Raw genomic sequence first — 144179 nt, forward strand, 5'->3', positions numbered from 1 at the left:
ATGATTCATTGAGCTTTGTAAGTCCCGCTGTTGTCAGCAGCCAAGGTGGCACTCTTGCAAATGCTGTGCATGAGGGAGCCCTACTTTGCTGATACACATTACCTAAGTCCTAAATTTAAACCTTACCATTCCATCCTTAACCCTTGTCCTAAACAAACAGTGACACTAATCAGAGTAAAAATTAAAAATAAATCATGAAGTCAAATGAACAGGCACAATTAATAGCACAGCTGTGGCCCAACAAATCTAAGTAACGTTTTCAATATTAGAGTACAGAATGTCCGCATCCTCTGCATTTCAACAACTATACCACCATATTATAGCCCTGTTTAGTCAATATATCACTAAATCAATTTTCCCATTACAACTGAAGTGGCCCATATCATATTTCTTTCCCTCCAAGTGACTGAGAGCTGATCAGATCTTAACAGAAGTGTGAACAAATCAAACCCGATTTTGTCAGCTAAGATCTGGCCCCAGATCTGATTTATCATCTCTACTATGCAGCCACTGTCAGAGCAGTCTGATTACAATTCATGTGTTTTTTTTTTGACAGCTCATTCCTCGTCTGTCATCATCATTCTCTGTCAGCACCTCACAGACCAATATGCATAAATATGGAGGAGAGCAACAATAGCAACAAAGTTCAGCAGAGCAACGAGAAAGTTGCTAGTTTGTCAGACATTAAAGGAGAAGCAGCTGATCAAGCCAAACTTTAAAGGAGCACGCTGTAAACAAGCTGCTTTTAATGAAATTGTGCAATTTGAATGTAGCACAAATGGCACATAGCTCATTTTTCAGTTAAATCTGTGTATGCATCTCACTGGTGTTCACTCCAGAGCATGTCACCCACAAACATGAACATTCATCAGCACAAAATGATTCGATTTGACTTACAACTCTGTGAAGCTGTGATTATAATGAAAATTGAGTTAAATGCTAACATCTGCATGCGATCATCTTCATAATGACAATACCAACATGAAACCAGTGGCCATCCGTGGAATCACCAGTTGTTAGCACTGCTAAAATATCACAGATGTCACGTTTAAATCCTTTATTACATAGCAGCCCAGAAAAATATCCATAGTCCTTATGGCTAAATTTCAAACTAGATCGTCAGTAAAATGGTAAAAACAAAACAAAAAAAAAAAAGAAGAAAGAAATCACACATATGTTCCTCTGTCTTTGTACAAGACACATGGTCATCAAACAGCAAAACCCATTGATTTGTGGACATACAGTGGGTACGGAAAGTATTCAGACCCCTTTAAATTTTTCACTCTTTGTGTCATTGCAGCCATTTGCCAAAATCAAAAAAGTTCATTTTATTTCTCATTAATGTACACTCAGCACCCCATCTTGACAGAAAAAAACAGAAATGTAGAATTTTTTGCAAATTTATTAAAAAAGAAAAACTGAAATATCACATGGTCATAAGTATTCAGACCCTGTGCTCAGGATTGAGTAGAAGCACCCTTTTGAGCTAGTACAGCCATGAGTCTTCTTGGGAATGATGCAACAAGTTTTTCACACCTGGATTTGGGGATCCTCTGCTATTCTTCCTTGCAGATCATCTCCAGTTCTGTCAGGTTGGATGGTGAACGTTGGTGGACAGCCATTTTCAGGTCTCTCCAGAGATGCTCAATTGGGTTTAGGTCAGGGCTCTGGCTGGGCCAGTCAAGAACGGTCACAGAGTTGTTCCAAAGCCACTCCTTTGTTATTTTAGCTGTGTGCTTAGGGTCATTGTCCTGTTGAAAGGTGAACCTTCGGCCCAGTCTGAGGTCCTGAGCACTCTGGAAGAGGTTTTCTTCCAGGATATCTCTGTACTTGGCCGCATTCATCTTTCCTCCAATTCCAGTCATCCTGTCCCTGCAGCTGAAAAACACCCCCACAACATGATGCTCCCACCACCATGTTTCACTGTAGGGATTGTATTGGGCAGGTGATGAGCAGTGCCTGGTTTTCTCCACACATACCGCTTAGAATTAATGCCAAAAAGTTCAATCTTGGTCTCATCAGACCAGAGAATCTTATTTCTCATAGTCTGGGAGTCCTTCATGTGTTTTTTGGCAAACTCTATGCGGGCTTTCATGTGTCTTGCGCTGAGGAGAGGCTTCCGTCGGGCCACTCTGCCATAAAGCCCCGACTGGTGGAGGGCTGCAGTGATAGTTGACTTTGTGGAACTTTCTCCCATCTCCCTACTGCATCTCTGGAGCTCAGCCACAGTGATCTTTGGGTTCTTCTTTACCTCTCTCACCAAGGCTCTTCTCCCACGATTGCTCAGTTTGGCTGCACGGCCAGGTCAAGGAAGAGTTCTGGTCGTCCCAAACTTTTTCCATTTGAGGATTATGGAGGCCACTGTGCTCTTAGGAACCTTGAGTGCTGCAGAAATTATTTTGTAACCTTGGCCAGTTCTGTGCCTTGCCACAATTCTGTCTCTGAGCTCCTTGGGCGGTTCCTTCGACCTCATGATTCTCATTTGCTCTGACATGCACTATGAGCTGTAAGGTCTTATATTGACAGGTGTGTGCCTTTCCTAATCAAGTCCAGTCAGTTTACTTAAACACAGCTGGACTCCAATGAAGGAGCAGAACCATCTCAAGGAGGATCAGAAGACATGGACAGCATGTGAGTTAAATATGAGTGTCACTGCAAAGGGTCTGAATACTTATGACCATGTGATATTTCAGTTTTTCTTTTTTAATAAATTTGCAAAAATTTCTACATTTCTGTTTTTTTCTGTCAAGATGGGGTGCTGAGTGTACATTAATGAGAAATAAAATGAACTTTTTTGATTTTGGCAAATGGCTGCAATGACACAAAGAGTGAAAATTTTAAAGCAGTCTGAATACTTTCCGTACCCACTGTACATACACACTGACACACAAACACATCTGCTATTCACACACTTCGGATTCTAAGAGGAATGGTAGAGAGGATAAATGTGTCAACACAACAAAGCCAGGGTGGTGGCCTCTAAACAGTATGACAGGGTGGGAGATATTGAGTGCCTATCCCCTGATCCCGGCGGTGGAGACAGACCCTCCGGGGAGGAGAGAGAAAATAGAAGTAAGTAGATAGAAAGACAAGGGAGCTCAAAAAAATGATGGCACAAAGTATAGAGAGGGAAAGTAATGATGGAAAAAGAATAAGACAGGGCAGACAAAGGTCTTAGAAGCATAGCATAAAAGGCAGAGGAGGGAATGACAGCTAAGAGGAGAGGGGAAAGTAGATAAAAAGTACCCTAACAGTGTGTACATGTGTGTGCTGAAATGGAAAAAAACAGATTGTGTGTGTTCATGTAGTTATGCTTATGTAAAGTACAATTTGAGCACAATTGCAGCACGTTCCTAATGTTCAATATTGTTTGTGGACTCATGATAATATACGGTGCCAGAGCTTTCACTAATTAGAGTTCTTAGGAGAAAAAAAAGAACATCAATGGTCAGTAGTGTTACACTCATACAGATGCATATAAAATAATTATGACTGTAGCATTGTGTGACAAAACAGCACAGAAATAAATTCAACGAGTAAGTTAAAGGCATCAAATAATACAAACAATACTCATCATAGCAAAGTCCCTGCTCTGCTCATCACAAGGCTTTTCTTTGTTGTTTTTTCTTGGGCTGTCATTGCACAATCAGACTTCACAAATGAATGAACACTGAAAGGAGTTAGTTGACACTTAAGTCAACCATGATCAAGCATATGTTGTAGAATTTGTACATAGTGTTTTTTTTTTTTAATTCTCTTTGCATAAAGTGTGTGTGTTGTCAGTGCTGACCCTAGTAAATTAAAGTATGAAATTTTGATTTACAAATTGATAGATATTGAAGAGTACCTACTAATATGTAAAACAACAGTATGTGTAACTATATATATATATATATATATATATACATATATATATATATATATATATGAGCTTGCATCTGAAGGCAAATGGGGCTCACTCCCCACTACAATACTGCATTGCGGAAGAACCCCCTGGAATCTCTCTACTCTGTACCAAGCACAAAAACATTAAAGATGTAACTGTTCTCTGACCAATATCCTCTGTATCTGGTTTGCACATACAATACACTCCCTCTCTCAACATCCTCTGTGCATAGACACATGGACATTCAGGTGTGCATTTATATGTGTCTTAACTAAAATTTTCTACATGACCAGGAATTTGCTTTAACAGAAAAATACTAGTAGTAAGTACAGTGACTATAAGTAAAACATAATCTGCATTGGAAAAACAAAATATGGCAATATGCATACTACCTGCATAATGGGGATGTCTGTGGATGTGTATCTGTCCTATACGTCTGCCTAAATGTTTGTTTGCAACACTTTGTTCCTTGCATGTGTGTACAATATATGCAGTTTTGTGTTTGTGTAGTCTATGGTGTGCTGTATATGCATATGTTGTTTGCATGTTTGCTCTGCTAAGAGTAAATATGTGTGTACCTTGTTTGCATGTACATACTCTATGTCCAGTGTATTTATTGAATGCGGTTGGCTTCAGATCCTGATCGCCTAGCTCTGAGAAAAAAGAGAGAGAGCGTCAGAAAGGCAAAGATAAAAAGGAGCAGGTCCAGTCCTCGGAAGCTTATGACTGTGTTTGTCAGAGTGAATTTATTTACCACAGATGCCAGAGAAATTAGCATTGAAATGATTCTGGTGACAGAGTTGCCGTGGATATCTCTGATGGCAGACACCCAAAATGTTTATGTTCGCAGAACTCAGGGGAGAACAAAAAGGGACAGTGGTGTGAGAAAGAGCAAAGGAGAGAGAAGAAGACAGATTATGCAGTATATGGAGATAATAGCGGTAAGACTAGGTAGAATCAAAACCCAGGGCAGGAAAATTGAAGGAAATGCTGAAAAAATGATAAAATATGTAAAAAGACAGAGGAAAAAGAGCTAGATTCTCAAGGACAAGCTCCACTGTAGAAATAGTTGAATTGTGAGTCACACTTGATAAGGACTTCAGTTGAATCCAACACAGAGGGAGTGAGAAAAGAAGAGCATACAAGAATAAAAGAAAGAAACTTCTACATGTATGGAAGAGATATTGCCCACAGACAAAAGATACTGGGAGAAGAAAACCTGTAAAGAGAGATTTGAAAAAAAGTTTGAAGAGAAGCAAAGAAGCAGGGTTAATGCAGAGGAAGACATCAGGATGAAAGCTTTTAAGAAGAAATGACAGAGTGGACAGAAAGGGAGAGAAAAGGGCACATAAGAGTGTGAAGAATAAGCAGAAACGGTCTGGAAAAGAGCCAGCAGTATAGCTGAGGGCACAGGCCAGTAGAGAAGAAGAAGAAGAAGAGTACTTTGCTAATCCCCAAGGGGAAATTCAATTGTTACAGCGGTTATTCTAATTTAAAGTTATTAAATTTTATATTATTTAAATTATATTAATTAAAGGTAATTAATAAAATAATACAGTAATAAATATAAATAATAAATAAATAAAGTATATAAAGTATACCTCCTTATTTAATGTGAATAATAATTTTATCCCACCTATGAGCTTTTTATTATTATGCCTACCCCCTAAACAACTGCTGTACTGCTGGCTCACAAAGAGGATTCAGAGACTAAGTGGAGAAATGCATAGGAATAACAGTGTCAGAGGAAGAAATGGATGAAGAGAAGAAGGCAAGAAAGGGTAAAAGAGAGAGGACATTTGCAAATCGCTTCGAGAGAGCACAGTGAGAAACAGCGTGTTTCCATGGTAATAGATGCACTAGTGGCTAAGTGTGACTGTTTGCATATAAATTGATGTGAATATGAAGTCCTGCAATTTATTATGAACACATATCTCCAAGGAATATTTTCACTTATTGCATCTAAGCTTTTAATGTCAGGGTCCGTCATCATGATCTCCACCTTTCAACCATATTCATGAAGCTATTATGTGTGCCGGCATCCCAGCCGCCATGCTATCAAGGCAATCTAATTGCTAAATGAAATGTGTGCTTTCAAACAAAATGAATCAAGTCAAAGTTTCTCTTCATTAAAGTTTAATGGAATCTAGGATTCATTAAAAAGAAATGAAATACCACTCTACAGATACAGTACTACATGAATAATGCTATGATATCCAACTGTAACTGAAAAGACAAGACATTATTCATTATAAAGCTAAACTGTAAACAAATTGATAAGGGATCTATGAAAACCTTATTAAATCACCAAATGAAGGTTCAAATTAACCATAGTCTCTTCATTCACAGCGATTATTCAAGAAATCAAAAGCTTCCAACTAATGTTGTTTAGGGCCAAGCAATCAGACAAGTAATTGTTCATTGTCCAAATGTGTGCTAAAAACATAATCAGTGCACACTACTGTAGAATTGTTCTAACTCTAAACTAAAAGCTGAAGTTACGCCACAACGTTTTAAATGCGTGCATAAATGCACATTAAGACTATGACTTTTTAAAATGAAATCTGCTACAGGCTGTATACCTTTGGCTGTGTTTAAAAAAAGAAAGCAGAAGTAGCAAAGTAAACAATCCTACCATGTAATGTTGTGAGATACTACAATGCAAATCCCTCACAGGCTCAAATGTACGATTTATCTGTATGTTTACTTGTGATTTTGCAATTAAGCCGCATATTAAAAAAAAAAAAAAGTGCACCTTTTTATATAAACACACAGGCAAAAATAAACTACTACAAAAGACAAACAACTCAAGGGGCCTACACTCCAAATGCACCCAGACCACACTGTTGACTGCAGTTTTTTTTCCCCTTTGTTTCACATGGTGTAGAATACTGTATATGCAGGAGCAGAAGTAGGAACCTGCATAAGCACAGAATAAGTACCTATAGTAGTTGTCTTCTTTTTTGTTATGTGTTTCACTATGGTAATTAACCACTGTCTTATGAGTTTAGGTTGAATACATAGCGACTTTCTCACTGCAGTGACTGCAGCAATGTTTGGGTGTTGGGAAGAAGAGGGGATGTTTCTGGGTCACCAGCTGCCTACGCTTTCTGCAAACACAGCACTGCTAGACCTCACCAGCTGTTTTCTCTCACCATCTCTACCCCTTCGAACTTCCTCTCATTCTCTCTCGATGTCTTTTTTTCCTTTTCTCACTGCATGTTTCTCAACGCTGTTTCCAGATGCTTGCCCACGGCTAGAGGAAAATTAACTGTCTCCTCACTTACTACGGCCCAACTTCTATGTGTAATTTTGTTTGCATATTAATAGAAAAGAGATAACAGACTTAGCCAAGTCTGAAACATTAGAACATATTGATCATTAGTGAGGGTGAGATAAAGCGAAGGACAAACAGAGGAGATAGAAGTCGTTGAAAATTTTCCTTTGATTTTGGCTGTGGTGTCATCAGGAGGAAGTGTTGATCACACAGCTCCAAGAAAAGATGTCATTATCCTCTATACTCCAATTCATTTAATTATCACTCTATAACCTTGCAAATGAGTGGGAGGTGGAAATAGGGAAAAAGAAAAAAAAAAGCATTACAGAAAAGATGAAAAGGGGATGAAGAGGGGAACAGCACAAGAATGTAAACAGAAAAAAGTAATTGGACATGAGTGATAATGCTAATCCTACAGCAGTTAAATATGTATAAATGGGACTTAATCCATACAGTGGAAAATGCTTGGCTCCATAGTTGTACTAGTTTTAGGTGTGTTTTAATGTATGTCCCACACTATGTATGAGCCATTCAGAGCACACTATCATTAAAATTCCACACATTTGGTGTGTTTGTGTCTACATGGGCATGTGTATACCTTTATTTTTAGTGTGTACTCCCCTACTCACAAGCCTATAGGCAGGTTTAGAAATGTGTTTAATTTTGTATGTTTGTCTGTTTCATACACCTGTGCATGTGCCTTTTTACAAAGAACATTCAGAAGATTTTGAGTGCAACTCAAATCTTTACTCATGAATATGAATAACAGGGTGTAAAAGCAGGTGTGGAGAGAAGGGAAGAGAGTTGAGTGGTGGAATAGGAGTTGACATTGTTGAGTAATTACAATTTAAATGCTTCTTCCATAACTGATGAATGTGCTTTGCCAGTTCTCACAGGCCTGCACTCTAAATATAATCTTGATCAATATGTTCTGCGCTCCAAGCTAATCTCTCCATGGTCCATGCATACAGTTCTATTCAATCTTTGTGTTTTCGAGATAAAAGATCAATCAAATACGAGGATTTAAGCTTGAAGGTCACATGCGCATGCACTCTATCTCACACACACACACACACACACACACACACACACACACACACACACACACACAGAGCTATCCACTAAATATGACTATGCAGTTCTAAAGCTTGATCACCGAACTCCCTTATGCACATGTAAAGACTCAAACAGAGACGTACATCCACGCATTAATTGCTTACTGACAAATGTAAACATACATAGGGTAAAAACAAACTTAAGCAAAGCATACGCTACTTTTGCGCTGTACACAAGCACATATATACATGCATGACAAAAGGAGATAACACTTTAAGGCAGCACTGGGGGCAATTTGTATTTCAAAAAACAAGAGATCAATCACCTCAAGCAAACATTATCATTTCACACACGCGCTTTGAACTGAGGCTGGTAGAAAATGTTAAGCACTCTGGCAGCTGCCAACATGCCCTTGAACATACTTCACACTATGCCACAGTTCAGTAAATCTACTGGGAACAGCAACCTACAACTGCAGCACCTTATTATCGTATGCCTCAGCTCTTCAATAAAGAGATGAAGAACTTTGGTCTTCACCAAATCAGTATCTCCTGAACCTACAGGAGATAATATACAGCTAGGTGCTGGTATGTGTTATTTATCAAGTTTCTATCTTGCTTACAGCCAAATCTTAACCAAAAGTAATACAATACAAATCCGCAGTAATTTCCACAGATCTATAATTTTATAAGATACAAGGGGGAAGCTGCCATTAATGAATTATATTACAAATAAACTTATGCAATAACAGCATGAGGACAGAAAGAAATGACAAGCACAGATGAAGAATAGGAACAAACATGAAATGGGTCCGGTGCAACACGAAGGATGAGGGAAAGTTGGAATTAAGGAAAGACATGGAAGATGAACTGTCAAAACCACATAAGCTCTGTCACCATGAAATCCACACTTTCACCAGCTCACTTTACCGCTTAATCAAAGTCTAGCCTGAGTGATTACATGGCCTTTTTTTTCATAAAAAGTGCCACTATTTAAAAAAAGCTCCTAATACTGCGCTCTAGGAATCATTTCTAATTTATTCTCACCAGTCCTGATCTGCCAACCAAAGCTATTATAGGAAAGTCAGGATGATGTGCTGTCAGAAGCCAGAGAAATAGATGTCATCCACAGCAATAAGCCTGTAATAACTACCGTCAAATTATTTTCAGGGCCTAAGTAACTTTTCCCTGATCTCCCCATTTGGCCCCTGGTGCGTCTTTTGCAGCTTGTAAAATGCTCATTATCATAACTGCATAACTATGCATATAGCATTTGAGATGTTGAATTGAGGCAATATACACCTCTACTCATCATGAACATAAAAGCAAATTACTATATTCAACTTGTGCACTAAAATCATCCTTATGAGTGGACATATTTTCTTATAACTAATGCATCTGCATACATGTAACACTGCAGTGCACATACAGTGTATGCATGGCATTTTGTTTTGTCTCTTTTCCTGAAGAGGCTGATGTGTGCAATAATGACTAATAGAGAATAAGTGAAAGAGAACAAGAGAGGGAGGAGTGTGAGGAAAAAAGTGCACTTGGCTGGGGTGGTTCACTGTCATTTAAGTGACATTTTGGTGAGATGTGCACTTTCCAAAAGCCCTGTGGGGGGGTGCAAGGGGCATGCCCAGCCATGCCAGCCTACTCGACCCAGTCACACTGTATCCTGACACTAAGCACAACAGGCAGGCCAGGCCACGTGCCCAAACACATTATACTCCTCCCTATCTAACACTCAAACAAAAAACACATTAATTTTGTCATACATGACATTAAAACAATAACCTCTGAGATCTAACCTGATATTGTGCACTCACACCTTCATCTGCTGCACTTTGAGATTACACAAATGTCACTTTATGCCCTGTGGTAATCCATCCGGGTGATTTGAACTCTGTTCATCCCATATAGGCACCACATAATGAATGCTTTGTGCTACAAGCACAGCCAGCTCCCTGCTTTTTTGCATATAACCCACAAGGTCTTGGTTCATGGTGAATGTAGGTAGAGACAGGAATTGGTGACAGAGTATGAATGCCTGCAAAGTGATGTGATTGTACAGGACAGTAGTTTTATGGAGGGATTGAGTTAGAATATTATATATTTTGAACTCTGACACTCTGTTACAGAATCATCTTGGGTAGATTTAGAGGAGCTGAAAGGCTACGAGATGCTTTCATTCCCTACAATACACAGCAGGCTGAAGTATTGACTGAAAGGCATCTTCATTTGGTGCAGAGAATACACAAAACACATATACCAATCAGACAGTCTACTATCCTGAGGGTGCTACAAAGGGACAGTATGGGTTGATTCTTTCACACACTGACAGAGCCACTAATGGTAAAATGTCAGCACACTGTTGGGGGAGCAGAAAAAAAGAAGCAGGGGAGAGAAGGACAAAGAGAATGTGATGGGGGGTTAACAGAATAACTAAAAGTCATAACTCAGGTTGGGGGTTAATGTTACAGCTGCGCTTCAGTGCCCTGCCAACAGGGATAATAAAACATGCACATAACTTTTGACCTAAAAATGTCAGAAATTAATACTGAGAGAAAAGTATCCAGTTTTTCTCTGGTACATGCAGTACTTTGCAACACAAGTCAGAGAGGAGTATTAACAGATTCACTTCAGTATACCTCATGAACAGTGCAAGTGCCCATTATCTGTCTTAAAGTATAAGCATGTTTTAATCTACTGTATGTCAGTGGCCACAGTTAATTTAACTAATGAGCTATGATGACAAAGTTGAAACTGTGGCATTAGTGTCAGTCAGTGGGTGCCAATCAAAGCACATTAGCATTTCTGCTGCTTGAACTGCACTTTTAACGGTCACACTGAACGTGAACATACAAGAAAGGCATCAGGTGAACTGTAAAACATGACATAGGTTGATTCATCACACCAAGGTAATTTTTAGGGGGTTTTTTTAGCCACAGGACCTGGTGTAGCCAGATGGACGTGCTTTGCTGTCAACATAAGCTCTTATTATCAACTGATGAGACATAAAACCTAGCTCATCGGAAGGTGGATAATGTGCAGGGTGATTTGATCTCACATATGAGAAACGGGGATACTGTCAGAACTAGCTATCTGAAATGAGCATTAAAAAGGCAAGCTATTGTTCCCTGTATGGAGATAAAAAGCAACTATGTGTGGCACAAATGCACACTATGCGTCTAAGGCCATGATTTAAACTTTCCTGTCCTCCATCTTATTACCTCACAGCTGGCAAGACTGAAATGCCAATGACAGCACTGTGGTGTGAAGAAATGATTAATGTATTTGCAGCACAGCCCAGGAAACATCCTCAATACTGGTAACCACAGTGGCTGGCAAGTGGGGCTATAGGCACAATGCCCAGTCTGGTCCAGCCTCTCAGGGTTTAGCTCCTAAAAAGGACAAACTGATGAGTCTGGGATTGTCAGTGAATGAGTTTATCAAAAATTCACAAGTGCAAACTTCATATGAGGTTTCCATATGTGGTTTAGGACCGACTACTTTCATCTTTAATCACAGTGCATTAATACTCTGATACCCTGAGTAACAGGACATTTGTCAGCAGTGCCCTCTTATCATGTGGTGTTTGGACAGTGGTGTAAAAACCCTATCCTAAACTGTTATTGGGAACTTGGAAAATTTGTGTTATGGAGAAACCATTGCTGCCTGCTTTGATCTTGGCAAAGTGTATGTGAACTGTGTGCCATTTCACACAGCAGCTTTTTTGCTTACAAGAGCAGATATGACTCCATCAAAATCAGCCAAAACATGCCCTTCCTGCTCAAGAACATTAAAAACTCATTAGGCTGAGGATAATTCAGCTAAATCCATTTAATTTGACTTTTCATACATGGAAAAGAAAGGAAAAGTTGTATCTTGCCTGTAATACAATGTAATACTTCCCTATTTGGCACAACACCTTTCATGATGGCTTTCTACATTTCATTTTGGGATAAACATATCTTTAAAGTGCCCTGCTGGACACTTAGCATGTTTCGGTGTCTTAAGAAGAGTTAAAGTCTATATAAATTAGTCCTTCTGTCATACTGAAATTAATAAAAAAAAATGTCTAAAATATTCTGTATCCTTTCAGAATTTAAACTGTAATCTGCACTCAACACAACTATCCAGTTTAGCAAACGCAACACACACACACAGTTTAACTCTGTGACTTTCAAGTAGGAATAGTGTAACAATCCAGGCCATTAACAAAAAAAAAAAAAAAATCAAACCCAATCTACTCCAGTGTTAACCATTGTACAAGGACATTGCTGGGCTATGACCATCTTCTTAATTTAATGGAAATAGTTCTATGGTTCAACAAGCACAATCAGCTACAGAGTGCTAACAACCTTGCTGACCAAGAATGTTCAATTTGTGCTTCTTCCTCTTGTTCTTTTATTTATATACAGGGAAGAAGTGTATATGTAGGCATACTGCATACACACACACCACACACATACACTGGTCAAAGGCTCCAGAGACCCTGCACTCCCTCTTTTTCTAATCCTGGCAATTAGCGAGAAATAATTAATGATAAAAAATGAAAAAGTTGAGGGCAGAGAGCCTTGAAGATAGGGTTCTGCACCGTAAGCATTCAATTCCCCCTCTCAAGGTCCTTAAGGCTTGAACAAAGGCCTCTTTGATATCAGCCTGCCTTGCCTCTCTGGATTTTACTCTTTACATCTTAGACACTCTTTCATTTGTGTTTACCTAACTGTTTTTTTTTTCATACATAGTACTTGCACACTTCTAATATTCTCTCTCCCAGGGTCACTTTCTCCTTGATTTTATTTTCCAAACACCAAGGTCGTGGTCTGCCAACTAAGGGTCCTTTTGAAAATATTTTGAAGGTTATGTCAGACATCTGCTGCACCACCCAGAGTAAGGCTTTGTTTGATTGTCTCCCTGTGTAATTAATAAGAGTAGCCATTAACAATCTGGTATAAATAGGAAGTCAGTCAGTAGATGTGCAGCTGTGATGGGATGTGTGACGCAGCTGAACTTGATCGTGCAGCAAAACAATGGGGCTATAAGTGGTGGTGGAATTAGGAGGTTGTGACCTTGTGAAGTCGCTTGGGGGGCATATACAAGCACAATGTAGTAGTTTTATTTAGAGAGAAATTGCAATGTCATCCAAGGCTCAGGAGAAACTACAATGCCTTCACAAATATTTATTAACATGTAGAACCACATAAACATTGAGATTTCCCCTAAGGAAATCAATATTCATATGTAGTTAAATTTATTTGTGCATTTATGGGTGAGCATGAATGTGTATATCTACATTTGTTCAGATCAGACAGACAAACAGCTGAAAAGAGAAACTCATAAAAAGAACTAGGGGGAAAAAAAAAAAAACACTCCTGGGTACTTCTGCCCCCTGGTGGCAGATTGCAGCAGCACCACGATGTTGCAAGTGTGACTGCAGCTGAGTTACAGTAGAAATGTAACTGCTGTGTGAAAAGTCTGGGGGTTTCTGCTTATTGCACCACCTCTACCTCCTGAAGGGTGCTTCTGATGTTTGCATACATTAAAATTCCAAAGAGGCAAAAATACCAAGGGGTAGTAAAGCGTATTCATTCATAAATGAAGCAACTGGGATTCAGATGTGGAATTACAGAGAGAGTAGACATCATTTCATAATACTCTTCAAGCAAATTGTGTTTTACTTGCTGCACATTTCAAATGGCTGATATCAAACTTTGACTACTGCCCTCACAGTGATGATTTTCATTTTTTTGTGCTAAATTATTACCATTCATAATAATTTACCACAAATTTGTACCATGGAGATCCAGCAGCCTTTTAAGAAGTATGCTAGACACATTAGTTTCCTTCACCTGGTCTAAATCAATGCATTCTTTGAAATGTAGACTAAATACAGAAATTTTGTGCAAGAAAACTGACAACTTCTGAAAACTAAACAGGGAAGACAAAGAAAAGACTGTCAATGCATTAGAAATGTTTTAAAAGCCAGTATAAAGGTACAGTATTTTATCTGTAGATCTGAAAAAAAACAGTTCCTGTAGTTTTTACTCTGAGCCAGCAGATGGCATCAGCAGTTAGTGCAGGGAATGCTTTGGTGCAGTACACCCCACATTGCCTGTCTCCTAGATCAGTGTCTATTTATGAGGCAACTACAGTCTGGCAATCTGCCTTTCATCATCTTGACTAGACTACCCAGGCAACAAATCTAAGGAAAAACATAACCAATCCATGCACTTTTGCCTTTATGGATTCATTTTTCTCAGTCACCATCAGTCTGAGTGATATTTCAATCTTCTCAACTGCTAACCCTCCCACATGCATCTCTGTCAAAGTGTCTTCAGTCCAAAAGCACCAGTTGTGTGTAAAAGAAAGAATGGGAAAATGAGACATCATTAATACACATACTAAGGAGCATGGTAAAACTTGTCTGGGGAATCAATAGAAACATCAGAAGGAGGAAGAGTAGGATTAGATATTGACCGAGGTAATGGGGTGAGGTGAGAAAGAACTGCATTTAGCTAACTGCTGTTTTCATCTAGCAGTACTAATATGGCCTGTGTAAACAGAAGAAAATTATGCTCTCAACTATAAAATGTACAAACATTATCATCATGAAAATAAAATGTGTAAAAAATGATACATATATCATCAGCTCTATATTCAGTGGAAAAGAGTGGTTTTTGGTAATGTTGCTGCCATTAATCAATATCAGTCTTTCAGAAGCCACAGATCATCACTTCTGCTGAAGCACTGAAAACTCACTTCAGTACAACACAGTGCAAGTACCTTATGCCATCTATACCACAATGAAGAACACTATTGTTTTGCATTTAAATATTCATTCATTCTCAATACTGATAAGTCAGTGAGTTGTACATACAGTCAACTATCTTGGAAGTTAACAGCCAAAACAGACACTGTTGCCCTGTGGTGACTCTCACTTCTTCTGCACATTAAAACTTCAAGGATGACAACTCATACACTTTGATAACAGTTCAGCTCTTGCAGTGAAAATGTTACTGGTGTACCAGGTCACACATAAATGGAGTAAATGGAGTCTATTCACAAATAAGTATCCTCACAAATATCAACACAGAAATCGACTTTTACAATACAGGGTTTAAAACTGCTATGTCTGCAATAAGTGATCCTGTTCTCTAATATCTGCATTGGCACAATAACCAAATTTAAAGAGGAAACCATCATCTGCCTACCTGAAACCTCCACGTCCTGTCTGGCCAGATCCTCCATGAACATTTTGACACAGCGTCCTAATGAATGGTAGATAATCCAGGTTGCAGATGCAGTTACAATCCAGAATCCAGCCATTTCCATTCTTGTCAGGGGATTAGGTCTTGTAGAAGTCCAATATTATGACACAAACCATCACCTGAAGTAAACAAAAACAACACATAAGTAACTAAAAACTATATACGCAAATTCAGCTGCAAACCGTTCTGCCTGACTGAGTGTAACGTTTTCAAAACAAACTACAACAAACAAATTGCTTCAACTTTTATCGCACAACTTGAGTTAGCTAGTTAAGCAACGTTAACCTGTTAGCAAACTTACCACTGCGTTGGCAGAACGCGGTCACCTCTTGCAAACACTAAGTTTTACGTTTGTAAATAGGGGCGGTACAGAAAACGACAACAAACTTCAAAATAAGGTTTTAAGTTGCCGGTGCTGTTACAAACAAGTCTAACCTTTAGTTGGTAGCTAGCTAGCACTGTTACTAGTTAACGCTAGTTAACGCTAGCTAGCTAGCTAAACGTACAGGCTACCAGCGCGTCGTGGGAAAACCTTTTAGCGTGTAACGTTAACATGCGCTATAATTACCCTAAAGCTAAGTTGGTGTTGTTAAAATAGCGTTTTATGACTAGTGTTAACATGAAACTACATGGACATTATTTTAACATTAACTAACCCATAACTTGCTAACTACAGTGTTTTGCGTTAAGGTCTGCGTTTCCAGCGTTGCTACGTGATTAGGCCCACGCGCTCTTTAGGGACATTTTTTAAAGGGCAATTTCACCCAATTTTTTAAATAAAACTCAGGTTACGCTGCTGGAACAGTGTAGCTACATGCAGACACAGACAGGCGTCAAAATGACAAGAAAGCCTGATTAGAGGAATGCTTCCAAGTAGATGTATTACACAATTAAACAACTACCATCTTAGTTTCTGTTGTTGGGCCCGTTTTGCAGGTTTGTAAACTTTTCCTTACACAGATTCAAACATCATCTAAATTATAAAATAAATAGGCCAATAAAATATTATAGGAAACCATCACAGTAGCCTATATACCACTTACACAAAGTGTTTCAGCTATCTAAATGTATAGAACAATTTTCATGTAAGTAGTGATGCAGGTAAAAGATATTATTGGTATAATTATCAGTGTCATGCTCATTATTGTAGCATATGTCTGTGAGTCATTTCAGAACCAAAACACCTACACTAGAAATCTGGCCACACCAACACACTTGGAGAAAGATACATTTTGAGGGGCAAGGCCAGTCAAAGCTCAGGACAGAAACATTGCTTTTACAAAAACAAACTGATGGGATGTGGCAAGAGGCAAATTTATATTCATTCAAGGTGTAAAGTTGATATCACTTTAAATGCTTTGTCAAGGGGCAAACAGGCAGACAGCAGTCTATGGATCGTATTTATTTTAGGCAGAATAAAACAAAGGAGAATAATGACAAATCTGGCTTTGGACACTCCCTTATATTAGAGGAGCTAGAGGTCAGCTGGAGGAATAGTTGAGGTAAAATAAACCTTTTCAAAATACATTATGAAAACACACACGCGGAGTCATTAAACCACAGCACATAGATACTGTCGGACTGATGTATTTTTAATGCATAACATAAATTTCATAGAATACAGCAGCAGCTCTCCAGAGATATATTTTTGAAGCCTCCACGCTTCAGACATTGCAGCCAAAGCTTAGTTAGGCCAAAGTGAACTGTGGATATGGGCCACAGAAGAAGCTTTGAGTAATTCTCGGCACAGATAAGCAAAAACTGAACAGTCACACATACTACAGTTTGTGGGCGTTAGAATTAGCCCACTTGTTTATGGAAATCACCGTAGTAACCATTGGCAGCTTGGCAGCCATTGTGGCCCACTATCATCTCGCGATGCTGATGCTGCCAGTATGTTTCCTTTCTATTTTTTTCTTATTTTCTTTAAGGCCACAGGATGAATGCAGCATCACCACTCGTGTTGCCAGTGCGCGACTGCGCGTGTCGACAGCCAGTTGTCACGAGGCTGAAGCGCATGCACACGCTTATGTGTGAGCGGTGGTGCATCGTGGGGGCGTACGGCAAAAGGGGGGAGGGTGCACGCAGCGCCACATGTCACTTGATCTTGGACATCAGAGGAGATAGATGAAGCTAAAGCGATTAAAAGGGAGGAGGGCTTTGCGTCAATGGAAAGGTGGCTGCCCCAGATATGTGAATGGATTAAAAAGAGAACTATATGAATGACTGCGTGAGTCAGAAAACAATGAATGAATCTTATAGAACTATTTCTTACTTTTACTTTTAGTAGTTACCTTTACAGTCCAATCGAAATGTTCATGTTGACAGTCTAAAACCAATAGCATAGCCTATACTAAATGCTTTAAAGAAAAAGCATAAATTCATATTCTTTTCAACATTTTGATCACATATGTTGTTTAATAATCAAAAATCTTATTTAAAGGCAAAACTCATAATTCACGTGATTTTTAAACTAATGTGACACGTTTATAGCAAGCATTTTGACCAGAGAAATACATGATTTAGATATTAGCTTGAAAGGAAAATAAAAGGGGAAGACAAAGAGTAAAATATTGATTCATGTCAGGGGATATTTGCTTGATTCTAATCATTTAGTACAGATTATAGTTATTTATGTTTTTTGCCACTCAATCATTGGCCTAAACACTATAAAACACTGCAAATTCTACTTTAGGGCTTTGGAAACTAGCTAACTATGGATGAAGAGAGCCATCATTGCTGCTTGACAGAGCACAGGCTCAGAGAATCCAAACTGACACTTTCAGTCAGGTACAATGAAGTAAGTTTAATAATGAAATGACAGAGACGTACAAACAAGCAAGCCAGCAGGAGGAAAGACACCAGGGCATATTGGGCCGGGGCAATTGAAAAGCAAAGAAAACAAACAGACTGGAGCAAAGGGCTGCTCACTATGACTAGTTTGGCACAACAGACAAACTGGCAGCAAGCATGTAGAACTGGCAGATTCAAATAGTGGGAGAGCACATGAGAGAACTGGGAACAGGTGTGTGAGTGGGCGGGGAGGTCAGGTGACTGGGAAGTGACGGAAACTTCGAGGGCATCTGGTGGATGGATGAGATATGGCAGGACACAGAGCCAAAATTGCCAGAAATAAGCAGGATCAAAATGGGAATTGTAGCATGGAACACTTTTTTTCCTCCATGTGGTACTAGTATCATCGTGGACAGCCTGCACTTCTACATGCAAACTACTCATCCATCTCTAGCACCTTGTGTCTTTTCTCTTACTAACATAATATTTAAAATCAGTATATTATCTTCCTATGACCTTTTCTACTAACTCCTTATTTTCTATTTTTAACTTAGAAATCTGCATATTTTGGGGAATGACTTAACAATGATACAGTTGGTCCCAGATAAGCGGAAGAAGATGGATGGATGGATGATACAGTTGGTTCCTTGGTTTTCACTGAGTGCATTATTATTATGTGAAAAATATGACATATTTATGTATTTATTGATCGCTTACTGCATTTTGAACACATTGTGTATAATTTATCCACATTTTATATGCATATACAATAAATTCTAAAAATGCATTAGAAAATGTATTTGATTTTAATACTATGCTGTGGATCATTAATCAAAGAGAAATGCTTCAGCTATGGGGCAAGTCCAAAAAAATAAACTATTATAGAAATCTCTCTGCTACAAAAAATACTATAAAGGTTGATAAATATAGTGAAATGCTGCAATAGAAGCTTGAACTATAATATTGGTATGTGAAGAGCACAAGCATGTCTCAATAACAAGGTATGACAAACAAACACAAAAGGTCAATTCAGACACAAGTTCCTAATAACACTATAATGACAAATTCAGAGATTTTTGAACACCTAAGTTCAATGACACTATAAACCTGCCATAGATTACCAAATGCTTTACAGAGAATAGTACACAAATATACACATATGTACAAAATGAGGTTGTGTGCTTGTGCTTCTATACTACTTATTGTAGCTTCCCTATAATAATAAATTATATTAAGAATGTTACTTCAAAAAATGGAGTAAAAAATGTCCATAAAATATCTTTAAAAACATATTTGAGTAACATAAATACAAGGAGGTGTATTATGAACAGTGTGACAGTACCATTGAAACAATGAAATACAATTCACTACCACACTACAAATACCTTGTAAAATTATGACAAAAGAATATTTCCTTATGGTTGGACTCTGAGTGTCTATGTGTTGAGAGGGAGCTCAGTAAGCAATGAAGGGAAACCAAAGAGAAAGAGGGGTGTGTGTGTCTGGTGAGGTGATGGGGGAGGGGGCAGGGAGGTGGGTCGGTAGATTATGGATTGATAGAAAGATATAGTCGCCAAAAACAGCCCCAACTACCAACTACCCCTACCTCCTCCCCCCAGCCTGGGGTTTGAATTAATGTGTTTCTATTTTTGGCTCTCCCGTGTTTCCAGGGGAAACCTAATGACGCAATGACGTCAATGCAGGTCACCAGCAAGAAGCAGACTGGAGGAATTGAGTGGCTTCCATTAGAGGTTTTGCAGCATTTTCCAGAGAGGAGGGAGGAGGACAGTATGGATTAAGATTAAGAAATGCACAGAAATAAAATAAAAACAGACCGAAATGAATGGGAGGCAATGCGACTGACGTCTGGGAAGAGAGAGAGGATGGAGGGGGGTGAGAGGGTGGTGGTGGAGGGATGGGAGGGTGGGGGGAAGCTACTGCTGCATATCAATGGGTGCCGTTCAAATTCCCAGGGATTATTGGAGGGAAAAGGGGAGGGGGCGGGGGGGGGGGGTTGAGAAAAATGATGCACGCTTCCTCGGATCGGTGATGACTGGGTGAGCCCATTCTATTTTTATTATTTCCTCTTTGCTTATTGTTGAAGTGAGTATAACAACAAGCTGCCATTCTGTGTTTGTGGTTATAGGCAGTGTTGCCATATAGAGAGCCATTGAGAAATTCATGCCCGAGTTTGACGGTTGAAGCGTGAGTGGCCAGTGTTTTCTCCGGAGAGACGTGTTGATGTGTGATGGTAGAAAAAAAACATATTAAACTACAAGTGTCTTCGTGTTAACTTCCACTGAGTTGACTGCAATTCTTGATCATTAACCGCAGCGGTGGACGTGCTCCGTCTGCCGCTCTGCTATTCCGATGCAATACAAATTCTGCAACCATCGATGTATATATTCACCGGTGAAGCACAGTTTAGTGTGGAGAATTAGGATTCAGAGAACTGGAGGTGTTTTTTTCTAAATATTAGAAACACAGTGAATGGATCAAGGCAGTACTTGGAAGCAGCGTCGTCTAATTGCAATCACTCAACATCTTACACCATTTTGGACAGTAAAATGTGAAGGATTCCGGTGAGTTTCATTAAGATCGAGCTATGTAGAGAAGTGGAGCCGGTTGATCATGTGTGTGTGTGTGTGTGTGTGTGTGAGGGGGGGGGGGGGGGGGGCAGACGTGCGCGTGGAACCTAGAAGAAGTAACGTTTCTTCTTTTGGCGTGAAATAACCCTTTTACTAGTGCACGCGCATACACGCACTCACGCGCACACATTGGCCACTCCGCAGGCTTTGACTGCGTTATGGCAACAAGTGCCAATTCATGGAAGATCAGGTCATCCACAGCCTGCACGTCCCATCGTGATGCCCCAAAACAAAGATGTTAATCTGTAGGCAGCTGATTTTTACTTTTGAGTTTTGGTGTTTCTGTCTTCATTTGACTGTTTCTTTTTTTTTTTTTAATGTTTTTACCAAGTCCACTTTCCCCTCCTTCCACAAACTGGGCTCCAGTGCAGGGCGTTCACCATTCAGAGAGCTGGTCTCGGCACCATGGACAGCTCGCTGTGTATTTCAGGACCATGGAGAGCGCTCTCCCCATATCCATCGTTTTAAGAGCGATGAGTGGGTCTGAGCCCGTACGATCATCCTTTGCCGTAAAGGTGGATCTACCTCAGCAACTTCTCTACGACTGAGAGCTGAAGGTGGTTCAGGGCCTTAAGAACAGACACTGCGAAAATGAAACAATTAGATTCTGTTAGAGCCTTAGCAGATACACCTCGTTATTGATCAGATTAATAAAAAACCGAAATACCCCATCCTCCATCAGTGTGTAATGTACAATAAAGAATGCTGTATATGGGACAACGCAGGACAAATTTAGAGAAAGAGCAGTAGGGAATGTGACACTTTTCCCCACATATGACGCATGTGGTGAGGTAAGTGTGTAAGATGCCTACGTGTGCAGATGGTCCAGTCTGCTGGTCCCTATCTGCCCTGGGCTTAACACCCATATACAGGGCCCATCCTCCAGATGTGATCATGTGCTGTGGATGCCTCCTCCATACAGACCACAAAAGCCTTTTTTTTTTAAAACCCTTTTAAAGAACTTGTTCTTTACTGGAGCATGAAATTTCATGATGCAGGCCTGCACACTGAATGGATTTACACTCGCAGTTTAGTTTGTCTTTAAATCTATGATGCAGGTTTTATTCAAGTAAAGTTCCACTGGATCTTAAATTTAGATGTATTTTATGGAGTTCTTTTAAGGGTTTATGAAGAAGACAAAATTAATTAATTAATCAACTGTATTAAAAATACAGCTGCAGCTGCAACATGTATTGTATATTTAACTAATTTCCATCGGGGATCAAACCTAAATCTGTTTAGAGTCAATACATTATCAAAATAGGTCTTCATTACCATTACATTTAAATTTCTGAAAAACATAGAATAACAAAATATGACAAAAATATGACAATGGCTCCTCTGTGATGTGAATTACATGTACAGTTTTAGAGTGCAGGTTTTGGAACTAGCTGATTGGAGATATTATGTTAAGGGATGGGCTTGATGTTTGTATATAGTTTAACTGACGTAAACCATTTGAGTGTTCATGTAGATCAGTGGTTTAACATGTTTGCGGCTGGTAGTGGAGTTTTGAATTATTTATAGGGAATGTCAGATTTATTGCTGCTGCAGGAGATGCTGATTTCTGAATGGTACTTTGAACTTGTCGAGCAAAGAGTAGATAAAAATGCAGAAACGCTCATTTTAAGGCATCTAAAAATATGACTAAAACACAACTGGGACGCATACATTTCAAATTTTTACAGTATTTTGGTCAAGTAGCTAAAGGCATATATTTGCACTCTACCACAGGTCAAGACAATTTGAGGAAACAATTTCACACAACTGATATGTAGTTTTTTATATATTTTTATAAATAATTGAAGATACATTACAATATTTTAATAGATGAGATGTCCTTTTAGTGTGTGGACATATACTGTAAGTGCTGACTTTTCTTCTGAGAAAGCAAATTTTAAAGTTTGCAAAACTGTTTGATCTGAATCTAAGGTAAACCTGAGGCAGTTCACACCTTAGTATTATTCTGAGCATGACCATCAGAATGAGACCTTAAACATGGTGATGGTGAGGGAGCGTATATGTGGGATTCCCTGCCACAGGAAGAGAGAACAAATTATGTCTACACCATACCAGATTTCTCATATGCAGACAAGACCACGATCAGTAAGGAGACCTTGGTACTCCTGACCAAAACTAAATCTTGTCTCAGGTGAAAGGACCAAGTGAAGATGTCTACCTGTCAGGTGTATCCCTCTGATCTCATGGCTGAAGACACATTCAAGTACAGGATGGTTGCACACCTGTTTCATCAAGACTGCAGCTCCTGAAAATGTGGAGAGGACAACAAGGATCAAATCATGACCATATTAACCAATACTGTCTTCCATAACATCTGAGTGATCACATCATGGCATTTTTCAACAATTTTCCCAAATTGGAATTAAGGTTCCCTGCTGTTCTGATTGTACTGAGATGTAGGGTGAATCTCCCAACTGTCTCAAAATATAAAAGGACTATTTTCCCAACCTAATGTGTGGATCTCTGAAGAAAGCTCATTTAGTTTTGTCTAAAGTGATCTGTAGACACAAATTTAAATAGTTGCAATTGTAACATCAGGAATTCTCTGTTTAAATTCATCAGTAAAGAGCCTTTAAGATAATGAAGCTACTGCACTTATCGTCTGAAAGAGATGACGTTCTGCTGATGGCACAAGTGTGTGTGATTCTTAAGGTCTATTACTGCTAAAGAAAGAAAATACATGTTTTTCCACTTCTGTGCAAAAATGAATTATGAAAAAATGCATATAATGCAACAGTATTCAGAGAAGTATTAGGTTTCATTCGTGAGATGATCAAACATCATGTTGAAGAGTACATGCAGTTCTTTTTTCCATAATTCAGGACTCATCAATCCCTCATCAATTTTTTTTCTTCTCGAATCTCTGGCATGATCAAAATCTGTGTGAACTTAGAAATATGCGTGACTAAATAATTCTAACAAAATGAAGTGTTTCAATTCACTTGTAAAGATAATAATCTAATTTCCAAATCTATGATCAGATTCTTTTAAATGTGGAAAATGCTGGTATGTAATGTCAGATCTGCTGTAGAGCCGTTTTTCCATAGGTATTTCTCTATTTAAAAAGAATGAATATTCTATAAATCTTGACACCAATCTATATAACCTAAATGTAGCTTCTTACTGACCAGGAAGAAGCTGTATTGGTAGAACCACATCCATCCATTATCTACTGCTTATTCCTATCCAGGGTCGTATGAGGGCTGGAGCCAGTCCCAACTGACATCGGGGTACACCTTGGACAGTCTGTCACTGGCAGACACACAAATTCCCACCTATGGCAGTTAACCTAACCCTAACCCCAACCTGTATGTCTTTGGATTGTGGGAGGAAGCCAGAGTACCTGTCTACACAAATATGGGGAGAACATGCAGACACCACAGAAAGGTCAAGTGGGACCTGAACCTGGAACCTTCATGCTGTGAGGTGACAGTGTTAAGGTAAATTAGAGTTTCTAGCCCAGATATTTTATTTACATCCCATATGTGTATTTCTGATATAGTATTTTTGATGGCATCTCTGTTCAGTCAGGGAGCGTCCCTCAGCATTAACACATACTGTACACCCATATAAATTCATGACATTCAGTTAGACCTGTATCCTGCTATGGGTTTTTGTATGTGTATCTCCTAAGGGATGTTTGAATGAGGCCTTTGGACTCTCAAGTGGATAATGGATGTCACATGGTTAACAGGAAGAACAGTTCAAGCATTTCTGGACAGAAAGAGATTCATGATATGAGTCAAGAAAAAAGGTTCAGACAAATGTGAAGTGTCTGAGTAGGTCACTAATTTTTGATCAAAAGTTCTTTTTAGGAAGCCAAGGAGCAATACGTTTCATCTGTTTATGAAAGGCTGTGGATCCTGACCTTAACATAATGACTGAAATTGTCTTTTGCTTATCCAGAGTTCAGAGAATCTATTTTAGCTGCTGTGTCACATACACACTTGTTTTTGCAGGTGCACAAATTCATTGTTGTTCCTTTTAGGAGAAAATGTATCTTTTTGAGGCATTTCTCCACACTATACATATATTTAACAGGTTACTATTACGATAGATTTAGAGGGCACTGAGGCCACATATTCCTTATTCTCTTTTTTGTATTGTCTGTATAATAAATAGCTGGTGTGGTGGTGATGATTGGTCATTGTCTCTGACAAATTAAAATTGGTACAAATGAGCAGAAGCTTATTATTTTGTTACCAAGCAGAAATCTTACTTTTCGATGTCCTGCATATGTCCCTACATTGTAAACTACCTGCCTGTGAATATTGTTGAATACATCAGATGTGCTGACGTCTCATTTCTTTGTGTAGGTGCTGAGGAAATCACCACTATCATCGTGAGGTCAAATCTTTTGTCCTTTGTGGATCTTTTTGCGGTCTGGGCTTGCTGTTCCTAAGGCAGTAGCCAGGAAGCCCTTACCCCAAAAAGTATCGGCACTGGATTCAGGCATCTGAATCAGATGTTGCTTTTCTTTCTTCCTGATGGAGCAGTGAGTATCTCTCAGTTGTGCTTCACTATTCATTTGTGGTATAGTCACAGTAGTTTGACCTGCTTAGAGATAATTCATAATGTAGTTTATTCAAGATATGGTCAAAGTAAGATGTGGTTTTTGATCAGTGTTGAAATGTAAGAAATTTATCTTCAATTAGGAAACATCTGAGTGGTAAAACACAAGATGTAGCACAACAGAAGTCTTAAACAGAGCAGGAAACCTGAGAAAAAAAAAAGACTTGTTATAGTAAGAAACAGACAACAGCTTTACTACGCCTCAACTCAACAGTGTACTCAAGTTATACGTTACGCAAAATTTCTATCCAGGAGACGTATCTTTTCTACAGTAAATTTTAACATAACAATAAGTACATATAGATTCATTACCGTACACAGATAATGTTTCTTAACGTTTTTGGCCAAAAGACAGTTTTTGCAATAGCAGCATTACCGTACTCCCCATACAGGTGTTATTATTGGGTTCAGTGAACTAAAAAGGATGCACCCAGTAAACAAATGAGGCAAGGGAAAATAAACATGTAGCTTTGGGCTTTAATGCAGAATGTGTTATGTAAAAGTGATTATTTATCCAAACCCATGAGCCTTCACAATGTCTTTTTTATGTCAAAACATGAGGCAGTTTTTGATGAGTAGTTTGCAGTATAGTGGACAAACTCAATTAGGAGCACAAGTTAAATGAGATTATGCAGATGCCCATTATTATAATAGCAGCAATCAACAGTTTCCATCTCGACATCACTGTAGTCTCTTTTTTCACACTGCCCCTTCTCACTCTATCTGGCTTTATATTATTACCTGTTCTCCTGTTTCTGTGTTGCTGAGGTCAGTTTTGTTTTATTAAAACTCAGCCCCTCATTTTCCCTTCAGTGTATCAGCTGTGATTTACATGTTTGTTATTGTGAGCTGGTATTTCCTTTAAAATGAAGATGAAATAAAATCATTGTTGAAGTATTGTAGTGTTGACTTTCCAATATATTTTAATCAATATACTCTTCCTTTGGGACTGACTGCAGTTCTTTAAGTATGCCTAAAGCAGTGACTGTGTATTATTTTCTGACTTGTAATGCTCTTTTTGAGGGTGCTTCACAAAAATGATCACTGATGTTTAACAAAAATACAAATACACTGGTTATTTGTGCCTAAGGGTAAAATTGGTTTTACTGTGTAACTAATCCCAAACTGAATCACTCTTGCTGCTTTGTTGGTGACAATGGAATCAGACAAACTAATATGAGTGACATGTTTTCCAGTAGGGTGGGCCTGTGAATCTATTAATTGACCTAACAAAACTCTGACTGACCTTCAAATTAGAACTAGAGATTCCCAGTTAAATCACAAACATGGCCCACAATTTGCGTGTCACACATCGCCCTGGGAAATAGGACAGTGCACATCCATGTCATCAGATAGAGACATGGGCTGGTGGATACACTTTTGCTCCTCTTCTACTTGTAATGGAGTAAAAATTGGTAACCATGGGCAGAAAATCAGTAGAAAGGATTACTACACCATAGAATATCTGTTCTGTTCTGTTCTCTGAGGCTTTGTGTCTATGTTGACACAAAAAAACATACGTTTTTGAAGAGGAGAAAATTTGGGGTATTTTCCACATTTTCATAATAATTAAAACATACAGTAATTTTTTCTTTAAAAGACTTTCAGTGAAACACATGCAACCATGCAGCTTAGAAGTGCAGTGTTTGGTTTAAAATTTGGATTGTTATTTGTCATTAAGCACCATCTAAAGAACGATAATTATAGATGCATTTTATAGGAAATTCTTGAAGGACATTCGTGAAGAATATTATACATGACATGAACATATTCAAGAAACTGGAAAACTGCTCCTCAATTAAATCTCTGAGTGAATATAGACCTCCATTGGATGGTTTGAGAACTGCAACCAAGAACACAGGCATCACAAAGACAAACAAAAGAACTGAGACCGATTCAAAAAGTGTTCCAGCAATGTTTTCACAAGTCCTAGCTGGAAATAGAATTTTTTATAGCAGGTTTATTTATTTAAACTATCATTTTCATACGGGTAGTCTCCTCCCCATGATGTATTCACACCAGTGAGCAGTTACGGTAAAAAGTGCTAAACATGAATAATTCAATGCCATATTTGGTGTAACACAATATGCTGCCTAAGGACAAGGCTGATATTCTTGGCTTTTGTCCTTCAAAAAATCTGGTCTGTGTTTTGGTTCTCAGGCCTGGTGTTTTCGCCAAACACTGCCGAGTATTTTGTTTCAACTCAATGATGTGATTAAATTTAATTGCCAAAGGTCTGCTTGTAAAAAAAAATTTGAAGTGACTCAGTGAAGTGGACTCAGCAGAAAATAAATCTTGTTCCAGCCATTCCTGCTGCTGGCAGAACTGGCAACTTTATTGTTTTTTATTCGGGCCACTGGAGATGACGCAAAAAAGAAATCATGCACAAGTTCCTGTAGATGAGGTTTTACTTAAAAGAACAACCAACTGTTTATTTTGCAATAACTGTTGAAATATCATAAGTGTTTTAGTCATCAATTCTCTGCAGCTGTATTTGTCCGATACCCCTGCACTTAAAAGAAGTTAGTGAAATGTAATAAAGTAGTACATGACTCAGATGAAATTAGATCAAAATGAAAAAAGGCTGAAAACTACAGCCCAAGATAGTGGTTCACTAATGCATCTGCAACATCTAGTAGAGCTACACATCATATTCACAAGAGGTTAGAAGTCTGCATTCAACATCTATTGCTTTACCTGTCCAAACTCCAGGTTTACATTACATTTAACAGACCAGAAAGACAGTTTAACAAGCAGTTGTGGTCTTGGCTCTGTGAGACTGTGCACTACTGTAGAATCAGTATAGCAGTCCTTGTAGCAAAATGACACCATTTAGCACACTTAGCACCCAACACCATGGCCCCATACTATTTCATTTTATCGACAGATAATATACAAGATTCCAAGTAAAAGACTTTACTATGACAGTATAACTTTAGATGAATCTGTCTGAGGTGGCTGACCCTTTGGAAAGTTTCAATTTGCTGTACAACCATTCTCATTCCTTAGTCATGTGTATTAAACCACAACTATTTCCTCTGCAGACGAATCATCGGCTGTGCTGCACTATTTGTTCCCGAAGATAATAGAGTACTGAAAAATATTTTGCAAGAAGGGGGTTCAGTTGGTGATGGAAATAAAAGAGGGGGTCAAACGGAGTCGGCCATGTGCCATGGCAGCTTACTGGAATTGAACAAAGCAGGCATTCCAATAAATCGCTCCTCCCTAGTTTCCATTTGTGATTCCCTGCATCGTCTATTTTAAAGTATTTCCATCTGCGTTATGTTGTTCCTCCTACATAAAGGAGGCCCAGCTGGAGTGGGCAAATCAGTTTGTGTGGGCAAGCTATATTGTATGCTTCTTGCTCTCCCAGCAAAACCATAGACATTAACTAAAGTTCTGGGACTCTCGTGTCACTGGGTTGCCAACTGTGAAAGTGAGTCTCAATTAGCACTGAGCTTAAAGAGGAGACTGATGAACAAAGAAGAATCAGTTTACTGGAACGCTTCATAGTTCACTGACTATTAAATATAACTCATACACTACCCCGTCTGCAGAAGAATTATGTTTATTTGGCATTGCTTGCAGTTATATAATTGGATTCAAACCTCCTTCTTCAATCTAGTTGAATTTAGATTAAAATGTCAGCAATATTTAGAAGCAAACCACAATCAGAAAGTCACAGGCAAAAAATAGTGAAACTTTTTGTGCAGTTAGAAATTTGAAGTTGTCTTCCAGTGTCTGTGACTGACATTTTTTATTTGAAGTGTAAAAATCCAGTAGTAAACATTACCAGCTAAGAAACAGCTTTGTATATTCAGTATAATTCTCCTCAACAAGCAGCCATCTTCAGGACTGAATATCTTAATTCAATTTACACTCAAACTAAGAACAGCTTTCTGCATACTAAACACAAATTACCATAGGCACTCCCTCAGTATGAAGGAGTCTACACCCTCCAAAAGCTTGAACTAAAACTTTTAATTGTCCACATGAGCAGTAACAGGTTGCCTCCCTGACTTGAGGAGCCCACATAACCACATAGCCCGCATGAGACATGCAACATGCATTTCTTTGTTGTCTTAGTGTCTTAGTCATTATCTAAAAGATATGACTGGACAATCAATTCATGTACCAGTTTGTTTGTTTTGGATTTTCTAACTCAGATGTTGGTTAGTCTGCTGTCCTACAGCTGTGGGCCTCAAAGTCACTAAAACCGGACTTGCCTCCTGGCCTCTTAAATCTCTTCATAAAGTAGGCCAAAGCCTTGCTTGTGTTTTCTGAGGATGCAGGTTTCCCTCATTGTTGCCAAGTCCAAGAAGAATCTTGATAGGGTCTAAAGTCTATATCTAGTCTATAATAATAAGTCTGTCCTGGGTATCTCAGGAAATCACAGCATAATAATAATAATAATACAATTAAAATAATTTGTGTTATATTATTAGATATTATATTATATTATTATATACCAATTAAAATAAAACATTTAAATAAAAAAATGTAAAAGTACTTAATTAGCCATAAAGAACTACCTATGTAAGCTTTAATACATTAAAAAACATGATTCAGATCTGAAGCCACAAGAATCTATTGTGAAATATTAATAGTGAAATTTGTGGAACAACTATTGCTACACGAGGATTTTCTGAGAAAGTGCAAAGAAAGTGTTGGTCCTGAGTGAGAGATTGACCTGGAGTGATCAGTCTTGAAGATAGAAAGGTGAAAATGCTCATATTTGTTGACTTAACTTAGCTCTCATAGTATTGATCTGTTGGTCAAAACCAGGTAAATCCCAAACATTCACTAAAGACGGACGGCGAGAACATTCCTGCAATATGCACCAAACTGGAGACAGTTCTCTAGACAGAGTCAAAACCTTTGTTTTTGGACCATCAGGCCTTTAGACAGAACTCAAAAAACAGAAAGTAAAGCTCATGAACCATGAATGTGTTGTTTCCTTTTTTAAATTATTGCTAGTGTCTTTGCCTCCATAAATGAACTATAATAAAAATAGAAAGAAAACATCACAGGCACCATTTATATCTCAAAGACGACATAACTGCTTTTAAAGATGCAGGTAAACAAAATCCACAGAAGAAACAAGATAATGACTGAAGATACTATATATTTCAAGCATGTGTGCAATAGCATTTACGTACAGTGTATTTATACACATGGACTGTTTGTACTGTGTGGTCCCAGCTAAATACACAGCATACCTACATATTTTCCACTGTTTAGCAGTAACAACTTACTTTTAACATCAAACAACAGACACACAACATCCACTGAAATGCTCCTACACAAAATCAAAACTACGAACACGGGATATGTCAGAGTGACGTGATCTATATTTTTATGGCATTTAGTGTGAATTCCCCACATAATCAGAGCATGTTGAGCAGTTAACCTGTAAGGGTCACGCTCAGGTTAGAGTCGGGGGTGGAGAGAGGAGGGGAATGGACCCAGGCGTTCAGAGCAGCCTATTTATATGGGGGAAACCTCCAAAGAGGCATGTATCATCTCTCTGTCATTCCGTGTTACAGGAGCATAGCCACACGTCAAAGACCACAGGTAAGACTCTTATATGATATTTTACACTATAGCAGATTATTACGGTGCATAATAATACACACTCTTGTCTTTAATATTTAAATTTTAAAAATGTAAAACTTAAAATTCAAAGTAAAATAATTATAGTGAATGTGCAAAGTTTAGCTATGATGTCAATTGTCACATTAACTCATTTCTTTTTTTTGTTAAATATAGTATGTACATCCCTCTGGCCCTTTTCTATGTCTCTCTTGCCGCAGCTCCTGGCCGCACAAGTCTTCCCACAAATGAAGACTCCATCAGAAATACCATATCCAACATAATAAACATTGCGCAGATAACTCTGGTGCACATTAAAAAACTAAGGACAAAGGTATGCACATTGCTTAATCTAAGCGCATTCACAGTGCATTCTAATCAGTACGTTGTAAGGAAAATGTAGGAGGTGTTTCCAGGCTTTTCTCAGGAAAGGGTGAAATATTATCACTTTATCTTATTTGTTGTCATGTAATAGAATAAAACATATCTTTACAGAAAAAAAACCCATTATTTTAAAGATCACACAACATTCTTCTTTTCTTTAGATGCCAGTGGCTGCACAGATACAAGTCACTACACCTTCCATCGAGGGACTGACTAATATCAGCCGTGACCTTGGACATTTGGATAATGAACTACAGAACCCGTTCACTGAGCTCCTCAGCCAGATCCAGGCTGATGTTTCCAGCTTGCAGGGAAGGGTGCACTCCCTTGCCCTGACAATGGGCTGTCCCGTCCAGGCCAGACCCAAGGCGGACACTAGTGACAAATTGTTCCCAGACAGTCAGCTTTACCTGACTCTGGCTAAAGTGCAGCGCTACTTGGACACTTTTCTTCTCAACAAGGACAAACTCAAGGTCTGCTGAAAAAACCACACTTATATCACACTGATACCAAGTCTATACAGAAGCTTATTTGCACAACGAGCTCAGCATTTTGTCTTTCGGGATACTATTTTTCATATTTCTGTAAGTGGAAATCTGCCATGTATTGATGAAAGGCAAAGGAATAATATTCTCAAATTCTCAGTATTAATGCAATAATGCAAAAATATGGTTGCAAAACAATTTGCATGTAATTTAAGTCTTAATTGAGGTGCATATTTTTAAAATATTTTAGTGTTTGCATGATTTTGATTTTTATATTCCATGAAACATCTTAATTGTAGATTTATTTTATATGGCTGGTAGAAGTAGTTATATGATTTTGATAAATAGCTTTTACATAGAACTGAACAGCTATAGATTTTTCTTCCAGTATGCTTTATGGTTTAACCCCTGTTTTATATGTTGGTGTGGGTATAGTATTGTGTGTTAGCTTTATGTAAAGAAAGCTATGGAAAACTATTTGATGGTGTGATGTTAATGATATTTAACATGTGTATTGAAATATTTTACTGAACAGAAACATTAAGCTTATGGCCAATAGGATGTGAGAGTTTTTAAACTGAAGAGCTGTTAGTTATGTCAAAGTTTACAATAAAGATTTTAGTCAATATTTGTTTCCTGTAGAGTTTGTTTGTTTTTTTTTTAAACTATATTTTAAAAAGATCTTATTAATGAAAATAAATCTATTGTTTTTAAAGTCTAACCGACCAGCCACACACAATTTAACCCCTGGAAGAAAAAAAAAAGACATTTTAAAATTGATAGTATTCACATGCTTTCTGAATCTAATGTAAAAAGTGAATAAGAGAATGACTAATATATGTTAAATAATTCAAAAATAATAATAGTAATATCCTGATGATTGTAGACATTAATAACTTTATTATTAAATGATTTATTGAATGCAATATAATTTTCAATTGAAAGTTAAAATAGAATTTTTAAAAATTATTAACTTTTTTCTAAGTACCCATTGTTCTTAATATTTAAGAATCATTCTGTTAAAGAAACTGAGAACAGGAGACTAACCAACAGGTCACCAGTCCATCACCGGGCCACATATAGATCAACAACCTTTTAGGAACACTACTTAGAAGTACATTACTCTTAAAACCGTCATGTAGAGCAGCCTTTGATGCATACACGGCTATAAAGTACAGTACGTGAACACCTTGGCCCTCAAATGTAAGACAAATATGAGTGAGTAGAGGAAAGACTGAGGAGGCTCAAACTGGCATTTTAAGCTTTTTTACAAGCTCAAGAAAAGATAGATTATTGATCAAAATCAGCTAAAGCACACACACACACACACACACACACACACACATATATATATATCACTAATATGAAGGAAACCTATTGCCATTCCTACTGGCTGCAAGGTCTGCCATGTTTCTCTACTTGCTTGAGGCTTGATCCTCCTGCTGCACTCAGTTCAGTTAACAAGGACAAAACAGATCTACCAACAAAAAACCCCACAGCTAACCTCCACTGGACAGACCTTAATTTTCAACTAAGCTGCTCTGCCGTTACTGACAGCTCTGTACAGCTTTAGTTTTTGTTTCTCATGGGCCATTTCAACTGCATCCTCCCATTGTGCTGTCAGTGCAGAAAAATACAAAACAAGCTGTGTTTCTGACAACAACACAAGATCAGGTCAAGATGAGGTAAATTTTGTTTTTTTTTTCCAGTCACTCCCTACTTTCAGCTGCTTTACATCCGGCCTGTTCAAATTTGTTTTCTATCTGACCATGTAAACAGCCCATAGGGAGATGTATTCCACTTAAATATATTTTTGTGTTTCTACTGAAATAAACACAAAACAAAGACAACAACAGGGGGAAGGTTGGGAATGACGCAATTCACATTTGAGCTTTGAGTGTTTTATTTCACATTATGTGGAACTGTATTGCAATTGACAGATCTCTGTCTCATTTTATTAAAACACTTAACATGCAAAACAAGCTTCACATAACGTAGGCTCCACAATCATATATTTAAAAATGAATATAGAGTTGATTAAAATTCATATTTGATTAGAGTCAAAACCAACCAAGTCAACCAAACAAATTGTCTTTAAAGAGGAGAGGAGTAATTTGCAACATTAATCATATAACAAATTAATTAAGGTCATCCAGACCTTTACTCCCCCAACGCTTTACATTTTTGCTTTAAAGGAGGAAATGTGCAGGGACTTCAAGAATTTGTCCAGTGTACAGAGGTATTCTTCTGGGTGGCATCGCATGTGGGCTGCATGTATCGACTCCTTCCACTTCTTGCTCTCCACAGCTACACCCCTCCTCCTCCAGAGGTCCATCATGTTTTCCATGACGACTGAATTGCACAGGGCATCGTTTTCACTGAAGAAGAAGAGGGCTGGTGCAGTAATCGGACTGTTATTGAAAACCTGGATGCTACTTTCATACATGTCTGCTGTGTAGGCTTTGAAGAGCCAGAAGTAAAACATGGCGGCGTTCTTTATGAAGCCCTCTAGACGTGGCAATAGAGTCTTGCCGAGCCCTGAATAACAAGAGGATCAATGATTAATAGGGTTACTGCCTTCTGCTGTCATTATAGTGAACTGAATATCTTTAAACCTTATCAAACAATGTCCTCCGACAAGTTAAAAATAAGATCCCACAAAGAAAACCCCCCAAGACCCACATACCCAACACAGACGTAAGCTGAGTCCTAGTGGGACTGTGGTGGATCACTCCCACTCACCTATTGCCATGTGCTCCAGACTGCCGACCACCAAGCTGTCATAGATGTGCCCTATCACCCTCCGGGCCACACCTTCATGTTTTTTGGGTTCCTGCGAGATGTGGGTGAGTATCTGGGTGAAGGTGTAGCCACCAATGGAGGAGGCGTGGACCAGCACCACCCTCTCTGAGAACTGAGGGTCCTCTAGAACCTTCAAAAGCTCCAGTCCATAGTTGAGCCCCCAGCGAGGCCACAGGAAGTGCATTACACTGCTCTGCACCAGGAGGACATCCATGCCACAGTCCAGGTATAGGTCTCTGTACTTGGCTACCCCCCCTGGTTGGGCACACAGCCAAGAGAAGAAAAGAAGAAGCGGACGGGATGTGGAGGCAAACTGCGACTGGCTTTGGGAGGTCATAGATGTAGGTGAATGTGACAGCAATGGAGCCAAGGAAGCATCTGCAGAGGAGGAGTCACTGAGGGGCAGAGCCGAGGGTGAAAGGGGTAAGATGGAGCTTTGAGAGTCTTTGGCAGAGAGTAATGTCTGATTGCCTGCCCCAGGGACTGATGCACAATAATAAGTTATGCTATTGCTGATCCTTCTGGCTGTGAACTTTCCTCCACTGATTTGTTCAGACATGGCAGCTTCATTCCTGAAGAGACTGGAACAAATGACACCAAAAAGCCAAAGTCAGATTTATTCATTCCACAGTGTCAAAGAGAAGACAAAGTCATTTTATTTTATTTATTCAATATATTGCTATTAAAAGGAAGCGTGACATTTGCAGAAAACTGTCAGTGTCAAGTCACTGTTTCCATGTGGATTCAGGTTTTCTGTAGTGATACAGTTTTACTTTTCCTTTTCCACACAAATATACAAATAACTTGACTCTGGAACATGTTTGCTTTATTAGAATGAATTCACTAGTACAACCTGCCTGACTCATGAGCTTTGATCTGATCATTCAGATTAGACTTCATAATATAAATCTGAAACTAAACACGAAAAATCAAATTAGATATGGTCCTTTTTTTCACAGTTAATGTTACAAACAGACTGACAATCAGACATCAGATCTCATCAGATTATCAATCTACCTATTCATCTGATCTATCTATCTGTATCTATCTATCTATCTATCTATCTATATCTATCTGTATCTATCAATCTATTTGTCTATCTGTATCTATCTATCTATCTATCTATATCTATCTATATCTATCAATCTATTTGTCTATCTGTATCTGTCTATCTATCCATCCATCTATCTATCCATCCATCTAGCTAAAACCGATGCAGTGTAATAAATAAAGTATAATCACTAGTTAATGATGCATATACTGACATGTGTTTTTATTATTGTGTCTACCATCTTTATATCAGTGAGCGCAGGCTAAATAACAACAGCTCTGTGTATAAAACAATACAGTGGATCAAGCCCCCAATAGCGGAGCTGATCTGTGAACCCCCTAACACCCAAGGGCGATGACACTAAAACTATGTTAAACGCTGGTCTCAAGACCGCGCATGTAAGGTTTGCATCAGCTTTACTTTTTTATTTTTTGTTTTACGTTTCAGCAAGTTTCACCTCACAAGAAATGACGTCAGAGCCAGATTTCACGGTGTTTACCTTGTGGACAGCGGAAGATTTCCCATTTTCTGAGCCCAAAAGGTGCGGGCTCACCCTCGTCCTCCTGGATCCTGAAAAATTGACTTGCCTCGGGTGGATGTGCAGCAGCGTCCCCGCGTCGCACCGGCAGAGGACAACCTTGGGCGTAGAGGAAGAGGAACTGACGGTCGTGAACCCGCTTACGTTTCAACGACTCTCCTCTCACGTTCACGCAGTCCGCTGTGAACGCGCACCTTCACAATGCGACTAACCAAGCAAAGCTCGCTCCCGTCAAAATGAACGCAGTCGGAAAACTGCTTTTAAACATAAACAAACAAATAAATGAAACTAAAACAAACATTAATAAAACAGGAGTCTGTTGCCAAGCGCAATCCAAACGGTTAACAGAGGGACTATAATGCCCATTGCAGCCTGAACACAGCTTTATCTGTCCATGTCTTATTTATAGTTCAAAGGACCTCGCAGCCATGGGACCACGGTGTCGACAGGCCGCACTGACCCATCACTTAATCTAAGTGAGGCAATAATAGAACGTGGTGAAATCTGGTCTGACCTACTAATTAAATAACTGCAAGACATGTCAGTGCCACAAGATGGAGTCAGAGACCTGCACAGCCCGCTGGTCTACAGAGCGAAGAGGACTTGATGAATGTGTGAAGACAAAGTGTTGGGTTTGTCATTTTTAGGATTTTCTGACGATTGTATCTCTTCTAAAGTGACTCTGGATTAAATACTGGGTGTAAATCCTCCCCTGGAGAGATGAATATACATCTGTTGTATATTAAACAGAAAACATAAACGGAATTTGTAGTTTACTCCCAATATTTTTTTAGAGACAGACTTTTCCTCAGACTAGGATACTTTATCTAAAACAGCAGCACCATTTTACATTATACATTTTTACTAACCATTTTCACAGTTGCATCCTTCCTAACCTGCCTCATGTCATTCATACACAGGTGTCTCAGCCTTTCATCCAAGCAGCTTAGTGATAATACTGAAACGATCCAGGTGCAGTGTCTGTATTAAAGCTTGAGTCAGCATCCAGTCAGATAAACACATCAAATCTACTGTTCAATGTGTTTTATAGCTCAAAAACTCATTTCTATCTCTGACAAATGTGGAAACCGTTATTCAGCCTTCATTCAGTGGTGGCAGAAGTATTCTGATATTTTAATAAAATAGAGTAGAAATACAAAATATGCAAAATATAGTTTATCTGGTGTATTTCCATTGAACCTGCCTATTTGTTTTCACATTGCACCTTTAAAACTAACATTGTTTCCTGACATCACCATCAGTTCTTCCCAGTATAGCGTGCCATATACAGTATGTGAGCTGTGGTTGTCATGATAACGTTGTGTGTAGGTGATTGTAAAATGTCTGTCGCAGTTGTGATCATATCTTTCCATTCTTTCACATACAGGCAGCAGAAGCACCAGCTGTAGGTCACTGTAACCTCTCACTGTTTTTTCTATCTCTGGATATATTTTCCACAGTAATTTGCACCTTCCCTATCCTGCCCCCACTCACACACCAACACACACACACACACACACACACACATACACTCAACCCTATATTTTCCAGTGCTGCCGTTTTATGTTTGACCTTCAGTATGAACGTAGGAACAAGTTAGACTCTCAGCGTTTGATTCAATTCATGTAATGTGGTTAAGACCTGTTATTTTCAGTTTTATTAATAGTCAGATGGAAAAGTCAGTTTCAGTAGAGTGATAACTACAGCACAGTCCAGGCAGATAAAACTGATGAATAAGAATCCATAAACACTAATAAGATGATACAGCCACCTGCTGAAGGAGCTGAAAAACACTGCATAGAGTTGTGGGAACTGCAGAGTTGCACAACAATTCTCTCTATGGTTTTATCACTGTAATCGATTAATTTGAAGTTACACGCAGTTGTTTGATCCATAATTAATAGAAAAATATGGATTAGTGCCGCTTTAATTTCTCTGTTTTCACTTGTTAGTAACTTTATTGTGTGTGTGAACCTGTGTGAGCAACAGAAACAGTCTAAAGAGATTTTCTTTGCCTGGCTCAGCATGATCACTTTCACACTCAGCCAGGCAGAAAAACCATAACCCCCTAAGCCCCATATGCAATGTGCCTGTGTTACCCTTAAAACTGTCCCCCTCTATACCCCTTATTTCCATCTTACATACATCAACCACCCTCAACCCTGCTGATTTTCTATACATTCCCCACTTCAATACCCTCCCCCTCTGGAAATGAAAGCCTCCATCACTCTGTACTTTCCCTCCCTACAAAACTAACGCTTTCCCTTCTCAGCACCACAGACCACCCCCCTATTGCTGCTGCACAAGTGTCCAGCCTTTCCTTTTTGCATTTTTTCACCGAGACCCCTATTGTCCAAGCAAAGACAAAAGTTAGGAGGGACGAGTGGGGGCAGATGGGGGGAGTGGGAGAAGAAAAAGAGGGGAGGAGAGAGAAGGGAGAATGTGCCCTCTCTGTTCTCTGAGCAGGAGGGGTCCACCCACATCAGGGTGTGGAAATTCCGTTACAGCTTCCTGCCCTTTCTCCCAGTCTTTCCCTGTTACTCATCTCACTCATCTCTGTCACATTTTCTCCTGGTATCATGTTTTTCTAACTGCTCAATAACTGTGTAAAATTACACCAAGCATGGCTACTAATGCTTGAACTTGTAGATAATCACAATCAACACAGCAAAACAGTGGGCTTTTATTTCTACGGTTCTTCAGTGGTTTTAAACGTCTGAAATTAAAGAGCACAACTCCATGTTTAACTTGTTTAACTGAATAACAGAATGAAATATATTTTTGTTTCATACTGTGAATGAGAACTGAAAAACAGGAGGCTTAAACTAGTCCACCTTAGACCGTTTGACCTTTGTTTACAGCCTTTGATTTGCTAGTGAATCTATACTGGGAATTTAGATGAAGGAACATCAGTATTCACTGAAAGCTGTGTGTCTGGTCATCAAGCCAATATAAGCCCCATATTTAAACACCTTTAACTTTGGTTTGGACCAGCTCTTGAGGAAAACATACAGCATTTTAGCTTTTCACTAGCTAATGCATGCTGTTTGATGTATGAGCAGTTAGTGTACAAGGGCAGATCTTCACTAAAACAGCTGGAAACAAGCTTAATGAGAGTGGAGTAAATGACCGAACATACTGAAGTTCTGAGCTGTATAAAAATATTGATTATATAGTTTACAAAATCAACTTTCCCCAAGCATGGAAGAAGTGTGGGGACTGACACAACACTGGGTCTGTTCATCTACCATTTCTTTATCTCGCTCATCCATTTTGGATCAGAGCAGGACCAAGGTGCAGACAACTCTATTCAGGATGAAACAGGAACAAAACTAGACAGGCACATATGGGAACAACCTCAGGACTCAGGAACACTCAGTAACTGTCTTTGAGACAACTCAGACACTTGGCATAGAAATGAAACACAAGCACAAGCAATCCTTCACAAAACAAAAAACACACGTAGGTATTTATACACAAGAACCAAGACTAATCGAACACAAGTGAATACTATTAGATTAATGAGACCTAAAGCTAGCTGAAACTAAATCAGGTGAGACAGGAAAACACCAAAATAAAAGTCCAAAACCGGAAACAGAAGTACCACACCATAACACGAACAATACTACATTTTGAGTAAGTAAATGGCAGTGGAATAACTGTCATTTCAATAACACACATTACATCCATCCATCCATTTTCTATACCTGCTTATTCCTTAATCAGGGTCTCAGGGATCTGCTGGAGCCTATCCCAGCTCTCTATGGGTGGAAGGCAGGGGTCCACCCTGGATAGGTCACCAGTCCATCACAGGGCCACATAGAGACAAACAACCTCACACACTCACACTCACTCCTATGGGCAATTTAGAGTCACCAATCAACCTGACATACATGTTTTTGGACTGTGGGAGGAAACCGGAGTGCCTGGAGAAAACCCACGCAAACACAGGGAGAACATGCAAACTCCACACAGAAAGTCCGGGTTGCGAACCCACGACCTTCTTGCTGTGAGGCAACAGTGCTAACCACTCATCCACATTACATAAAAGGCAAAATAGATTTAAAGAGGCAGATGTAAAGCAGTGTGACTCCATAAATGTACAGAAACAGGAGTAAAAAACAACAGAGTCTCATCAACATATACACATATACCAGTAGAAAGTCAGGTAAGTTCTGAAAACAGCTCTACTATCACACATATAGTACACAGTCACACTATATATACTGTACTGTACACACACACAAACACACACACAGTCAGTATGCATTGTGAGCTAGTCTCACAATGCATACTGATAAACACAGGCTGCCACCAACAAATTTGCCCTGATGAAGTGAGCTGACAAACTGCTTCACGCAGTCTAAAGACATCTTTAAACTGAGCACTCAGATGTGCAAACGCTTCATAAATGGTACAGACTGTGAGACGGTGAGTACTCTGCAATGACAGCAAGGTGAAGATGACACATTATTTATCCCACAGGCATTTGTTCTCTCAAGCAAATGCAGATAATTTGTCAGCCAAGGTCATCTCTGATCCTCATCTAACATCCGTGATAGACCAAATCAAATCTGCAGTGAAAGCCGTCTGAGAACACACACCAACACACACAGGAACATTGTGTTGCATATTAAGATATTCAGTGCCTTGTGTGTATTGAATTTCTCCTCCAGTAAGATTGCTATTGCTATATTGCTATGGATTTCTTTCTTCAAAGGTTGTATTTGCAACACAGCTGCTGCCTTGCCATATATTAAGACCCCAATTAATGACACACCTCACTTACTTCAGTGAATTACAGAAACACGAGACATCATTAACAACTATCCATATATGTTAACATAAGATGGCACTATGGCACGTAACTATAGCCTGCAGAGAGACGCCCACAAAAAACCTGATTTCCACAATGACAGCAAAAATAGATTTCATTTAAAAAAAAAACCTGCTGTAAGACAAACTATTGTTTTTGTGGGTAAAGATTTTGAAAGGTTTGGGGCCCTGACCTAGAAGTCACAGTAAAAAGTCCCTGAGCAAGGGGCCATATAGATGGCACAGCCATTAAACTTTTGATAGAGTTCATTGTTTTGTTTTTCAGACAAAGAAACATTCATTGACCTTCACAACATGCCATTGTTTGGCACTTTCAATGTGCACTGCACAAGAAGAGGACATCAGTATGAAGTCACACAAACACATACACTGAATTCTTAGTGCTCTCAAGGGGAAGCTGATCTGCTTCACATTGTACTCAAGACGCCAACCAGCCCTGTGAAAGCCAGAATAGTCCTTTTGATAGCACAGGAATATGTGGAAAAGTGCATGTTACTGTCTGCAGAGGTTATCTTAATTTGGAAGTGGAAGACTTTTTTCAGTATCACAGCAGAATATCGGAGCTTCTTTGATGAGCCGTAGCTGCTGTAACTTCACAGCTGTATCTGTCTATTTTAAGGAAAACTCAGGCACTTGTAAAATATATATCTGTGCAGTTGATCTAGTGCTTTTTTAATTTTCTTATCTTATTAAGGTCTATCACGTTTCTTATTTAATTATATTATATTCATATTTAAAAATTTAGTTTTTCTATAGCATAAAACCAGGCTTTCAATAAACCTTGTACAATACCTACTTTCTCTACAAATATTCTTTATAGTAAAGTATCAAAGCCCCTGAAGACTGGGTTACTTCCTTCTCCACATCAGATTAGCATGGGAGATAGATTCTGTCATTTAATTATACCGTGCATATTCGCATATGGTTGTCTTGTTTTGAAGGTCAGGCTAATAGAATATGTAGTCCAGGTGTCAAGGATAGATATCTTCAGACACTGTGTCCAATCTAAATTCAGTTATTCTACTTTAAAACCTGACAATACATTGAACTCGAAACAAAAGAAGCAGCCTTGCTGTCACAATAACCAAGAGCTAAAATAGTCTTTTATCTCACTAAGGTAAAAGTAAAGGTGGTAAGAATAGCAAAGAGAGTCAAGGTCAAATATGTTATTAAGGTGATCTTGCCTGGCCCAATGGGACTGAGCCAAGATGGGGAGAGGGCTTCATCACAGGAAAGACTGCTCAGCTGCTGTTCAGGAAATTATGTTTCCTTGGGCTGGGAGTTTGCTGATTGTTTCTATATTTGGGAAATTCGGGGACCAAAGCTAATGCACAATACTCACACCCTCCGGCTACACACCTTAGATCTAATCAGAGGCCAGTCAGAATGCCGGTTCCCAGAATAATGTTTCAAATGATGTCAAAAGTGAATCTTTTCAACCTCATGTAGACATAGGAGGTTTTGCCTTTTGAAGACTAGTCCTGGATCTAGATCTGGTATTTTGGAAGTTGTGAAGTTCTGATAATCAGGTAGATAGGTCCAAGCTGTAACATATTAGAGTTACCTATGAAGTCTGACATTATATGAAGATAAGCCATTTCTATATAAATATAGTGCACATTTGACCAGCTTACAGTTTGTGTGCTCATGCAGGTGTGTAGAGGCTATGCATGTACTACAATGCCTAATCCATTGTAGTCTAATGCCCAACTGTTTCTTAATGAAGGTGGCACTTGGTGATCTCGGCTAAAGGAGAATTTGCTCAGTGAGGTGTGACCACAGGCATTGTGAGGGAGCCACATAGTGATGCAGTGAGTGAGAGAGAGACAGAGACAATTAGAGAGAGGGAGAGAGAGAGAGAGAGAGAGGGAGTGAGAGGGAGGGAGACTGGAACTCAATTCCACACGGACGGACCTCCACAGGCTCAGAAAGACGGTCTCTCCTGCAGCACACACACACACACCGCTGGCTGTGGAACCTCCATCTTATTTCATACGTCTGTAGGTAAGCAGCTGACATGTTTCCATCTGTAGATGTAACTGTCTGTCTCTGTGGATGCGTATGTTGCCCAGCTGATGCGGATCCAGGAAAAGGGAATGTGTGGCTCTGACTCCCATATGCATGCTGCTACACACCGAGACACGCACTCTAGCTGCAGCTGTAGGTAAATACACAAACATACTGTATTTCATCAAACACAGATAAGACGGCTTGGGCTGATGTCGTTGCATTGATACTAAGTAAAGCCAGGATTAAGGAGATCAGAGGGAATCATTTAGTGATAACCCTATAGGCAAGCAAGATGTGTGTATGTAGGTCTATATATATATAGAGGAGTGTGTGTGTGTCATCCGGGTACAGTTTAGTACATTTGTGTTAATATAAATAATATTCTTGAATACCTGACTTGGATGACCTGTTAGCCATGTTTACTACACAGGGGTGTACAGAATACATTAATGTGTATGTGTGTGTGTGTGTGTGTGTGTGTGTGTAAGCATGGCTTGTTTGTGTGTGTGGCTGCACATTCGCATGTCAGTGCAGCACACTCTTACAAGCAGAACCGTGGAGTCCAAAAGGTGCTCAAATCCTGGAGATTAACGCAACGTCTTTGGCTTCAGCTGTCACCATGGCAAAGGCAGCCAGTGGAACGGCTGTGTTTAAGAGCAAGCTTTATAATCAGCAGGTTCACTGCATTCATCAAAAATAAGCATTAACCCAGCACAATTAATGCCATTTCATGAGGGGTTTGGAAGAGGTAAAATACATGAGGCATGAAAGATGTTGAGAGAACCAAACTAATCTGGGGGGAAACGATATCAGAACGAGTTAATGTGTTTTCTCAGAAAATTAAGGTCTAAAAGATTTCATTAACTGTACTGCTACTGTTCTGAGAGTAGTTCGGCATGGGCATTTCAAAGGAAACCCCACAGATTACAGCAGAGGATTAATCCTGTGTGTAAATAGAATGACTCAGGATGTTGTTTGGTTGTAAAACCAACAAGACCTATGTAACCTGTTGGACTCCTGCCTGTGATGCTACATTTGGTTTCATGACCAGGGGTGTAGTTATTCTTGGACGAAAGAGCAGCTCTCATTAAGGTCAATATTATCCAGGGACTATTGACTTGGTTGCACCATTTCTATTTGTGGATCTGTTCCTGACCTCACACGACATTAAATGTTGATATAAGTTTGAAAAAAAAAAAAAAAAACACTTAAGAACAGAACCATTGTGACTGTTTCCATATGTTTCCATTCTTTATGTTATGGTAAATAAACCAAACAGACATCTGGCCTGTTGAGTGAGTGAGGTCTAAATGCAGAATGTCATGACCATATTGACAACTACTGTACCTAGATTGTTAAATGACTAGGCAGATACATGCTGGCTACATTAAGCTCTCTAACACTTTATAAAGCCTTTGAAATGTGCTGCTTTATACAGAATAAATCCCTGCTGGATTAAAGTGGCCAATGAGATTGAATCAGTGCAGTATTGACAGCCTGTGCTGTGACAAAGTCAGGAAAGGACAACAGGAAAAAGCCATAAGTCGACTCCTTAGATGGGACATACGGTCAAACCCATGATGTTAAAGAGCTGCAGTTGAAAATACAGAACACAACAGCATGTGGGAGGATGCACATGTAAACACATAGTCACAATCGAGTCCACCTACATATACCCATGGAAATAATACTAGAGTGAAAACCAGTGCTTGTAAATATGCACACCCACACAGCAGACTCAAAAAAAACAGCTGTTGCCTTTTGCAGGGAGGTAAATTACCCCATTACCTTGAACTGTGCCATTGATCCCCAGGCTTTGCTGTGCTTATAGAAGGTTTGTTAAATAGTAATGACATTGGCCACAGTCAGTTCTTCTCCATTTGCAGCTCCTTTCAGTGTAGAGCCTCTCTATTTCAATCACTCAGACACACACCACTAATTCATTCATTATGTCTCCCTTTACCTCTCCCTTTATACCTTTCTGTTTTCTTCCCCTTTCATTTTACTTTCATCCTCAGAGACTGTAGCTTACTTTATCTGTCTCTCGCTTGTTAGCTTGACCACTACAGCCTTATTATGCTCACAGTGAGCGCAGATGGGGTTTGTAATGCCGTAATGTTGCCGTTAGATTAATTTAGAATAGAGAACTGTCCATAGAGAAATATGGTACAGCAGTTTGAAGCCTGATTGAGACCAAGATGGCTGATGGACCGGAGTGAAGCAATCGAGTGTGGGATTCTCATTAACACACACACACATACAGACTAAGTTGAAAGACAGAAGTCTGTTTAATGAGTTAATAAAAGAGTCTCTAGCAACAAATTAAAGTGAGCATTAGGGAGACTGCCGCAAAGTTTACTCTCCTGGACTAAGAACGCCACAGCTGAATGTCAATATGGTGGTTGTTGTCTCTCTCTCCTCTGCCCTTGTCTTCTGCTCTCTGCCCTTCTTTGCTGCTTCCCTTTCTCTTTCTCTAGCTCTGCTCCATTGAACACACCACAGCGCCAGGCCTCTGTCTTTGTCAGGGGCAGTCAGACAAAACGCCAGCAAAATTATGGAGGGGACTTGTAAATTCACCACAGACACTTTTTATACTTCCTTTCCATTTGCTCCACTGCCTGTCAAACCAGACAATGCATTCACTAACAGACATGTGTTTGATGTGGTGGCAAGAAGTTGTGGTGTGATTTTATATTAATTAGTGCCGAGAAAAGAATTGGTGATTAGTGTTTGCTTGAATACCTTAAAATCTATCAATGTCATTGATTAATGCAGTTCTGGACAGAGTTGCCTTTGCTTGTAACATCTAAGCACTGAGGGACAAACCCTCAGAGAATTAGGTCCCAACCCTGCAACTCCTGAGCAGATGTAGGAAACACCTTTAAAGTAGTAGATAATTGCAAAGTTCTAATATATCATAGAAGTAAATTTGATCTTTCTAGCTAAGTATAATAAAGAATGGAGTCTCATACTTATTATTTATGTAATGGAAAAGAAGCAGAAACCATGCAGAGAATGCTGCCCAAAACTATTAGAAAACAAGCAATAAAGTTTAAAAATCATTCTGACTGTAAAAACATGTAGAGAGATACAGGAACATACTGTGATGAGATGCAACTACACATTTTGCTCTCTACATGGGCCTCTTTTTTACTAAACTCACTGATATAGAGTGAAAGTGATACTGAAGTGAAATGTGAGAATGTTGCCAAACTAAATTATACATATTCCCTGCTGTCTAAATAATATATCAGTTATGCATCAAATCATTTAAAAGGAATTGAAAATCATTTGCCAAAGGGTTCACAACTAATTAAGCTTTTTTCTGTTCGCAATAAAATAAACTTAGTGCCTCAGCAAGACTTTTTCACTTTCTTTTTAATGCCTATATCTAATATTTAGGCTTATAATCCTTTAGAAATGGCAACATGTCTTGGAGAAGCCAACACAGTGTCCATGTGTGGGTGTGTGTACCTACAGCACTAGAGAACAGTGCATGTGGGCGAACAAATACACAACTGCAGTAACATTCAGAGATCCACAATCAGCTACAGTCATATCTCCGCACACATGAAACGTGACCATGTGTAGGTGGGGTGGTGAAGGCGTGAGCACACAGGCTTCTAAAAACAACTACACCTCATTGGAAACTGGTTTTCATGTTATTCAGACAACACGCCAAATAAAAAGAGAGTGTGGGAAGCTCTATGTTTGACCTCACTGGTAGTCAGTCTCCATATCCTAGTTTCTGTATCCAGGCTGATCTTATCCCTCCAGGTGGAAAGAGAAGGGGCAGATAGCAGGTCAGGTCCCTGCTCTCCTGCTCAGTGAAAACAAGCCTCAGACCCAAGTGGTGGCAGCTGATTGATCATGCACATGTATAGAAAAGAAAAATAGCAAAAACGTGGGAGAACAGTCTGAACTGGAAAGTTACTTGTAGATAAACTCATCAGAGAAGAACAGAAGCTGACAATGAAGAAAAAGTGTGAAATCAAACAGAGACTGAGACCATGATAAAGAAACTGAACAGAACACTGCGATAGAAGCGCTCAGTGATTTTTTTTTTTAACTCCCACACAAACAGATCTTTCTCCCTCCACTTTAAAGAACAAATAAATCTGAGATTGAAGGGGGAGGAGGGTTTGAGAGGGGAGTTAACTCCAGCTACAGCATACAGGTTGTTGTTCCCACTGAGGAAATTCCTTGGGTGCTCCAGTCTTTTCACTGAGGCAACAGGCTAGTGACTTTGAACCACTCTGCTCTCCACAAAAGAAAAAGAGGTCCTTAATTCTTCACTAACCTCCCCCAACCCAACTCTCACATACATTACTTCAAGGATCCATATGGACGGAAGTTCCTCCTCTAATTGGACAGTCCACGTAGCTGCTCAATCACTGAAACACAGCCTGCATGGGAGCAACAGCATAAAATAAATACTGACCAGCTCATTTCACAGGACACCACTAATTGCAGGGTGTCCATACTACTTAGGGCCTTGTTGTGATTTGTGGTGGGTGACATATTTTTAGACTGCTACCCTCAGCAGTCATTTCTAATGGGTGGCATAGTTTCTACAGTTGATTTACTTTACAGTGTGGAAAAACAGATGAAAAGCTGGTCACACTCAGAGGAGCTGAAGCTCAATCGTCCAGAAATGAAATGTTGCAAATTCTATCAAGTTTTCATCAAATACAATTTAGCTACACAAAAGTGGTTGAAAAGTATGTCTCTCAGTGCCATGTGTGTTCTTGTCTTTTAGGCCATTTTGCCAGCGAGCCAGCCAAACCCGCCTCAGGGAGCAGGAAAATGGAGAACAACATGTGACTGATCTGAGCGCCACTGTCGACAGCATGCTTCGCTTCCACCTGACCTCGGTGTTCTGCTTTTGGTGTTTTTTACTACTTCACAGGCAGGCTGTGGCTGACGAAGAGGCCCTCTGGGGACCGACACCATCGAGAGAAAGCCCACCTGAAAAAAAACCAAGCTGGTTTTGGACCCGGCCTCTGCCAAACTTCCCTTCCTTTCCGTCACTGCCATTTCGTATCCCGTTTTATGGGAGCTCTGACAGCAACAACAAGGCTTCCACAACTGCCAAAGGGCTGACAGAACCAATCGATCACTTTCAAGATGGGGAATCAGGGAAAGGGACCAATTCTGAAGCCTCTGAACTCCCCACCACCTTGACTCAAGGGCTCCTAACCAGTGTGACAAAGATAAGAACAGAATCACTTTCCACAGGGGCATCAGATTCTCCAGACAGCAGCATAGTACAGGGCGACAATGATTCTTTTGTTTCAGACTCCTACTCTCCAACAACTAGTTCTATGACAAACACTCTGTTCGCCAACAGTCCTACCAGCAGAAATGCTCCTGAACAAAATGCAACACGTACTCATCCACCATGGGGCACCACAGCCGGACCCAGCATGGGTGCAACTGCAAAACTGATCCCAGAGGAAGACACTGAGAAAAATGAGGCTGAAGATTTGACAGAAAACATCTCTTCGACTATAGCACCAGAAACTACAGTTCCCACTGCCTTGACATGGGCAGCAGCCCAAACCACCACAGCAAATCCAGGACTGGTGGAGACCACACTGACCAGCAGACACCCTCTGGGGCCTGTTACTCCCCCTGCATCCTCAGAATCCACATTAGTCAGACAACCACAAGACATGACTGTTAGTATTACACTCCACGCTGGAGAGACCAGAATAACAGAAATGTACACAGCTCAAAGTGATGTGGATTTAGGCTTCTCTGAGGCCGGGTTGTGGCCTGGGGAGAAAGTGCCAGGAGTAATCACGACTGCCATGGGGATCGATCACAAACTGGAATCCATAACAAGCACAAGTCTGAGACAAAGGGTTAACCTCCCAGTAGCAGGAGGTAAGCAGTTACACAAATCAACAGACACAGGATTGACTCAATAGATGTGATCAGTCATGTGCAGGCAGGCCTTAAGTGTTCAATAGATGGCTGGAAACAGTGCTGCTTGATCAATGACATTTCTGACATAGTCAGTAGTCAAAGGTCTGACATTAGCATCCAGATCCTGTTGAATACTCATTAGGTCTGAGAACAGGCTTCACGTGACAGCTCAGAGGACTTATGTGTTAAAATTCACATTTGTCTAGTTTGTACAAAGGGTCTCAAGGATCGATAGCTGTAATATTTTGGATATAATTTCATATTACCCAAAGGTGGTTTAAATGCATGAACATTGCAGATGGTGGGAACAAATGAATCACATCAAAATGGCAGTCTGCAGAAATAGAAGCGATCACAAATATTTGAAGTGTACAGCACAGAATAGCACATCTTTATTATATTTCCAAGGCGTGATTTTCCCTGACTCTGAACAATTAACGGTAAAGCATCACAATCTGTTTTGCAATCTGTTGTGGGTGGTTAAAAGACTTTTCTTTGAGTGATGTGTTGTTGTTTACCTGCCGCATCTATACCCTAAATTAATTTTTGCAATTCACAACCACTACCAGTGAGTCATTTGTACCAGCTTATTCCAGAGATTGTAACTATCCGTTTATGTAATGAGACATGAAATGACAATTCAAGTCCAACATTGCATGAGCTGTTACCCCAGAGAACAGAAGGAAAGATCATTTATTTGAGCTGCTTGGTGGAGGTTTCATTCTCCACAGTGCATGAAAAGAGAAAGATGACGCCAGTACGTTTCAGGACACTTTGACACAACATTGAGGCAATAGCTCCTTCTCCGTGGCCCATCCCCCAACACTGGTGGCAGTCTGGTGTCTATATGCTTAATGAGTCTTCAGAGGTAGGTCTCCTCCAAGTACAGACACATTCATCACGAGGGGTCAAAGGTTAGTCCAGAAAATGATAAGTCGATTATTCCTAACTGAGGAGGTGCAGTGTCTAGCTGATTGTTTGGTGGATAGTAGTGTGCACTATTCACCAGCAAATTTGTGAATTTAACTATTTGAAAATATTTGTGTTGGTCCTGTCTTTCATAAACACGCAAATTCTTCTCAGACCACATTGGCTTTATTTTGTGTCACGCAATCAAAGGTTCCACAGACCAGCAAATAAATGGACCTTGAAATGAGTTTGTCAGCTTCTGTTTGCAAAAATGAAGCTTAAGATTACAGGTAGTATTATATTCCACACATTGTCAGAATGTACACTAACCATTTTTAGTGAAAAGGTGCGGTTGAGTGAATGTTATTGCATTTGCAGCGATGGAATACAATTATTCCAGATCTGGTCTCTCCCAAACTGTCACGCTGACGCTGTCTGGACTGAATCTGGTGGATGTTATGTTTTGTCTGTGGCGCCCATTGTTATGACTGCACTTGTTTTCAGTTTTTGCACTGTGTGGCCATGCACAGAAAAGATAGGGGCTTGGCCTGGGGGGGGGGGGGGGGGGGGCTGCTGTGTCGCCGTGTATCAGTATTCCAAGCGCACACTCAGCGAAACTACCATCTCTCCTGTGGGACCATCCGCTCGCCAGTCGCTGTTCATGGATGCTGAACATGCCTCGTGCCATTTAGTCGTCCCCCCCCTGCCCCCCACCCTCCCCCCTTCCTGCCTGCCTCCTCGTTTTGCAGTGATTTTGCTCCTGTTCAAACACAAATCCCTGTCACTTTAGCCGTGAACAGAAATGTCAGCTATGGCTGCTTGCAAGGGTGAAAGCATCTTGACAGGGATGAGGGGGATTATCAAAGAACGAAGGCAACCCAAAAGAATAGTCTGCTTGTTAGAGGATTGCACTGGAGTCTTGCAGCATTACACCTTTGCCACAAGGACGCAAGAGGAGACTAATACAAAAATGAAAGCACAGCGCCCCTGCATCATCATACATTATCCCAGTGTGTACGTTACATCTGTTTGCTGTCATTTATGCTGCACTGGGTGAATCCTTCCCCCACTGGAGCTGTTGAACACTTTCACCACAAAAACAAGTGTCTTTTCATTGATCTAGAACATATCTATGTGCCAATGCCCTTGAGGAGGCTGTCACGTATATAAAAAACAGCACTGCCCTGCATCTGAGGGACACTCCTACATCTGATAGCAAGGGCAATTATGAGAAAAGACAGGAGGAAACAGCAGCTACGGGTTCAGGCTGATGAGATGTGGAGGTTGAAAATGTTTTTTTTTTTTTAAAGCATCTCAGATAGTCGCTGCTGTAAATTTTCTTCCATAAAGCTCTTCTTGATCCTGCACTTTACTTCTCCTCCTGCCACCTCCATTACCGTATGCTGTACTAATAGGCAGCAACTAGACTACACACTTAACACAGTCCATTAATACCAGCTAGGATTTATTGTCTCTATGATCTAAGCACTGTACTAAACAGCTAGCGCATGGCGACTGACAGATTCATTGACTATATTATTACATTCGTTGAAATGCATTTACACATAAAGGATGTGCCCTGAATATCTGATGCTCTTGTACAACATTGATATGGGAAATGGTTTTAATGAAAATAGGAAGCACTGTGGCATCTTTAAATGACATTAATCTTCTCATGACGGTTTTTAGGATATGACCTACAGCCCTAAGGCTGAATGAGCATCAGACCTCATTGACACAAATATTATTGTAAAACAGCCGGGATTATTCCTCATCTTGTTCTAAAACAAGACATAAGAGTGCAATGCAATGAATCCTTTAGTAACTGTCTTAAAATGGGCCAACTTGGCAACGACATGATGCAATTTTATGTAAGTACATTAAAAAATTTAGTCATAATATCCAATTTGTATGCATCTGATTCCATTCATTTGGCTGTCTGCTGTACTGCTGTCCAACCCATTCCTATTGTTTCTTATCACTCTAAGCTCATTGTGTTTGTCACAAATCCATGTATGCATTTGTTCACAAACTCACTCAGGGCTTACGCAGATAGTGTAGAGAGTAATGAAGTGAAAATCATCTTTTCTGAAGCTAATGAGGAAACACTACACACTACCACTACACATGGTGAATAACTGCCACCATCAAAAATTTTACCCACAGTAGGTGTTACTTCAAATTCAGTTTAGACTAGCTCATTGGATGAAGCCCAATGCATATATGAAGAAACTGAGCCACATCTATTCACAGCCTGAGGGGATGAAGACATTCTAACTTCTACAACTGAAAAAATGGATAGGAGTTTAGAAAAACTGACTGTAAGATGATGGACAAAGCTAATTACATATGTACTGTATTAATTAGTTATGCTGCAAAGTGATAATTCAGCACTAATGTGGAAGGTTGAACTGTTCAATAAGTATAACGGAGACAGTCCACTCAGCTCCCTCCCTCCCTCTCTCATCCCTTTTTGCTTGGATTTTGCTCTGTCAGCAGGCATCTGTAAATAGCTGGTCATCAGTAATTTTGCTTGTGATTTGCTAAAGAGATGAGTTCCTTTATTTGGATGAGTGAGCATGTGACTGCACTTGTTTACTGTCCCTATTTCTCATCTGTAGCTGATCTTGTTAAATGTTGCAATTTAATCCAATGTTACAGGCACATTAGTGCATCAGCACCAAGATCCTGCAGTGATCTCGCTATCTCCTTTCAATACGATCAACATCCTCGACAAACAACTGCTTAATTACAATTCACTGTAAAAACAAAACTGTACCAGGCTTCAACCGTCAAATGCTTATAAACATTTAATATTCAAAGTACTTGCTACTTTGAGGTGCATATATCCATAGTATCTCAAAATACCAACAACAAATACGCCAAAACATTCTCCCAGCTAATAATCTTTTGCAAAGACAACATCATTTTTCAGATTTATATTTTTCCATCTTTAAGCCTACAGCATGTATACATCAGTAAATTTGTCAGTTTTGAGTTAAAGGTGCAATGTGAAAAGTGGGACAGATCCAGTGCCATCTAGTTGTGAGACTGCAGAATGCACCGTTCTGAACAGCCCACACACCTCATCCTGCCCATTTCCAGATGCTTTAAAACAAAATGCAATTCTTTGTCTAGAGCCGACGTTTAGTTTAGTTAGTCTGTTCTGGGCTGCTGTCTAGTCACTACACACTAGTGACAATATCTTTACGAATATTATAAAAGTACAAAAGGTTTTAAGCGGATAATCAATCATCACTATATCTCACTTTGGCTTTTACTTATAGAGACCTGAGACTTGAGTTTCTTTATTGGTTCCTCATTACTCTGCATCTCCTTTGGCAGAGACAGGTCTCCAGCTGTGTGGAGACCAACAGTGCAATAAAGCGATGAACAGATTTTACGTTGGAGATTTTGAAGCTTACAATCAACTTGAGCCGTGTGTATATGACCTAGATTACAAGACAGTAGCTTGCCTTTCCTTGTAGCCCATTATGAGTTCTTCTCATTATTCATCCCTCAAGCCTCATGCATTGGAATCTTTTATTAAGATTAATTTTGACGTGATAAACCAACGCTCTTCTTGGTGTCCCTCGCTTCATCACAGACTCAGCTCATTAATTTCTCCCAACTGGTTCTGGTGCATCATTCATTTATAAATACTGTACTCTGTTGTACTAGAAAACACACAAAGCCTTTGCAGACCACTGACTGTGAAAACATATTTTGTGAGTGCACTAAAGGGAGAAGAAAATAATGTGGCTCTGACAAGGAGCCATTGCTTTCTTATTCTGAGTCTTAATGTGTTTGTCTTTTTTCTTTGTCTGTGTGAATTGCTTTCCCTTGTTTGACTCCACTTTGAGGCACTAAGACACATGATTGAACAAGGAGTCTGGATCTGTGATGGACCAGGACACACACACCCATGCAGACACATCAGGATGTCAGTGTAATTAGACTACAGAGGGCCAGTCTACTGTGCTATGGATGACTGGCTACAGCTAAGTGGATGACAGACCAATCCATTTGACAGAAATGGGTTAAGAAATATAGACCTTCTATTTTCCGTGGTGTGAAGTCTCAGATATTCTGTGTGCAGAGCGGTTAAACTTTCTTCTGGCAAGCTCCAGATTCACTAATCTGTTTCTCTCAGACTACTAGGAGCTTGGAGTGTTGTGTACTTTAAATGGCATCAAAGGTTAAATTGCATGTGTCTTCCCAGAGCTGCCAGGAAAAGAGGATAAGGGGGATGAGACGGCTGAGAAAGGTGCGGTTCCTTCAGCTGCAGAAGAAGATGATGATGCAAGGCTGTCAGAAACTTCCATGCCATCTGCTAAGCTGCTAACAACGTCCCTGCCACAGAGCACAGGTGAGCAAACACATTTCTTAAGAGGTAAACAAACACTGACTCGAAAATCCCATCCATCTTACGCTGCCATACTGTAAGGAGGACAAGTAAAAGGACTGCAAGCTGTTTGCTTCATAAGCCATCCTGCAGCTACTGCAATATCTGTAAATCTGACAAGAGGACTGGGAGAAACAATTATCCTGCATCATTAGCCTGAAGCTACTAATTGCTTCCAAAGGGAAGAGAAATCTGCTCATTTATGTTGTGATTTTTATAGAACTACTGAGAAGAGTAAAATGTCCACCTGATAAACAAACAACTGATAACACACAATAATATAGCAGAGAAAACAAACTACATCAGGTTTTACCAACACATACATGGTAAGATAAATTCACTGTTGTTTGCTGGATTTGAGGACAATAAGAGAACAGAAAATACCACCAGACTTACTCTTTAATCAAAATCAACAGAAAAGCTTATAATCATCTCTGTCATTTACGGTAATATATATTAGTCCATCATTATTAAGATAATTTCCAGCATAACATGTTGATTAAAAGATCCACATTTAGCCCAGTTCACAGGAGCAGATGTAACCCACATTACGTTGCCCAGAATAGCAGATGTTGTCAAGTGATATTCAAAAATAGACCTGTCAAATGTTCCACCAGCTGATAATGGGATGTTATGGAGCTCTCTAATTTGGTGTGTCATGAGGGAGTGAGTGAAACAATAATGTTACTAGTCTTCCACTTCAATGTGTCCTCCCTAAAGAAAAACTACGCTGCTGAAAATATCTGCTGCACATAAACAAATCTACAGTTATCATATAAGCTCAGCTTCAAATTTACCCAACACACAACTGCCTATCCTCAGTATGTATGATCGAACTGCTCCATGAGCGTACACAAAACAGTTTTTTCTGAGGTGAGCCTAACTGAAGAAGATGATCAGATGACAACTGCATGAATCTCTCAATTTCATGATGCAGAATCAACATGCAGCCAACTAAAGATGAGTGTGGCATTGTTGCCAATTTAATACCTAGTCTGCAGGTTAAGGTGCATGAGGTGAGATCACAACAAAACCCAGTTACATTAAGACCTAAATATAACCCCTGTGCAATAATAGTGTTTTTAAAAGTTCCAAAAGCTCCAAGAATGACTGTACTTTTAAACATCTCATTCCAACAAGCCAAAAATAATCTTTATGTTTTAGAATTTTTATACTATAAATAAAAAATGACCCGTTCACTTGGTGTCCAGAGAGGACTGGGCCTTCACCTGTGGCTGTCTGCTGCAGATGTGTCAGTTGTCTCTAGCATGACACTTGTTCTCACAGGAATGTGTTAGATGACCAAGCAGGATGCAGTGGAACGTAACACTCTGATTCATCCTTGTACTGTAGCCACCACCACATACCAAACTCTGTCCAGGCCGTTCAGCCTGCCCCGCAGCTCAGATGACACATTTATGGGCATGGGCGAGGCAGCAAAACGTGGCACTAATTCAATACACGTCACGTTTTCCACTCAGTCTGACTCAATGGCATCCAAGGCATTGCCTTGGAAAGTAATTGGGCAGACAAGTCATTGGCATAACAGAGAGCAGAGCCTCACCTACTTTATCAATGCCCCCAGATTCAAAACCCCTGCACTTGTGTTTGTTTTACACTGCAACCACATTTCCCACAGAGCTACTGACTGTTTTGATAGGAGGACATTGTGGTAGCAGTAATGTAGTGTAGGTTTATTAGATCACTTACTTTCTGTATTTAGTGAATCATTTAAAGTTGTTAATTTCATAACATTCAAATAAACATGAGATCTTAGTATCAATCATATAAATATTTACTAATTGAATGTGGCCAAATACCAAACACCTGTTATTAATGTATGGCCACCAGATACTATTTAATGGCTGTGCAGCATATACTTTCCTGGCAGATCAACATTAGTGTGGGAATGACATGACAGTGACATGACTGATGCTCACACATCTGTCCAACTCCCTTCCCTGTCAAAGCTTGAGAAAGCTGCATAAGGGAGATATCCTAACATCAGTTTTATAACTTCCTGTATTAAAAATACATCAGGGCTTTAAATAAAGAACAGTGCACTGGAACAAAAACAATAACTCATCAATCCTCGTTTTTCATGCTGCTGAAGGTGGAATTAAGCTTGGAAAGACAGCTCAGGAAGTCTGAAATACAACTGCTATGTTGTGCAAGAGTAGCAAAAAATGCAGCTGGCAGTGGAGACCTTCAGCTTGATGTTTTTATCACAACCTGGGACTGTGATTCAGCTTTGAGGCCAGGGGATGAATGAGGAAATATGATAGACTTCATCAACATCAGGCAGACAGCAGTGATGTGCTAAAGCTTATGCTAACGCACTCACAAAAATCCTCTGCCACTCATGAAGATCTGAGGCAGAAAGAGAGCAAGTACTCTTTTAGAACAAGTTACTGTAAAAGTGACTATAACTCAAAGTTACTTGAGTACAGCCAAGTGTACAAATACATGCAAATACACATATAAAAACGCCCAAAATGAAAAGACATATGGGAATGTCTGCTGGAGCTACTAATCCAAGTGAAAGGACATCAGGCTGTTTGCGGCATCATCGCTTTAAAGCAGACACACACCATTTCATTTTCCCTGTGGAACTACAGAACTGAACAGTAGCAGCAGCTGCCATACATTGGAGCTATACAAATGAAAACAGAGGCAAAGACCAGCAGAGACAGAAAATATAAAAGAAGGGAAGAGACTTGTAAAATCCAGTTCAATCACAGAATAGCAGCACTTGGTACAGAAAACCGTCCCAGTTTAAAAATAACAAACCCACCTAGGAGAGTTCCCCCTTGAAGGCAGGTAAACAGTCATAAACAAAAGAGCAAATTAGGGGAGCAGGACAGGGTGGGATGGGAAATAGAAGAATACATCCTATAAAAATACATTAAACCTTTAGGTCTAGTTAGGAAAGGAATTAGACATTTTCAATCAGTACTCAAAGATTTAGGGTTAAGTAACTGGCACATAACCATTAAATATGATGCATTCCCCAGGCCCCACTAGCTACATTCAAACCTCCTCCTTAGGTTTAGAAAACAGTGATGACAATGTTTTCTGCTTTAATAAGCCACATCTAACCCACGTTTTTAAATGAAGGTTTTTATTATTAAGGGAAAACAAAATCCAAAACTACATGGGCCTGTGTGAAAAAGTGTTTGGCAGACCATCTTTGCCCAGTCTCTCTCTTATGGTGGAGTCATGAACAGTGACCTTAACTAAGGCAAGTGAGGCCTGCAGTTCTTTGGATGTTGTTGTGGCGTCTTTTGTGACCTCTTGGATGAGTCGTCGCTGCGCTCTTGGGGTAATTTTGGTCGGCCGGCCACTCCTGGGAAGGTTCTCCACTGTTCCATGTTTTCACCATTTGTAGATAATGGCTCTCACTGTGGTTCGCTGCAGTCTCAGAGCTTTAGAAATGGCTTTATAACCTTTTCCAGACTGATAGATCTCAATTACTTTCTTTCACATTCGTTTTTGAATTTCTTTGGATCTCAGCATAACGTCTAGCTTTTGAGGATCTTTTGGTCTACTTCACTTTGTCAGGCAGGTCCTATTTAAGGGATTTCTTGACTGTGAACAGGTGTGGCAGTAATCAGGCCTGGGTGTGGCTAGAGGAACTGAACTCAGGTGTGATAAACCACAGTTATGTTTTAACAGGGGGGGGGGGCTAACCCTTTTCACACAGGGCCATGTAGTTTTGGATTTTGTCTTCCCTTAATAATGAAAAACTTCATTTAAAAACTGCATGATGTGTTTACTTGTGTTATCTTTGACTAATATTTAAATATGTTTGATGACCTGAAACATTAAAGTGTGACAAACATGCAAAAAAATAAGAAATCAGGAAGGGGGCCAACACTTTTTCACACCACTGTATCTTTATGAAGAAGTGACTGTCTCTGATAAGCCTGCTGCAAAATGACTGATGAGCCTGTGTGTGTTTGTGTGTGTGTGTGTGTGTGTGATGCAACTACAAGCTGCTTCTCTTCTGCTGTATTTTACAACATTTTTTTATGTGGAAACATTATTAGACTGTAGATCTCGGTTTATTCTTTTCAAACACATGGTGAGTTTTGTTTTATGGAAAAGAACAAGCTCCATGATATCAAGGTCAGTGATGTGGAGACAAGGAAACTAAAAATGTTTGTCTTTTTTAACTTGTGCATCCCATCCAAGTCATCCCCCAGTAAGTGAAGAAACATGTATGGTGAAGAACGAGCTTTGCAGGCATCTCAGTAATGTTCACACAAACACACACGTGTACTTACACCTTCATTTCCAAAGCTGAACCACTAACAAAGAACAACACCACCAACTAGCTCTGTGCTTTTAACTGGACAGATTTCACACAAACATACACACGCCTCCACTTTTGGACCCTTCTCAGTTCGAAGTTGCCTTCTTACCAGCTTTTAAGCAGGATTACAACATTAGGAAGAAAGCACTCTTTAACCATGCTGAACCTGAGCCAGTTCGCTTTCTGACTCAGTTTAACCAGATTAAATGCTGCTGTGTTTTCTCGTGAGTGGACCATTAGTACATCCAGTGATTTAAAGTGATTTTTTAATAGATGTTTACAGCTATTTCCACTTGAATTATTGCCAACACTTTGGATTAAGCTTGTTCATCCTATGAGCCCTTCAAAAGAAATTTCATCAAACTGATATTCTGCTTTGTTTCCAGGCATTTCCTCAGAAAGTCCGCATATCCCTCTGTACACTGAAGACTGGATGTTCAGCCCAGTGGACAGCAGTGCTACCTTCCTTCCAGACTGCAATAAAGAGCGCTCTGGGATCTGCAACCTCTCAGACACATGGGACTTCACAACCTCATCAAACATTAAACCCACACAAAACACCACTGCCACAAACCAGTCAGTCAACCCCTTCCTGATCCCAGCTCCACCCATGTTAGTGCCCCTGTACACCGACTGGAACAGTGCCATGGCAGCTTGGGGCATGGCCTGGGAGGCACACATTTATGGTGCTGGTTGCATCTTTGTGATGCTAACAATTGCCTCAGCACTCAATCTTCTCTGCTTGCCACTGCGATGCCCATCTGGATGCGGCTATTTTGCTCTGGTCAGCCTGTTTCTCCTAGCTGCTGGTAGTACCAGGTCCTTCTTGCTGCTGTACGATGCCTATGGCCACCAGGATCGCTTACCCTCCGCAGAGGCCTCACTTATGCTCTATGAAGCCCCATTTCCCTGCTTGACTGCAGCTTTTGGTCTGGTTTTCCTTCTCCTCTCCATGCGCTCAAGAATGCAGCTCTCCTACTCAGCTTTCCAGAGACCCTGTTTCCTGGCCTGCCTGGTTGTCCTGCACTTTGCTGCTGCATTCGGTCCAGTGACATTATACAAGTTCTACCACCAAAAGCCTCCCCTTTGCCTGTTCCTTTCACTCATCTCTCGAGGAGCCTTTGTAGCCTTAGCCACATTTCTGTCTGCTGCATACTTTGTTTTCTTTATCTATGTACGGGCGGACTCGAAGCACATCTACCACCTGAACAACACGTCTCCTTCACCTGCTGAGCGTTACAACCGCTGCCCCTTTGCTGAGAGCCGCGAATGGGACCGTGCAGCTGCAATAGTCTGTGTTTCAGCACTGTTCTCTTTAGCATGTGCAGGTCTGCAACTATATGCAATGCTCAATGCTATGGGTGTTGCAGGTGGAGAGGAAGTCTTCCACCCCTGGCCGTGGTGGGCTTTTCAGTTTAGCTGCAGACTGTGTGAGCTCGGGGTTTGTCTCACCTTAGCCTTAGTGGTCGCACAGCCAGTCTACTGCTCGGACCACCTTCCAGCTGCAGGAAGCTGCTGGACTGAACTGTTGGCATCCAAATCACCCATACTGCCTGGGAGTTACCAGTGGACCCTAAGCCATCAGGAGAAGCTCGCCATTGTCGATACAGTTGGACTTGGGGAGACTGAGAGCCTTCCCCTTTACACTTTGATGGATGAGAGACTTGGTAGTCTGAACGGTCTGGACCTCCTCTACCACAGCAACCGGGCCTTAGCATACCGAGACCTGGATTTGGATATAGACCTGCAAGGGTCAGAAAAACCTGAGAACGGAGGAGGTGGTGAGCCATCAGGGGGATCCTCATTTGCCAGTGACTCCACTACAGACCTGCGGCCACCTTCGCCCATCAACCTGCGTCGCAGCATAGACGAGGCGCTCTTCAGTGAGGCCCTGTTTCCCATGAGCCTCTTCAGCCCTATGAGGCCTATTCGCTGCAGTGACCAGTCCATAAACAAAAACTGTATGTTTCCCAATAACAGCCTCTGTGATCCTCTCTCAGCTGACCCCGGCCTTTATCGGACTTCATCCTGCACAGAGATAGTGTCTCAACCTCAGCCACTTACTACACCATCTCAAGGAGAAACTATTGTAGGTGCGCCACCATCTCCCTCCCTGTCCTCCCCCTCCAGCTGTTCATCTCCTGAACGTTGGAGGGACAGTTCTTCCTCCTCTTCCCTCTACCAAAACTCCCTCGGAGGCTCCTCGCTGATCCTCTGTCCCAGCCCAGGGAGACATGCTCGGCAGATTCTCCAGCAAGGGGGCACAGGGCATGTGCCGCCCTCAGGCCACCAGATGCATGCTGATCCACAAATGCAGTATGATACATTGGGCACAGCTTCACAAGAGAGCCTGGACCTGGACATGTCTTCTGAAGCAGACCGATCTGTGCAGGAGGAGTTCATTAATGTTTGCAGACAAATTGATGCTTTGAGCATCTGCAGTGAGACAATTGATTTATAAAAAGGACACACTACTCAGAGAAGGGATACACCGAGGACATACTGAGAAGGATTTCTGATTTTTGCAGCTTATTTGGTAGTGCATGGTAGCTTTTGCATACATCACAAAAGACACATAGCTGCCAAAATACAAATTTTGGAGGTTTGATAAGCTTTCTTATGTGGTCATTAGTGAATGTCCTGAGGGTTTAAGTGCCAAGAATGTCAAACGCCAAAAGGTCATTTGTAACATTTACATATCTGATAAAGGTCGGTAAAGTTTGGCACAGTTACAAGCATTTTAGTGTGTGGAAATAACAGGAATTTATTTGTACAAATGTTTTTACTGCATTCTGACATTCCAATATAGTTACTGTGAATGAATTAAGCACTTATTATATACTACTACTGAAGTCATGTACTGTCAAATTCAACAAATATTGTCAATAAATAAGGATTAAAATTAAGTTTGTCATAACCTCAAAATACAAACATGCCCCACACATTATGGGCAGTTATAATGCAGCAGTGCCCCCTACTGGTAAAACACACACAATGCTCCCTCATCCCTCTACATTTATCACCAATTGCTCTACATACAGTACAATGGCAGTATCTATAACTGGCTTACTAACTTATTTATGTTCAAACATAACGTTGCACAACACACCTTTAAATAAAGTTTCTTTTCTAACATTCGCCTTGTTTTATTTCAAGTTCACACTGACATCCTGCAATGTGACTTCATGACTTATTAAATAAGACAGTAGTCCATAAACAGTTTGATTAATTTATTCTTTTTTCCATATTGAACAGCAAAAGCAACTTTCCTCTATTGAGTGTTTTACTGTAAACATGTTCTGAAGTGATATTCCTCAAAAAACCCCAAATGGATTTACTGAATATCAAGTCTTTTACGTCCATCTAAAGAGTCCTTTGTACTGTTTTGGTTATTGGTTGCAAAGGCTACCTGTACGCTCCACTAACTGCAGCTGAAATTATATATATATGTAAAAAAAAAAAAAAAAAAAAAAAAAAAAGTGCAACACTTAAAGAGGGGAAAAAAACCCCAAAAAACAACAACTGTAAAGCTAATATGTCATGTTTCACTGTTTTGTTGTTTAACTAGACTAACAGGACTCAGTACTTGACAAATAAGACATTTTAAAAACCTGAATATTCTCTGTAGATGGAGACTGAAAACAAGCAGCAGTCATTTATAAACTGAATATAGGCAAATAATTCTCCATATTTATGTGTGTATGTACATTTTCTTGCAATTCAATCCAATTGTAAGATCTGTTAAGTGAACCTCTGCGCATGGTAAGTTATTAGTATGACAAAGAAAGCAACAAGTCTGGTAATATGGGACATTTCATTTAAAGAGCTTCTGGCAAAAAGAACATCCAGGATGACAATGCTAGAAAAGCCTACTCCTATGCAAACTAAATGATAAACACAGCAACATTGTGTGAATTAATAATAATAATAATAAAAAAACAAAAACAAAAAAAGCAGAGTGACAGCATGTATATTGTCAGCCACTCATTTTTACTATCAACCCCTTTTCAACATCAACCACTATTTCAAGGCATATCTCTGGTTTATAAAAAAAAAAAAAAAAAAAGAAAAACCTGTCACAGAAAACCTGTCACACACTGACAGCAGAAGAATAAACAAGTGACACGGCAAGAGTCAACTTGTGCCCATTTTGGTTTTGATGTTACAAAGAGTGTCAGAGGAAGTGTAAATACACTTGGCAGTATGTATGCAACTACTACAAAGCAAAATATAAATAGAGCCATGCTTCACTTAGTGAAAAAACAAACACGTATATCAAGAATCGATCATGAGCAACTGACAGCCACAGTGACTATACATATTTAATACAAAAGCTGGTAGAAAAAAAAAGTATCAAATTATGGGCAGAGAAAGGATCATTCCCCTCATTAGACACACTGTTCTTTCCTTCTAAACATACCTGATCTTCCACTATTGGTCCCTTCAATGCTCAATACATACTGTTTTATTTGGCCCAAGATGTCTTTGAAGCGAAAATGAACATCCACAGTATTAAAAACTGTGGGTTTAATTATTACAGGTGACACTGGAGGATAGCAAGTCCTAGAAAAACACCCCTTTGCAATATTGTGTCACCTTGTTGTGATTCGTAATACACAAAATAAACAGCTACGTCCCAAAATAGAAGCAGCTACTTTCATTAAGTATAGTGTACCTGCTACAAATTAAGAAAAAAAAAAAAAAAACAATGTCATAATATGCTGACATACTGAACATATAGAGACAAGTGCTTAGTATATGCACACAAACTGTGGTTGGAGCTGAGATGTGTGAGGCTTTTGACAGGGAACGTGCTGGTAAGCGCAGATCCCAAAAAAGCCAAGAAAAATGCTGATGGGATCTGCACCATAACTGCTTCAGACCGACAAAAAAAACAAACAAAAAAATAAACAGTGCACCTTCATCCTCAGTTGTCCCAACACGCAGTTTAAACTATCTCACATTCAGACACACACTTTCACATGCACACAAGTCATTATCCCACTGCTATCAACACACACAAAACTGTGCTCGGGCTGTATACTCAAGGTACAGGTGAATATATTGTTCAGAAAACTCTGATGTGCCACTTATTGAGTGCAAAGTCCCAGGTGTTAGAGAGTCAGGTGTCACTGAAGATTCTCACTTTGCTACGGTGCCTCTTTCCTCCCAAATACGACTGGTTGGGACCAGAGAGAAAGCAACAGTAGGTACAACTCGGAAATGGCAGAAAGGGTATAGTGGGTGGTGTTTTTTTTTTTTTTGTTGTTTTGTTTTTTTTAGTAGAAGTGGAGAAGATTTGGTCACTGTTTAATGTGCCATGTGCACCGCTGATCCTTGCTCCATAACCCCCACCCCGTTCAGTAAAGCCGCTTCTCAAAACTGTGGAGGTCAAGAAATATTGGGGAAAACAATAGATAAAGTCAGTGTTTGCTCTAAGAGATAAACCGTTTTTCTGTTATGCAAAGTTTGTAAGGCATTTGGCAGTAAATAGCATTCAGTAACAATAATAAAGTGAATTATTAAAAAAAAAAAAATGCTAATGTTTTTTTGCCACACAGCTTTCTGGCAACTACAGGGCAGGTTTCACTACTACTGCAACACTTTGCTGATGTCAACTGGAAGCAGAGCAGTATTGGAGCCCAGCTAGTGTACTGTGCACATGCTTTACTGCAGGCCACCAAATGCATGGTTTAGTGCAGCAAAGATGCTTTTGTGTTTTTGTACTTACGAGTGGAGTCCATGAACGCCTCCTTCCACCTGTGCAGACATGGTCCGCTTCTCAAATTTAAGCTCGCCAGAGTACATCATGGAACTAAGAAAAATAGAAACACTGATAAATACAGTACAGGTAACAGTTAACATCTGTTTTATAACCAGTTATCCAAGCAAACACCACTCACCGAAGGACAGAGAGACTCTTTGCCCCGATGTCCTGGCAGCCATGTTGGATGCCAGCTATCAGGTATGGTACAAACTTGTGAATAGAGCCCTTGTCCTGGACCGAGCCTGACACTCCCTGGGCTACCTTCACCTTATCGCCCTCACTGTGCATAAAACATCACCCAATTAATATTCATAGAGTGTGATTACAACACTGTAATATCGACATTTGGAATCTGAATTTTGATTTGTAACCTGCATCACACCTAAAGTAGCGTTTCTGGCTGCTGGTGCTCTTCTCCATAGCATCCAGGGAGCCCATACCACGATACTTTTTCAGCCGCACACCATCTGAGAAGAAGTACTCTCCTGGAGCCTCAGTGGTTGCTGCTAGCAACGAGCCCATCATAACTGGAGTGGGAGAGAGGAGAGAGAGCCCAAGCTGCATGAAGCATAAAGACTTAGATGAGCCCTTTTGCCCCACAGTGTTACAAGATTCAATCTCACCAGTTGATGCCCCAAGCGACAGAGCCTTCACCACATGGCCCACAGTCTGAATGCCACCATCCGCAATGACGGGCACACCAAACCGCCTGGCGTACTCCGCTACCTTGTACACTGAGGTCCCCTGGGGCCGTCCACATGCCATGACTATAAAATAGAACAGATGAAGTTGGGACATATTTTAGGCTCATGCTGTTTCGCTGCAACATGCTTCTTCTGTTCTTGTTGCTGAACATGGCCAAGTTTGGGCAATACATGTTGGTCTCCATGGCAACCCAGAACGGGGCCTTGACAGATTGCTATGACAACTAGTAGCGGTCTTAGGGTTATCACTAGTAACCAACAGCCTTTCCTTCTTACTGTAGTTCCTAATTATGTCACAGCTACAGCATTGATGAATGTGGCTAAAGAAATGAGCATTTTTTCTTTATTAGTCTTTTTACTATATTAAAAGCCACAGCAGTTACACAGTGTAACATAAAATAATGCTATATGTAAATTTTTCTCCTTTCATGCTTTTCCAGAACTCATCTGCTGTAACTGTGTTCAGGAGATGGTGGAACAGCTGAGTACCTTCCTGTGTGATGCAGATGGAGCCGCAGCCCATGCCCACTCTTAGAGCATCCACACCAGCATCGATCAGATTCTTGGCCTGAGCTGCTGTAACCACTGGAGGGTAAAGAAGGAGAACGATCACAGAAGGCACGAAAACGATTATATTTTGATATTAAAAAAGCTTCCAAAATTGCGTTACCTTTGTCATCAAACTCACCATTTCCTCCAACAACTTGCAAGTCTGGATACTTCTGTTTAATATAATTTATCATGTTGATTTGATACACTGAGTTGCCCTGTGAAGAATCCTAGAAACAACAAAATAACCATGTAAATGCAGTAGTCTTAACAGATAATACAGCTGGAATACATTTACTGCACATACAAACAGATGAGAATTATTTACACATACAGGTATTTAAAAAGCCCCATTTTAGGCTGGCACCAGTGATGGATACATAAATCAACCAAAGGCCAGTCTTTAAAAACACCTACCAGTACGACAGCATCCACCCCAGCCTGCACTAACAGGTCTAGTCTGTATTTGTCGTCTTCTCTGGTGCCAATGGCGGCGCCACACAGCAGCTGTTTGCGTGAATCTTTGGATGCCAGGGGATAGTCCCTGTTCTTCTTCAGATCTGTCCTGGCAATAATGGACACCAGCTCGTCGTTATCATTTACAATGGGAAGCTTTCCTGGGGATGAAGAATAAGAAAGTTTAGGGTGTTACACAGAAACAACAACAAAAAAACAAAACAAAACAAAAAAGCTGCTCTCATGCTTTCTCATTTTTTCACCTTTTTTACTGCGCTGCAGAATATCATTGGCTTCTTTCAGTGTCACACCAGCTGGAGCCACAACCAACTCCTCCCGTTTAGTCATAGCCTAGGAGATCACCAGCACAATTTCAGGGCAAAAGTAATCAAATAACAGATGCCAATAGAAAAAGAGTTGAACTCTTTACAACTTATTAAAACACAAACTACACACCTCCTCCAGAGATTTGTCATGGTCTTTCTCGGTGAGGAAGTCAATATCTCTGGAGGTGACAATGCCGACCAGTTTGCTGCCCATTTTTCCCGTCTCTGTGACAGGAATACCAGAGAAGCCATGTCTTACTTTGGCCTCGAACACATCCCCAACTGTGTGGCGAGGACTCATCACAACTGGGTCTGTGATAAAACCTTGCTCAAACCTCTGGAAACCAAAGAAAATCAAAGCTAGCATAATTATTCGCTTTTTATTCCACTTTTCTTCTGCACAGCAACAAAAGCAATGAAAAACCACACAACAAAGTACCACACGAAAAACAAATGAACAGCAATATGCAAACAACAAAACAGTAAAAATAACACACATAATGAACAAAACACACCACACGCGCACACAGAACACTGCACAGAAGGAATACAATTACCATAGCCTATTATAGGGAGAAGATAGGAAATGATGACGACAAAGACAAAACAAACAACTGTCCCAATGATATTACTCCTACTAGTAGTAAAACTTAACTACAAAATGTTGTGATGGTGTAACATAAAATATCCTGAAGATTTTAAATGTTATACAACTGAAGGAAAAACCTCAGCTTACCTTAACCTTGCGGACCTCGTTGGCTTGGAATTCTGGTGTGCAGTTGTGGTGAATGATACCAATGCCTCCCATTAGCTACCAAATTTAAAATGAATGACACATAGATTTTAGAGTTAGGCAATTAAGGAAAAAAACATTTTATAGTTTTAGTAAAGCAGTGTCTTACAGCCATAGCAATTGCCATAGCTGACTCTGTGACAGTGTCCATGGGAGAGGAGATGAGAGGGGTCTTCAGTGTGATCTTCCTGGTCAGTGCTGATGTCAGGTCCTGAGATGTAAAGAGAGAAATGCACATTTAAGCCTCTTATTGCTCCAGCAGGGGTCAGACTGAAGTAGGAAGATACATAGTACTCCACTGCTCCGGCTCTAAGAGGTTAATGCCTTTAGTTCTCTTTCAAAGACTAAAGGACATAACCTCAAATGACAACAGGCCTGTTAAAGCAGACTTAAATAACACAGGTGTATGACACAGAAGGTGCTTTTCAGTAAAAATGTAAGTGTTTGTAGTGTGAGGTGTTCAGACAAAATAAAATGTGTGTCCTTCCTCTCAGGGACAGAAACTTGACACTGCCTGGAAACATGGAAATGAACCATGCTACAGTATCTCCACCAACCAGATTTTACTTTCACTTCTCAGCGATTCCCACAACAGCCTACACCAGACTCCTGTTATCTTCAGCCGAGAGTAAAAATAATGGCATTCCTTGCACATGGGAAAGCCAGCTAATGAGATCTATGGTGTCCAAGCATTTACTCCTTATCTGTAACACACAAACTATAGAAGCTGCTTGGTGTTTTTCTCAGGGCTGAAGGCAAGAGAAATCACTTAACACCTCTCCTCCATATACAGAGCCCAACTGTCTTAACCTACTAAATTCAACTAGCGGTTAGGAAGCTATGTCAAGAACATCACAACCCAAAAGAATTTCCCACCACAGCTCTGTGCACATGTGGCTCTTCTTCCTGTTTGCAATACATTTCCCAGGGCAAGCAAACCTGAAATTACACATTTCAGTCCGATCCACTGAGTCGCTGTGTGGACATGAACCACACCAGTCAAAGATGAGACTGAGGCCAAATGTGGAAGCATTTCTGTTATTCAAGCTTGAATGGGCTCACTATCCAGTGAAAAACTAGGACAGGATAAGGAGTGGAGTCAACTAACCCATGGCAACACAATAAGGCAGACAAGCATTTCACAGTAGAGCCAGAGCTCCTTAAGTCTGGAGGAAAGAGAGAGATTAGAGATATCAATTAAACTAAACCCCTCTGACATGGATAAAGCAGAAGAGAAGGATTTCATCTAAAGCTGAGAGATTAATGCTTCCATCATCAGATGAGAGAGATGGATGAGCAACTGGACAGACACAAATATAAACAAGGGGAAAGGGAGCAGCCAGTGAGTGACCACGATGGGCAAAAATAGGAGAAAAGAGATGGTGCAGACAGTTTTAAGTTGGCAAAAACAACACTACTTTTCTAAAAGCTGCAATTATAAAAATGACGCTGAGGTCTGGAGTATAGAGGTTTGTTTAAAAACTTCTCAAGACGCCACTGTAATGATGTTAATGGCTTAAGAAGTGGCTTTGCCAAAAATGGTCTGTCTGCTGACAAAGCCACAATGTATGTAGAACGTCACGAGGGGAGTGAAAGAAACCCAGTCACAAGTGTCAGTTCCTTGTAAGAACCACAGATCTTACATGCACCTGTATACTCTCAAATATCTCCTCTGCTCATGTGAACTCACCACTTCGTCTGAGGTAAAGTCGATGAAGCCAGGTAAAATCAGGAAGTCACTGAAAGACATAAGCAAAAAATGCAAAGTAAGGGGCTAATGCTTACAAATGAGCAACACTGTGAGGTCTAGAACATCTACAATGAATTAAAAAGGTAATCCAACAGGAATAAACCAACATTTGCAGTAAATCCTGCAAAATATCTGAGAAAAGCAGAAATGTTTCTCTACATTGCCACTGGCTCACAGCAGACAAGGCAACTTCAACACTAAATGCTACTGAAAATGACAGGTAAACAATACAGAATGTGTGGTAAAATAAACAGCATGATTTAAAACAGCAAAGAATGTCGATGAACTTATGGTAGCAACTATAAATTATCAGGGCTTAGAAATGTCTGTTACTTTCATTCCAGGATTACCAGATTTTCTTTTCTAATTATTTCCTTCTGCAAGACAATTTCAGCTGGGACAATGGCACAGCTCTGAGAGTGTAACCTAGTGTTGGATCCTCTTATATCTCTCCATGCTTCCCAGAATGTTGCAAAGCAGCTGAGTCAAGGCACTCAGTGTAGCTGGGTGTGCCCTGTACTTGGTTAAAAAGCTACAGTTGAACTCCTTAGCTCTTGCCCTGTATACACAGAAGTAGAGCAAGATGAGTGGGAGAGCTGGCACTAGACACAGGAATGGCGTGTTTGTTTTCCACAAACTCTGTATGTATTTTGTGGTTTTTTGCAGAGGAGCGTGAAATCAGGCAGGGTACAGGCATAAAGGTGAAGAAATAAGAGCAGCCTTGTACAATGACAGGGTGAGAGCTGTGAAACCTGTAAAAGAATGAACAGTACATATGGACGTAACCGGAAGTCAAAGTGAGAATAGTGGTTGAGAGAAAAGGGACAGTGTGGGTGGGGAAATAGAGGGCCTGAAATAGCTGCATGAGGTGGGACTCTGCAAGGGAGGAGTCCAGTTTGCATTTCCCTTGATTTAAAAACCCAAACTCCTACCCACACACCCCAGGGAAAAAAAATTAAATTAAATAAACAAAAAATAAATAAAAATATCAACATACATACATTTGCTAGCCTTTAGCTGCAGCCACAAAACCTCAGCTGCAGCACACAGGCTCAGTGTCAGCTTTACACTACACCAGAGCTCTTTGTGTTGGCTTTGAACCCTAAACAAAACACTGGCTTGGTGATGCCTTGAGGTTTTCATTTGAATGTTAAAATGTAGTCAAATGCATGATGCTAAGCGGGAGTTTTTCCAAAGTACGACCAAAGCCACAGCTAGTCCTTACCTACTTATCATACCTGTCATCAGTGCCCTGGCAGTGTCACAAAAGAGAACCTATAGCGCTGCATTCGCACAGCCAAAACACCTCCAAATATATGAAGGAGTGGCACCGAATGATTGGAAAGGTGGCAGCATATAACTTGGCAGGAAAACTTTAAAAGGGATTCCTGTCTTGAGTGAAAGTGCCAGAAGCAGCACTGGATGACAGTTGATTTGTGTCCTTTATGTTGTGACGCAGATGTGATGATGGGAATATGTTCATGATCACACCCAGCATATGATTTCTGCACCTGGTTGTCACAACACTGCAGGAAACAGTTTCTCTCACAAAGCTGTTTATGTCTTCCTGTGTCTGTGCCTCACCACTCTGTAGTATTTCTTCCTCCCCCTCCTGAGACTTCAGTATGAAAAATGTACATTTGGAATTATGTACTCAGAGTCTCAGAGTGATATAGTGATATAGGCAGAAGCTTTAAATCTGCCTCAAAGAAAAACAAAAGTTTAAACTGTTACGCTAGAAGGAGGTTGAAACAGAGGTCAAATGCCTTGTAAAGACTGATAGAAACTCCTGCATCTTTAAAACCAACTCAGTCCCTCCTGCAATTCACATGATGTCAATTCAGGCCATCATGTGCACAGTCCTTCCTTCAGTCGTGATGCACTTAATTATAGTGTGGAGAGGTTATTCAATCACAGAGAAACACACAACCAACATTATGCTTTTCTATTACAGTAAATTAGTGTTTCGCCAAGAAGCAGCAGCATGATTAGAGCACAGACTGGAGGATTGTCAGCTGATAAAACCGGTCAAGCAAGCTTTAATCGCTGAAACTGAAATGCTGATTTGCTGGTCTCAAATACATCATGATGGAATATGGACAAATACATAATAGACAATAATATATTAATTAATTATCTCTTGGGGAACGGTGAGAAGGCATCTTAACCAATGACTGTGGCAAAACATATTCAAGCACTATGGTGGCTTTGGGAAATTGTTTTAGAAGTGCAAATGCAGAGGTAAATGAGATGCTTCTGTGTCCAGCTGCTGCTACGACAAGCACATCGCTTCTTATTTATGATCAAAAGGGTGAGTACATGGATCAATAAAGAAAGTAATAATCGCCACGTATGAGCTGATAAAGCACTCTTTATGTCACTGCAAAAGAAGAGTGAGATTAAGTGAGAGGAGAAATTAGTGATTAGTGGGGATATTTATAAAAGGTGAGTTAGAAAGTGCATGACCTGGTCTGTCCTGCATGCTGCAGTCACAGGTTATGCACTTCAGTGGTTAGTTTCAGTAAATAATTCAGTTACGTTCACTAGAGACATGAGCAGATGGAGCATTCCAACAAACCGTCCTTCGCCTTCTGCATTCATGCACTGCTCTGACAGCAGCTGGAGATTTTGCTATGGTTTGTTTCAGTCAAAGTTAAGTTGCTTTAGAAAGAACAGTGAATAATTTTGGTTTTTTTTGGGGGGGGAACAGTTTCAACAGAAAAGTTTCAAAACAGTTTGAAAACGACTGTTTTACTCACTTGTAAGTCAACCCATCTCCTTTAGAGCATAGCTCTTCAGCCGAATGACCATCGGAGACAACGTACTGTTGGTCAGATCTGCTGGTTCAAAATGTGTTGGCCATTACAAAGCAATGCTTCGTACACGTCACCCACCATTGCGCGCAGGTGGGGTTTTAAAATCAGGAGACCTTATTTTGAATTCATTTCTTTGCTACGATTCTTGGTGAAGCAAATCACAGTCTGTGATGCAGAGAAACTCACTTGTACGTAAGGCCATCTCCGATGGAGAAGAGCTGCTGAGCCGAGAGTCCATCTTCAGGGACGTAGCCTGTACCACCACTGATTAAGTAATCTGCCATGCTGCCGAAGGAAAGTAAGAGGTAACTTGAATCAGCTGTGCAGAAGAAGAAGCAGGTGATGTTCACCTGCAGACAGTAAACATCCAGTTTGCAGGCACAGTTTTAGTGACCTTCTCATAGGAAGACAACCATGGCAACATCAACATCCCCCCCAACCAAAAAAAAAAAAAAAAAAAAAGCATGATCACTGCGCATGCGCTGCAGGTGCAGGATGCAACCACTTCGGCTGCTTGCAAAAACAAACCATTGATGACCATGTAAAACATAAATAAATAAAAACCACACACACACACACACACACACACACACACACAGAGCCCTGCTGCGCATTCGCATTTTTTATAATGTGGTGCACCACTATTAAAGCGACTTTAGTGGAAATTAAAACACCACTAGGCACAAAAAGATCACCTATAAACTCATGACCGAGTGCCATAAACACGTATATACGTCACTGTAGAAACCCTATCGTGATTTTATGCTGGAAGACATAAGAGCATATAATATTTCTAAAAACATAAAGCGGAGCTATTCAGGGAATAACTAGGCCAAATGACACCAGTGAAGTCTCCCCAATATGGCCGGGTGACCCACTAACACCAGACTGAACCACCGCAGCTACGCTTTTACACCGTGGACACCAAAATAAAACGGCACAAAAAAATAAGCTGTAAAGCGTCGACATGGGCGATAACGTTGACATTAGCAAACATTAGCAGCTTGTGCTGGGTTATCGTGTTATCCACATTAGCTTCTCGCATGTGTTTTGGAAGCCACAATATAAACCTACATGTATTTTAAAAGGAGTAATGTAGGTAGAAAAGTTCAAATTTAACTACAACAATGTGTATTTTGAGCACGCGGAATTGATTTGTGGGTGATTATATATACTAAGAAATGTAAAATGTCTTTCTAACCAACGTGAATAATTTCTAGCAACAAAAGCAAAGTTATTTTCGCGGAGTTTTGAAGCAGGTTTGGTGTTGCGTTCATCGGCTTACCCCCGCTTCATGTAAACAGCGTGTGTGCAGGTTGATATGACTATCTCGTTTTCAGAAACGCTACAGAGGTGTTGTCAGCCCCGTTACGCTGACATATGTCAGCGATTGGGTGTTACCTCGTGTAACTTTACATCTGCACAAAAATCTACACATTAGCACAACCTGGCACATCTGCAGCAGATGTTAATAACCCACTAGCGTGCCTGCAGCTCAACTTTCGCAGACTACACACTGGCGACGTCTACGTTTCACTTGCGGACATGTGGGGGCACCCGTTAGCATTTAGCATTAGCAGCTCGGCTATTTTAGCGTCACCTACTGAAAATACTCCGGAGACTTTAAAACAAACTCTTTCATTCTTACGCAGGTAAACGAGCTTTTTAAACCATGTTCGCTCCTTTCGCCTAAACACCAGCATCTTTCCCCCGGAGCCACTAAGAGCAGATAGCCGCCTTGTGGACCTGATGCCCACGTTGGCTAAAAGAAAGCAACTTTCCAGCTGTGAGCCCCGTCAGGAGCGAGCGCAGCCGAAGCGGTTCCCGTTACCTCGAAGAACAAACTGGATGCAAACGCCGGTGGTTCGTGACTCCAAGATGTAAAAGTAGTGGTCGACAGTAAATGAGAAATGATTGCCTGTCGCTGCAAACAGTGCTTGTTGGTGTTATGTACCAGCAGCAGCAGCAGCAGCGTCACATCCTCTCTCCCCTCAGAGGCGTGTTTAAGTCTCTGCCGCTGTGAAATCAGCACCAATGGTGGAATAAAAACAATTCAGAGAGCAATAAAGATGGTTCAGGTGGAAGTTTTACTAACTGGACTGAAATACTGGCAGAACGATTTGAGCCCCCAGTCCACTTCAGTGAAACATAACTGGCTTTAGGTATATTGTGTTTCACATCTCAGAGAGAAAAACTACACATTGTCAGAGATAAAACTTAATAAGGCCCACATGAACATACTGCTTACACATAATGGAGGTTTTACACTGTTGTATTGCTAAAATAAATATTTGAACTATTTCGTTTTCCATTGTGAGGTGTTAGTTTCAGCTTCCCTTCCATTTTTAGTATGTGACAAATATTCAGTCAAATTATATTGTGAGTAATAATCAGATATAGTTGTGCAGATGTACAGACTTCAGTGATGACTTTGGTTAGACTGTAGTCATGACTCTTAATGCTATAAAGGAAAAAATCATGTCTTTTATATATCAATTGCCTTCCAAAAATTTTAAATTTCATGCTTAATTTTTCTCAGAAATGTTTTTTTTTCGCAGAGGAATGTCATGCTGAATTTAAACAGTGCCATCTGATAATTCTTCACATGATTCATCCAAACTGGTTTATCCATCCATCCATCATCTATACCCGCTTATTCCTAACCAGGGTCCCAGGGATCTGCTGGAGCCTATCCCAGCTCTCTTTGGGTGAAAGGCAGGGGTCCACCCTGGACAGGTCACCAGTCCATCACAGGGCCACATAGAGACCAACAACCTCACACACTCACACTCACTCCTATGGGCAATTTAGAGTCACCAATCAACCTGACATACATGTTTTTGGACTGTGGGAGGAAACCAGAGTACCTGGAGAAAACCCACGCAAGCACAGGGAGAACATGCAAACTCCACACAGAAAGGCCCCTGATGGGTTTTCAAACCAGGAACCTTCTTGCTGTGAGGCAACAGTGCTAACCACTCATCCACCATGCTGCCCCACACTGGTTAATGTTTACTGAAAAGTCAGCACCAACCACATTTTATTCACACAGCAGTTGCAAGAGGCATGCAGAGCAGCCACATGAAACAACCTGGCTGGCAGCATGACTGATACGAACTAATGATTGCTTGTCAGACAATATTTCCTTATTCTTTTGTTAAATCATAATGAGGATCAACTTCATTGTGTAGCTGCTTTCAGTGTGGTGTGGTGTTTACAAGAGAATGATTGGGAAAATAAAAGAAACCAGCATAGAAAGTAGTTTTATTTTTGGCTACACTAAAAATACACTGGGTCACCGAGGGGATAAAATGAGGGCATATCTTTTTAAGTTTACATTATTAGTTGCCATGAAATAGAAAGAGAAAGTTAGATTTATTGATTAGTAGGCTTTTAAAAATAAATTTCAATTTCAGTACTAACAATGCTGTATGAACATTCCACTATACTTAATTGGAGCTGTACGTTTGCATAGTTCTGCACACACACTCTCTTTACTGCATGCAGTGCGCACACACACACACGCACACGTACACACACACACACACACACGTATCTTTGCATTACTTGACGGTGTGTCAACATGCTGCAGATCAAGCTGTCAGCAGGATAATTGGTTGGCATGAGATACTGGCAGAAAATACCTGTTACTTTCACACAACAAATGTGAGCGTCGATATTTACGATCACCTGTTCTACAGCTTCATGAGACTGATATGAGATTGTGAAGGTCTTTTACTACGAACAAAGTTTTTTTTGTACGTGCTGCCAAAAAAGGAAGGACATAATTTGTCTGTGATTTTAACAATATCAGCAGCAGTTTTCAGGAGAGTAGTAGTCTCTCTCAAGGCAGGACTATGATCGTTGTATACAACCTTGCATGTACCAGTTAAACTATAGCAAACTGACAGGTTTTCCATGTATTCTCAGGCAAATAGATGCCTAGTGTTGTTTTTGAAATGTATAAAGTAACAGAGTTGCATTATAAAAACAACTGCAGGTCTGTCTGTACGAGGTTAGGGATTATGAGAGTTGGGATCACGACGTCACCAGGTTTCTGTATTTAGCTTGATGTCACCTTCACTGTCAGCAGCCATGTAAGTGTGCCTGTAACCCAATAGGCGTCACAGTTCTCCTGTGTTCTATAATAATCTAAGGTGAGAGCTGCTACATATTGTATGTCTGCCAAGGTAACATCAGCGGTTTCCCACTCTGTGTTTGTGTTTAATTTAAATGTGGGTCTATTGCAGATATAGGTCAGCACTCTAGCTATTATGAGAAGTTGATTCAGCCTTGTTTATCTGCCCTGCAACATGCTACTCACTCCTGCCTTGGCAGTGTATCACAGAACTGTAGGTGTGCAAGAAGGGCAGAAAAGCCACAATAAAAATAGCATCTGACAAAATCTTTGTTGTTTTATATTCTACTCATAAACCAAAAGTTAAGCATGTCATCCACAGCAGGGGAATTAACCTCGAGGACATTTGCAAACTGGGTGTAAACATGTAAACTGACCTGATGTCATGATGCTAATTTACATATGAATCCTTGTGGAGGCGCAGCCAGTGGAAGCATGACGGTCTGTGAGCTGACCTCACATCATCTTTTGATTTCATCATGGATGTTGGCATTGAGGGATGAAAATATTAAATATTCTTTGAATTGTGCAAAATCTGGTAAGGAATGAATTTTGCTGCAGGCAAATCTGCCATAACAGATGTATGTATTTTAAACTAAACACTGAATTAGATCCTGAAGGGGCTCATTCTCCCCATAGTTTTCCAATAACTCACCTCTCTGGGCCTAAACCAGCTTGGATGCGTGTGGCGCTGTATCGCTGGGCTGCACTTTCATGTCCATAGTTTTGTAAGATTTGTCGGATATACTGGTCACCTTCCACAGATGTAACACTGGTGTGTGATGGCTGAGTCTCCCCTACAATTCTCCGATAATCCACCTCCTGGCTCTCCCTCTCACCAAAGTGCTCATAACAATACCTCTCCATCGCCTGGCCTTGCTTTGCAGCCCTTCAACTGTTTCTTGCTTTCTAAAGAGAATGCACACAGTCAGTGATGATATCCAACAGCTGAAGATAATATTTGGTTCAAAACAGAAAGGATTGAAGACAATTTCTTGAATCCCTGAATTTATATGAGCTCCCTAATCCAAGTTGAGTAAGTTTTAAGGAGTTACAATTTCAAAGACAAAACACCAACTCTCCATTTGTTTCTAAACTTCCTTATCTGAATTCCAGTGCCTGCTCTAATTGCTCCGCTGCTGTTGCCTTCCAGACTAGATATGAGGCTGCATAGATATTCCCACAGAGAGAAATCCAGAAAAACAGTCAACCTACTCCGTCTGCCCTTGCACAGGATGCACCTGCCTACAAAAAGGCACCAGCCACCTATAGGCGTGTCAATAGAGGGCGTCACCTAGGAGATTCTTCCACTGAGAGGGTGTCGCCGTGGAAATGATGCCAAAAGCAAAGTGTTGTTGTGGAGAGTTGGTTGCGCTGATGTCTTCGAAGTCATGGAGGAGATTTGCAGTACGGAGGCAGAGTTTAATGGAAAGGAAGAAGAGCACAGCAAAGTGCTGTACTGTTCTGATATGTGGGATAAAGCAGTCACTGCCCTGAGTGTTTCCTACATGCAGGAAAGACTCAGTGGAGCTTTGCTACTGAGTGCACCATGGACTAATCCTGCTTTCTATCAGTGGCACTGCATCACTTTTACAAAGAGGATTTCAGAATTAGAATGACCAGCACCAGAGTTGAGCTGTGCAAAGAGAGCAACACATTTTTTGCAGCACAAACAGCAAGATCATCACTGTGGTGTGTTATTTTTATTTGTCTGAGTGGGTTCTACTAAAACTTAACAGATACTACAAACCTAGCGTTTCTGAAAGTATCTGGAACAGGGTGATGTTTTTTAATACCCCTGGACTTGATAAATTTAGCTCCTCACTCCCAGACCTGTGGGGATGATCTGCGTTACTTCTCATGCTTTGTGCAGGCCTCACAGAAAATGTTGGTTTCCTGTTCACAGCCAAATAAACCTGGCGCTGGATAAAATGAGTCTGAATAAAAACAGCTCTGGTGTAACCACTCTGTTAGCTTAGGCAGAAACCCATAATCCCACATAACATATACCTGTATCTCGACACTGAAGAGTAAAGCCAAAGTGTCAGACTCTTTTGTTGTGTGTGAACCTTTAGTGCAGTTGAAAGGATTCCCCTCCACTCACACACATACTGTACACACATCTGTCATTCATCTCAAGGGAATCACCTCTAGGTGACTGATAGCTGCTGAGACATTAAGATGGAAAAATCCTCTTAGCCTGTCCTCTGAAGCTCTAGTAGTCTCCCCACATACAACTCATATTTTAGAATAACTCACAATCTGATTGGATTAGTATGATGATGCGCCTATTCCCTCTGAGTGTAGCCCACTGATGCTGTTGAATCTCAAAATCACATTATCTGTGGCATTATAGGGTTAATGCCACATGGTAACGGCATCAGAGGATCTAAAATTAACGCGTGCATGTCCTCTGGTTGTGCACAGCCCTTCCTCATTCAGTTACATTTATCACAATGACTGTCATGTGCACAGTGTGGATACTCATTGGTTGAGACCAATCAGAGTCATAAGATTTTACACAAGGGCAACTATTCAAGAATACTGCTTTAGTGTGTATCTGACTGTGAATGAGTGTCCACCAATGATTTTATTTCTCAGATGATCAGAATCACCAGTGGAGTTGTAATTCTTTTCATGTCAGACTAATTTGGCCTGTTTTTGTTCTCCAAGTCAGTGTCACTTGCTACAGTTAAAAAAATGACTACACAACCTGTGAAGACAGTTGCATTATGTAATATGTCAGAGCTTTCTAAAGGCAGACAAAGTAGAACTGAAGCCTGAATAACAACAAAAAGCCTCGGGGCAAAAATATGCAACTTGCCCACTGCCATCTACCACCCTGTGTCCACCATCACACAGTGACATTTGCTAATCTATAAATATGTGAATTATTGCAAAAACAATTCTAAACTATACTTGCACAAATAACTGCAAAACACACAAGCTGAAGGCTCTGTCTCACCAAACTTGGCCTTGCTGGGGTTGGTTTTGAAAGGTTGCAGAACAGGACGAAGGGGAAGGGCAGCATTTTCGACTGCTGGTGTGGGTGTGTTTTTATTTAGAAACAGACTGTTCTACAGTAGACAATGCGACTTCTCATAGTAGAACTAGCAGAAGTGAGTACAATAAAAACAATAATTGCTTTAATTGTTATCAGTTACACTATTGCAACTGTTTATTCTGCTATAAAAAGAAAAGGGGCAGTCGTGTATGCTGCCTCACAGTCGCACTCACTGGGACACTTGAGATGAACATTAATGTTTCATCAAATGCCAAATGCAGACATTTTGAATGTTACAGTATAATGTAATACACTACAATATAATCAGTATTCTACAAAATTCCCCTTTTACCTCTCTCTTTTACTTTCTCTCTCCCCCTTTTACTCTCTTTACTCTCTTGAAGCCTGAAGCCATGAAAAACCACCTTCTTAACTCGCAAGCACTGCCATCTAGTGGATGCAATGTTTTATTATTTTGACACCATAAAAATTTTCCCAGCAAAAGATTTTTCAGCCATTGCTCCTTATTCATCACTTGTAGAAATAAAGTTAGAATATATTTTTAATCCACAGATAGAAAATGTGTCTACAACATTAATTGTATTTTACTCTTCAATCTCAGCCTGTCATAGAATTCAGCATAATATTCATAATGTCTTCACTTTTAATGATCACCAGGCAACAACTAAAGGATTTACTTTGGATCACAGTCTTCTGCTATTTATACTACTTTATATAAATATAATATTTTTGTGCAAGAACAGAAAAGTAGAATAAAAATAGTGAGGAATCAGCTGTTTAAAGTCCAGACTGTGAAATGAATCACAAAAAAACTTGTGTGAGTAAGTGATGAGTAATCTGAACTACTGCCGACTGTTCAACTGCTGCTCAGGGAGAAGAAACATCTGGCAACTTGTGAAAAGTGTAAGTCTGAGCTTCAAGTGCCAAACTCTAAAAGCTGCTTACACAACTCTTGCCTGTTCACAGTGTGCACCTCAGAGTTCAGCAGTAGTGATAGATGGTAAGCAAATCTAAGTACACAATTGTGCTGTTATCCCTCCAGTCAACTGATATCTGTCTGGGCTAAACTGGCCAGACAGTAGAACCGTGCCAAGCCTCAGGGTAAGTGAAATCATGACTGTTACATGAAAAAGAGAACAGCACAGCTCCTCAATCCTTTGAATGGGGAATAAAGACTGGAATTTCCACTCTGGAATGTGAATACTTTGGAAATCCCAAGATTTTATATGTTTGTTTGTTTTTTTTTCTGACAAAAGGCCTGAGAAGCCGTTTATAGAGTGTGGATGCTGGTGAGTTAGGAACAGGTCTGAGCGAGTCCATAAAGGTGTGTACCTGTGCACACAGTGAAAATGCATTACGAACGGTGTGTTCCTTGATATTCACTCACTTGTGTCAGCAAGAACCTATGACAAACATGTTTCCTCAACACTTTCCTCTAAATATTCCAATCCCAAATAAGGAAGTGATAATGTGTATTCATGTGAGATTACAGTACCTTGTGTGTAGTCTTCTTGGCTGCCTGTGAGAAATAAAACCATCGCAAAAAGCTCGTCTAAAAGGGTTTGACATAATATCTAAGCCATGAGGATACCATTCAGTTTAGCTTTTAGAAAACTTGAACCTTCACTGTAGTGGAGCTGACATGAGTCCACATTGGGCCCGTCAAACAGGCAGCTCTCACAACACACTCAAGTCAGGTCCTGCATATTTTTTTTTTGCCACCCATTGTGCCTTTAATCATGGAAATGTAGGTTAGCTGGTCAGCCAGTCTGTTCCCCACATTACCCACAATATAACTCAAACAATCTGACGATCTGCTGCTTTCAACAATTTAGGAAACTTCCAGATGTGCCACAGCTCCTTCTGGAGCCACGAAAACCTTAAAACAGTCTTTGCTGTGTACAATTTATGGAGTTCCCCTTAAACTTTTCATCTAGTGTTGTCATCACACACCAGGCATTTGATTTCTGACTAAATAATTATAAAATCAGCCTCAGCTTTGCTCTGAGGTCATTCTCAAGTGCTGACAGGCTAAATGGTGAAGATGGTGGCCATTAAACTGCTAAACTGTTCAGTTTTAGAAAACTAAAGCTACAGTTTGGGTTTTTTATAGGTTCAGTATATTTAAAATAGACTTGTTTTAGGAAAAAAAAGGTTTGTAAATAAAATCTACAGAAATGATTTTAATAGAACTAAAAAGTACAAATAATCAAACAGTTTCTTTGTTAATTATTTAGCCTGGAAGACATATGAACTTTCAGACACTAATACAACATGAAGGCTTTTAATAAGGATCCATACTTATTCACTGACACGCTGTTTAAATGTGAAACAAAATGCCCAAATGGAAATTCCTGAACTATCCTCAGATTGTTTTGAGGACTGAGGAAACCGGAGGCTCTTTCTTACCACGTGATGTCACCGTTACGCACATTAAAACAGCCGCACTGATATAAACCTCCGGAGACTGATTAGACAGTCGCTGTATGATTCAGCTGTACTGGGATGAAAACGGATCCACTGCAGCAGGACAGAAAACGGTGAAACCACCAAAGGACCAAGTACCGTCGGATTTCTGGTTGTGATCTGCTCCAGCTCCCCCAACTAGGGACAAGAAAGAAAACACGCGGCTCAGTCCAGACTTGTGTGAGTTGTGAAACTGTGCACGTTTTTTTTTAGAGCATATGAAAGAATAAAACAACAGAGCAGCACTCGGAGCTTGTTGCGGCTGTTTGGGTTTGTGTTTCGCCGTTTTTAAAGCCACGTGTTCTTGCGCAGTTTGTTGCAGCGTAAGGCTCGTTTGTGATTTTTACCAACACTGTAACGTAAAGGACGTAGATAGACTGTGGCTCTCGCCTTGGCGGAGAAACAGTCCTAGATACTGTACAGCCAAATAAATTTAGTCGTATGAGCCACGTTAACATGAAAACACTGAACATTTTCTACTTCCTGTAAACTGACAGCGCTAATCCAAACATCTCCCGTCGGATCAGGTCTGTTTTGTACCGCGCATGATGTGAAATATTGTCTGTAAACGTTACTTTTCTTTTCTCGTCGATCTTCCTGTTGATGTGGGCTGATGAGTCTATTTTTACGCATCAGTACTTTCCAAACAAGATGCCCTTTCACTAAAAGCTGTGCCAGTCCCGCTTCTGAAATGCATTGTCATTTATAGAGCTCACATGGTGTTGCTGTGTATCTGTAAATGATTTCTATTACTACTATTATTGAAAATCTGATGTTGGGAGAAAAGAGCTGGGAAAACTCAATGAACTCAATATCCAAACCTACCATTTATAGGCTACAGGTTAGATAAATCATTTCCGAACCAACCCAGGATCAGGATCAGCCCTGGTTTATTCAACTTTAGAGCTAAGAACAAGTCCAAGGAACTTTCTAAACATTAACCGATTTCCTTTCTTCTCTGCAGCTAGGTGCCTTTGTCCATGAGAAGCATGGTGGCGGCAGTCCTTAAACTGTACTTCATTGGCACGGCACTGACTGTCCTTGCAGTCCTTTATGGAATAGTGGACTCCTTTGGTGGTTTGATGTATGTCCAGGACCATAACTACGTGCTGGAGCTTGACCAGCGGACACACAGAGATCTCTCGTCCAGTAACCACCAGAAACGACCTTCTGTGACCAAAAACATCGGCTCGTGATGAAGGATGTGTTGGACACTGTCAGTGCACTGAGACTTTATCATAACTGTATTGGTTGTGTTGCTGAGCATGTCTAACGTGTTGGACGTATTCTGCACCTTGAAGAATCTTGTCAGCAGGCTGTTTGATACTGACTCATAATCCCAAAATCTTGTTCATCCTTGTACCATCGACTACCAAACACTGTAGGAGCTAGTCTGTGTTCGAACTACAAATCCCAAATGTACCATCACTACTGACCAACTGTTTGCACAAAGTGAGTGTTTTCATGTGTATTTTCAGTTTTGTTTTTTGCTTTTTTTTTTAAAATAAAAGAATTAAGATAAATTCAAGCATCTTAAATGTGGATATTCCAGACTTTTCAGAAAATAGGAAGAAGTAGGCTCTTTGTATTTTACAGTGGGGACAAGAACACAAACTTACGGAAATATGAACCTTTGTGTCCTCACAGTAACTGACCAGAGAAGCAGCTTCACTTCACTCAAAACAGTCAAACGCTCAGATAAAACAAGAACCTTTTTTTTTTTTTTTTTTTTCTCCCCTGAAACATGACCCAAGCACAAAGAAAAATAACGAATTAGAAACCTTTGGGGTGGTAATCTCACAAGAGAGCCTGATTGCACAACGTGAGCCCTGTAGAGTCAGGAAGTCCGTGTGATCTGTGAGTATGTTTCAGTGAATCATGTGAAATGTAAATGCGGTTCCTGAAAAAGATCACTGATGTCTGGCTATCAGCAGCATTTTAGAATCTTGCATCATAACATGGTTTTTTTGAGGTGAATGACTCAGTGTCATTTCCCTTATCAGGAAAGTGAGCGCTCCAGTTTATCAAGTTAGAACAGAACAAGAACAAACATCTTGGACACTGAATCACTATCACTAACTGAAAATGTACTGTACATGTTAGCAGGAGAGCTTCCCTTAGTGAGGAAAGCACCATTGTGAGCAATAATACACAGTAATGTGTGTCACTTCCGGTTGTTCATCCTCTAAAGCACTGTGAAAACCACATAAACAGCCGTGATATAATAACACTGCTGCTGCTACTGAGCCACTAATCTCATGAACGCTGTTTCTCTGGGCTTGAACTGCACTAATGTCCAACAAAGTGAATTTACTATTCGATCATGGGCTCTAGCATTGAGGGAGCTCACCTGCAGGTTTAAAGCTAAATATGTTAGTGTCCAAACAAAATGAACGGAGTTTTAACATTTTCTATTAAATCCTGCACATTGCCAGTGTTTTCCTGTCCCCCCCGCTGCTGCGAGTGAGAGGAAGTGCAGTTTTTAGTCTGAAACATTTAACAGTAATGGTTATTCATGCACAACAGAGACTGGTCATCAGCAGTGACTCATCACATGGCTTTTCTCGTTTGCCAAATTCTCCCACAGCTGAGGCAATTTTTGTTTTTCAGGACATTTGGTGCACACAAAGCCAATTCAGAATGCTTCACATAAGGCAAGAAAGACAACATCACCATATAGAGAAGAGATAATAATAATACATTTTATTTATAATGCACTTTATATTTGAAGCAAATCTCAAAGTGCTACAAATTATTTCAACACAAAAGCTCTTATACAAAGATTATCTTTTAAATCTGGCCTTAAAACTTAAGTGTAAAGTAAAAACTACAGATAGAGACGTGTAAATAAGTGTCAAATCAGCAAAATAGCACTTTGCTGATTTATGCTTTCCTTTCCAGCCTCTGCACAGCTCATATCAGTCTCTGCTCAGTCTTCAGATGTCTTGGTGTGGATGGTCTTCAAACAAACCTGTTGTTTTTCCTCGTCAAAGTGACAGCAGCTCTATAATAGGAGTAATTATTTCTCGTGCGTCAAAACGCTAAACTCTTCTGAGGCCTTTTGGCACCTGGGAGTTAGATGTTCGCCACATGCGAAAGCTTCACGTCCCTCTGGCGTTCATTACTGCTCACTGTAACAAAGCGTGAGGAAAACTCCCCTCGTTCACCCTCCACACACACACACACACACACACACACACATTTTGCACTGGTTGCAATTGGCCACAAAGTGCGTTTCCATCAAAAAACACTCTCTGCAACTCAGGTTACTTGGATGCGGGCAGAAACACCTGCAGGCGGAGGACGTACCACCTCACACAGCATCTTTTATATTAACGACCCGCTCTGAGCACTACCCGCCCCCATTTGGGTTTAGAGCGCAACGCAATTATGCAACTAATGCACTAATCCCTAAGTCCCTGGTACTCATTTTTAGTGCGGTCTCTTTAGCGCATTGGATATGATCTGGAGCCTTGTTGTCCTCAGCGGGGTGTGCGTTCTTCTGGGAACTGAGGGGAGAAAGAGCTGGGGGAGGACGGTGACTTTCCAACGGACTCAGCAGTATGAGAGCCTGGGCCAAGTGCGCGCACGACAGAGGAGAGACACCAGCAGCTCCTCGGGCACATCGAAGCCTGATCACGGTACTCCCTTCACCTCCTGCCGGCTCCCACTCACTCCAGCCGAGCACAAGGTTCTGGATGACAACACGCATGAGGTGAGGCTTGAATTGTGCGTCACTGATCTGACGCTGGGAATGTTTAAGTAGGACTCTGATACTAATTGACATCTATGTAAATAGATAACGGAGTAACCAGCTGCTGAACATGTTTTATTATATTTATGTATTTATTTAATATATTGCAAGATGTGGTATCTGACCATTAGAGAAAGTGGACGTTTAGTAAATAAACAATTTAATTGTGTTTTTAAACTTTTCATACATGAGAGTCTTTCTGTCTCTCTTTCTCCCAGACAGGGTTTAACGGTGATGATGGCTCCCATGTAATTCTCACATGGGTGGGAGATGGCACAGGAGTGAGTATCTTAGTATTAACTTAGTGCCTAAAGTGCTGCAACCATCAGATCATCCTCATTTATAGACTAAGAGTTTCAGTAAATCAGAGTTAAATCAGATATACATTTTTTTAGCATCATTTTATTTTAAAATTTGGGCTGAAATCTATTCTTTTTAAACAAGCTATATGAGGCTATCTCGATATTTAGCAATAATAAAGAAAACAAATAAATAAATGTGTCATAATCAAATGGAAATGGTAACTTTCTCAGTCCTGGAGTCATTAGAATCATAAGATGCATTTTTTTTTTACACCAGTACAGTCATGAAGTTTTAACCACACTGCATTGTTTCCTATAGGTCATTCTGGTGCTGTCTACAATTAATGGTCCAGTCGATACTTTCCACCATGGAGGTTCTTCACGACTTTACAGAAGGCGAGTTAGTATTTTTTAGGCTATGAATAAGGAAACTGTACTGTAAAATGGGAGCTTAAGATTGACCTTGATCTTTTCTTTCCCATCAGTACGGATTACGGAAAATTATTCCATGACATTTCCAACCGGATCAACAACACCTTCATAAGGGAGGAGTTTGGCATCAGCGTTGGACCAGGGAACTCTGTAAGTTAATTTTAGCTCTGATTTTGGAATCTCCTAACAAGCTGTGATGACAGGCTTTGTTTCTTTCTGTGTGTGTAGTGACAGAGCTGTCTACATCTTCACTTTCAAATAACGTTTGCATATGTCCTGCATGTGGTATGGTGGCTGGCATGTTTGCTGTGACTGTGGCCAACTTGACTTGTGTTCCAGGATGGTTTGCGATGCGAAGGTTTATAATGAAATTGGGATTAGTAACCTTAAAGACATTTTTATCTGACATGTATTCATGTTTTTAGCCAGGAATTCGGCACACTCTCCAATATAAATATTAGCAAAGGTAAAATATACAGTAGTAAATAAACAGATTTTGATATTCTCATTATCTTTAGCGACCTACTCTGCCAACATTGCATCTCCTATATGATTTTAATTCATTGTCATTCCCTTTAACGGGCAGGTCATCTTGACAGCAGACACACCGGTGGTGGACCGCCCAGGTGGGATCATCTTCACCTCCAGAGATGCTGGTGCAACTTTTAAGTTTATCCAACTGCCTTTCCACTTAGACCAGCCAATCACATATCACTTCCTCAACCCTGACTACCTTGTGGCCCTCAGCATTGATGTGAGTTGCACAGCCGACCAATACAAATACTTTTGTTCTTTCTTATTTTCTTTTAATTGTCACCTCCTGTCTTCGCCTGCCCATTGTTAGTGTTAAATTTAAATTTTCAAGGTGATGGTCTCCATTTCTCTGTGTAATATTCTGGGCCGAAACAGACGCACATCCACACGTCATGTGTGTCCTCTATGCCCACAGACACATGATGCACATACTTTAAAGTTAAGGTAAACATTCTTGTTTCCTGACGTGCAGGACACTCTGTGGCTCTCTCTGGACTTTGGAGCCACATGGAAAAAAATGCATGATGGAGTGCATTCTTTCTCATGGTGAGAACAAAACTACACACCAAATCCTAGTGTAAAATATCGCAGTTCCCAAATATCCCAGTAATATTGCATAATTAGCAAATACATCATGACACAGTATTAGAATTTTATTTGAACGTATGACAGATTTTGAGTTGAACTGAAACTGAATGATTTGATATATTTGACCTGCAGTATGTTCTGTTCTGGAAAAGTAAAACAAACAAAAAAAATCTTTAAAAAAACATTTCATTTATGTGGTATTTTTGGTGATTATGAAATGTTTTTAACTTCCTCTTTCCATCAGGGGTGCTGGTATTAATTTGTTCTTCAGCTACCGTCAAGCAGACACAGGTATGAGCCTTTTACAGCAGAGTAGGGCATAAAAAAACCTGTCAAGGGCCTTATTCATAGATTTGTAGCAATAAGATCGAACAAATGAGTTTACATGATGAAACAGGACAGTTACTATTACTGCTATTCTTACACAAATTATGCTGGACAGGTGCATGCAGCAGACAAACACAAAGCACTAAATCAAATCAACAATATTAGTAAACTATGGAAGATATGTGAAGGTGGCATAATGCATACACATTCAACCAGCCCAAAAAACAGAAACTTTCAGAAAAGTCCTTCACTATAAAATTTCACTTATTTAAAAGTAGAAGTAAAACCAACAAATAAGAGTCTGGAGTGTCAGTAGAAATGTAGTCCTAGTGACGCACACTAATATTTCTGTCTTGCTTCTTGTTGCTGTAGTTGAGGCAGATGAGAGGGGAGACTTACTGCTGAAGAGGACAAAGGACTTGGGCAAGACCTTCACAATAATCCATGAGGACATCTACAGTTTTGGCTACATAGGAGCCTTTCTCTTCTTCTCTGTGATGGAAGATCCGGTGAGATGCATGCGCAAAAAGCCTTAGTATAAAAATATATCAAACTAAAATAACACATTAAAAAGCAATGACATGACACTTGCTGGTCTGTTCATAAATATGTGAATATTTACATAGCGATGCATCACTTTGCTCCCAGAGATCCCCTCGTGTCATGTATTTCTCATCAGACCAAGGAGATACCTTCAATCAAGCGCTGCTCCCTTCTGCCTCCACTGAGCAGGTGAGGAATACATTTCAACACGCTCAGAGACAAAACATATGAACTTAAATACTTCATTTGGTGCTGATGTACTCAGCTCTACCTATTTTCTGTTCAAGCAGGTCCCTATTTACAGTTTTGTCTGTTTTATTAAGGAAATTCCTGTAATATTTAACAATCACGGCTTCCTTTGTATCAAGGGGTCAGGACACTTTATTTAAACAGGCCCAGAAAAACCTCAGGAAATGCGTTGTCACTCACACTTTGAGTCAGATTTGGGGTTGGGAAACTTTTCAGCTCTCCTGCCCAGCTTCACTTCACTTCCACACATGCTGTGAGTGGTTGGAAGTAACAGACGTTGCTTCAGCTTAAGTAAAAACATAAGTGGCAACATTTCCTTTTTCAAAAGAAACTGCAAAACACATCTGTTCTGCCGAAACAACCCCCTCAACCCCCTCCACCCCCCCCACATCTACACACTTTCACACCTACGTGTTGTTGACAGCACAAACACACACTCTCTCTCATGACAACTAGACAGGATCTGTGGCAAAGATTAAACTAGTTATCACTATCTTTCTTTTAAATCCCTAATACAGATTTTCTCACCTATAGTACATGTGCTCCACCTTCTGCAATATGATGTGTGTGTGTGTGTGTGTGTGTGTGTGTGTGTGTGTGTTTGCAGTTCTACTCCATCCTGGATGGAGATGAAGATATGGTCTTCATGCATGTGGATAACCCAGGAGGTAACAGACACACATGCACAGCTAATCCCCTTTGTCTATATTTTGCATTTAGATGACACGAAAACACACAACTACCTTAAAAACACACGCAATATGGCTAGTAAAGGCCAGACTGGTTTCACAAGTTCTTGGTGCTGCTGACAAATCATTCCATCATACAGTGTGTTTTTACATGCAAGTTCAATTGCCTGGTCTTTGTTCTTTTGTTTCATCCTCTTTTCTCTGTATTTCTCCCCCAAACCCTCACAGTCTCTGTCTCATGCAGTTTCTCATTCATGTCTACATCTGTTTCCTTTCACGTTATTATTACTACTGGTTTCCCTGGAAAGTTCTCCAGTTAGTGCTGAATGGGTTAAGTGATGGGACTTTCCAATTGTTGAGATAAATAAGGGAGATACTGAGTACAGGGGCTTTATCTTTTGTTGGCTGGAAGGAGCCTGATTTAGGTTACACTGCAAAAGCTGACAAACCTGTCTCAGGATCAGGGTGTTTTACACACACACACACACACACATTCGAGATGTCCATCACCTTCATCAGCTGAGCTCGTCCTTCATGGCTTCAGCTGCCACGTGTATGAGCTTCACAGAGTCAAAGTATTTCTGGTGATGACTTGTGATCATGCTGATGTTGAAAGGTCTGTGTCAGCGTGGCATCATCTGACACCAGGTCCTACACAGTGTTTTAACATCAGTACTGCATCCAGTTTGAGACATTACTCCAGATACAGTCCACTAAACAATTTTTATTATTTAGACTGTATAACTTTACCCAGTTAGTTCTTTTGGTTAGAAGTCTGCAGTATGTTATTAAAGCCTTTATAGTCTGGAGCACTAAAGGTAAAAGGAAAACTTATTTTCAGTACTTTCTCTTTTTTAAAAGCGTGACCACATCCTCTTTGCACCAGGAAGGAATGTGGTTTGCCTTACTTTTCAGAAATATTGAAACACAGCATGTAACAATTCCCACAATTATCTGGATTACAAGTTTTTAGGTATCTCTACTAAGATACCACTGTTATTTTTGTACTCCTGAAGTGATGTTAACGTATGGCACGCTACAAGAACTCCTTCACATTGGGTTTTTTCCCAAAGCTACAGCCCTGATAGACTGCCTTTGAAAGGGCTTGGGTTAAAGCTGCAAAAACACATGCTCCTACATTTCCCATAATGCAACTAGTGTCTTACATTAAACCGTTTTGGCCTGGTAAATGCCTGTATCTTTCAAAGTCTAGTTTTAACAGACAAACATATGCTCTCTAGGCTCAAACCAAGAGAACCCACTGAGACATAATCAAGATTACGTTTCCCTAGAAAACCATACAAGACACTACACAGTTGTTTACATGAGCAGTAAACAGACCTTCATGAGTAAAATCAGACTACACTCTCTCCATCTACTTCACACCAGAGACCTACTTCGGGACCATGTACACCTCAGATGACCGTGGGGTCTTGTTCTCCAAATCACTGGAGCGCCACCTGTTCGGTGGGCACAGGAAAAGCGATTTCACCAACATAACGTCACTGAGAGGAGTCTACCTCACCAACAAACTAGATGAGGGTAGGCCTTTCCACACAATCACAGCAATACATAATTCAGTAACACTAATTCACCTTCTGATTTTATGCTGAATTATGACCTTAACACTTTCTTTTGTTGCAGACAACTGTATAAGATCAGTCATTTCCTTCAACAGAGGAGGGAAGTGGCAACGGCTTAATAAACCTGAGAACGTGGATTGTGAAGATCATACTAAGAATGTATGTCACATGCAGACAAATGAATCTGTTTACATATGCATGCGCTGGCATTAATTTATTCATGTTAGTGGTTCACTTAAGTGCTTTTTATATGTGTTTCTCATCAGTGCCACCTTCATATTCATGGAGAACACAGTCGGAACAACCAAATAGTTCCCATGCTGGCTCTGTCTGAGCCAACTGCTGTTGGTCTGGTTATTGCCCATGGTAATTAAACTGCAATTTACCAAACCTTTGTTACACAGAACAAATTAAGTCCAGATGTAGGCTTACAGCAATATTACTCACAGCTTTAAACAGCTGAGTAATTTTGAACTAGACCACTATTTACAGTATGTGGTGATGTGATTAAATTATGAAGTATCTGGATTATTTCCTCTCTTCTCCAGGTACTGTGGGTGATTCTCTGTCATCATCACAGCACCCAGATGTGTTTGTTTCCTCTGATGGGGGTTATAGCTGGAGGGGGACACTGAGGGGTCCTCATCACTACAGCATATTAAACTCTGGTGGTCTCATTGTGGCTGTGGAGGCTCAACATGAAGGACAAGTCAAGACTATCAAGTATGAAGCAGATATTTCTACCCCGTGCACAATTAAACCACAGAATTATGTGCCAGTAAGAGGGAAAGAAACAAAGAACGTTTGCACATACATTTCTGCAGGTTATACTAAAGTTTACTTTCACCACCATTTCTGGTCACCAGGTTTTCTACAGATGAGGGCCAGTGCTGGAAGTCATATAACTTCACAGAGCAGCCTTTCTTCTTCGCGGGCCTGGCGTCCGAACCAGGGACCAGGGCCATGAATGTCAGCGTGTGGGGTTTCCGACCTGAGGATGATGGTCAGCCCATGTGGGTGACCGTCACTATTGATTTCCAGAGTCTTATTGCCAGAGAGTGTAAGTCAAACTGCTATTATCATCTCTGCTGCGATTTTGATCCTGTTCCTTTATAGGCCATGTTACGAGGTGCATCAACACGTTACAATCATTTTCTTTGGTCCTATCATCAGTTTGTTGGGAATCAGCTAAAAAATGTGATGTCACATACTTATGTGGGCCAATCAGAATTTGTTTGGTCACTGTCAATTAAATAAATCTTATTGAATTTGGTTAATTTTGCCTACTACTGGAAAGAATTTCCAGTTACAGGAGTGTTCTGATTGGTCTGATTTAACAGGTAATGATCAGGACTATGAAGAGTGGTTGGCTCATTCTACAGAAGAAGGGGAGAGAAATGGCTGCGTCCTTGGTGTGAAGGAGACATATAGGAGGTTAAAGAAACAATCTGTATGCAGAAATGGGAGAAGTTTTGTAGTGAGCAAGAAGCAAAGCCCCTGCTTATGTACCAAAGAAGATTACTTATGGTAAGTCAGACTGTCTGTACCATGTTATATGGACTACACAGAAATTATGCTATTTTCAAAGGAGCCTGAGCTTGTTTTGGTTTCAGCAGCTAATACAGTATGAAGGATAACCCTAGTGAACACACTTTCTGCCCTTTATAGTGACTACGGTTACCATCGCGATGTGAACGCAGAGTGTGTGAGACAACCCAGTGCCGGAAATAAAACCTTGACGATCTGTTTGAATGGAAAGGAGGATGAACTTCTGACAACAGGGTAATAATGGCCACTGCTTTTTAGAACGTAAAGGCGCACATCACATACATTCTCACACACGTTTTACTCTGTTTGTAGGTATCGCAAGGTCCCAAGTGATAAGTGTGAGGGTGGGTTTACTCCTCGGCTCAAAGTGCCGACAGTCATCAGACCCTGTGGTGTTAAACCCAGCCCCGGTTCACCTGCCACCACATCATCTCAAGTCACACACTTTAACACACCAGTCAGTACATGTCTTCTTCTAATCTGTGTGGTCACATATCCATGTTCAGATTTTAGGAATGTAACAGCCGGTGTGTCTATTTTGCAGAGGGAGAGGCTGGTGTTGATCCTGGTGTGTGCAGGAGCAGGAGTCATCGTCTTGGTAGCTGTCACTTCTGCTGTCCTTGCTGTCAGGAGAGTGCTTTATAGAAACAGGTGAGCTAGACACAGCACATACACCTGAGGCACCCAGTAGAAGCTGACCACTGTGGTCTCCTGTTGACCTTTACAGGACACCTGTGTATCGTTTCTCCAACCTCAGGATGGAGACTCAGGATGATGAGAACGGAATCACGCCTGACTTGGGAAGTGCCACTAGCAGCAATAGCACAGCCTGCCAACAGGACTCAGATGATGTAAGAGTTATTATCACTGGTATTAACACTCAAAACTCAATTTTCCTTGAGTATACTACTACTTTTTTTTTCTTATTTTGCCAGGATCTTATTGGATGACACATTTTAATGGATATAATACTACGATTGAAACCGAATGTGCTGAAAAAGAAGGCCAACTGCAACTGCATTTAGTTGGACTATTCCCTCATATTGTGATGGGAGCACCCTCTGTGCCAAATTGTCTTGTTTGGAATGATGAGCAAAAAAAATGTTAAATGTCTTAACTTATTGATCTTATTTCTCTGAATTGCTTTACTTTGCTTAAGCCTGGATTTGTATGTTTTTTGTTTAAATTTGACTTAGTTGGCACCACTGTTTTACTTTCTGTTTAATGTCAAAATGAACGTGGCTATTCTGAAAATGTACATTTAGAAACAACGCACTGCATATTATGTGTTTATCCCGTTGAATTATACACTTCACCGTGTATAACAGGTTTCAATTGCACAATAAACTTCTGCTTTAAAGTGTGTCCACGAGATGGCGCTCGTGGCACCTGAAGTTGTCTCATGTGTTTGAAAATGAGCGGTGAAGAAGAAAGAGCCGGAAACTGAATTAGATGAGCGTCGAAGATTGTCTATAACTCCTTCGTTTGCGTTTGAAAAAAGTGTGTGTAGATTATTAGTTAGATATAAATAGTGAATTATTTCATTCTCAGACTTAACAAATTATCCTCATGAACAACTTAATGCATCGAAACAACGTATTTAAAAGTTGATATAATCTGAAATCCCTATTTTTTTATACTATGCATTTTAATAAATGTTTAACAGTTTAAGACCTTACTGGAAAAATGTTATACCTATTTCAATAATGACAATCTATTTGCGTATATATGTTATGTTAAAATTTGACTGTTTTGACATTTTATTACTTTCTTCTTAGATTCTGCTCGGTCTGTTCTGCCTTCACGAAAAAGAAACCTAGCTTTTTTTTTTTTTTTTGCAGAGAAACGTTGAACTTGGTAGAAAACGATTCTTTAAATAATAGTAATAGGCCTAATAAACCCGCGGCTTAATTTCACAACAGGTCCGTCTGTTTGATCGTCTTTACCGGTAGGGTGGAGCATCTCACCTCAGAGACGAGCTCAGCTGTCATTGCACAGTGTTTCTAATACCGTCCCCTCGTCAGGGTGTGCGGTTGCTGTGGTAGCGTGAATTCAACAGGTAAGCAAGGTATGACCAATGATCTGAAGGGCACTTTTTTAACGTTAGATCCAATTGTCATCTTTACTGTGCTTCTGCGGGAGGTTTTTTTTTAACTAATCGACGTAGCATTAAATGTTGCAGTTTACGCTAGTTAGCTTTTCAGGCGCTAACGTCAAGCTAACTAACTTCCAGGATACGTAACGCTACAGTATAAAAACAGTAGTTAGCCTGAAGACAGCGTTAGCGTTAGGTGTCTACTGTCGTGTCGTGACTAATTCAATAAAGTTAAAGTAACTAAATGTTTAAATACCAGACTTTACAGTTGAAACTATTGTTAGCCGTCAGTGCTCAGTTGTCACCGTCAGTGTAAATTAACGTAAATCAGCTAACTAACTAGCTAACGTGGACCACCTCCATACTTTGAGACAGGAATCGGGGAAAAAACTGACCAGGTGTGTTTTCCATTGCAGGTTGTTGGCTGCGGAAAAGGCGGCTGGTTAAGATGCTCCGGGCTGGCGGTAAGTGTATCCTGTCTAAGCTACGCAGTGTGAGGTGAAACACAATAGTAGGTTATATTTATGTGGTAAAATACATAGTTACATCTAAAAATGTGTCGATAACTGAGCCTGTAATCTGTCTGTCTACGTGGTTTCTCTTTCCCAGGTTTTCTGAAGTTAGCAGCGCTCATCTTTACATTTCTCGTAGCTGCTTTTCTGGCTTTTCAGCTGCTGGATATTAATATGGATTTTACTCTCGGCACTATGTCCTGTGAGTCGCACTTTATTGAAAGAAATATTGTATAAATAATATGTCAGGCACTGTTACACAAACTGACATTGTGATAACGCTTTGCTTGCTTTAGCAAGGTTGAAGTATGTGTTTATTTTAATGAAGGCATATTAACATGCTGCATTTAAATGAGCAACATTTAGTAACTGGAAATCTCCTTAAACGTGTGTGTTCCTTTGCTTTTCAGTCAAATCTAGACAAATTGGAAGCTGTAAGTATGCTCAAATTGTTGTTTATTCTTTTTGCTTTTGTGATCTCACTGACAGATTTCTTCTAATATATTTTCCTCCCTTTTTAAAGTTTCTCTATACCAGTTGACACAAGTAAGGTAACAATAAAGCTGGGGCAGAGTGCAGTGATTAAGGAGAAATTCTGCTGTAGGAAACAAGTTAACAGGAAATCACTTCATGGTTAAAGTGTGTGTTAAACTTAGTGTGTAGTGTTCGGATTGTAGATTCTTTCTGGTGGCGTTTGAGTTGGACACTTGCTTCTTCTTCTTTGTCTGCAGCTATTTGTGGATAGTCTTGTGTGACTGGATTACCTGGTACTGTGCTACCTGTTACCTGATGTGTAAATGGAGTGTATTTATTCACAGCATCAAAGCCAGTCAGGCACAAGTGTGGGCTGTCCAAAGCATGTCCACAAGGACATTTGGCTTTCAAGATGACAAGTGGAGCAGCCAGTGTGGTTGGGCCTAAAATATGTCTGGAGGACAAACTGTAAGTGAAGCTACAACATAACAGACCTGTTATGTAAACACATTTGTACTGCCTCTTTCTCAGAAGAAGACTTAAACTAAAAGGCTCATGATGTCACAGTAACATATGGTTTTAACTGGCTTTCTGCATTGATTTGCTATAAAACGCCACAAAGAAACACAATATGCTAGACCTGGTAACAAACAATTAAAATTTCTCATGTGTTTACTGAACACACCCATCAAAGATTTAAAGTGTGGGAGTGTTATTTACACCAGACATCCTACATGTGTCTGAGCTTGTTAAATAAAGACGAGATATTAGAACTGTTTGTGTCATCAGCTTACGCACATTGTGTCTTAGCTATAATTGTGACTTAGATTAAGATCAAGAAAACATTTTTAAAATATTTTACATGATCACACATTATTTCTTAGCAGCATAGCAACCCTACTACCACCAGTAATAATAGAATCATATGTAAACAGAAAAAGTTGATAATGTCGATAGCTGCTTGTCACTTGGTATGTTTTAAACAGCATATCCTGGTTGTTGTAATGTTTAATAAGGGTGGTCAAATGCAACGCATTTATAGCAATACCATTTCCTCCTCCATCTAGTCATCTTTTTCTCCAATATTTTTGTCAGTTGCATGAATAAATATACTGTATATGTATAACAATTAGAATCTCTACAAAGTCTGTTTTTCCTAGTGTTGGTTACTGTGGTGTTGTTTGTTAAACTGACCTTAAACACACTTCTGCACACAGCTACATAATGTTTTTTTAACCATTTAATTACAATTGACAGTAATCCCTAAGTGCTCTATGCTTACTCTCCTCTTATTCCTTGTAGAGTAATGAGTGCTGTGAAGAACAATGTGGGGAGAGGAATCAACATTGGCCTGGTTAATGGTAACATTATCAGCAGGAATTTCCCTTTATAAATACAGTTCTGCTGGTAGTAATATAATACTGCAAAGTTACACTAGACATGGAATGGAGCTTTTTTAAAAAGCTCAAAAGACGTTCCATTTTCCATGTTTGTTCTGTTGCATTTTGAGATTTTTCTTGTTAATCTGGTTTCTCCACATCAGAAACAAAGGCTTGATTACCCTGTCTGTAGTAATAAACCATTACCATGATTTTGTACTGTAATGTAGTAACAACTGTGCATACTACTGTTAATTATACTTGCTAACCATAGATTTACAGTAGAATAAACTCGGATCTTTCCCCCTACAGGAAAAACCGGGGAACTTATCAAGACAGACTCTTTTGATATGTGGGCAGGAGGTGAGTATATTTCACACGGAAGGTGTGTATATTTCATGATCTTTTTTATAAACATGTATTGTTTTAACCATGGGAAATCTTCCTTAGATGTGGTTCCCTTCATTAAATTCCTGAAGGAAATTGAAGATGGGACAGTTGTGATGATGGCCTCGTTTGATGATCCTGCAACAAAGTAGGGATGTTTGCTGTAATATGGCCTAAAAGTCAAATTCAAATGAAGAAATGGCTGGGGGGGATATTTAACATCTATTGTGTTACTGCGGGTGTGGCCATGATGCAATATCTGTTTTCTATGTTCTTTAGACTCAACGATGAAGCCAGGAAGCTAATTTCCGATCTCGGCAGCTCAGCCATCAATAATTTAGGTTTCCGGGATAACTGGATCTTTGTAGGAGGAAAAGGCATCAAGACCAAGAGTCCATTTGAACAGGTAACCCGAACCACAAAATCCTGTTTTTACATCTACTCCTGTAAATCCCAATCTCAAATGCCAAGTGTTTCATATAAAGAGTTCCCCAATCACACAGCCAACCTGTCTGGTGAGATTCACAGTATTGCTGCCAAATGCACATCACACACCATAATAACTATTGCTGACCAGAGTTGATAAACAGAGGCACATGCCCAATCACATTTCTCACTGTAATGTATATATTAGTAAATTGACAGTCATTTGTTAATTTTTAGTGTTGTGTCATCTGTTAGGCTGGCAGTACAATGCATTATTTATCTTGTCAACTATTCAAATCACAGGAGTTTCATGCACTGCCAGTGGTCTGACCTGAATACTTACTGCATATATTAAATTACAAACCAATGCAGGCTATTTGGTTTCACATTGAACATGTGTGTGTGTGTGTCTGTTTTGTGTTTTCCCTTTTAGCATATAAAAAACAATGCAGATACTAACAAATTTGATGGATGGCCTGAGGTGTTGGAGATGGAAGGCTGCATACCACAGAGGCAGGAATGATCTGAGCTGTTGTCTACCCATGTCATCCACCCATTTCTGGTCTCGCCTAATAACATTCCTGTTCATGAGACGTTTCAGTGATGACTCAGGCTCTCTATGTGTAAAGTCCACAGTAGTAGCTCTGATAGTATTGCTTCACTGCACTGTTGATGATGAACATGGATATCATAATCAATATTTTTAGAAGGGCTCAGTTTCTCCTGCCTTAATGCCATTATCCAGTTTGTGTTTCTTAGCCTTTTTGCATTCTTTTGTTCTTTTGTAATTTTTTTTTTGTGTGTGCAAAACTGTTGTTAACAGGGTTTGAATATACTTCTATTATATTATAACCAAATGTACCAAATTCACTGTGAAATTTGTAAATATTTGCTTAGAGGATTCAGATTTGGAAAATCATAATTTAATGAATTGTAATAATATAATTTCCTAAAATAAATGATGCTAATATGAGTGTGTGTGTTGATTGAAAGTGTTGTGTTACATCTTTAAGTATTTCTTTAAGTAATTCTTTTTACTGATATATAGTAGTATCAGTTTTACATAGTAAACTGCTGGGAGTGGACTTCATTGATTTTATGAAGCTGCAACTGCTGATGTGTCACTGCAGTTCTGAGAAATGTGTGTGTGAATTAATTAATCAACACACCCTCTGTTGATATCTGACTCCAGGAAGCCCTTTTTCACTCTGTGCTGTACCTACATGAACCAGAAAAGCAGGCCCTCTATATCAGTGCTGGTCTAGCTTTTAATGGTAGCCGATTTCAAAGATGTTATTGGCTGTTTGCATCTTCACTTCAGCCAGGAGTGTATTCCAGAAAGTAAGTCTGAAAAACAGCTACACTATGCCGTCCTTTCACTTCCGATGTACCACTCTTTGTTTCTTTGAACAGTAGGCTACAGATGAAGAAGTGGTGGGTTGTGACTACAATTTACATTCACTTCAGTGCAGTCCAGTGGACCAAAAGCCCATCTGGCAGCATCTCACAATGAAATATAAGAACATCGTACAAACAAGCAAGGCATGGTGTATAAGCTCAATATAATAACGTCCTTAGGACACATTAAAAAAATGAAACATTATTCAGTGGTTTCATTTTTAACATGCAGTAGCTTTCATTCCAAGCACAATGCAGTTTCAACACAGGCTATGTCTTACCTGCAATTCATTATAATCCTCAACATTAAGAAATATATCATTTTTGGATTCTTGATTTTGGAGCCAATAGATTTTATTCTAAACTGAGGATGAATTCACTCTGTACATGCGAGGAGAGATCACTGTCCTGACATTGACTGATTCATCATAAAACAATCAGGTCAGTAAAGACCAATTTTTGGCTACTGTCTAATCTTCTCACAACGCAAATGTCCGTATTAAGAGTAATCAGAGCATGGAGTGTATGAACAAGGAAACAAAATAGCCTGTCTGACAGCTACTGAAAAAAAAAAAAACAAAACACTTATGGGCCCTCACTTAGATTTTTTCTGAATATGACGCACTGTGCAGCTGGGTTTGTAGCTGTTACTACAATGTAAAGTTCTTTCCTTATGTCAGTTCCTATTATTTTGTCCATCAATTATGTGTGTGCACTCACAAAACTACTGAATTGGTGTTAAAATGACTAATGCAAATTAAATGATTGAATACACCATAATGCAGTGGGGAAAAAGTGTTAGTGGAAAATCATTTTTTACATATTAGTTGACATTCTGTGCTGAGCTCTAATACATAGTGTACAGCCATGTGTTAGAGCACAGCTGCACTTCAGCTACTGAGGTTGCACTTACTTATTAACATCTTATTTTGGCACCACATTCATTTGCCAATTTTAATTGTAGTATTTTTTAAATATATTTTTACATGTTGACAGTCTGATCTAGAGAATTACAATTAAATAAACTGTTAACTGTGTTAGTACTTTAAGGGAAGAATTGCTGTGTTTAAAATATCAGGCAGAGGGCGCCATTGCATCATTAAATTCAGCCTGTGTGTCCTGTGGGTTGTAGTATATGATGTGTTCATTATTGTGCTTCATTTACACAGTCAGTAGCATTTAACAGCATCACCTCTTTGTGCTTTGTAGCAGTGTTAAATAACATGTCATAAGTCATAAGTGTCCAATCAGTAGTTTTCAAGAACTTGGTTACACCTGGTGTTTAATTAATATGCCAGAACAATAATGTTACATGATGGACTCAACCTAAGCATCAACACTCACAATATGTTATAGAACATTTTAAATCCATTTCCATCTACTTATAGTGAGACTGGAATACTTCAGACACAGTACAGTAATCAAACAACTCAGTACTTTCACTATCGTTCTGTAATTCACTTGTAAACACATTCATGTAGATTTACAGTCACTCTCCAATAAAGGTCCCTCTGGTAACTGAGTGACCTTCTGAGTTCCCCTCAACACACCGCTCTTCCTTATTCCCAGGAAATGAAAAAAGCCCCTCTGGTCTCATCTCAGCTCCACACACACGACAACATATATCCACATGTGTGTTTATGTAATGGCAGCTGTTCCACTGTCTATTGTTTGTGCTACACATGATGGCCCATTATGTGGGCCTCCCTTAACAGTATGCTACAGCTTGTGATCTATGTGCTTGTGTGTGTGGATGCTAGTCAGTGTCCGTGTAGGCTGAACCTTCCCTGAGCTCTCATGTTTCTGCACGATGAGGTGTAGGAGTGAATCATATCCAACTCATCTTATATAAGACATGTTATATGATGCATTATGTATAAATATAATGTCCCATTCCATAAACCTCTAAAGATGAGACATTTCATGTGAGCCTGTTGGCAAAGCTGTATAAACACAAGAGGACAGAGGATGAAAGAGGAAATTTTTTTTTTTTTTTTTTTTTTTACAGAATAACAGCCAAAGTCTAAGAGCATCTCCCCTCCACTCTTCCCAAAATAAATCTGTCTGCCAAACAAAGGTGCTCGCCTCTCAAAGAACCTCTGAGAAGCTCAACTTTCTTATTCCCAGTTGCCTCAGTGTAACCCCTGACCTTTGCCCTTTGATCCCTCTGCCCAAGTGACTCTCATGCTTCTGTTTGCTCCAAAACTTCACTCCTCTACTTACCACAAACCCTCTCAATGCATTTCATACCATGGTGACCTGTAGGTCATCTGCTGAAAAATCCCTGAGGTTTAAAATCTGAACTCTGATCTTATCTGTTTCTGCATCCAGACACTCATACATGACTCAAACTATTTTTTATTTAAATATTCAGGTTGCCTCTGACAGCTGTCCAGGCCATAATATGAAACAACCAGGTCCTGGATCAGTGATGTTGTGATCCTAACAAACAGTCATTGGTGTGTCTATAGGCTGAGTCCCAAACACAGACCAGCACACTTTAAATCCAGCTCCTGCACATTATCCCTCCGACTCCCTCAAAGTTTGTCCACAACTGTTTCTTTCAGATTGCTCAACCCCCACACTGGACCGCATTCCCCCTCCGTCGAAGCAGCGACCTCTCTGCCCTTGCTTTCTGCCCCCACCTCTAAATCCTATAATTGCCTCTCCACCACACAAACACACACACACACACACACACACACACACACACATACACACACACACAGATCCAGACAGCTGTGTTTACACTGTGTGGGTCTGTGGGAACTTCCTGCTGACCTCAGCACAGGGAGACAAAAAAAAAGAAAACAAAAAACTCAGAGCCACAGACACTTAAGCGGATCGATAGCTGATCATATGGACCTTTTCACACTGTCTGTAAATGGACGCAGACAATCGGGCAGACAACTCGACAGAATGATTTTCACAGGCAGGTTGAAAAAACTCTTCTGCATTGGTGAAAATCAGAGTGTTACTCTGATGTTGTTAGGTCAGTGGATGTGTTGGTTGTATTAATGGATTTGTGTGATCTTAACAAGGCCCTTCTTAGACCCAGAAAATGTAATAAATTTTTACACTACTGACATGCAAAGCACTCACACAGCACTAACCTATTCACTCTCACTAATGGCTAACATGGCTCATACGTAATTACACACATGGTTCCTGCGGTCTTGTCTGTAAAACAAAGGTCTCGTTCATGGTCGTCACTCTGACTTCTTACTGAAGGGTCAGTATGTCGACGTGGGTCTGATCATTTGAAAAAAACAGAAACATCCCGTTTTTGACACAGCTGGTCTGGAAACCACCAACAAGTTTGAGTAGATGACTTCCTCTGTGAGAGAACAACTAACCATGCCTGGCTCGTTTTTAAGACACTGATGGTTTTTTGGGGATATTTTTTGTTGCACAGCAGTAACTTTGCACTATTGTGTAGAAGCCACCAACAAATACATGGATATTATCTTTCTCAGCAGTTATATACTATATATGCAAATACGTCTTCTTTCAGGCTGCACAGTACTGTGAATACAACACAAAGACGTGGATACAGACTTTTCTACTTTATATTTTTGTAGTGATTATGTCCAGTAAGCAGAAAGAGAAAAAAAAAAATCCAAACAAAAACAGTAATTTTGACTTTATTAGATACACATGAAGAGTTTGACTTCAGCTGCATTAAATAGATGCTTGGTTGTGTGTTTTTAAAACACACCCACAAACAGATCTTACGAGAGATGTTTTTGTCTCACATTCCCATAATGGATGTAGATGAATATTTACTATTGTCTAAATGGATTTTTTTCAAACTTTGCACATGTTTATGGTGTCTGGAAGAATAGTGTTAACGTGGCCGGCCCATGGACTTCCACTCCTGCAACCACAACATGGGCCTCATTCATTATGCAAAAGTCTAGACAACACTCTCATCTATTTTCCCTGATTGAGGACTATCACTCCTAAAGCTGTGAGCCCTTTGCTCATCATACATGTACCATAATATATTTACATGTTAGGCTGCTTATTCTCCTGGCTAAAGAAAAGCAGACGAGAGATTAAGTTCATGAAACCTGCTGGGAAAACTGGTTTTCATCTCTAATCGACCACACTCGAGTTGCTGTGTGTAGCAGGTGAGATGTACTCTTTCAGCTAAAAATCAGTGGATTTGGCGTTATTACAGAGATACATGTGGCATAACACGTATCACAGTGATTACATGCTTACTCACAGAGCCATAATTATGCCAAGTGCCAGTTTCCCCATAAATACAGATACCTCATTTTACTGCATCAATTTGCATCTCACATGCCCTTCACCTCACAACACATACTTAAGCACATCATCCTATAAAAAACTGATGCAAAATTATAAAAGAGCACAACTCAGAGCTGCATGAATGTTACTGTGATGAGTTCATGTCACCACAGTGTACTCTCTGTTTGGATCCAATTCATTTCTCCATCACTGTAGCAGCACTGACCAAAACCTTTTAGTGGTCTTAACAGACAAGATTTAAAGTTAGATCATTTATTTATTTTGCATAACTTCTTGTCATTATGGTGAACGTCTGGAAGAACATGTTTCTCCCTGCTCAAAAATTATCCAGTTTCATTAAGGTCAGGTAAGTTTAGTGTCATATAAAATATTAAGAAGTTAAACTGCACAACCACAGAAAGGAGCCTGTGAACTGAAGAAGGTACTAAAAATCCAATACAATGCTCAGAATCTGTTTGCACGCACAGAGAGCTGAATATTGTCAAAGCTTAAACCACTTTCTGCACCAGCAGCCTTGCATGTAGCTTCAGAATTGTAACTATTTAGACTATTAGAGAATGTGTGCAGAAGAGCCTCCAGACACGGGAGGAGTCCTATATCATGCTAAGCTGCAGGCTGGCCCCGTTTTGAGGTCTCACCTTCAGTGATGTGTTAGATAATGTTTCTATATACAAAGAGGTGTACTGTATGTACATGCAGGCGGTAACTGTTTCCTTATATATACTGTCAAACTGACACTACACTGCTGTATCAAGGTAAAATATTGAGCTTATTGAATTTATGTTTTGAATTTTCTCAATAAAAGACTTTTTATAATCTTCTAAAACATGCACATCTGCACATTGTGGGAAACAGTCCATATCATTTATTTAGCATAAATCTGATGCCCTTTGAAAGTTAATATAAAAAATACTTTGCATTTTACATAACATTCAATTTACTTTTTATCTGTACAGCAAATGTAGATTTTTATCACAAGCTTAAAAGCCCCCTCCAGCTGTATTCGTTCTAAGACATGAAAATCTGACTATGCTGCATTGCTTTGACATGTTCTTTAACATTGTAAATACCAAAACAAATTGTCATAGACTGCACTTTTGTGACCATGTTCTGTATCTAAAAATCTGTGTTAAAATCTATATTCTGAAGTACAAACACTATATTGTGTGTGCTATAAATATAATTTGTACTTCCATGGTGGTTTTACTTTGTTTAAAACTATTTTATACCAAATAAAATGAAATAGTTTCCATAGAATTGTTTTGACTAGAAAGGCGTTAAATTTGAGAGCTGACTGAGCAAACAGAATCCGATAACGGACTCATGTTGATTTACCATAAATACATTCTTTGAGATCCCACCAAGCCAATTGTATATATTGTAGGCGACCATGTTTTTCACTTTCCGCTTGCTGTACAAACACAAGACTATGTGCGGTGTGTTTTTGCAGGTGTGTAAGTTTAATAAGCGCCCACACCTCATGAAGCCTATAGATCCTATGAGATGTGTGTTACCTTCCATTCCCGAGCAACTCTTCATTAAAAAAAAACATTTCTGACTCAACCCTTAGGGCCCTCAAGTGTCAACAGAGCCTCGTGCTTTCAGAGTCTTAAGTCGTTCTTATTGAAAAGGTTGAATCTAGCGTCCAAGTGCACATGGATGGAAGAAATACTCAGAGCACTTTGGCATGCTCTGTATGGGAAATGATGTTTACAAGTGCTGGCTCACTGCAGAATATGCAAACTGCTGCAGAATATGCGATTTTGGCCTAATCACTAGATAAATACAGGACAAGCTTCACAACTGACCTACATTATAAAACTGTACATTACACCCAGATGTTATGGACTGTATGTATCCATGCAGTTCAGCTAAAGCTTTATTATAAAGTCTCTTTAGAAAACAATTTCTATTCTACATTTCTAATATTAGTCACTGCAGCTGAGTTCCCTCTGAGTCATTCATCAGATGTAGATATTTCACAGTAACACAGGGAGTGGAGGCCACTGAACTTTCAGAGGGTGTTGCAATCGCTCTACACAGGTGACCAATGAGAAGCCAGAAATACCTGGTGATAGGAGAGCAGGGGAAGGGCAATGTGTTCTGGTAAAACAACATCTTTGTGTGTGTTTGTGAGACAGAATGCGTGCCAGAGGGTGTGTTAGAGGAGGAGGGGTGGTTTTTAACAGCATTGATGAGGTGACTGGGAAAAACATGCTGTAAAGGTGATTGGACAGATGATTGGGGGTGTTGTTGCGTCAGACTGGTTCTGTACAAGCTCTACAGCATGTGTGTGTTTATGTTTTCAATCTGAGTGTCTTTGTCTCGTCATTTATTGCTGCCTGTGTATTTCCAACACCATACAGCCATATGTGTTTCATTTCAGCACAAGCATAATGCTTCTCATTTTTCATAACATGTCTGATCTCTGCCCCTCACGGCAAATGGCCCCACATGTTACACGAGCCACATGGAAACACAACACCATTTGGCCCAGAGCTGTCCAAGTATGGCCAGTAGCCCATTTGGTCACACCTGCCCACTCTGTGAAGGCTAATACAAGAAGTCGCTTATCATGTTCATGAGTCAGTCAACAGCAATTTCATTATTACAGCACAGCAGAGTCAGATAATGACGGCTCTCGATTTCTCTGCTTTGCTTTTCATTCAAGTGTTTTTCACTGGCAAATGTAATTAGCAGCAGCACATCTTGTGCAAAATGCTAATGGCAGCCAAGGACAAACGCCCTCTGTCTCTTCTGGCTTGGCATGGGCAATGTTTTGTGAGCCGCAGAATCAAGTCGTTTAGGCTGTATTTTCCTTTTTATGTGACCTTAATATCACGCCTATCATTTTCTCTCCCATTGTTTGAAACCCTCACCGCTGTCTCTCCCACTCTCTCTCCTCCAGTAATCTGCGTCAGTTTGGTGATAATTATAGCTTACTGGAAGAGATGTGGCTGGCTGTGAGCACTGCCTCTTGGGTAGGAAAAACAGCAGGAAAAACAAGGAGACTTTTTTTTCCTCTCTCCTTTGGGAGACAGAGTGCAGGACTACACGGGTGACATCTGAGGTAAACAAGATTCCTACTGCTCATCTCTCTCAGTTTCACTTCCTGCCAAAAAGTGGGCTGCAGGGGTGCATGCTTGCTGCTGTCATGATTTCTTCCTTCTTCCACACAAACAGCCATATATTCATATACTTTCTCATGAAGTAACAAACTACCCACTGAAGTGCTGTGAAGGAAACTATGATAATGGTTTCCAGTATGTCTCAGGGTATAAATCTGCCCTCTTGATACTGAGTGAATGTCTGCTGCACATACTGTATATGCCTGCATGTAGTCTCTAAGGTTCTCAGTGGTCTGATCCTGTTACACTAATGGCTACAGTCCTGCCATGCTGTAATGGCCTACAGAGTTCACCAGGGACAGATGGATGACAGAAAAGAATGAGAGACACACACATTTGCACACTAGCATGTTGCATATGTGCACACAGTGTAAGAATATTGTGAAGCAACATTGATGTCTATTACTAGGGCCTGGTACATAGAGGGCTATTGAGTCAAACAGATAACATGTCCTTCACCTAACAAGGTCTGGCAGTTTAAAATCCTACACAGCCGCTCGTTCTGCCCTCCTGCCTCCATCTTAGACGATCACTTTACTGATTTAAAACGACTTTCTACATCTCCACTAACATATAACATATGCTGTGTGTGTAACCCTCCTTATTCCTTTGAAAGCAGCTTAGAATTATTAGTGATTATGTTCCATCACTTTAGTCATAAAGGGAAAATACATCTGATGCTGGTGTTTTCCTGATGTTCTGTACAGTATCAGTCTTTGGTTCCAGATTTCACACTTCCCTTATATTCCTATTTATAACTTTCTAGCTCCTGTGCCATAGAAGAAGAGAAGTACAATGGAGTTGTTTATTTGAACAAGACTGAAATTCCTCTGCGGAAGTAGTGGTTGCTGGAGGTTATGAAGAAATACTGGCTGGAAGAGTGTGATACTTGTTTATCCTTGACTAAATAATTTTAAAATCCCCTTGAACAACTTAACTGAATCTCAGATTGCTTAATTACAAACACTTGTGTACTGTGATTGTAGTGTGCAGAATTAGAGTAAAAGCACAGGACTAAATAAATGAAGTATTTATATCTTCCATGATTTTCCTTTTTTACAGCATCCTACTACATTTTGTGGTGTAGTGCTGTAAAAATGTTAGGCCCTGCAGACACAATCTTTTCTTGCATTTAAATGGAAGCTGTCCAGTTCGAGCTAATAAGCAATGGTTTTATCTGGGATTGGCTGCCTGGTCCACTTTCATTGTTACCCAATAAACTATGACCTATGACTGACGCTGCCAGATGTAAGGTGCCCCTCCCTTGTTGACAGAGAAATGGTTGACTTACAGTTTTGAAAATGTTGACACAGTTAACAATCTTACCGGACTCTGGAGAGAGGGGAAAGGCTCCCTTCTGCTCATAAAACACAAATTTGGCTGAACAGTGGCCTACCAGCGCTTGAACTAATAAAATTGTTATTTGGCTGTGACTTTGCATGTGTTTATTTGAGTATGTGTGATTACACGTCTCTATATTCTTCAGCACAATCATGTCCATGCCTTTGTCTGCTAAGGCTGGAGCTTATCAGGTGTATCAATGATTATAGGCCATAAAAAAAGCCCACACTCGGTCTACCTTACAGTGGCTCATTGTTACTACTCAGACACTGGCTCACAGTATTACAATAGACTTCACAGGAACTCAAGAGAAAAAAATCTTGCTCATCATCTTTGCATAAGACTACAAGACTACATGAGCCACTGCTAATATAACAAATCTGAATCGCCCAACAAACTGCAGTTGAGCTGGATCATGGATAATTTTAGGTGCCAGATTTTGAGTAGATATGTTAATGCAAGAAAAAATACTGAACCAAATCTTCTGTCTGTGTTGAAATTGCTGACATGTACAAAATAAACTGTTAAACAAAAACAAAATCAGGGCAGTTTAATATATTTCTAGGAAACTCATCTGCAGAAAAAGCAACTGCATCTGTGGAAAAGTGATGTTTATTTAATTTATATACATCTGCAAAGCTGTTCCGTGATCATGAAACTGTTCTGTAAATTACTTTCTTCTCTAGTTTACCATAAGTTCAGCAAATGTCAGTACCTGTATGTGTGCTGTGTACTATAAAGAAACCCACGTCAGGCCACGTCAGATTTCTTAGAAAGATGGAACATGGGCAGTAACACAAAACACAACTATTATTTCACTTGAATTATAACACAAGGTGACCTTCTAAAGACCAAAATTACTATAAACAGGTGGTGTGGGCATGGATAAGTCATAGCGGTCGAGCAGCTGTGGTGCTCACTTCACTGACCATCACTTTTGGCCGCGTTGAGTGGAGTTTCTAATTTTGTCCTCTGGATTTTGTTTTTCAGTTCTTTCCAAATACCCGTTTTCATTACTGGAGAAAATATTCCTGTACTATCAGGTTATTCAGGATTAACAAGGACTCTTAAACAAAGATCTTCTGTCTGTCACTCAATCAACACACCCACACACCATTTTACTGGATCCCTCCCTCAACGCTATCACAGCTGTGATAAATATGCATCCGTGTCATGTGCTCTAAGGCCCCCGGCTAATTCAGCTTCATTGCAGACCTTCTCATTTTATGTTGTCAGACTTTCCAAAACCCAACACAACACTTTAATAAACTCCTGTGTTTGTGAATGGCAGCATTATTTTCCTTTATGAAATCTAGCACGTTGCTAGGTAGATTTGTAGAGCAGCTCACACCGTGCACCCCCCCCCTCTTCATACATTCAAACAGATGGGCTTGACTGCCTGTGATTATGCTGGGACATCAAACAATGAATCTAATTTGCTTAGGCAAAACTGTCTGCTCTGCTGGCAAGTGTTTACATTGTGCTGGAAAGAAAAAAAAAACTCCAGGTAGTTTATTCTCACTGTTTGATCTGAGTCTATAGATGAATAGTCTCACTTCAATGCACATAGACTGAAGTGAGACACAATATAGAATATGCATTATACGGACAGAGAGCTGTTTATGCTTCAAGTTATTGTCACTTTGTATAAGGGTTAAACCATCTGAAGAGCTCACTGAAGCATGGAAGACATTTTTCTGTTATTTTAATCTAATGTGGAGGAAGCTTTGAGCTGGAAATAATAGCTTTTGGTTGTTGTTTATACAGTAGGTTTTATCTTTTCCTCCCTTCTTCATTCTTTCCCAGCTCCCATTCCTATTCGCTGGCTGTAATGAAATTGCTCTCATATCCTTTCATTCATCAACATCACTAAGAGTGATACTGCAATGGTAATGGGGTAATGGGTGATGTCTGCTACTCCTTCCATTGCCTTTCCCAACACTCCCCAGTTATCAATCTTCCTCCTGCCTGCCTCCTATTACACACCAGTCACTACCTCTTCAATGGAGTGAATCTCACTGTTGTTAATTATCATTTTTTCTTTCTTCTATTCTGTGCAGACTTTAATGCAGATTTTATTGACTTCTGTGCCCCTGGTTCAACTGACAGCAACTGTGCTGTCACTTGTGAGGTGGAAGGTGATGAGGATGATTTCAGAGGGTTGCAACAAGAGAGGAACGGCTGTTAAGCTTTTACATTTTTTCTGCATCTAGTCAACAGCTTTAACATTTACATTTTGGAAGAGGCAGTGTGGCGTTTGTTTTTATGGTGCAATGTTAAGTGCAGCCTGGATGTTTCCCTTGGCACCAATGAGAACGGGATCAACTACTACTGGCTGCAAAATGACGACCTGCGCTCCAGCTCAGTACACACACAGTACACAGAAGACACCTACTGCTGGTCCAAAATACAACTTCTAGTAAAGCGTCTAGCTCCGGAGTTTTCAGTGTCAGTCAGTCAAATAAAAATGTTTATACAGCACATTACTGCTGAAAGAATGATTTCCATTGGATGCAACACGTTTCTGAAAAAGATATTTCCCATCCACATATAAAAGCCTTCTTTTTGGCAGTGAATCATATCTTTAGGGGACAAATGCAAATATACTCCATATGGCACTGTGTATTACAAAAAGACACAACACACCCAGTCAAAAACAATACACACATTGTTCCTCCACATCAATTCTCCACCCCCTTTATAACCACAAACATAAAACTATAAGGTGTTCTGTATTCTAATATATGTAAAAACCTTTCAGGGTTCTTACAGAGGATGTCCTTGCGGCAAGGTGAAGCCGTGGAAATTGTGTTACGGTGTGTCTGTATAAAAGCTGGTTATTATTGAGATTGGAGGAACGCCCAATCACGGAGCCAAGTGCAAGTGGAGATTGATCACAAATGTCATTTTGACATGTGGCACAAGCAGAATGAGTTAAATAACTTTAATCACATTATTTTTGACTCACTGGCTTTCATTTCTCCTTTTGCATGTGCGATTTTAGCATTTGGCATGGGCATCTAGGGTCTGTGTATGTTATTTCTAGGTGCATTCCCTGTTGTAAAGGATAACCCCTGTTTCTGGTTCCTCATCTAAAATTACAACCTCAACAACCTCAGTTTTGGGACATAAACTGATAATAATATTACTGGGCACAATTACTAATAATTTTGGCTCAGCATGTGTCCCTGGGAAAATCACTGAGACTGCTCAACACATACTGGCATATGCAGCATGTAAGAACTGAATGTAAGCACAAGTTTCTGCATTTTAAAGGTCATAAGACAAAAAGAATGGGAGCTGCTGTTCCCTAAAGACAGGCAAATCTTCATGTTCTGTAAAGCTCTTTTTTCATTCTTTCCCTATAACCATCTTCTCATTGGTCTCGCTGCCTCTGCTTCCGTCTATACATTACCCTGTCTCTTCCAGGCATTGTCTAATTACTGGTCAGATTGATAGCGTAGGTAACAGACACAGCCCAGGCCCATTTAAGGGATCTGTTTACCAAATGACTTGTGTGTGTGACTGACTGTGGGGCAAATTCCGAGGACCCATTTTGTCATTTCTCACTGTTATAGGCCCCTGCAGAACTGTTTGAAAGGATAGTTGCATACTTATCAAAGTATGCACTTTTTCCCTTTCGTAAGCATAAAAAAACGGACTTGGCCTAGTTGTTTTTATCTCCAGGGCAAAAGTACTTTTCCCTGTCTGCTTGCAGTAAACAGTTACAACAGAATTAGTTTCGTCTTTGAGGGAAGTGTGGGGATTTTCAGGTCAGTGTTCCAGCTATGGTTTGTGGTGTGAAAGCATTTACTGAAAGAAGAGGGGAGTTTGAGAGAATGAGAGTAAGAAAAAAATAGAAGTTGAAGAGGCAATACAGTATTTGTAGAAGCAGTAAATGTATTATGTTCTTCAAACCCCCCCCCAAAAAAAAATTATATTCATTTTTAATTTTACAACTCCACATTATTGCCCTCTACTTTAATTTTTCGCTGACTGTAAATCTATGTCAAGAGGTTTTTGGCAGCCGGCTGGTAACAAGCAGCATTCTGCAGAGATCTACAGTGTAAAGGTCAGTCAGTGTGCAGCAGATGTTAAAAGGCCAAATCACAAGCCACTGTGAGTGCTGTGGTGATGAATACGCTTCTGTCCTCCTCCATGTGTGTCGTCTGACTCTCCTCTGGATTTTATGAATCTGTTTCGTAAACATAAAGACTGGAGTCCACACATAGAGGCTGAAAACAGCATTAAAGCAAACAGCTGGGAAAACACATTGGTTGCTGCTCTTTCATGTGATTTGGGGAGAATGAATGACTAAAACTTCTGTGTGTTTGCTAGTGAGTGTTTATGGCTCAAGGGGCCTAAAGGTCATGTAGTCACAGTTGTAGGCAAAAAGAAAGAACCGGTTTTGTACAATACGGCCTCCAGGCTAACAGCTGCTGATCTCCAGATGCTTGGACACCACACGACATGTAGGCACCCACATTTCAAGCTTCATAAACAATGATTTTATTGCGTGGCAGAAAGCAGTAAGCTGCTATGTTTGGCATGCTCTCGCTGGAACAAGGTAGAGTTACTGCTCCTCATTTTGCAGAGCAGGTCACAAAGAACAAGATGATTCTTGGCTTGGCATAATTCACATGTTCTTAAATATCATGCGACTTAAAGAAAGTGTCAAAGTGGTCAACATCTCACAGGACTGAAGCCTTTCAGAGACATTTAAGCACTTATCAATCTTAATCTTCGTTAACTCAAGAGTTTTCCCATCTCATGTGGTTGTTGCATCTAAAACGAGAAATACAAATGATCTGAAAGTCCTTTCTGGAATGAATGAAGTTTATCTCGTCTCATCTGACCTCACCTTAAATAGCTTATGCTTCTTTAACAGCAAACAATGACCATGCAGGGTGCAGCCTTATGCTGAAACCAGCTCATGCAAAAAAACATCTCGTTGATCCAACTGTGGGAAAACGAACGTGAGAATGTGAAGAGACTTGATAACTCTCAGATTAGCACTTCCCTTAGTATATCTACACATTTTATACAAACTAACACATACAGACACACACTCACACACACACAAACTGAATCAGGCTCCACAGCAGGTATTCAGCCGCTAGCTCTGTAGTCAGAGGACCTACCAGGCTGTGTGGCTCATTACAGCTCCTTAGCTGTTCTCTGCAGCCCTGTAATTATAAATCCCCTGACAACCTATCCACATAAAGCCTTCCATTAGCATACAGGTGCAGAGGAAAGGAAGAGTTTATCATTGTGCAAGATTTCCATTAGCTACCTCTGGCGTTTAAAATTTGCATGGGCAAAACGGCCTGTTTGTTGACAGTGTAAGAGCTGAAAAGGGAAGTCTGGACTGGTTCGAATCTTGTATTTGTTTACATATCACATGGCTGTGCAGGGGCTGCTCAGGGGTTTAATCAGTGTGTATATGTCTGTATATAGTGTAAGTGAGTGTTTGTGGCAGTAAGGGGAAAGAGTGATTTGGTTGAACAAGGCAAATGCACTGTAATCAGCATAGGCAAATGCTACAGTCTGAGTGGACTGTTTCCACTTGTCAGCTGCACACACATCAGCAATACACACCCATACAGACCTCTTAGCCTTTGCTCTCATACAGACACTCAAACATGCACTTGGTCCTTTGCACTGCAGGGGTTATCAGACAAACTTGTTACAGTACTACACACACACACACACACACACACACACACACACACTGAGCAGTGGGATAAGAAACTAAAAATTGTGCCCCACATCATTTGCTGTCATTAGTCTGCCTTTGTTGATTTTGAAACAGGTCCTAAGTGATACAATCACCTATGTATTTTTCCAAAAGACTAGCTGTTTCCAGGCTGTTTTTCACCGCAGCATGCCCTTCAGCACATGCATACACAGCAGACACCACCTCCCACGAACAGCATCTCTGTGGATCCTTGTGAGACTGATTTACATACAACAGTTGGCCTCTTTGTGATGCTGGTGTGGGTTGTGGCCTTAGACAAGTTGGTATACTGTACGCCTGTTCTATTTGACATTCTATTCATCTATGTGTACGTGGACAGTTTAGCACAGAAACAGGACAAGAAGATGGTCACTATAGAGGTATTCAAAATGTTACACTAGATTATATACATGAAAAGTGACACCGAGTAAAAAAAATATGAGGAGAAACGTTCAAATTATGTATTTCCTATGAGTTCCCCTAAAATTCTTACTGTACAGTGATAAGTTCTCTCTGTTTTTCATCTATCCAACAGTTTCGTTTTCTACTGTGAAATGAGCATCATGTCACAAGGGACTGTACCCGTGGCTATAGACTCTCAGTCTTGTTGTTCTGTCAGTTTTGTTTTCTGTCTGCCAGCTTCCCTGTTCAAAACTTATTGTGTTGAATCACAAGACAAGCGGATCGCCCGTGCTTTTCCCACGTGCCCACACTGTTCCCTGTCTGTGCCAGCCTTGTTTGGCACTGGCTGTTTCTCTCTACAGATATAAGAGGCCCATTGAAGCAGCGAGGCCTCGGCAGACAGTTCTGTGGGGGTCGCAAGAGCCTGTTAATAACAAGCCGCCTATTATGACTGAGACAGATGCAGGTTGTGGTGTAGTATGTTTGCTGGAAAGTAATAGTAGGGCAGTGTTTGAGTGTGTGTATGTGTGCAAGGGTTGTGGAGACGCAAATGACCATTGTTGATTATGTCTGTGATGTAGGTCAATGGAGTTCTCCTCCCGCCCATACTCACTGGACTTTTTGACCTCGTGCTCGGTGAGAGGCTACTGGTCTGTGGAGACACTGGCCCGGGGGGAGGGGTTGTGTGTGACTGTGTGTATGTCTTTGCTCTGCTCAAAGAATGAATGATGTCACCGATCCCTGCACTACAATTGGCCCTGTTGATGTCTCCTGCATGGCATACTTAAAATAAAGGCAGTGTTTATTGTGTCACCCTGTGGCCACACTACACTGTTATCCACCACTCTGGTCAGCATGGAGGATTAACATGGACTACAAACTCTACTTATCTCTATATGGCTTCAGACAATGGTAGATGTAAAGGAATATCATCCCTAAGATCTTAATAGGGTGGTAGAGCAGCTCATTAAGTGACTCATGTGAATGAATTAGCTACTGTTACCCAGAAGCAGAAAATAACTAGTTGTAACCAGCCTACTCTAAACTCAGAGCAAACCACAGCAACTATTTCTAGTGCTCAAAGCTTATTGTACTTCATCTGGAGACATTTTGCACCACTACGCATTGCCACAGTGAATTAATTATTCCACAAGATTAATTTGGCACAAGTTTTACGTCAGACGCCCTTCCTGATGCGACCTTCTCATTTTACTCAGGCTTGGGACCGCCACTAAGACCACACTGGCTTGTACAACCTCAGTGGCCCCTGGTCTTCCACAGTGGTCTCCCACCCAAGTACTAACCAGACCAGGGGAGTGCCAGGGGATCTGGCACTCACAGGATGGTTAGCAAATAGTGATATTTTCCAATGATCTCGCCAAAAGTTTTTTAAGGATACTATTTTTGTCAATTTAAGCACTGGGCAAGAACCAGATAAGAATCAGGGCCAAATAAACTGGATCAGAACTGATTTATGTACATGTATGGGCCACCTGTGTGAACACAACTGCAGGTATAAATCAACTACAGTATATATAAGCACTTCCATGCACATATGCATGTTTGTGTTGAAGAGGACTGCAAGTTGTTACTTGCCATGAAGGTGGTTTAAACTGCTCTTTCACATGTAATTAGTCTTGACAAAGCATGACAGATTCTGCACGGTGCTGTAAAAGGTCATCTGTACCAGGGTAAAGCAACAAACCCTATGACCTCTGTGCATGAGGAATAAGGCTATACAAAAGGGGTACACATGTACGGAAGCATGGGCTTTCATGGCTCTCTCTCTCCTCTAAGTGTAAAGCTGATACACCCTGAACCAGACCTCCAGTTATCCCTGCAGCTGAAGGCCAGTTCATGGTTTCCATCAACATTTCGGGTTTACCCTCATGCATCCATGCTAGAAAATATAATGGCAACCTCTGACAGCAAGAAAAGTGCCCTTTTCATTGCTGTATTTGGCTAAACAACATGAAAAAAACATTAAGAATTATATAATAAGATCACAGACATACAATGAGCTTTCAGTTTATTTATCCTGTGCATGATCAGTCATTGTGCTCACATTGCAGGCGGACTCTCATGGACTCGGGCAGATGATAAAATTAAATGTGAATATCTGATAAGTTCTCTTTAACCTCTCCCACATAGTTACATAAGTAAACAACGTGCATTTATCCACCAACACACATCTAAAATACATATAGTACATGGTGTACATGCATTTATGAAACACACACAGCAAAAACCTCCCCACACATTTTATGAATACTTCTCTTTCCTCTTAGATGGACATGGTCATTTATGAGGCAATATACATATTTATAACATTCCACTTTCTGACTCTCCTTCTCTCTCCTCTCACTTTTCTTTGTCTGTTTCTTCCAGTGTTTCCAAACCAGCCTATGAAATATTCAACATAATAGCCGACTGTACACCTTTACTTCATTTATATGTTTTTTTCACATTATGATTTTGTAAACGAGCACATTTGATTGTGTATATGATTGCGTGTGGGAGTGGAAAGGACTGAGTGAAGGATTTGAGACATGTCACACTGCAGTTTGAAAAAGAAACTGACTGTTATAGCAGGATGTCAAGGTCAACATGCAAAATACATTCACAGAGTGTTCCTGTAACACACAGGGATGATGATAACCATATTCAGCATACACACATACACAAAAGACCGCACTCATAATACATTACATGCTGTTTTTTCCATTTACATACACACACACACACACGCCATTTCATTTGGCACATGGAAAAACACACACACACAAACAATGAGCTCATATGGATTCAATCCTCCCACGGGTCCCTGGCTGATGATAGCAGCCTCACTACCAGCCTGCTCTGATGTATCTGATGGGTTTATCTCTTATTTATAAGACTTTAAGGTCAGCACCAGTGAGACACGAAGATCTTGACTACCCATGAGTCTTAGCTTTCATGTGTTTGTAAGTTACAGCTTATTATGATGACTTTTTTGTCATCATACACTAAGTGATTGACTTTCTCAATATGGCCACATAACAGCATGGGACGACCCATCAGTATATTGACAATGTATTGACGCAACATGTCTTCTGTTTGAGAAGTGAGCATGTGTGTGCAGATGCGTGAGGAGGAGACTCAGTCATGTTATCCCCCCCGACACTCGGTTTCAGAGGCTCCTGTGGTGCAGAATGCTAATAAATTTAGCAGAAATCACATCAAGTAGACTCACTGCTCTATCGATTGCAAGAATGACATCATTCTGCTCTACACTCAGCCCTTTATATTCCCACTGGAGGGCACAAAGTAGGGGAGAGAAATCTTTAACCTGGAGAGATCCCCTTTCATGGGGAGGGAGTGTTGTCAATCTTCATCTTCACCTGTCTGGCCTTTTATCCCTCACACAACCACATGTACATGCACAAGCATCTGGACTATAAGGGGATTTTGTCCTGGCATAAAAGTTTCCACATTAGTCTGCTAGAAGCAGGGTAGACAATCTATAAGAAAATCATATTAGAGCATCAAGTGCGTGTGGAAAAGCTTCTCAAACACTTAGGGTGAGAGCTAATGAATATGAGCCCATGGGTGGGTGTTGGAAAGAGGCTGGTTAGTGGTGACATGACGGGAGAGCAAGTGTGCAGCTGTGCTTATTTTCAGCCTTAGAAACGTTCTTGTTCCATATGAACTTCTGTAACATATGGACATTTACAGCTAATTGACTTTTGAGTGCTAATGAAAACAGGGCATTAAAAAACAAAAAAGTTACGTGGCTTTTTGGCTGCTTGGAGAATTAAAATATTTTTATTGCGTTTAAGGCTTGGAGGGATTTTTATCCATCATTCTAACTTTAGGAGAACACGTTCTTGTTTTTCTAACTGAAACATAAAAACTTAATGAACAACATGCAAAAAAGCCATTACATTTAAAGTCTATGTTAATATAGCTCTGGAAGGAAAGCCAAACATCTGTAATAAGAAACACAAGTTAAATAAAATGTGCACACTCTATACGTGAAAGTGAAAATTTACAGCCTGTGATTTTACAGTACCTGTCTCTGATTTTACTACCAATGTTATATTCACTCTATCCCTCTGTTACTGTACATGGTTGCAGTGTGTGTGTTGCAGTTGTATTTTCGTCCTCCTGTCTGTGTGTGTGTGTGTGTGTGTGTGTGTGTGTGTGTGTTCAGAGCACTGTATGAGTCATCCAGGGCGAGCATGCCCTGTTCTATTCCCATCAGTCCCAGGCTCATCCTCTGTCTGTGCCCAGGGGAGCTGATAAGATCTGCTGAAAAGACAGCATGACCACCTGCACTCTTCAGACTTTCATCAAAGGTTTGACTCGTAAAAAAAAAATAAATAAAAATCTGCCCCAGGTTATTCTTTGGAGTGTTGTAAACACCTACCACATGTTGACATAGTGTTCATCACATCACGTTGATGTAAATGTTGATTAAATAAGCTTACCGGCAATGACCTAGCAAATGCAACAAGTGCAAAACTCCACAAGGACAGTTCAAGGGCTAAAGTTACCAACCAGGCATGTGCACAGTTTGTGAGTACAATCACTCCTGAAGGAATGAAGGCAGATGTTTCCGCCTGTTCCCAATCTTTATGTTAAGGTAAGCTAAGTGTCACATGAGAGTGGTATAAATCTTTTCATAAACATATTTACCAAATTGACAAAATATTCCTTTTTGATTGTCCAATTTGTACTTGCAACCAACACAAAGGGAGCTCCAGTTCTTTATTTCAGTCTTAATACCTACATCAGAAATGAAAATCCCCTCTTTCAGACGCAAACACCTGCAGGACAGTATATGTCTTTGTGTTTTCTCATTCTGAACCTTTAGATTGCAGTGCTCTGATCATTCATCATATCTATCAAATATAACAAAGAAACACAATCTCTGCTCTCTGCCCCTGCAGCTTTCCCATATATTCCTTTACGTGGTCAATATTTGTTTTTCTGCTGAGCGTTTCTCACCTTCTCCTGTCATTTCAAATATATGGCATTTTATTATAAATTGATTAAGAATTCAGTTTCTGATGCCTGTGTATAGAGGAGGAAACAAAACAGATTGAATTCATCACACACATTATGACACAAGACGAATGGCCTTTGCACAGGCTGTCCCCGTTAAAGCATTATGCTGACAAATTATGAAAAAACGACTGACTGGCCTAAATGGCAGTTATTGGAAATTCTATGGGGTCAGATGATTTCTTCCAAGAGCCATGGTGGAACAAAGGCCTGAGTAGGAGAGCAGTCTTCTGCAATAGAATTACTGCCTGCTTTAAATTTTCTAGCTCCTGGTAGCAAGAAGCCTCTATTATCCAGTTCCTCTTTTCATTTCCTCTTTTTCTCCCCTTCACTGATTCAGATGCCGAATTAGAATTCCCATTCAAAGTAGGTCAGCGCCACTCTCTCCTTCTGTTACCCCATTCTCTCTCTGTGTCTCTCTACTTCCCTCTGTCTCCCTGGCACTGTTCCCTATGTAATCCCTACTCAAAGAAATTCACTAAAAAGAAAAATAAGCCGGAGATGAAACTTGGGTGCTCTGATTCATCTTATGCTGCTTCAAGCTAATTTCTTTTTCTTTTTCACTTTATGGCTTTCTTCTCAGTTCTTCGTGTCTGATTTGCTTTTTGGTTCTGCCTGAAACCTGAAAACCTTTTCTTCTCCTCTCTCTGTCCACCCGTCTGTCTTTTCTCCTCCTTACCCTGACCTTGTGTTATTTGTCACTGCACTCTTTTGCGGCGCTACTAAAATTATACATTGAGTCTGACCCAATGCTAACATTTCTCTGATGGATCTTATACAGAAATTCCTACCGTTTAGCTAATGCTTTTATTAATGAGGCTCCCTGCAATGCTGAAGGACACCTTAACAGGACAGATGGCTCTTGCAGTTATTGAAATTTTGCTCATTTAGTCATGGGACATTGTCATCATATAGTCCTGTATCTTTAAAGTTGCCCAGGGCACCTCAAGGCCAGTGCTGAGTAGTAATGCCTTAGTTGCATATTACAGCATGATTATTTTTTTCAGTGAATGAAGCTTCTAAAGCCCCATCAGCACTGAGGAGAAGAATATAGGTGGGTTTCAGGGGACAGATCCCTAATAATCTAATTTAATTATCAAGAACAAAAGCAAAATGCAGTCCTTGAAAGTGACACAGGGACTGTCACCATGGCAATAGCAGTATGCAGGGCAGACCCCTGTGGCAAACATCACCCTGCACATGGTGAGCTGCTGTCTTGGGCTTGGGAATGCTTCACAGATGCCATCGAATTCTGGCTCAAACAGGAATTAGCTTGGGGCAAGTAATTGATGCTGTATATTCTGTGTTTATGAACAAGAATTGTACTGTATTGACTAATTCATATTCTTTGGTCACTGTTAGAAACAGGGACACAAACATCTTTCAGAGATCTAGAAATAAATAAAAATGCATTTGTACCATTGTTAATGTGACAGTTTTCTTTGTGCGCCTGTCTTTGATGGTGGGTGCAAATTACAGCATGTTCCCTGAAGGCATCAATACCACAAAGCTGAGCGTTTATCATTTACAAACACATTCTGTCATTTCTTTTGCCTAATGCCCCATGTGGTTGGTTTTAGATGGCAGACCAGACTGGTGAATAAGCTGCGACTAATGAAGGGTTGTGTGCTCTGTGTGCACAGGTAATATCATGCTTCTATTACACAATCTAAAAAAGCAGGTAATTTTCTATTTCCATATAATGTCATAATGCAATGTGAAGAGTCTGACCTACATCCTAATACATCATAAATATGTAACATATCTAATAAAAACAGATTTAGACTTTTTGAAAATCATTTATTAAAAATGTGCTTGTTAATAAATACAGATACAAAAAAAAAAAAAAATCCTTTCAATCAACTATTAAGATGGATCATGTTGTTTTATTTATCCAATCATGCCAGCGAAACTAAATTACTTTGAATTGTAGACTGTTGACCCTTAAAGACTGGCCCGGCCGCAGTTAAACTGCAACCAGACTACAGGTTAATGGTTGTTATTCCATCATATCTCCAAAGTTAAACTCTGACCAGATAATTACCTCAATAACTTTTTTATATATTATTTTATAGTCACTAATAAATCTGAACGGGTCAGGAGTACATGTGATAACGCTTAGATATACTTCTCTTTTTAAAAATCCAGTAAGGTGCTATGACGATAGTAATGTTTGTCTTCTCATCTCATTGGGATATAAAGAATTTGAAGAGTGGAGAATTTTTGACATGTATTTGCGACTGCACCACAGACATCCAACCATTTAGGGCATTCATAGCCTTAAATCACCTTCCTTTTCTTCCTTTTTTCCTTATTAGGTCGTATGTCAGTTGTGGCCAGTAGGCATCTATGTTCATACCATCTACACAGTGAACTTACAAATTATATTTCAGACATTTCTTTTACAGTTTTATTAGATTCTTTTTTGTAAATTATAGTTTAAATTCACCTTCTGGCAAAATGAAGTCATACTGAAAACTGCCTTTTCAGTGAGAGTCAGTCTGAGCAGAAATATTTTGAGCACACTTGATTTCCGACAATCAAACAACATCTTCAGTCGAGGCACTGGAATTCTGCTGCCATGGCCAATTACAATCAGCTTTCACTCCATTTCTCCACTCTAATCATCCACTTTTTGACACAAATGTTAAAACACACACACTTATGGGCACAAGTATCTTCTCGCTGTCACAAACACACACTCTTTCCAGGGAAAGCATGAACCTACGGCTGCAAAATGTGTAATTTTGATCATTTGGGTACTGTCTATTCATCCCAATTCCGAGTCCAGAAGCAAACAGTACGCTAATCTTCAAAGAACAGCTTTGTTATCCATGAAGGGGGCATTTTACGCTCCACTAACCTGTTCCTGCTTTTAGTTAATACCTCACGGTAGGAAATACCCTCATAAATACAGAGGACTCAGCTCAGGCTGGACGCAGGAACAAGGACTGTTCTTGTGGGTGGGTGACAGATTTAGTCTAGACTGAGGCTGCTGTTTATACTGTGTAAGCTGTAAATGTAGGAGTGCGTGTGTGCAAGTGAGATTTTCAACACAGTAAGGGGACAAAGTGAGATGTTGAAACACTGTTGGAGGTTATTAATCAGTCCCCACTTTTCACCAACTACATTGTACCACTTCAACAAAAAACAACTCACCGAACCACGTCCAGACACTCACAGGCTTATGTATTACACTGCTGAGACACATGGCCACACTAACTATGTGGTTATTGAGAGAAAATGAACACCATCTCACTGTTTTCCAGAAGCAAAATGGTCATTGAAATAAGTATTTGGAATATTATCCTCCAGGCAACGTACACTTGTGGCATGTGTGTGGTGTTAAAATGATGAAGCATGTCAAGGAAGGGGTTGTTTTAGGATTTGAATCAAATCTGATCCAAGTGTTAAAGTGTTATATGCATGTAAATATGTGTGCATGCTTGGCCTTGATCAAAGCTGATTTTTGATCCCTTACCTCACTAGGTAATTGACCTAAGAGTCTCACACACACACTCATTTAACCCTAATCCTGATTATTCTAGGATCAAAAAGGAAAACAGCAACTTGTTACAAACATAAACATAAGAACATGCCTAATCACACAGTCTATGTATAAAATCTATGTACAAATACACTGATTCAACACTTGAAACCTGTAATAAATACACTGGCACACACAAAACTAAGACTTAAGCATCCAATCTCATATTCACACATTGAAACATGTAAAACAGCACAATACACATGGCCACAGTCTCCCTGCATCAGGTCATGACTGGAAACTATCAGTTGATAGAAATAGTGCTTGTAGACAGGAGCCGGACAGAAATGTAAACAAGTGGAGGTCAGACAGCTGCGGTAACAAGAGCAGAGAGGGCCCAACACCAGCTGCCAGACCCTGACCTGTACATGACACTCTGTGCCAACCTGCCACACGTTCGCTTTTATTTATAACTCTGTCATTTGTATTATATGTGCGATCTGCTACCCATAATGCACTCACACCAATTCTTCCCTATTTGCTCTCTCTGCTCTATCATGTCCTCACTGTGTGTGCTCTCATTACTGTCCTTTTTCTCCCTTTGACGTCCCCTTTGTCCTTTTCTGTTCTTTTTGGTTAACAGGCCACTTACATTGCTGGAGTTATTTTCTCTGGTACTGTTGTGCATATCACATCTCATGTTCTCATCACATGCCCTGTTCATCTTGCCACACCTCTTTCTATTTAGAGTTTCTAATCTTGACTTCTAATCACTCCTTTTGTCCACTGACTGATGTGACCACCCACCCCCTTTTAAAATGTATGTTATTAAAGAGGAATAAATTAGATAAACAGTATCTTTTGTGTTGTGTATCTTATCTGATGATCGACTGCCAATAAGAATAGCAGTGGCCTCCTCAGATATCATCAGCAAATCCTCACAAAGTCTGACTGTCTTGCCTCCCACGGCGCGCAGTATGCCAACACTTGATCAACAGCCATACTACTATAAGTAAGGAAGCCAATTAACTTACTCTGTCACCTTCTAGCTTAGTGAGACCATTGCTGAAGAGTGTACAAACTGCAGCCAGGAATCTAATTTCAGTTGAACTCACACCTCATGCCCTCTAGAACAGCAAAAAATCCAATCTGAAGAAATATGATGACTTGCACTTGCAGCCCAGTACTGGGTTTGGCCCATCAAAGTCACTCTCGGAGATGAGCTGCGGGCTGGGCAGCTTCAGCAGGAGGGGAGGGTGGATAGTCAACATTGCCAAACAGGTCCGGTAGTTTTCTTCTTTTTAAGGAAAAGTTCAATCAAACCGTCAGAAAGTACAAAAACTACAACTCCCACAACTCCAAAACTGCAGCAAGAAAAAGTGTGGCGCTCCAAACCAAAGATTTGGACACATTTAAGATATCATTCTCATGCATCCAAAGTCAGCAGGCTTCATGCTATAAATATCAGTGACAACACCACACTAAATTACAGGTGGAGTTAATCATAAAGTAAGGTGTAACCTCAAAGGGGGTTCACGTACTCCACTCAATAACCACACAGTCATTTCCCGGGGTCTTGATGCCACGGAAGTATTAAGCAGACAGATCCCCTTCCCACAAGATTTAGATAAACTAAGGCTTTTGAAAATGTTGGGAAGTGTATTTTTCATTTGCAATATCACACTTTTAATCTCATGGTGCCTGTCAACCTGACACTCTGACACATTACCCTCTGCGGTTCTCTCACTCATTCTGAAATGACACGGGTACTATCTCACCATTGCACAAATTTCACCTCATCCTTGTCCTGGGAAAAAAAACACTAAGGGGAGCTTGGCATTGCTGGGAGGCACTTGGATGTGACACCACTCTAATACTCTCATTAACGGACAAATGGGAGGGAGAGAGGTGCTGCGACAGTCACGCGTTCTCTGCAGCACACTCATTTTCTCTCTAATCTTGACAGACATTTATCTCAATCTCTATGTCTTTCGATCTAGATTCTCAATTTGTCGCTGTCTGGCACTTTGCCTCGTTTCCATACCCTCAATTCTGTCGATGCCCAGACTTTTTCTTATTTACGCTATTCTCTTATTTTCTACCTCACAACTGTCATCCCCTCTGCTTCCACCACCTGTACCCACACCCTGAAAACACTGACAGCAAAGATAGAAGCTGCACAGGGCCAATTTCCTGAGTGCTGCTCACAACTGTCACTCATTTAATTACTGCAGAGACAGAGGTGGGAGGCAGGGCCTGTCACAGCTTTAGCCTTGATCAGTGTGGTCCCTCACAAGTCCTGCTGTTCTAGGAGACTGCGTAGAAGGAGGTTGTACCTGTCAGATTCTATAGCTTCTATATGGGCCTGAGTGGACAACTGCACATTAGTCGTCTTTGTTGCAGTGCTGGTAGCCATCTGGCCAGAATACTAGATGAACGTCTTTGATTTGATTTTTATAGATTTGTTTGGGGGTTTTTTTCACTTTTTTGTGCACAAATACACGTACCTGAATGTGGGCATCTACTGGCATCAAAAAAGTGTCAAAGAGAAAATGAAATGTGTCTTGTTTGAGTACGAGTGTTATGTGAAAAACGTTCAGGTAAGTTATTCACCATAGCTTCTGAATCCATGGGTCCCTAATTGTTCCTCTGTGGTTAAAACTACAATCCAGAACTATTAAAAACTCACTGCTGTGCTGGGTGCCATGAATATTTGCTAGAACATGAAAATGTGTATAAATGTATGACTGAAAATAGATCACCAACAAACACAGTACTCACTTCATGTTCGGGGTATGTTTATCAATGTAGAGGATAAATCTTTTTGTTTTTTTCTTCAATCTGTTGTCAAGGACGGGTGTCTTTGGAGAATTAGAAGTGAGAAAATATTCAAATGGAAAGAAAAAATATTGCCAGCCTTATATTTTATGACTTGTTGCAAAAACAAGCATAAAAACAATGCCCCAAACTCTAATGAAAAGCAGTGAGACACATGCCAAAGCCAGTTAAGCAGCTGATGCAGATCATGCCAAGAAAAACTCACAAGGAAACTTTATCAGCTGCAATGTATGAATTCATTTTGTACATTATGCAGATTAAACCCATTTTTTTTTTTTTTTTTTACCCAGAATGCCACTATGTTGCCAGAATTTTTCAATAAACTTTTTAGTTTGGCATTATTGCAATGGCACCACATCCCGTCACTGTCTAAATGTGCTCACATTCATTCCCTGTGCGAGCTTTAATTTGTCCTCCCACATGAATTCTCTCTGACTGTTTCTGCATGTTTCCGTCACGGCTTCGCAGTCGTTTCTGACGTCTGGATTAAACCCACTCCGAGGATGGGAGCGGGATCTATGGACCATCACCATGGCAACTGGGGCCACATGTTTTCCCTTTGAGAACATCAAAAAACACTGTTTGGTTCCTCTTTTAAAAAAAAAAAAAAAAAAAAAAAAAAAAAAAACCTTTAAGCCACAACAACGGATAATTCTGCTGTTCAGGAGCTGTGATTTGACAGAGAACATGTTTTACTTAAACATCTCAAGGTTGGATTCAGGCTGTCACGTCTTCACACTATCATCTGTGGTATTTGTTTATATTGCTTACAAGCCCTGGGAAATTACACTGAAGTAATGTAAAGAGTCATTAACGCCTCCTCTGCAAACTTACACTCCCACACACACACACACACACACACACACACACACACACACACACACCTTTAAAATCCTGTTGAGCCAAGCCCCAGATTCAGCTCAACATGTCCTGACATAACTCACCAACACACCATCCTCCACAGTAGCAATAATAAAAGCTTCAACTTGAGTTGGAATTCAGTAACGTTTCCTCACACACGAATCTTAAGAACAGGAAAATATAACCATACATATTTAATTTTTCTATCTCCCACAATCCTATTATCTCTCCTATTAGACGCTGAGATTGCCATGTTGTCAGGACGACAGAGAATGAAAGTGAAATTTGAGCTGACGGGCTTTGTTCTCACTCGCCACCCACCACTCATTCCAACCCAAGCCATCACACAGACTCACCACCGGTTTCATAGTCCTTCAACATGTCCTGGCTTGTCTCATGACGCTGAGTCAACCAGAAATAGCTTTAACTTTCTTACAGTAGCATATGGTTTGAAGTGTTTGTCGCCAAAACACGACAGCAGGGTAGGCTATATTTTTTTACTTGGTAAAGAAGACAGATGGTAGCAGTAATACCCAGATTTTTTTTTTTTTTTTTTTTTTTTTAAATTACTGACATTAATGACGCAGCAGGTAATTGTCCATATTTCCATCAATGTCCAAAAGATAAAGCACAAACACCAACCAAACCAAGGTAATATGGTAGAGTTCAACACCACGGCTCACTGATGTGTGTTTAACAGTGTTTAGACACCAGTGGAGGTCGGTGGCACAGAGGAGTAAGCTAAACACTGCTTTGAGTACACAGACAATACCAGTCTTTCATGAAATTTGTTGACCATACGAAAAATACAAACAAAATGTATTGCTGTAGAAGTGTATGTGTAAAGGAGTGATTTACTGATAAAAGCAGGAGAAGTGACAGGTACAGCAGAAGCAGTCAATACTGGTTGTCTCTTCTTGGCAAGAGGCAAAGCTTTGACAAACCATCCTAGACTCTGCATTAGCTCAACATGCTTAGGTTGCAGGAACAGCAGCATCTTTAGAATTCCTGTTAAATGCCAGTATCATATCAGGTATATCTCCCTCTTACCACACCTCCATGCTGACATCTGTGCTTTCACTTCCTTGATCCAAGTTAATGTTTGCCTGTCTCAGTTGGCTGGCAAAAATACAGGGGTAATACTGTAAGCGTTTTTTTTCCCCACACATCATTACTTAAAAGTGCTCTCTGACATGTTGTGACAGGCAACCACAAACTTATAAGCTGAGAAAGGGGTGACGTCTAAGTCAAACCTGTTCAGCTTTGATTAAATGCTGTCCCTAATTGCAGGTGAGGATATCTGAAGCGCTCAGAGTCAAAGGTTCATGATATGTTACTGGGAGTTAACACAGAAAGTAAAGCAACGGCAGTATTCACACTTTATGTAGACAGGTGTGCGCCTTTCTGAACTAGGTTCAATCTGTTCAGTTTGACACAGGTAAAGTCCAAACAAGTTCTAGACGCATCTCCAGGATAATTAAAAATAGGGTCTAAACACTCCTGTTCAGCAGTTTCAGTCTCTTAATACACTTGTGAAAAAAAATCTAAAAACATGCTTTCACTTTTTCACTATGAGTTATTCCATATATATTTTATTTTATTCATGGAACCTTTCCTCGTCTGTTATTACCCATATTAGCAACATGTTGCTATTGTTAGATTTTCTCTTTATTCGTCTACTAACGTCGGTCTAAAGGTCACGTGTGTTTGTGTGTGCACAAAAAGGTTTGTTGTGTACAGCAGCACCCATTTCATGTTTACCGTGGCTGCAAATGTGAAGGAGAGCTGTAAACTTTGGGTTCAGCTTGATCGTCTCCACTTATTGCCGTGCTCCGTGAAAACATAGCAGGAATAACAGCTTGCGGTGAAATGACAGCTTGCGTGGGCCCAGACTGGATTTGATCCCCAGCTGTTTGAGGCTGTTTAAAACATGAGTCATGTTGAGGGCTGGAGGTAGCACCATGTCTGACTCTCGCTCACACATGTATACAAAATTGCTGTGTCTGGGAGAGGGTGGGTCCAGGGTGGCAATATTTGCTTCAAGTTGAGACACAGTATACTGGACAGATACCAGTGATAAAAACCTGCATGTACATCCATGTGCGTTCTTTCTAATCTCCCTGCATGATAAGCTATCACACACTTTCCATTTGCCTTTGAAGTTATACTGTGAGTAATACTATAATATGGCAGAAAAACAGAGGCAGCCTCAGTATGAAAGAATGAAAAATAAACCAGAAGAGTGTATTAAACTCTACACTCATGATCATGGGGTTTTTCCTAAAAAAAGTCTCTTAAAAAAAAAAAAAAAATCAATAAAATGTTGAGTCGCTTGTTAAATTTGTACAAAACAAAACAAAACAACAACATGTAACTCTCGTTACTCATTTCCACTGCCTTGTGTACTCAGGAAGGAATCTGTCTGCCACATAATGCCATTACTCACAGCACACATTCTCAGCAACAAAGACAACAAGCATTGTTCTAAAAATTCCACACAATTCCCTCAAATTGTTTGCTGCATTTAGGTGCAGAAAATGTTATTGGAAACACTGATTGCTGTGGCTGTGAGCGAACATAAAACACAATCAACATAACATGTCAGTATAAACTGTGGCTGCAATATACTTCAATAAATACTCAAACCTTCCTCAGCTACTCAATATAAAATGGCTTTCAAATACTTTTTCTGCAAGTGTGCATTTCAGCAAAACTAAAAATAACAGCCTCCTTTCAACTGGTCATAATTAAACATTCACTTGGGGCATAATATAAAACGACATTAATTCAGGCTGAGCAACTGCACACAGGATGCTACAATATAGTTCCTCACACACCACAGTAAGACTCAGCATACAGAAAGACAATGTCCCAGATAAAGTGAGGGGAACATGTATGTAATATTCATTGAAACGTTACATATTTATGCCTCACACAAACATGCTGCAGTCAGACACTGCTATGCAGCCTGCTCAGGGTGTGTGTGTGTGTGTGTTTGAGTGTATAATGACTCAGGGCTCTGAAACTTGGCTATTCCACCAGGGAAAGTCAGTAAGTCACTGCACGAGGTCAGCAACGTGCCACATGCAATATGCCACATACACACTAAGCAGTCAGCATGTGGACTGACCTCCATACACACTGGTCCAACATACAATATGTACAGGATTTACACAACCTTTAAATGGATTTAAAGGCTCAGAGTTGAGCAGAAGTCAGATCACTGTGTTAATGAACACCACTATATCCATGAAGTCAATCTGGATCACCATCATCTGATTATACAGACTTATCAAAGCCACATTTTAAGCATACGTGAAGGAGACACTTAATCCCTTGAATACACATTTTTTTGGTGGAGTGTTCCTTTAACAACACCATTTTCATCTGGACTGAGTTTTGCAGAGACAGGAGAAATAAGGCCTTTAATATGATGCAACAGCTAAAGCTGAACATTCTTAAAAGGTGACACAGGTCATCAGCAAATAAGTTAGATGCAGCCAAGCAGGTGTTTCTTACATCATGGTCTCTGTTTGGAACCCAGACAACTTCAGTACAGCAGGTTCCCTACATACAGTAACTACAGTAATACAGCTAGTGGGATACTTACTATGAGACGTGAGACACACATGCATTATGTTTAATTAAGAGCGAAACTATCACTGGTGCTTCGTTTCACTAACATCTTACCTGTGATTCTCATCCAACACGTGTTGAAGGGAACAGTCAGGAATCGCTTTTTAATCTGGCTCTGACCAGTCTCAACTGGCCCCTCACCATCTCAAATGTCACACCTAAAAATACACACCCAGTGGAACACACACACATACACACACACACACGCACACACACACACACACACAACTATTTGAGCATTACTATACACCGATTAACTCATATAAAGACAAGAAATGTATAAGTCCTCCCTTCTTGTCTCTGGCTTTAGAATACCGAGTCACTTGGCACAGAAAGCCTGATGTATGAGTGGAAAGAGGAACTGAATAATTTGTGCGACTATGGACAAGTTTAATCCTTCCAACTCAAAGCTGGTTTATGCTGTACATTTTGTCTTGCCAAACACAGGAGATGAATAACTCAAGATGTTCTGGAGAGCTATGAATAAGAATAATGGAATATCTACATAAAAGCCCTATAGTGTTTAGAACCAGAGGATCCATCTGGTCCTAAACCTCAAAATGAAAGAATGAAATAACGAGAGAGTTAAGCTGAATCAGAAGTAGGAAAAACTATATTAAAGGAAATTGAAGAGAAAAAAAAAGGTTCCTGAGGCGTTGTGCACGTTGCTCCATTTCTGTGAGCGAGTCAAGGCCAAGCCACAGCACACAGAGCAACAGTCCAGCGGTAAGGGAGGCTGGGACAGCTTCCTGCTTGAATTAACATCAGCAGATAGAGAGAGCGAGAACATCATGGAAAGTTTGTGGTTTTCTCAGATGACTCTCTTCCTGGTGAGGATCAGTGGGAAGGGCGTAGAGTCGATCTTGTTTTTCTGAAAGGTAATTACTCCGTCAGAGCCACACCCATACAGTCACAGCACAGTAACATGTGTGTTACACACATCACGTGTGTTTGGGACCTATATGTCCTTTTCATATGCATTTTACACTCTTGGAGTCACAAATCAGAAGTTGTTCAGTGTTGTTTTTCTGTTTTCTGTTTTTCTTTTTCTGTGTTGTTGACATATTTGATATATTTAAGCAGCTCTAGCAACAGCTGCTTTTCTCTCCCCAAAACAAATAACAGGCGGTTGTAGTGACGACATGATGTTCAAATATTGGCATAAGTTTATTTATGATTTGTGCTTCTTAAAGTTTGGTAACATTTGTTGACATTATCTACCACAAGCTACACGCAAGTGGAGTCATGAGTCCTGCCTCATTAATGAAATATCGCATCTACCTAATGTCACAACTACCATAAAAAGTAGACACATTAAGTCCTGAGCTAGAGAAGTAATTTATACTACAAAAATAGAGTTTGCAAACTTTGACTAATACTAGCCATGATTATAATTTATTTCAAATGTAAGAAATCTCTTATTATTTAATCTTGCTTTAAATATAAAAAAGTATCTGATATCTGACATAATTGGCCCTTTCCAATTAAATGATTATGGATCCTTAATAATGGATTAACTTGCAAGCAGCATTAAAATTACTGAAGATTAAGGTGGAGACAATTTTAACTGCTTTATATACAGTTAGGTTTCATCTGTAAACATGCACCATATTTTGCATGTAAAATCATAACCTGCACTGTGATTACCTATGTTGCAGAATATAAAGTATAATATTTCAACCTGAAGAGTGTGGTATAAGTATTATACAGAACAACATACAATTTAAAGCACATGCACCTGTACTTAAATACTTGAGTAAATACACTGGGGCTGTGGAACTAATGGTTTAAGTATAAGCAGGTTTCAGGTTTTAGTAAAGTGAACACAAATATGCTAAGTGAGCCAGGTAATGAAAAATTCCATTTCACCAAAAAAATGTACGTACTTCACTGATACTGAATCTGTTCTCCGATGATAAGCTGGATCCTGCCCGAGGAGACAGATAATTATCTGTGAATCTTTGGCTGTGTGTCTGTATTTGTGTGTGCGCACTGGAATCATCAGCGGTGTGTTGTTTTGTCTTGTGTCGGGATGAATACAACCTATGTTGGTTTAGCTTTTGTTTGACCTGTAGATGCAGGTGTCTTTGACAGTCACTTTATACTCTGAGCATGTGTGTGTACACTATGTGTGTGTGTTCACAACCGTGAAACACAACCGGGTCTGAAGAACTCTGCCCATACTAGCAAGCAGCTAAGGTCTGTCTCTTCATTCCTGACCTGACATTCTTTCCTCCAATGTATTTCACATGTGGTTTCAAGATAAAAGCCTCCATTCATTAGTCTAACTGAGGGCCCAGCATAATGACAGGATACCCCACCCTTGTCTAGGAACAACTAGGGCCATATTTTACCCAGTGCTGGTGGCCCTTGCATTAAAAACAACCAGAAGTACAGGCCATTTTCTGCAGTCTGTGTATTTCAGGTGCACTATGTGCACAATATAAAGGTTAGGGGGTTTCCAGGTTTAATTATTCTTCACCAGCTTAATCTATTGTTTCATGTACTTTCTTTTCTCTTTCTCTTTTATCCTATTGGACTTTCATCTACCCAGGTGAGCTGCCAAGAGTTAACACACACACCCCGTCAATAACAAGCCATTTGACCGTCCACAGCTGACTGACCGTGCTGACTGTACAGATGTGTGCTGCTGTCCATGTTTGCAAATCTATTACGGCTGTTCCCAGAAGGAAAATCCTGCAGGAGCGATGGCGATAGAGGATGACAACCTACTCTGAAGTGGATGTTTGTGTATCATCTCCACAAACCGGTGCCAACTGCTTTGGGATGTTATGACATTCTTCCCACTGTGAAACTGTTTTCTTTTTTTTTTTTAAACAATGAACACGTCCATGAAAGACGTATTGTATGTTAAAAATAACACCTCTACAAATGTCAATAAACCAAATACTGTTTGTGCAGCTGACTATTAGAACAGGACCATAACCTGAAAAATGAGTTAGTTGAAGACATATGACAAACACTATTAGAACGCAACGTATGCAGCTGTAACAAAGTAAGCAGTGTGCTACTTTAATCTGTGAAACAAAAATGTCCTGGCCTCTTGTAACACATCGAAACTCCCTGCTATTTCAAAAAAACAGCAAGGCCATGTGTAACTGTGGGTGAAACTGTGACTGTGAATGTGTGTGTAGTGAAGAGGCGGGGGTTTACACATGTATGAACTTGTATTTTGTTTGACAGTGTTTCCCTGTCCATATGAGAAGACCAGGAAGTGAGTCACTGTTCTGTGGTAAATAGTTCCAAGAGGCCAGTGATGGGTGAGACTTTTGATTTTTGGATACCGCTGGACTAGCATCTAATGTCGGTTCTGTTTATATTTGAGAAAATATTTCTTTAACTGAGCCTCACACTTCTCTCCCTCCATTAAAGAACTGTGCACTGTATATATCACACACTACACTTGTGAACTTGCCAGGAATAAACAGGTACTTCAGTCTCATTATTCAAAGGCATTCAATACTAAATACTCCAAAGAAAGTAGTGGTCAGATAAGTGACAGCAAGTCAGTACTGGAGAATTTTAAGGTTGGCACCCTGATTAAATCGATATTGTGAGTGTGTTTTGAACATGCATGCATACGCAAAGATCTACATTTAGTGTGTGTTTTTATACATTTTCAAGCTCGTGCTTGAACCAATCAGAGTGGTCATGGTGTGTTTGATTGCACCCTGATTGGAGCACTCTGCAGGTCATCGCGACTCTGTCTGCAACAAAGAAAACACAGCAGCCTGTACTTTTCCACTGATTTGAATAAGCACGTAGGAACTGGCCCCTGAAAAGAAACCTGGCACAGCGTCGCCTTGTCAGGTTTTAACAGGTCACACAAAATGTGCTTTGCTGTTGACCGAGACCCTCCCCGTTTCACAAGTGAATAAACACCTGCTGACGTGCGCACCATCACACACACACCAAAAGAGAGTGAGCAGGAAGAATGAACCAGGACTGAGGTGATATACTGAACTAAAGTAATATAAACAGTCTCACTCTTTCTTCCTGTCTCTGCCTTACACACACACACACACACACACACACACACACACACACACACACAGACACCTGCTCTCTCTGATCTGAACTGAAAATAAGCAGCAATAAAATCCTGACTTTGAACATAGGGTACCATAAAACAATCTATGGGGCCCAAATGTTGTTTACAACCATCAGATTGGGGCCTAAATTGAAATATTACAGTGTAAAATCCAACAAAAGGCTCTTTCAAAACACTTATTTCTTCAGGTCTAACAACTCTCAGATAGATAAAATACTTTAAATATTTTAAAGTGAACATTTTCAGATTTAAAAATAAATAATTCTGGATTTTCAAATAAACTAAAGGACTTAGTCGCTGGTTGTGAAAATTTCAATACTTCCTTAAGTATATAATGGAAAAAGCTAAATAAATCCCAATAAATGATATGGAAAATGTTCTGTCATTGTTGAAAACAAAACATCCTTTCTTAGCTCATAAACAATGGTAGAGCAATAACAAAAACATGTGCTACAGTAGTTTTTTAACTATTGATGTTTGCTGTGGGTTTAGACCAACATGATGCAGAACATTACAAAACTTGTATTTAATTAAAGTGAAAATTCATGTATATGTATATGTATATTGTCGAAGTCTGATATCATGTCATTACACAGGCCTGTAGCAGCTACACACACGGCTGATTGCACTTTGTTAACCTAAGACATTTAATGAAGCAGTAGCACAGTATCAAAGTGTCCTGTCATTAGATGTCGCTGCCCCGACTTCTTCGATCGAGACCATGTGTGTTTTTTCTTTCTTTGTTGCAGTTTGCTTTTGTTGTCGATTTTTTTTTTTTCCTGCTGACCGTGTTGCCTGTGAACGCAGCGCGGCTTCAAGCTGTGGACCCGTTTATTTTCAGCGCGGTGACGTGCACGCCGCTCTCCTCCTATATGTGGCTCGTCAGAGGGAGGCGGCGCCGCGGATTGGAGAGCTGTTGTTGCTGTAGCAGCTTGTGTCGGAGCTGTGAGGAGGCGGGGACGCTATAAAAACCCGCTCCCCCACTCCCGAGACCTTCACTGTGGACGAGGAACGTGCGCAGGGAGGGTTGGTCAACGTGGTACCCAGGGACCCCCCCTTTCTCTAACCAACTCTGTGTATTTACCAACAAGAGGCGCTTATTTTTCAACACTGTACCGTCCTAGCACAAGGACTCAGAAAAAAACTTCCCTCTACCTCGACTAATAAATGCCAAGAGAAACAACACAAGCGCTACGAGATAAGGACCGCTGCTCAGAAGTGGAGAGAAAAGACCAACAGTCGCACACGCACGTAGTGGAAGAACACCAAAAGCGCACGGATCGTCGCCGTGGCCTTTCTCAATGCATACCCTTTGTGCCCGGGGAACGATGAAACCAGAGATCAACGCCGCCGTCGGATTTCTGTCGAGATTTCTGAGGGTAAAAGGACACGTAAACGATCGACAGGTCCAAACGTTCAGCCAAAGCTTACAGGACATCTTGGCAGGTAAGGAAACCAGAAAACTGTCCAATTGCGCGCACAAAACAGCGCTTAAAACGCCCCATAATGCAGGCTACAGCTTCACATGTGCCGTTTGCTTGTTTTCAATGAATTAGTGCTGAAATGTGGGTTGTAAATGGTTTGGAAAGGGGTGAGAGGAAGCCTTTCTTTGTTCTCTAAAGTATCACTATCAGCGCTACCAATGCGCACCACGGTCTGCGCACGTCCAAGACAGAAGTATAAACACACGGACCGTCGATAATTAAAGTCACGGACTCGGATAATGACTGAAAAAAAAACACATTTTAGTGAAATATTTGTTACTTTGTTTGGAAAGAGGAGGAGGAGGAGGAAGAGGGGGTGGAAAGAGACGCTCGGTTCTAACAAGGAAGTGCGCCTCGGTCGATGGAGCAAAACAGCCCCCAATGAGTTGGAGCCTGCTCAATTACGTAATGCACAAGACGAAGTAGGTTACTAATGAAAGCATGTTCAATGTGTGACCGAACTCTAGTGCTGATACTGAAAGCATTTTTTAATACATAATAGCCACAATTTAACCTGAATATTCTGTGACTGGTTTATTACCCTGTTACACATTTGGGTTTTCGGTTTACACTTTGCCTATTGTTTTAGAAACGTGTATTTTGATGTGAATTACAGCTCAGAAGAATTAAAATAGCACACACCCGCGCGCACGCACGCACACTACACAACTGCTTCCAAACAAAGAAGTGCAATCAATGATTTAAGTCAACTAATCTTCCAGGAATATGTCTCTGGATAGTTTTTGTAATGGCTTAATCCGGGTATTACTGAGTTTTACTGGTCCGAGCTCCCCCGCGATTGTCTTGTTTCCTGCTGTAAACACATTCCAGCTCTGAGCTGCCATACATCTGAAGCTGCCATACATCTGCTTCACTCCATCTGCAGCTGCAGCTGACCTGCACTTATCCCCCACGTATTCAGAAACACATCTTAGTGTGCAAACATCTGTTTATCAGTAAAATAGCACATTTAGGAAAAATAAGAGAGTGTTGGGGATAACTAGCACATTTCTGGTGTAATTACATTGTTCAGTACAGTTGTCTGTGTTAAATGATTTAGGGTCGATGTTTTGTTTGTTTTTTTTTTGTCTTTTATTTTTTGCTTGGTATGATCAGTAAGGAAGAAAATTGGGAATTAAAAAAGTGTGTTTGTAAACAGACAAAAGTTGGAGCTGAGCACAGTCGGCGGTGAGGCCTTTAGGTGGGGGAGGGGATGTTTTGGTGGGCGCCTATGTAGGAGGACATGAAAGATGGAGGCAGCACATCATAACCGGTGAGGAAATGTAGGGGAAGTCCACTAGAAGGATGTTAACCCACCCTAGGCAGTGTTTAGTGCGCACAAACACAATTCTACTGAGAGTTGTATTGTTTCATTTGTGCTGTGTCGAGTAGAAATAAGATTTTAAGACAAATTCTTGCTATTTCCAAGCCGACTAATTCAATTAAGACTACTAGGTTCAATAAGCTCGTTTTTAAAGCCTGGTGCGAAGGTGTAAGAACAAAACCAAATGTGTGTTGAGCTCAGTGGTGCTCAGTGCTACTATACTAGGCCAGTCAGGGCTCTTTTGTGCTTGGAAACCTTATGATCCAACCACTATTGTGTCTGTGAGTTGAAGAGCTGGGTGTCTGGCTGCTCTTGTTTGGGCCGAGCAAAGGTAGGCAGGACGTTAGTCCCAAGTGACCAGATTAAAACTTTCATAGTTGCGTAATTGTAGTTGGCAACACGATATGATGTTCTATTAAAAACACACTCAGACCCAGTAAAGAGAAGTAGAACCAGCTTACTGGATGTGTTTCTAGTGTTCAGTTACAGTGAACAAACAACCATCTTTCGTTAAACTCTTTAAGTTAAGCGCACTCGTCTGCTTATTTTTCCGTTTTGCATTTCCTCCCCTCCCTTCCCCCTGTGCCCTCATTTTTAAGAATAGGCCCTGCTGAGCTGATCCTTTCCCAGCTGCTCCAGGGTTTGTAGGTAGCTGTCTTTGTGGCTCAATCACTGGCTGAAAGATCATCCAGCCCCTTGTGCTCTTTCACAAGTGCCAGACCCTCCATTAGCTCAGCAGTATACAGCCTTCAGAGATAAGACATGGGAGGAGGGGGACAGCAGAGGGGGTGTTATTATCCTGTGTATGCATACAGGTGGCCTCCAGGCCCCAGTCTGAATGCTGGCCTACTTCACTTAGTCTGTTTTTCATTGGTCACAATGCAGTCTGCGTCAATGGCAGCTCACTACAGATGAGTCTTGTCAGGGTAAAAGGGGGGAGGGTTCCTTAAAGTGTATAGGTCATTGAATGAACAGGTCAGAGTAAGAAGATTGAAAACTATCCAGCTATCCTTGGAAAATATTGGAAGGTGTTTTTATGTGCCAAAACATGAACCTGCAAGGAAAGAATGAGCCATTTTTCAAATGCCTAAAAAATCTGTTTAGTTTTCCTCTCATCATTCTAACCACTGAAATGCTTGAAGCATGCTGTGAGTGGTGGCGTCACTCTGAATCACCAATTTCACTGCAATTGTAAAACTTCCACACAGGCACGACAAAAAGAACGCTTTCCCTTTAAGAGGCAGAGCTGTGTGTCCCAGATGGCTGGATAGGGCTTCGACACTTTTGGTGTTTTTGTTCAGCCAGTCACGGGAGACTTTGTGACACTGACGACGGCCGGGGGAGGGATTGTGCAATTGAATAGCCCTCTTTTTGTCACGTAGGCCCAGGCTGCTGCTGGCTGCCTGTTTATGGCTGCTTATCAGCCTGTAACAGGTGGTGCTGTTTTTCTTTCATTTTTTTGTTACTGCACACAACTACACCATTTGCATTTAGTGCAAATAAATAGATTTAGTTAGCTTTGATAAGCTAAAGCCTAGATCTGGAATTTGTAGCCTGTTATACACATAATAGACTATAAGGCCTCAGCTCAGGAGGAGCAGAGATTTATTTGCCTATAAAAGTTAGTGGCAAATTACAGTTAATGCGTTTTGTCTAATAATCTATTTGATGATTTATGCTGACAAGTCAGATCCCATCTTGCCTCAAGGCCTTCTCTTGAATAATATGTGAACAAGGCAAAAGGACAAGATCAAACCCCAGGCAGAAATGTTTTTAACATTTTAGGCTTGATGAAAAATTTAGAAAAATCTAATGAATTGGAATTTATCGCAGTTCTTCAAATAGAGTTTTATTTATTTTTGTAATTCCCTTTTGCAGCCACATGTTTGTTTAGTCACAAGGACTTCTCTAACGCAAAGTACACTGTCTACTTCCTGTTTTGAACTTTGTTCCGACTCGAGTTCACTGCACATCTCGCCTGCTTTACCACAGTGCCTGTGGTCACATACGCATACTACTCAGTCCTTTAACCTTTCTCTGTGCCTTGTATCAGCGCATATGACTTGATCTTGCACACATTACATTTGTACTGCGATGTCTAACCTCCGTTTCCCTCTCTTTTCTGTATTTCTGCAGAGCAATATAAACACCACTGGTTCCCAGACAGGCCCTGCAAGGGTTCCGGTTATCGCTGCATTCGCATCAACCACAAGATGGACCCACTGGTGTGGCAGGCAGGCCAGCGTATTGGCCTGACCATCCAGCAACTCTACCTGCTGCTGCCCAGTGAGCTCACGCTCTGGGTGGACCCCTTCGAGGTGTCCTACCGCATCGGTGAGGACGGCTCCATCTGCGTCCTGTACGAGTCGCAGCCCGGCCCTGTAGGAATGCCAGCAGCCGCAACCGCCAACTCCCCCTCAGGAAACAGCGGGTCGGTCAGCCCTATGGTGGACAGTCACATCAGCTGCAAGGAGGAACTGATGGTGCTGGGCAGAACCAGTCCCTCCAAAGCTTACAATATGATGACTGTGTCCAGTTAAACAGGCACATCATCACCCGGCCTACTTTTGTTCAGGGTCATGCCGTGGTTGGTCAGATCATTTGACCAGATCAGGTTGAGCCTTTTTAAAGCTAAGTATATGAAATGAAATAGTGAGAGAAGAAAAAAGAAAAAGAAAAAAAAAAAAACAAAGGATGTGGCCTATCATCCAGGTGATGGAAACCTTGTAGGTTTGATATTTTTTGCCCTCTCCCCATTGTCATCTATTCTGTTGTGTCATTGGATCAGTTGGGCACTCCGTTTTTTAGGAGAGGCTTTGTGGAAATGGAACTGTTGGGGCAGCTAAACCAACCAACCAGGAACCCCCATGGAGACTGGCTTAACCCCCACCCCCCCCCCTCCTCCTCTCCCCCTACTTCCTCGACTGTAAACAACATGGTGATCAGCGCCATCTCTGAAGGGGCTATCATTCATTAACTTTGCACTTTTCTTACTTGTGGTTACGATGGGTACATGTTCAACACACCACCACCAAAACCTAAATTGTAAGGAATTTTTATCAGGAACTACCCCTTGAATTTCAAAATCCAGAGGGTGTTTTTCAGTTTATTGTTTTTCATTTCTTTTGTTTCTTGGGTGGGGAGGAAGTTGAGGTTCAGACAGAGCCTTTTGCAATCCAAGCTCAAGTTAAAGAAACTCCCAATGAGAGTAACTCTTACTATCAAACCCTCTTGGACCACAGGGAATTAGTTTTCTTTATCCTGTAGCTGGAAAAAGGCTTTTGGTCTAACCTTCTTCTCCTCCCCCTTCTACCATCAACACCGAGCTTCAGAAAAACTTCATCTCAACCTTCTCCCAGCCTGTATGCAAGTGGAATGTGTTGTGACACCTGTTACCTATGGATATCGGTGTGTCCCATTGCACTGTCTCCATCCCATCGGCCATGCATGTGTAGCTTTTCAGGGGACCGTTCTCATCCCCCTCGTTAATGAATGTTGTTGAATTAAGGTCTTGTGTTGTTTATTTTGCCCCCTTTCCCACCACCACTCTGTCCTCTACTGCGTCACCAAAATTCAATCTGTAGCAAAGGGGGAAATTGATTTCACCCAAATTCTGATAATGTGGCCCTTTTAGAATTGACATTGAATGCACTTTGACGTGAGATTGTGTGGGATGTGTACTTTTTTTTTTTTTTTTTGTAGAGAGGGGGGAAAAAAAATTGCCTGCATTCCATCCATTCGAATGTCATGTTTTCACACCGTTTTTATCGCCCTGCCCATTTTTAGTCGTTGGTTCATGCTGTAGCACCCTCTTTGTGATAGACTAATGTCTATTAAATCGTGAGTATTCAACTCTGGATTTTGAAACCTTTTTATTTACACTGTACTTGTGAACATTTCAGAGTTGCTAGGTGGAGAGTATGTTCAGTGGCTTGTTAGAAACGTTCTGTCATCCATTCATATGGCACTGTTTGCTCTGGCACGTTGCAGAGCAAACACCTCCCCACCATCCCCCCATAAACACACAGATGGTGATTTGGGTTGCTGATAGAAAGAAGTTAGTCTGAAAGGTCTGGACTAAGTCATGACTGTGTGAGACTTCGGCCAAAGGGAGGTCTTGAGCACTGACTGTTTAGAAATCAATTTTAACTTGAATTTAAAAACAACACCAGGCCTTGTCAGCCTTCTATTTTCATTTGCATTAACTATTTCCAAGGTCTTGTAAGAGAGAGATTAACCTTTTGTGTGCTTTGCCTTATGGAGACCTCGTTATCATGAATTATGAGCCATTCATGATTGACTGATCAGGCTTATGTGAGCCAGCCTGGTGCATTGTGCTGCCTGGACCCTCACTGGAGGTGTCCCCTTTCTAGCCTGGCAGCTTAAAATCCACCCCACCTCTCCCGGTGTGGGGGGGGTAGAGTGCCTCAAGTGCCACTTATTACCCCTCAGCTCAGACCTCCTGTTCAGCCAAAAACAAGCCAGCATGCTGCTAGCTGACCCCCTGTAGATGCAGGTAGACTTAATGTGACACATATCAGCATCCATCACTGTGGGGAGCTGGGTAAGGAAGGCAGGGATGGGGAGCTGGTGTGAAAGAAGGGGGGCCAGGGCCAGACTCTTTTTGTCCAGGGCAGCTAAAATCCCTCCAGCCCCCCCTCTGGACTTATTCAACATCCCCCACCCTGACCAGAAGCCCTCCCTCAGCAGTGATGGATAAAAACCAGCACACGCGCTTGGCGTGCTCAAGCTGCACTAGGGGGGCTAGTGAGAGATGAGGAAACATGGATCACAGATGAAGTATTGAGGGTACTATGCCGTTGTTTTCCGTTTTCATCTCACTGGATTGCGCTGCACTTGATTATGGAGTTTGAGTAGCAATTTTGTTTACATGCATATGAAAGGATCTGATGGCTGTCTGATGTACCCCCACTTCACTCGTGGTTCTGGGGCTGACAGGTTAACAGCAAGCCTGAACAGATGATACGGGTGTTGCTCAGGCCTTAGCCGCTGCCCAAATCTGTCACGGCAGGCTGGTTCACCGCTCACCAGACCGATGGGTGTTTAAGCTCCCCTAAGCCTTGGAGGATCATGAGTAATAGAGCTATAGCCTTTGACGCACTGCAACCCCCTAATGCCCCACTGCCCCCTCCCTCTGATCTCTGCTGATACTCCCTTCAGCAATCTGTGAAAAGTAGTGATTCCATGTTGGCCGGACGGAGAGGAGCTCGCTGGGATGGGAGCCCAGAGCTTTGGATTCCATGGTGGACACCAGTTTTAAAATCACGCTGCTCCATTATAGCTTTTTTTATGTCACAAGATGTTTTGAGATCTATGTTTTCAGACACGGGATGATCATCCCGTCTCACTTTTATCTAGTTGTATTTTATGGTCACACTGGGATTTTTTCATCTTTCCGCTCTGCCATCCCCATTTCCTCCTCTTCATCCTCTTTTTAAGAGGATTTTTAGTCTGGTGATCTAACCGACTTTTAACAGATCCTGTTTTCAGGGCTATGGAAATTCAAAAGATTAAACCCAAATCCCCCTTCAACACCTTCTCAACTGTACTAGCACCATCCAAAATGGTTTAAGTCCTCAGTAATATTGATTATTTAAATGGCATCCATTCAGCTTGTACACATATGAGTTAAAGAACTGTCATGAGAGTGCTTTGAGTAGTCAGAGATAAAATAGCACATAAAATGCACTAAATATGTCAAGTTGAAGGTGTGTGACATTTTTTTTGGGACATGAGGAGTCTCTCCTGGAATGTATTGCCAATCTCAGGCCTCGGACATTCAATAAATACTCTTATGGAAAAGTTGTGCATGTTAAGACATGAAACGGGAAGGGAACAGCAGTTTTGTTGTTGTTGTCAATATTGTCATCGATTAGTTGAATTATTGCCACTTTCACATTTGAGGTGTTTTACATATTGTAGAATGTATTGTAACTGTACAACAAATGGTAGAGTACATAACATTACACATGGGAAGTGCCAATAATTGCTATCCTGAGGTGTTTTTAGATGTATTCCTTTTTGTATTTCATCTTTTAACATGGATAACTCTTTTCGTAAGTGAAGCCATTTGTGATGGGAGTGTTGGCAAGGACCAAAGTTGTTTTGGTAAAAAATATTAGTTTCCATGATCTGTAAGTGTAGACGTATCCTTTGTTTTGTTTTTTTTTTTTGTTGTTGTTTGTTTTTGTTCTCAGTTTTTTTTTTTTCCCTTTTATTTTCTATTTACATACAAAACCAGAAAATAGACAAAAAAATCTGAGCTTACCCAAGAAGAAAAGCTGTCAATCTTGTGATCTCATGTCAGTACATCTTTATCGTGTCAGTTTCTTTTCCTTGGGTATGTTGTGATGAACTGCTGTAAATTTGTACAGTTCATGTAAATTGATTGTGCGGAAGTTGTACAGATTTCTATATTTTGGAAGAAATTTTTTTTTCTCTGTAATAAAAGATTTCCTATCTTGGCATCATATTCTCCTGTGAGATGTGTCATTATTTAATTACTGATCATCAGTGAAACTATTTAGTTTTCTATTCCAAATAAAACGAAATATGACTTTACAGCTAAAAAATTCTACTTGCATCTAGTTTAGAGGATCTTAGACTGTAGCTTGTACATTAAGAGTAATGTAAACCTAATCACTGATGTTGTGGCCCCACCAAGTACAGACCAGAATCTGACCTAGTTTCTAAGACCTGAGTGGGCCATCTGTGTCAAGTGGACTAGAGAGATCGAGTCAGCGATTGTCATTCCTCCCTAATGGTGGGACATTAAACGGCTCCTACTACATAAAGAAATTTTTAGGTCACATTCTGAGAGCACATTATCCTGCCACAATGCTTGATGCAGTGGGAGATTAAAAAGGCCGAATGCTTGAATGATGCCATGTTTAAACTGAGAAAATCAGTTTCACTAGAGGAGTGTTAGTAATTTTGATGCAGCTCTATATTTTGTGAGTGACTGGAAGATTTCGTGAGCACATTGCTGCTTTACCTTAAAAGGTCTGTTACCTAGTCTGATCAGCAAATCCCAATGACTACATGTCCAAATGCCCATGCACATGATTTCAAGACACTTGGAGTAAAAACAATGTTACATTTTCCAATGGAAATGCCAGCACTTCCACCTTTTAAATGACAGGATGCTACAGATGGAAACGTTAGCAACGATTCTCTTAGAAATTTGGAGAAAAGGTGCTAATTCAGTCAGCGAACATATAAGCACAATATAGTTGCACCCAAACAGATGACTCTGCAAAACCCAGTCTGGATTAAGAACGCAATCCTTTGCGGCACTCTGAATCCCCTGGGTTGCTTGGCAGCAGGACGAAAAAGAAAAACATTTGGCTTGTTTTGACACACAGACAAAGAAGCGAGCGAGAAGAGCTGGTTTAGCAGGAGCTGAGGGCGTGGGGGTGGAGATCAGTGAGGGAAGGTGACTGGGCTTGTGTTTATGTCATGATTTAATTCTCCAAAAACTGGCTAGTCGAGGCCTCAACAGCTGGTTTGTGTGGGGATTTTTTTTTTTAGCTTGAAGTTATTTGAGGCTGCTGGCCTGGAGCACAGTAAGAGATTTCACTGTTGTTCTGTACTAACTTCTCCGTACCGCATATTGCTAAATTTTCCTGTTCAATCTTGGTAAGCAGGTCAAAGATTCCCAGGGTGTGTCTGACTATATGGCCCAGTGTGGTTTGTTTTGTATGAAAATATCATCTAGAGGGGGAAGAGAA

The 144179-nt window shown here is 40.4% G+C and overlaps 7 protein-coding genes across 14 annotated transcripts; 5 read left to right on the forward strand and 2 right to left on the reverse strand.

Moving 5' to 3' along the window:
- Positions 1 to 31296: 31296 nt before the first annotated feature.
- On the forward strand, positions 31297 to 31984 carry lepb (leptin b). The gene is made up of 2 exons (XM_026327160.1): positions 31297 to 31452; positions 31664 to 31984. Exons 1-2 carry the CDS (start codon positions 31297 to 31299, stop codon positions 31982 to 31984), a joined length of 477 nt encoding a protein of 158 aa, XP_026182945.1.
- Positions 31985 to 33910: 1926 nt separating this feature from the next.
- LOC113142140 (uncharacterized) lies at positions 33911 to 36748 on the reverse strand. The gene is made up of 3 exons (XM_026326968.1): positions 36340 to 36748; positions 34730 to 35370; positions 33911 to 34525 (listed from the first exon to the last, which is right to left on the reverse strand). The coding sequence occupies exons 1-3, from the start codon at positions 36363 to 36365 to the stop codon at positions 34164 to 34166; spliced, it is 1029 nt and encodes a 342-aa protein (XP_026182753.1). The 5' UTR covers positions 36366 to 36748; the 3' UTR covers positions 33911 to 34163.
- A 6329-nt stretch (positions 36749 to 43077) lies between these two features.
- Positions 43078 to 61919, forward strand: prrt4b (proline rich transmembrane protein 4b). Of its 2 annotated transcripts, none has more exons than XM_026326452.2 (4): positions 43078 to 43218; positions 47984 to 49113; positions 54287 to 54433; positions 59171 to 61919. In XM_026326452.2, the coding sequence occupies exons 2-4, from the start codon at positions 48075 to 48077 to the stop codon at positions 61243 to 61245; spliced, it is 3261 nt and encodes a 1086-aa protein (XP_026182237.1). In that variant the 5' UTR covers positions 43078 to 43218; positions 47984 to 48074; the 3' UTR covers positions 61246 to 61919. The 2 variants fall into 2 exon arrangements, with proteins under 2 accessions (XP_026182237.1, XP_026182238.1); XM_026326453.2 differs by having other exon boundaries at positions 43124 to 43214.
- Positions 61920 to 61999: 80 nt separating this feature from the next.
- impdh1b (IMP (inosine 5'-monophosphate) dehydrogenase 1b) lies at positions 62000 to 73913 on the reverse strand. Of its 5 annotated transcripts, none has more exons than XM_026326457.1 (17): positions 73777 to 73913; positions 72132 to 72230; positions 71889 to 71966; positions 69070 to 69118; positions 67489 to 67590; positions 67323 to 67397; positions 67144 to 67149; positions 66717 to 66923; positions 66524 to 66611; positions 66222 to 66421; positions 65944 to 66034; positions 65745 to 65840; positions 65175 to 65318; positions 64934 to 65078; positions 64688 to 64831; positions 64516 to 64599; positions 62000 to 64166 (listed from the first exon to the last, which is right to left on the reverse strand). In XM_026326457.1, exons 2-17 carry the CDS (start codon positions 72227 to 72229, stop codon positions 64145 to 64147), a joined length of 1629 nt encoding a protein of 542 aa, XP_026182242.1. In that variant the 5' UTR covers position 72230; positions 73777 to 73913; the 3' UTR covers positions 62000 to 64144. The 5 variants fall into 5 exon arrangements, with proteins under 5 accessions (XP_026182242.1, XP_026182241.1, XP_026182239.1 ...); XM_026326456.1 differs by having other exon boundaries at positions 71889 to 71969; XM_026326454.2 differs by lacking the exon at positions 73777 to 73913 and adding an exon at positions 73231 to 73290.
- A 10903-nt stretch (positions 73914 to 84816) lies between these two features.
- Positions 84817 to 93468, forward strand: LOC113142165 (sortilin). Of its 2 annotated transcripts, none has more exons than XM_026327021.1 (21): positions 84817 to 85289; positions 85547 to 85609; positions 85950 to 86026; positions 86116 to 86212; positions 86649 to 86816; positions 87069 to 87142; positions 87429 to 87475; positions 87884 to 88020; positions 88160 to 88243; positions 88911 to 88971; positions 90382 to 90534; positions 90637 to 90734; positions 90842 to 90941; positions 91124 to 91298; positions 91442 to 91635; positions 91916 to 92102; positions 92244 to 92357; positions 92436 to 92580; positions 92668 to 92774; positions 92881 to 92974; positions 93059 to 93468. In XM_026327021.1, the coding sequence occupies exons 1-21, from the start codon at positions 85035 to 85037 to the stop codon at positions 93071 to 93073; spliced, it is 2445 nt and encodes an 814-aa protein (XP_026182806.1). In that variant the 5' UTR covers positions 84817 to 85034; the 3' UTR covers positions 93074 to 93468. The 2 variants fall into 2 exon arrangements, with proteins under 2 accessions (XP_026182806.1, XP_026182805.1); XM_026327020.1 differs by having other exon boundaries at positions 84818 to 85289; positions 92851 to 92974; positions 93059 to 93467.
- Positions 93469 to 94076: 608 nt separating this feature from the next.
- fam3c (FAM3 metabolism regulating signaling molecule C) lies at positions 94077 to 98369 on the forward strand. 2 transcript variants are annotated; one of them, XM_026327022.1, is made up of 10 exons: positions 94077 to 94182; positions 94635 to 94682; positions 94828 to 94932; positions 95141 to 95164; positions 95549 to 95672; positions 96507 to 96565; positions 96896 to 96946; positions 97034 to 97118; positions 97250 to 97376; positions 97830 to 98369. In XM_026327022.1, exons 2-10 carry the CDS (start codon positions 94667 to 94669, stop codon positions 97917 to 97919), a joined length of 681 nt encoding a protein of 226 aa, XP_026182807.1. In that variant the 5' UTR covers positions 94077 to 94182; positions 94635 to 94666; the 3' UTR covers positions 97920 to 98369. The 2 variants fall into 2 exon arrangements, with proteins under 2 accessions (XP_026182807.1, XP_026182808.1); XM_026327023.1 differs by having other exon boundaries at positions 94084 to 94191.
- A 36234-nt stretch (positions 98370 to 134603) lies between these two features.
- Positions 134604 to 142921, forward strand: btg1 (B-cell translocation gene 1, anti-proliferative). The gene is made up of 2 exons (XM_026326472.1): positions 134604 to 135066; positions 138565 to 142921. Exons 1-2 carry the CDS (start codon positions 134922 to 134924, stop codon positions 138966 to 138968), a joined length of 549 nt encoding a protein of 182 aa, XP_026182257.1. The 5' UTR covers positions 134604 to 134921; the 3' UTR covers positions 138969 to 142921.
- Positions 142922 to 144179: the final 1258 nt, after the last annotated feature.

This window comes from Mastacembelus armatus, chromosome 23 (genome assembly GCF_900324485.2).
Source record: "Mastacembelus armatus chromosome 23, fMasArm1.2, whole genome shotgun sequence".
In the NCBI taxonomy this organism is placed as follows: domain Eukaryota; kingdom Metazoa; phylum Chordata; class Actinopteri; order Synbranchiformes; family Mastacembelidae; genus Mastacembelus; species Mastacembelus armatus.

Coding starts and splice junctions, on each gene's coding strand:
- lepb (XM_026327160.1), top strand. CDS start 31,297: ATGTACATCCCTCTGGCCCTTTTCTATGTCTCTCTTGCCGCAGCTCCT. Junction 31,453..31,663: donor TTAAAAAACTAAGGACAAAG/GTATGCACATTG, acceptor TCTTTTCTTTAG/ATGCCAGTGGCTGCACAGAT.
- LOC113142140 (XM_026326968.1), bottom strand. CDS start 36,365: ATGGGAAATCTTCCGCTGTCCACAAG. Junction 35,371..36,339: donor AATCTTCCGCTGTCCACAAG/GTAAACACCGTG, acceptor CATTTGTTCCAG/TCTCTTCAGGAATGAAGCTG. Junction 34,526..34,729: donor TCTGGAGCACATGGCAATAG/GTGAGTGGGAGT, acceptor CTTGTTATTCAG/GGCTCGGCAAGACTCTATTG.
- prrt4b (XM_026326452.2), top strand. CDS start 48,075: ATGCTTCGCTTCCACCTGACCTCGGTGTTCTGCTTTTGGTGTTTTTTA. Junction 49,114..54,286: donor TAACCTCCCAGTAGCAGGAG/GTAAGCAGTTAC, acceptor GTGTCTTCCCAG/AGCTGCCAGGAAAAGAGGAT. Junction 54,434..59,170: donor GTCCCTGCCACAGAGCACAG/GTGAGCAAACAC, acceptor CTTTGTTTCCAG/GCATTTCCTCAGAAAGTCCG.
- impdh1b (XM_026326454.2), bottom strand. Junction 65,079..65,174: donor GTCGCTTGGGGCATCAACTG/GTGAGATTGAAT, acceptor CTCCCACTCCAG/TTATGATGGGCTCGTTGCTA. Junction 64,167..64,515: donor GGCGTTCATGGACTCCACTC/GTAAGTACAAAA, acceptor TGACCTCCACAG/TTTTGAGAAGCGGCTTTACT.
- LOC113142165 (XM_026327020.1), top strand. CDS start 85,035: ATGATCTGGAGCCTTGTTGTCCTCAGCGGGGTGTGCGTTCTTCTGGGA. Junction 86,213..86,648: donor GCGTTGGACCAGGGAACTCT/GTAAGTTAATTT, acceptor TTTAACGGGCAG/GTCATCTTGACAGCAGACAC. Junction 92,775..92,850: donor AGAGTGCTTTATAGAAACAG/GTGAGCTAGACA, acceptor TGACCTTTACAG/GACACCTGTGTATCGTTTCT.
- fam3c (XM_026327022.1), top strand. Junction 94,933..95,140: donor TACTCTCGGCACTATGTCCT/GTGAGTCGCACT, acceptor TTTGCTTTTCAG/TCAAATCTAGACAAATTGGA. Junction 96,566..96,895: donor CAACATTGGCCTGGTTAATG/GTAACATTATCA, acceptor TTCCCCCTACAG/GAAAAACCGGGGAACTTATC.
- btg1 (XM_026326472.1), top strand. CDS start 134,922: ATGCATACCCTTTGTGCCCGGGGAACGATGAAACCAGAGATCAACGCC. Junction 135,067..138,564: donor CTTACAGGACATCTTGGCAG/GTAAGGAAACCA, acceptor GTATTTCTGCAG/AGCAATATAAACACCACTGG.